The sequence below is a fragment of the Balaenoptera musculus genome, chromosome 3 (assembly GCF_009873245.2).
Source record: "Balaenoptera musculus isolate JJ_BM4_2016_0621 chromosome 3, mBalMus1.pri.v3, whole genome shotgun sequence".
NCBI lineage: Eukaryota > Metazoa > Chordata > Mammalia > Artiodactyla > Balaenopteridae > Balaenoptera > Balaenoptera musculus.
The window spans coordinates 157,972,522-158,090,603 of record NC_045787.1 but is presented as its reverse complement, the minus strand read 5'-3'; the positions used below and the strand labels follow the sequence as shown (position 1 = coordinate 158,090,603).

Sequence of the window (118,082 nt, the reverse complement as noted above, 5' to 3'; positions counted from 1 at the left end):
TCCAGACTCCTTTTTATGAAAAATCACAATGTCTGTGCCACTTAAGATACTAGTGGTCAGATATTCTGCTAATTGTAACCCAAACAGTTCCAAAATTATAATATAAATGTAACAGATGCTGGGGTTTCCCCATCTTACGTAAGTCAAGGTTTTAATTTGCAAGCAGCAGAAACACCGGCCAAATTAAATAGCAAAAACGTGCATTGGAAGTCTGTTCAGTTCCTCACAAAAGTGGCAGGAAGGCTGGAAAACCAGGCTCAGAAAGTGGTAGAAATCAAGGAGGCTAGGGTGATTAGCTGAAATCATGCCAGGGAACTGGTTGGTGAGGTCACTCCTGCCACCACCACAGAATCCAGATGCCTCAACTGGCACTGCCATTGGTACTCCGCCATAGCTGCCCCTGGAAACCACATGCTCCTGCCCCAACGCTGTTTCTTTGCATCACTTGGAAACATCCTGTTGGCCCAGCCCATGTCCTGCTCCAATGCCCTAGGGAGTGGGGAAAGTTAGTACCTCAGTGTATTAGTCAGCTGCTGCTGCTGTGTAACAAGCAACCCCAAGTCTCAATGGCACGCAAAAATATTTTTCACGTGTCTGTGACTCAGCTGGGGTGGGGTATCTGTTCTAGGCTTCCCTTGGCTGAGCAGCTCTGCTTCTAGGTGCAAGACTGTGGAGTAACCAGGAACTTCAGCTCCACCTGCCTTGCATCTTCCTGGGACCAGCAGCTAGTCAACCTATGTTCTCCTCCTACAATGGTGCCAGAGGACAAGTGGGATCACATGAGGCTTCCTAAGGTCCAGATTCGGAACTCTTGTGCTGTTGCTTCTACCCATATTCCTTTGGCCAAAGCAAATGATGTGCTCAAAATCAGGGCTGGGGAAATATCCCCTACCTTATGCAGGAAGAATGCACAGTGGTGTGGCAAAGGGTGGGACACAGAAACAAAGGGGAACTGAGGCCCATAATTTGATCACACCATTGGCTTTGGAGCCTCTGTTGTCAGTGGGGAGGCTGAATTCCCACTATGGGGACTCCCCAGCCTCCAGATGCTGGGCCACCAAAAAGAAAAGCCAGCTGTATCTCTTCTGCAGCCACTGCCCCCTAGAGGTTGGGGAATCCTTCTCTTTTATTGTGGAGTAGATTGGGGCTGTAAGTGTCCTGGGCTTTTGGACAGTGGGTAGGGGGGTCTCTGTGAGGCAGTTTAGCTGGAGCTCAGCCAAGTCTCAGGGCATTCTGGTGTCACTGGAAGGCCTGCCCCAGATGTCCCTTCAGCGTGGTGGTGGTTGTGGTGGGGACTGGACGGCTGGCTCTGTCCCACCATACCCTAGATCCATCCCCCCGGGTCCCTGCCCCCTCAACTCCAGCCTCCTTGGCAGGCCGGCAGTCCGCACCATCCCACCTTCCACCCCACACTCAGCCTGCGGTGGGGGGCTGAGGGGCCTGGGTCCTCATCTAACCTCTTATTCGGTCGTAAGGAGTGAGCTCCATGTCTGGTGTTTATGGCTCCCATCGGGTTCTTCCCTTTCGCTTCATAATCAAACCTGGTTCTTGCTTTGCCTTTCAAAACTCTGTCTGATGAGGGCCTGGTTTGGAAGTCAAAGACGGGCCCTGGATGGTTTTCCTCTTTGCCTTCCAGCTCCAAATGGCCCGAGTTCACCTTCATGCAATGTGGGTACCCTGGATTGACTAAGATTCCATATAAGGCAGTGCAGAAAAGCAAGCCATGAAAACTAACATCTCGATGTAGGGTTTTGCTTCCCTAACAGTTATTGAGTGCTTGCGAGGAAGCAGGCGCTGAGCTAAGTGCTTTACATGCATTATCTATTTAATCTTCCCAAGAGCCTGCTCTGTGGAGCACCATTATCTGCATTTCACACGGGAGGACAGTGAGGCCCAGAGACATGAAGTCACTTGCCTGTTGTCACACAGCTGGAGAATTGGCAAGGGCTGGGCCACGCAGAAACGCACAGGAATTTAGGTTTGAATTTAGCTTGTATTTAGAAGCTTTACGTTGAGGGGTGCTGTGGCCTGGATGCAGGGGAAAGGGCATTCTAGGCAGGGAGACAGCCTGTGCAAAGGCCCATGCAGGATCAGCAAGGTTGGATGGAGGACACGAGAAAGGGAAGGGTGAGAGAGGATGCTAGGGAAGCTGGCAGAGAAAAAAAGGGAGTCAGCCAGAGTTATGGAGCAGAGGAGAGAAAACTATATCATGGAGGCAGCAAGAAGTAGCTTATAGGACTTGCCTCTTAGCTCACACTTGGATGTGCTCTGTAACTCAAGTGAAGCTATTTAAGAAGGGGATACTCCTGGGACTTCCCTGGTGGTCTAGTGGTTAAGAATCCACCTTCCGGGACTTCCCTGGTGGCTCAGTGGTTGACTCCATGCTCCCAATGCTGGGGGCTGGGGTTCAGTCCCTGGTCAGGGAACTAGATCCCACATGCATGCCGCAACTAAGAGTTCGCATGCCACAACTAAGGAGCCTGTGAGCCACAACTAAGGAGCCCACCTGCCACAACTAAGACACAGCACAACCAAATAAATAAATAAATATTAAAAAAGAAAAAATAAAGAATCTGCCTTCTAATGCAGGGGACGTGGATTCGATCCCTGGTCGGGGAACTAAGATTCCCACATGCCGCGGGCAACTAAGCCTGCGTGCCGCAACTACTGAGCCCACACTGCGCCACAACTAGAAAGTCCGTGTGCTGCAACTAGAGAAGCCCACGTGCCACAACAAAGAGCCTGCGCTCTGCAATGAAGACCCAGTGCAGCCAAAAAAAAAAAGAGAGAGAGAGAGAATGGGATATTCCTTATCCCTTTAGGTCAGGGTTGGCTGGAGAAGGACCCAGGGCTGTGTGAGTCCAGAGGGAGGAACAGCTCTGCTTTGGGGTCAGGAATGGCTTTCTGGAGGAGGGGTCATTTGAGGTGGGTTTTGAGGGATAGATAGGAGTTTCCCAGGCATATTCATTTAACAAACCCTTCCTAATTCCCCATCTCTGCCTAGTCTTGTGTTAGCTCTGGGGATCCAGGGAAACAGAATGAACACAGATGAGCATAAAATGAGGCCTAAAGTGCTCAGAGCCATCAACAGAGAACAAGCCTTAGGAGTAGGGAATTGGGTGTGTCTGTGTTCTTTCTGCATCACAGGAAATTCAAGCCCCCGGAGTGTCTGAGAAGGGTGAACATACTTTCAGCTTCTGATCTCTGCTCAGTCTATAGGGGAGCAGACAGTACTCCAGACACAGCTGCCTTCAGAGGGTGGGATGTTCCTGGATCATGGGACAAACATTCAAGGGTACACTTTAGATAGCGCCCTCAGGGTGGGTCTGCCAGAGTAGAGGTCTGAAAGATGAGAAGGTGCCAGCCATGAAAGGATCTGGGGGGAGAGCAGTGCGGGCAGAGGAAACAGCACATGCAAAGACCTGGAGGTGGAGTAGCAAGGAAGCCAGGGTGGCTGGAGTGAGGTGCCAGGGTGTGTGAGGACCCTGCGGGCCACTGGATTTTTTTCTGAGTATCACAGGGAGCATGAGATCCGCCCCCCTTTACGAAGACCATGAGCTGCTCCAGAAGTCCTGCCCGGGCCACACTGGGTGGCGGAAGCTGCCTTTGATGAAGGGAGAAAGTGATAAAGTCAGGGTTGGGTTCTGCCTGGGTCACCAGACGCCCTGGCCTCACCCTTCTCAGGGCTGGGGGTCAGTGGAGTGGGAGGAGGCCTTGGGTCACCGTCTGGCCATTGTGCAATAAGCAGGCTTGTGGCTTCCTCTGACTCATCACCAGGGTTTAGGATGGATCGAGTTGCTGCTGGGGTGCGGGGTAAACGGGGGTGAGTAAGGCGAGCACTGGCCCCCCACCTCTGCCCTGTGGGCATGGTCTCTTGCTGTGGCCCCTGCTACCCCCCAAATCTTTTCTCCTCCATCTTTCTGTGCAGAAACCGGCTTAGTGCAGCCTTATGTAAGTGATCAGGATAACCAGCATTTTTTGAGCACTTATTATGAGCCAGGCACTTGACATATATTAACCTCATTTAAACTTGACAAAACCTGGTGTAGAGAAGGAAGCCGACCTCTGCTGTCAGGCCTGAGTTCCAGTCCTGGCTCTGGCGCTTAACTTGTTATGGGCAGCTGCCGTCCCTGCTCTCTGTCACTATTTCCTCTCCAATCTCACAGGATGGTGGCAGGGACTAAAAGTCACATAAATAGAATGTCCAGTCCCTTACCTGACTCCCAGAAGCTTCAGTCTCCATGCCAGGGAGAGAAGATGGACTTCAAATCGACTTCAGCAAAAAAGAGAATGAATTATTGGCTCATATAACTGAAAAGGCAGGAGTGTCTAGCTTCAGGTATGGCTGGATGCAGGAATGCTGAGAGTGTCTCTGCCTACATTTGGTTCTGTTTTCCTTTGTGTGGGTTTACTCTCAGGCCACCTCTCTTTTTTTTTTTTTTGTCTGCACGCACTGTGCGACTTCTGGGACAGTTCCCTAACCAGGGATTGAACCTAGGCCACGGCAGCGAAAGCACAGAATCCTAACCACTAGACCACCAGGGAATTCCCCAGGCCACCTCTCTTCAAGTGGTGACCTCTGGCTCTGCAAACCTGTGTTATCCTTCAAATCAGCCACCCAAACAAAGAGGGTGCTTCTCTTTCCCATGCTTCAAACAAAAATTCCAGACTTGCATCTCATTGGGCAAACTGGGTCACATGCCTGCCCTGACCCAATCGTGCTGGTCAGAGCAATGGCTCTGCTGATTGGCCAAGCCTTCCAATTTGAAGGGGAGACTTTGTGGGGAGAGCGAGTGGTGAGACCAGCTCTACCACAAACCAGGGACTTAAAGTTGGAAAGGGTTCCCTGAAAGGTAGTTGGTTGTTGACACCCCAGATAGGGGGCAGATACTTGCTAGGCAAAAAGGCTAGAAGTCCAAGAAAGTGCTCAAAACCCTATGAACAAGAAGGATAAAATAGAGCAGTGGCAGTGCCCAGGACACTCCAAATTAAAATCTATGTATGTGTATGTATTTAATGTGGACTTTTCATTAAACTGTTGTAAAATGTAAATAAAAGCATGTTTGGAAAATGTTGGTGTCCCCCTATGATCTCCATCAGTGTCCCCTCCAGCCATCCCTTGCCCTGGTAAAAAAGTGTGCTTGTTGTGCAATTAGAGATGCCCCCAATTCCCCTGGCTGCCCCTCCTGGCTTCTGCCCTGCCCATGCCCCGAAATCCCTGGAGCCTCCTGAATACAAACTTTTGACATTGGTGGTTGGGGATCCCTCTGTCTGGGGAGGGACAACTAGATGTCAGAATCCCTCTTGCCTCCCTAGGTCACCTGCCCCCCCCACCTCATCATTGGGGAGACTCTGCTGTCCCTTTCACTGCTGGGTCTGGGTGGGATTTCTAGACCTGTCCTTTAGCACCCCATGGCAAAGCTGGCTTCCTTGAGCAAAACTGGACTGGAGGAATTCACAGAGAGGAGGCTGAAGCTCTGTAGTTCCAGTTCTCCGAGCTTAAGGATCCAGAAAATAGGAACTGGATAGGGAATAGGAACAGGGAAAGAAAGGTGTTAAGGACGACACTGGGATTTTGGGCTGGGGACTGATCGCACCCCCAAAACCATGTTGGCCATAGGAGCCTCCCTTCCTAACACCACTCTCCTCCTGGCCCATCACTGGTTTTATTTTCCACATCACATTTCTCTCCATCTGAAAAGTTCTCGGGTCATTTGTTGGTGGGTTATGTTCCATCCCCCCGCCCCGACTGTGCATCCCATGAGGGCAGGGACCACGTCTGCTTGCTCACGCCGTCCCCCAGTACGCTTGGCACACATAGGCGCTCCATAAATGAATGAATGCATGCATGGATGAGCAACGCCCTTAACTGGTCTCTAAGCTGAACTGGTCCGAGCCCAGGCTCAGCCTCGAGTGCTACCTGTCCTTGGGATGGGTGCTGGCTCCATCTTGGTGACCTGGAAGGGTTTGCGTCCAGGAGTCTCTCTCTTGGGAGCTCCAGCGCCCCAGCCTGTCCCTTGCCCAACAGCCAGGCGGCCGCTGTCCAGCGGGCCAGGAGGCGGCTCACTGCGACTGCGCCGAAATCTCCACCCTCACTCTCCCACCTCCCCTTCTGGCCTCTGAGCGCGCCGCCGAGGCGCGCGCATGCGCTGTCGCCCCCGCGCCGCGCGCCACTCTTGTGCGCATGTGCCGCTCTCACTACCGCCGGCGCGCCTGCGCACTGCCCGCCGCCCGCGGGTCCGGCCGGCGCTTGCGTGGTGGCACCGGCGAGTGGGGGGGGCGAGGAGGTGGAGGAGGAGGAGGAGGAGGAGGCGGCGAGAAGATGGCGACTTCGAACAATCCGCGGAAATTCAGCGAGAAGATCGCTCTGCACAACCAGAAGCAAGCGGAGGAGACGGCGGCTTTCGAGGAGGTCATGAAGGACCTGAGCCTGACGCGGGCCGCGCGGGTAAGGGGGCTGCCCGCGCCGACCCCTCTGGGCCGGAGAGGGAGGCAGGGGGCGCGTGTTTGGCGCGTGCACGGGGTGGGGGGCGCGCGGCGGGGGCGGGGCGCGCGCGGCGGGGGCGGGACTTGGCTCGGCCCAAGGGGACAGGTGTCCCCACGCCCCGGGCGTCGTGGGCGGGACAGGTGCCCCCACATCATCGATACCTGAAGGGGTGAAGGTGTCCCTGCATCATTGCTATCTGAAGTGGGGGACAGGTGTCATTACATCATTGTTACCTGTAGGGGCAGGGGTCTCTACATCATTACTACATGGGGGGAACAGGTGCCATTACATCATTGGTACCTGAGAGGGGAAAGGTGTCCCCACACTGCTACCTGAGGAGGATAGGTGCCTTTATATCACTGCTACCTAGGGCAGTGATACTGAGGTGTGTGAACTGGGTGCTGCTTGCAAGCATCACTGTTACCTGGGGAGGGGGGATAGGTGCTCCTATATCATTGGCACCTGAGGGGGACAGCTGCCCCCACATCATTGCTACCTGAAGGAACAGGTGTCTCTCCATCATTGTCACCTGTGCACTCACTGCCTGAGTGTTGGGGGAAGGACAGGTACCCCCACTTGCAGAGCTGAGATGGGATAGGTATCTCTCCCTTTTGGATACCTGAGGGAAAGGTCTGGCCTCCACTGTGGGGACCTGGGCGGGATCAGGAAGGCAGATTGGGCTGTCTTGGAGCTTGAAGTGCAGACAGCTGCCCCTTCCCCATGCAGCCCATATGGTGGGGACCAGGTGATGTTCCTCCCACTAGGACAAGGTACAGCTGGCCACAGATGGCCCCTGGCCCCTCAGGACCAGGATGGAGGGACAGTTCTTCAGATGGCTGGGTGCTTTTGGTGTGCAGGGGCAGGCCCGGTTACCTGCTAACCTCACCTGGGAAGCCGCTGTAGACCTGGAGCAGGGGCTTGGTTGTGGCTGGGGTCGGGGGTCCTGGCTCTTCTTCTGGGCCCCAGTTCTCTGGCGACCACCGTGAGGTGCCAAGCTCCTTGGGTCTCGGTGTCCTGCCTTGTGGAGCATGTCTAGCAAGCCCTTACTTGTGGGTCAGGGAGGGGAGCATGCTTAGCACAGGTGGCAGTAAATCTCTGCTTCCATCCTGCAGAGCGATGGGACCCCTGTGCTGTACCCTGGGGCCTCGGGGAGGGGTTGAGTGGGAGCTGCAGACACCCACCTCGCTGGTTTCTGGATTTGGCATCCGATCTGACTGTCCTAGGCAGATCTACCTCCCATGTTGTGAGCCTCAGTTTCTGATTCCTCAGGTGGGCTTTTGGGGTGACATTTTTTAATTAGTTGCTTGTTTCTCTTTGAGATCATGACCTTAAGACTAGAATGTGTGTCTTCATTTCCATGCACTTGTTCAGCTGTATCAGTCGGGTGCTCACTGTCGGCCAGGTGCTGCTTATCCCTGCTCCAGCAGCTTGCGGCCTCGCTCAGGATGTGGTTGGTGAATGAATGAATGAATGGTAGCTTGAGTGTTGCCCATACGTCAGGGCTTCTGAGTGCAGGAGTGTCCACTTCATCTTGTCTCCAGCATGTAGCGTGTGCTAGCATGCAGTAGGTGTCAAATGTATGTGGTATGACAAGAAGAAGGGGTCACACTGGTTCATGACAGTTCTTCATGATCGGAGGCCTGGTTTCTGCTTTAGGGTTGGAAATGAATTATTGGCTTTTTTTGTTTGTTTGTTTTTGAATTGTTGTTGGAAAGATATCTTTAAAGTAACAACTTTATTGAGATAGTACCATATAATTCACTTGTTTAAAGTGTACAATTCAGTGGTTTTTAGTACATTTACAGAGTTGTGCAACCATCACCACGGTCTAATTCCAGAATGTTTTCATCATTCCTCAAAGAAACTCCGCACCCATTAGCAATCACTTCTCATTTGCCCCTCCCCCCAGCCCCTGGCAGCCACCAATTTTTCTGTCTTTATGGATTTACCTGTTCTGGACAGTTCATATAAATGGAATCATACAAGATGTGGCCTTTTGTGTCTGGCTTCTTTCGCTCAGCCTAATGTTTTCAAGGTTCATCTACATTGTAGCGTGTATCAGGAAGCTTCTTTCCTTTTTATGGCTGAGTAGTATTCCTTTGTATGGCTGGACCACATTTGCTTATCCATTCATTGGTTGATGGGTGTAGAAAAGATTTTTAAGATTCACAGACAGCAGTTCTCTTGGCCCCTGGTAACCGCTTCCCATCTCTTTCCTCCCTCTCCCTGTTGCCTTCCTTTACTTCGGGAATTGGGGAGGTAGGGTGGGCTTGGGCCCTGGGCGGAGGTGCGCTTATACTAGATTTTTACAGACAGAGCAGTGTTCTCTATTGGGGGTGATTCTGTCCTCAGGGGACATTTGGCAATGACATTTTTGGTTGTCTCGACTAGCGGAAGGGCTGCTACTGGCATCTAGTGAGTAGAGAGCAGGGATGCTGCTCAACACCCCACGATGCATAGACGGCTCCCACCATAGACAGTGATCCGGCCCCAGGTGTCAGCAGTGTCAAGGCCGAGAAACCTTCAGTTTGAAGGAAACATTGTGTGGGCAGGGGTGCGAGCTTTGCACCCGGGCAGATCGTTCAAAACTCCGCACCCACCAGTACGGCTGTGCCACTGTGGGCAGGCTGATGGCTTTGCCTGCACCTGAGACCAGGATGGGCAAGCTCTTTCCCAGACTGTTCCGGCTATTGCACGTGGCACGTGGTACATCAGCAGTGTCTGGTGCAGGTGAGTGAACCCGCCTGATGCAGGGTCCCCTCCTGCTCACCCTCCCGTGGCTGCAGCCTTCCGCGCTGCCTCCGCCTGCGGTAGACACCAGGGTTTCACCTGAGAACAGGTGGGACGTGGCCGAGTTGGTCCCTGCTCTTCTCAGGGGAATTCCACAGGTCAGCATGCCCACTCCTGGAGCGAGCGGGGACACTCGTGTCGATGTGTGTCTGCTCGCGGTCCTCGGTCGTGATGGGTGCACCCGCGGTGCCTTCCCTTGTGAAGGTCAGCAGATGTTGAGCCTGATTAGTAGATCCGTGCTGTCACATCACCCAGGGGCAGGTACCCCAAGGGCTAGTTCGGGTGGGGGATGGGGTGTGACATCCACTTTCGGGTCGCAGAGTAGAGAGGTGAGTGCACGAATGTTCCTTTCTCGTCCTCAGACTTGGGCAGCCTGATGTGCAGAGAGGGCTGTGGCGCTCTGCTGTGTGACTTCGGGCAGGTTTCTTAACCTCTCTGGGCCTCAGAATCCTGATCTGTGAGCAAGGGTAGCTTGCTTATTCCACAAAATGACATTTTTATTTGCCCAGCACGTCCCAGGGACTGTATTAGGTACTGGGGAGCCAGCAGCATATGAGGCATGTGAGGACCATGCTCTTGGGGAGCCGGCATGGTTTTAGCGGGGACAGGAGAGAATTGCTACAGATAAATGAGGCAGATGCTCTCAGAGAGAAGAAGCAAAGCAATGTGCTAGGACTGGCTAGGGCGGGAGGCTGACGCCTGGACAGTGAGACAGAGGCCCCCCCCACCCCATGCCAGGGAAGGGTGTCCCTTGTGAGGGAGGCAGGTGCAGAGGCCCCAAGGTGGGAAGGGCTTGGCGAGGTTGGGGCTGGCATATTGAGAGAGAGAGAGGAGAGATGCGGCTGGCCCCTGAGGGAGGGGCCCTGGGGGGTTTGTGATGGTCAGTGGTCTGATCCTTTGCTTGTTTTTGTGATAGCTTTATTGAGCTATCATTCCCAATACATTCAAACCACTCATTTAAAGTGTACTGGGACTTCCCTGGTGGCACAGTGGTTAAGAATCCGCCTGCCAATGTAGGGGACAGCCCTGGCCCCAGGAAGATCCCACACGCCGCGGAGCAACTAAGTCTGTGCGCCACAACTACTGAGCATGCACTCTAGAGCCCGCGAGCCACAACTACTGAGCCCACGCACCACAACTACTGAAGCCCGTGTGCCTAGAGCCCGTGCTCCGCAACAAGAGAAGCCAGCGCACCTCAATGAAGAGTAGCCCCCACTCACCGCAACTAGAGAGAAAGCCTGCATGCAGCAACGAAGACCCAACGCAGCCAAAAAAAAAAAAAGTGTACCATCTAGGGACTTCCCTGGTGGTCCAGTGGTTAAGACTCTGAGTTTCCACTGCAGGGGGCACAGGTTCAATCCCTGGTCGGGGAACTAAGATCCCGCAAGCCGCGCGGCACGGCCAATAAAAATAAATAAAGTGTACCATCCAGTGGTTTTTAGCATATTCACAGAGTTGTGCAACCATCACCAGTCAATTTTAGAACATTTCCATCACCCCAGAAGGAAACCCCGTCCCCTTAGCAGTCACTCCCCATTCCCCCTCCCACACTCCTGGCAACCACTAATCTACTTTCTGTCCCTGTGGATTTGCCTGTTCTGGACATTTCATATAAATGGAATCATATAACACGTAGCTTTTTATGTCTGACTTTTTTTAATCAGCGTGATGTTTCCGAGGTTCATCCATATCGTAGGGTGTATCAGTCCTTCCTTTCTTTATTAAGAATTGTGGTAAAATATACAAAACATACAGTTTACCACCTTTTTTTTTTTTAACATTTATGTATTTTATTTATTTTGGCTGTGCCAGGTCTTAGATGTGGCACTCAGTATCTTTGTTGCGACATGTGGGATCTTTAGTTGCGGCATGCGGACTTCTTAGTTGCGGCATGCGGGATCTAATTCCCTGACCAGGGATCAAACCCAGGCCCCCTGCATTGGGAGCTCAGAGTCTTACCCTGGACCACCAGGGAAGTCCCTAATTTACCATCCTAACCATTGATAAGTGTACAGATCAGTGGTATTAAGTACTTTTACAGTGTCGTGTAGCCACCACTGTCCATTACTTCATTACTCTTTAAGGCTGAATAATACTCCATTGTGTGGATACATTGCATTTCGCGTATCCATTTGTTCATCCGTGGACACTCGGGTTGTTTCCACCTTTTTGGCTGCTGTGAATAGTGCTGCCGTGGACGTTTGTGTCCAAGTGCTTGTGTGGATACAGGTCTTCCTTTCCCTTGGGTGTATATGCCGAGGAGTGGAATTGCTGGTAACTCTCAAATGGTAACTCTCCATTTAATCATTCAAGGACGCTTCGTGTCTTACAAAGATGGCTGTGAGCTGAGTGGGCAACGGGGTGAGAAGGGAAGCAGGCAGATGGTGCGAGGCCGCTGTAGCACCCCGGTTGGGGAATGGAGAAGGTGGCTTGAGCAGGGAGGTGGCCGTGGCAGTGACCAGAGCGGTGGATTTTGGTGATATTTTGGCAGCAGAGGTGACTGGACGTGTGGGTGGATCGGATGTGGGAGGTGAGGGGAAGAGGTGGGGGCGTGTCACCCACTTGCCAGGGGCTCAGAGCACAGGAGGCTCTGCCTGTAACTGGTCACTGAGCATCCCAGGGAGCAGCACCTGGGCCAGAAAAAGGCCGTGTGCAAAGCAGTCCACGGTGGCCCAGCCAGGGCTGCCGGCTCTGGCTGCACTGAAGGAGGGTGTTCTCCCGACCCTACCCTGTGACGGGGGTGGCTCTGCACAGGCTGTTGGAAAACAGGCCTCTGGGCCGCAGGCACCGCGCAGCGGGGGCTCGGGTTAGCTGAGCGTGGAGGCCGCCCCCAGTCCTGGCCTCCATCCTGGGCTTTGGCACCATTTGCCTCTGTGCCGGCTGCTTCAAGTGTCTGGTGCCATCTGCAGCCTTGACACACACACATGCACGCAGGACTCACCGAGCTGCTCTGTTGAGAGGATGGGGTACACCATACCCCACCTCCAGAAAGCCCCAGCAGTCTCAGTGTTCTCCAGCTTGTGATCTGTCACACCCAATAATAGGTTGAATGGGGGCCCCGAAGAAGATATGCCCACATCCTGACTCCCAGAACCTGTGACTCTGACCTTATTTGGAAAAAAGGTCTCTGCAGATGTGAGTAGGGTAAGGATCTCAAGATGAGGTTGTCCTGGATTTAGGGTGGTCAGATGACTGGCGTCCTCACGAAAAGAGAAGACCCGGACTCACATATGAGAGGCCATGTATGACGGAGGCAGAGATTGGAGTGTTGCAGCCACGAGCCAGGGATGCGTGGAGCCCCCAGAAGCTGGAAGAGGCAAGGGAGGATCCTCCCCTAGGGCCTCCAGAGGGAATGTGGCCCTGCCGACACCTCGATTTTAGATGTCTGGCCCCCCAAGCTGTGCAAAAATAAATTTGTGTTGTTTTATGCACCCCCCCCCCACTTTGGTGGTCATTTGTGATGGCAGCCCCGGGACACTCTCCCCTGGGCTGAGACAGAGCCTGCAGAGTCCAAGTACCATGCGGAACCCGCTTCGGGGCGGTGGGCCTGAGGATTGTCTGCAGATGTGCACATCTGGCCTTCTCTGGCAGGTCATGTTCCCCTCGAGGCCTTGAGTGGACCCGTCACACACCCATTGTCAGGAACTAGGTAGGGACTCTCGCTCTATACTGGGCCTGGTGGTGATGGTGAACAAGCCTGAGAAACAGCAGCTAGAGCAAGGGCCCTGGGGCAGGAGGGGGCATCTTGTTGTCAGGAGCTGACCCAGAGTATGGTCACAGTGGGGTGGGGGGTAAAGTTTGTCCTTTGCACTCTTGGGTCCTGCTCCCTGCTGGGCACCATGTGGCTTTCACTCAACCCCATTCTTGTTGCTCAGCCCCTCCCCCACCGGAGAGGAGGTGTCGTCTTTGCCATTGTGCCGATGGGGAAGCTGAGGCCCAGAGCCGCATCCCAGCTGGGAAGAGGCAGAACTGACGTTCAGCTCTGGGATGAGCACACGCGCTGTGTCCGAAACAAGGAAGTAAGAACACAAACTAGAACCTTCAGTAGCTCGCCAGAGCCTGCTTGGCCTCACGGGGGCCTTGGTTTTTCCGAACCGTGACTCAGTTTCTCCAACCACGCCCCTGTTTCTCCCACCACGCCCCTGTTTCTCCCATGACTTGGGCCCTGGACTTCATATTTCCTGTCGCTAATTGTCCTCGTCTTGGAGGCGGCAGCCTTGGGACACCATCACACGCACCTTTGTGCATGGCCCATGGCTCTTTTCCCCATAAAAGCCATGGTCTAGATCAGGCTGGGTGCCGAAGTCTCTGTGGCTGGCACGGGACACGCTTCTTGGTTCTTTGGTCCAGTTGTCATTTGGAAAGAGGCTTTCTTGGAGAGCCCTGGTTCTGTTCCCACAGGGAACTGCTGCGTGGCCCTGCCAGCCTGGGGTCCTGTGTAGAGAACCCTCCTAAAGCTCATGGCCAGCCCGGGCCTCAGAACCATGCTGAGTGACCTTTTTTTGAAAAAAGCCTTTAAAAAATTGACATGAAATTCACATAAAATGAACCATTTTAATACACATTTCGGTGGCATTTAGCACATTCACAGTGTTGTACAACCATCACCTCTGTCTAGTTCCAGAACATTTCCATCACCCCAGAAGGAACTCCCATCCCCATTAGCAGTCACTCCCTATCCTCCCCTCCCCCATCTCCTGGCAACCACTAATCTACTTTCTGTCTCTATGGATTGGCGTGTCTGGACATTTCATGTAAATGGGTCCATACAACATGTGACCTTTTGTGTTTGGCTTCTTTCACTCAGCATGATGTTTGTGAGGTTCATCCACTTTGTAGCATGTGTCAGAGTGTCATTCCTTTTTGTGGCCAAATAATATTCCATTGTGTGGATGGACCACATTTAGTTTATCTGTTACCTGTTGATGGGTATATGGCCTGTTTCCACTTTCTCACTGTCATGAATGGTGCTGCTGTGAACATGTGTGTGCAGGTGTTTGCACAAGCCCCTGATTTCACCTTGTGGGCACATGCCCGGGAGTGGAATTGCCAGGCATATTGATTCACTAGGTGGTGGCCGGTGCTCAGGGTGTGCGGTGCTGGGGCCCACCTGCTCTGGGGAATCCAGGGGGGCTTCCTGGACCTGCAGTCGGTGTGGAACCAGGGGTGTCTATGGCTGGGTGAGGGGAGGGTGTCACTGGCTGAGGGACAGGCATGGAAGCTGAGGGCTTAGTTCCGAGGCCGCCTTCTCATTTCCTTGACTGTGACCCACTGTTAGAAATTTGTGTTTCGTGACATAGCAGCAGCCACCAACAAACATACAATTGAAACAGTTTTCTCCAAGGAGTCCAGCCCTCCCTATGTGTGTGCAAAGTTGATATAATTGGTTCCCTTCTGCTTATTATAAAATGCCAGGGACCCACTGAATTGGTTTCATAACCCAGTAATCCAGGGCTCAGTAAGCTACACCTGTTTTTTGTAAATAAAGTTTTATTAGAACACAGCCACGCCCATTCATTTATGCCTTGTCTGTGGCAGTTGAGTCATTGCCACAGAGATCTGATGGCATAAAGAGGTGGAGATATCTACCATCTGGCTCTTTACAGGAGTTTGCTGGCCCTGGGCCAATGGCTGTCACCCACAGTTTGAGCCCCACTGACCAAGAGCAACAAGGAAGGTTGGGAGGATGGTGGGCAGTGGTTTTGTCACTCTTGGGGGTCTCTGAACCACCTCGGAACTAAAGGGTGCAGACTCTGGGCTCCCCCAAGATCCTGCTTCTGGAGGTCTGGGTGGGGATCTGAGTTCTGAGTGGGGATCTGAGGACCCTGCCATGTGGGCCTTGCTGGGAGGCCCGGACACCGGGGTCACCAGGGCTGTGGCCAGGTGGAGGGATAGGGTTGGCCTCCGTCAGAGGGGTAAGTGGGCTGTCTGGCCCTTGGTTGGTGGCCTGGTGGTCATTGTTGGTCCGTACCACCAAGGAGGGTTCTGCTGTCCCTGTCCCCAATGCTGGCCCGGGGGCACAGTGCCAGGTGACTCTTGGCCATGCAGTGGGCCTTCTGGTTCTGCTCGGGGTTACTTAGGTTACTCTGGGTCAGAATTGGGCCGTTGTGGGCGTCCCGAAGGCTGAGTGCTGGGCCTCCTCTGCCGCTCTCGGCGCCGGGAGCTTCTGGTTTCAGCTCAGTGGTACAGGCTCCCTTCCGTGCTGTTCCGTGAGACAGGGCACCGGCGCCTCAGGGGTTGGGATTCAGAGTCCTTGGTGCTGGGGATTTCTTTTTTAACGGGGACCCTCTGGAAGATGCCATGCAGATGTCAGGGGTGGGGCCTGGCCTGGGGAGAGACCGGCCCGAGTGCAGTGGTGGGGAAGTGTCAGAAATGGGTGCTGCAGGGTGCTCACCCCGGCCGGTTCTGCCTCTGCGGGCATTTGGCAACATCTGGGGACATCTTGGGTTGTCATGACTTAGGGCGGTGGGTGTTCCTGGCATCTGGTGAATGGAGACCAGGGATGCAGCTCAACACCCTGCAGTGTGCACGAGGCCCCTGATGTCGGTGGGTGCCGAGGCTGAGAAGTCCTGCTCCTGTGCTCCCCCGCGTGCCAGGATTGTGCAGGCGAGAAGGGGTCGGTAGAGGCCCCCGGTTCCTTGAGGTGCAGACCTTGAGCCTGGCGACATGACAACACCCCAGGCAGCTGACGGCATCCTCCTGGGTTTACTGAGGGGGAAACCACGGCTCAGAGAGCAAATGTCACAGAACATTCGAGGTGGGAGAGCTGGGATTTGACCCCATTTGACAGACCCAGGCCACCACACGTTTTCCCCTGTCTCATGCAGCTCTGGGAGTTGGCCAGCTGGTCGGGGTGGGGCAGAGCCTTCCAGGCTGCTGGAACCCTGTGCGTGGAGGGAAGGGCTTGAGGAGCATAGACTGCACGGGCAGAGGACTGGGGAGGGAGGCGGGGCGGGTGATGGAGGGCCCTAGGCCAGGCCCTGTTTGTGGGCCATGGGGTGTCATGGAAGGTTCCAGCAGGATGGTGACGTGAGTGACACGAAGGTGCGGGAGTGGCAGGGGCCACACTTGCTAGAGCCCAGGTGCGTACACCCGGCAAGTTGTGGCGGTCACCCCGAGAAAGAGCCTGTTGCTTCCCCTGGTTCACAGATGAGAAACCAAGGCATGACAGGTCACGTGGTTTGCTGTGTGTGGAGGTGCTGGGATCAACCCTGTGTCTGAATCTGGGGCCCACATTTTTCTTAATGCAGCCATAAGGGACCCTGTTGGAGGCTGAGCTTCGATTCATATACTCTGTTGATGACCATGGCGGTCATCCCTGGTGTTTTGCAAATCAGGCGTTCATTGTGTTCCTCTCTGTGCCTGCCCCACCTGTGTGTCTGTCTCTGAGCCCCCTGCAGCAGGGAGGGGACTGTAGCACCTTGGGCTCAGCCACGGTGAGGACAGAGGGAAGGCCGATTCGGGACATTTCAGAGGTAGTAATGACAGGGTTTATTCAGAGGTGAACAGGAAGGAGAGCGAGGTGGGGGAACCAGTGAGAAAGGGGTGGGGATGGGAGAGTCTCACCTCATCTTGGAGCTTGTAGGATGGATTGGCCCCCCATTTCTGGCTGGGGCATCTCTGACCCCCTCTCCTAACCTCCCTCCCTCCACCATGTCCAGCTCTACCCCAGAGCAGAGGTGGGTGTGCCCTGCCCTGGCCAGGGGTGGCTCTGGTGCCGCTGGCCGGATGGGGGTCCAGGTGCGCAAACAAGGAAGCCACTGCTTGCCTCTTCGGGCCAAGGATTCAGAGAGAGTCAATATTTATTATTTGCCAGATGGAAGTGAGGCGCGGCTGGGGCTTCCTCCTCAGGGTTCTCAGATGGGCATGGAGGGGAGAAAGTGCTTGGGGTGGTGGGGCGGGGTCAGGGGGTTCTGTAGCACCTGGTACCCAGCTTGGGACCATGCTGCTGGGCTTCTCCCTGCTTCCTCCTGAGTGAGTTTAGACCTGGGAGTCCCCTCTGGGCTCCTCTCCCTCTCCGTGAAGCGGGGGTCACAGTGGTGTCTGCCTCATAGGATTGTGGTGAGACATAGACGGGTTAACCCAGGTAGCGTGTCCGGAATGGGGCTCGCGCATAGATGCTCGCTGCGTGCTTGCTGCTGCTAAGATTCTGGAGGCGTGTGCACAGTGAACGCGCGGCGGCACTCAGCGGCACTGGGTGGGCAAATGGCAGGCATTCAGCAGACACTCGGCTCCTGCTCAGCAGGTACACAGTATACCCGGCAAGTGCTCAGCAGACATAGAGCGGACCATTGGTGGGTGCACAGCAGGCATTCAGCAGGCACACAGGGTGTACGCAGCAGGTGCTCAGCAGGCACTTGGCAGCAGACATGGAGTGGACACAGCAGACACTCAGCAGGCACAGAGTGGGTTTTCGACAGGCACTAAGCAGATACTGGACTGTGCCCCCCCGAGGGCAGGCCTCTCTCTAGTTCATTTTAGGACCTTCTGGGTGCACGTGTCCTTTAAAAGGGCCAGTTTCCCACCACACAGTCAGGCTTCTCCCCTTAAGTAGTGGGAATGTGGCGTGGGGTCCCGTTTTCCATCTGGGAATGTGTACCAGGTGCCGAGTGGCTACAGAGCCAGGTGGGTAGTGGGATTTTCCCAGAGCTACAGTTTTCTGAACAGTTTTAGGGAGAAACTTGGAGTTTGTGTTGACTACGCAGGGGTCTGGAGTGGACTGGCAGAGCCCTGTGGGCTCCGGAGGGCGGGCCTGGTGCAGCGTGGTGCCTGTTCGGCCCTGCAGGTACCCTGGGCTGGGCAACGTAGGAAGCACCGGGTCCCCCAATGAGGTCTCCCTGCAGTGGCCAGGGTTTGGACTGGAAAGTCTAGTCCTTCAGTCAGTATTTATTGAGCACCTACTTTGTGCTGGGCCCTGGGGACACCTTGCAGAACAAGTCACCAGGAGCCCCTGCCCCAGGGGGGACACCATGCCAGCAGCCAGCTGGTCCCTGGCCCCAAGGTCATGGCTCTGAGAGAGTGAAATGGGATGGGAGTAGGGGGGCCCTTTGGTGGAGGTGGTGTTTGGGCTGAGCCCCGGGGCACAAGGGTGAGCCATGGGATTGGGGGATGTGAGGCCTGTTGTTGGGGAGAGCCTGACCTGGCCGAGCTCCATGGGTGATGTGTCATGGGCCCCCGTGAGGGGTCGGAGTCTGATTCTGGGGTGGTGGGGTGCTCCAGAAAGGTTATGAGCAGGGCAGTGATGTGCGATGTAGGTTTAGCAAGGATCCCTCCAGCCACCATACGGGCACAGGCCTGGGGAGAGTGAGGGCAGGGGATGCAGGGGTCTGGGGTGGACTAGTCCCCTGGGAGGGGACCAGGGCAGGCATCCCCAAGGGGTGGTGGGTGCTGAGGGAATGCACGCTGACTCCTTACAGACCAGGACTTGCTGACTTGGCAGAAGTTCTTTCACCCAAGAATCAGGAATCTGATTCCCCAGGGTGGGGATGGGGGAGGTTTATATTAAATAGCTTTCACTTTATGCTCTGGTGGCCCCCGTAATGAGGAAAGGCATTTCTGCAGCAGAGAAGAGACCTTGAGTCCTAATTTCATATGTGAACTTCCTTCTCTGTCAGGTGGTCCCATCCTGACACCCCACTGGTCACGGGGGTTTCACCCCAAAGCCGGGGCACAGCATTCTATCCAGAGGGGTCAGTCTCTGCTGTGAAGGACAGATCTTTTCCCTTGTTGGCTGTTGAGCGTTTGAGCCTCTGTTCCTGGATCCAGCCTGGGAGCTCGGTGGTCCCTCCTGAGTTGCCCTGCTCCCGCAAGGACGCTCATGAGGGGAGAAGCCCTGTGAGAGCTTTTGAGGGCTGCCCTCCACTGCCAGCTGGGGTTGCAGGGACGCACTCTGCCGCACTTTTTTTTTTCAATAATAAAAGAAATTGTTTATGTCTCAAAACTTTGATGAGAATTGAAAACAGAAAACCCAAAGCACTTCCCTTTTCCTCCGTGCATCTGACAACAGCTCACCTGGGCGCGGAGGGTGGGTGGGTGCGTGCCAGCTGGTCATTCGCCTGGAAATCTCAGGGAGGAAGTGTCAGCCCAGCCAGGCAGAGTGCCCAGGGCTGGCTCTGCAGGGCTGGCCAGTCCTCGGGCTGGGGACACGGGGAGGTGGAGCGTGCCCCACAAAGACCGAGATCTGTCCGCCCTGCCGGAATGTCCAGGGGGCTGCTGTGTCCATGCCCTGCCGGCTAAAGAGCCTCTCTCACATTGAGATCAAGTTCAGTGATCAAGTTCAGAAGAGACAAACTCCTGCGGCCCTCCTCCATGGGTCCTTTTGTACCCGTGAGCATTGTGTTGTCTTGATCCCTTCTGTCCTCCCGAGCGTGAGCATTGTGTTGTCTTGATCCCTTCTGTCCTCCCGAGCAGGAGGGCTTTGATAGCTGTAATTAGGATGGGAGCAGCTCATTAAATCGTCACAGAATCAATGCACAGCCTCGGGAGTGATTTATGGGCCCAGCAGCCGAGGTGCCAAGGAGATGCTAATTTCATCCCTGCTGGCTCAGCAGATGCAGAGGGAGGAGCCCTGAGGGTCAGTAGCAGGGGCCTTCTGGGGGTCACTTGTGCCCAAGAGCCCGCCCCATGGCGACCCTCCCACCCTGCAAGTCTAAGTGGCTATTATTGGGGCTCAAAGCCCTGCCTCTGCCGGCTTCCCCCAAATGACTCCTCCTTTGTACCTCAGTTTCCCATGTGTAGAGTTGTACAGATTAGATGACATGCCCACCCTAAGCGCTTAGCCTCATGCCGGTGGGCATCAGGGTGCCGCATGGGGCAGGGTCTTACACTTGCACCCATGTGCCCTGGCTTGACATGTGACAGATGCCAAGAAACAGTTTAGGAATTGTCTGTTCAGTTTTATTGGGGGGGGGGGGATATTCATTTCTTTTCACTTTTTCTTTTGAGAGAGTTTTAGATTTAGTGGGAAGTTGCAAAGACAGTACAGTTTCCATAGCCTCTCACCATGAACGTGTCACAGGACCAGGACAGCAGTATTGTCACAGGTCTATTAACTAGACTCGAGTCTGCGTTTGGATGTCCCCAGATGTCCCTCAGTGACCTTTTTTGGGCCCAGGTTCTGTCCAGGCTCCCACGTTGCACTTAGTCGTTGGGTCACCTCAGTCTCCTCCAATCCATGATGCTCAGGGTTTCCTCATCGTCCACGACCTTCACCTCTTGAAGAGAACTGCTCAGTCTTTTTGTGGAATGTCATTCAGGGCGGTTTGTCTGTTTTCTTGCCATTGGGTTAAGGTGGTGTGTTTTTGGCAGGAATTCCATAGGAGTGAAATGCTAATTTTCTTTTTGTATTTTTCCTTTTTAAAAATTGTGGGAGGGAATTTCCTGGCGGTCCAGTGGTTAGGACTCAGCACTTTCACTGCCCGGACCCGGGTTAGATCCTTGGTCAGGGAACTAGGATCCCGCAAGTCGCGTGATGTGGCCAAATAAGTAAATAAATGAAGTGGGAAAATATACGTAATGGTTTACCATCTTAACCATTTTTAAGTGTACAGTTCGGGGGCATTAAGTACATTCACATTGTGGTGCTACTGTCCCTACCATCCATCTCTGGAACTCTTTTCATCTTGCAAAACCGAAACTCTGTTCCCATATTAAACACTTTCTGTCTCTATGAATTTGACTACTCTAGGGACCTCATGTAAATGGACTGACTCATAATATTTGTCCTTTTGTGACTGGCTTATTTCACTTAGCGTAATGTCCTCAAGGTTTGTCCGTGGTGTAGCATATGTCAGAATTTCCTTCCTTTTTAAGGTTGAATAATATTTCATTGTATGGATGGACCACATTTGTTTATCCATTTATTCTTCATTGGACACTTGGGTTGCTTCCACCTTTTGGCCATTGTGAATAATGCTGCTCTGAACATGGCTGTACAAATATCTGTTCGAATTCCTGCTCCCATTTTTTTGGGGGGTGTATACCCAAAAGTGGGATTGCTGAATCATGTGGCCATGCTGTGTTTAATTTTTTGAGGAACCGCCACACTGTTTTCCACAGCGGCTGTACATTCCCGCCAACAGTGCACAAAGGTTCCAACTTTTTCACATCCTCACCAATACTTTTTATTTTATGGCTTTTTGATTATAGCCATCCTTGTGGGTGTGAGGTGGTATCTCATTGTGGTTTTGATTTGCATTTCCCTAATGATTAGTGATGTTGAACATCTTTTCATGCACATGTTGGCCATTTGTATGTTTTCTTTGGAGAGATATCTGTTTGGGTCCTTTGCCCATTTTATTTTTTTTAAATGTAAGTTTCAAGCGTACAGCATTGTAGTTCAACATCTGTGTACACTGCAGAGTGATCACCAACACAAGTCTAGTTACCATCCATCACCATACAGTTGACCCCTTCACCCATTTTGTCCACCCCCAACCCCTTTTCCCTCTGGTAACCACTAATCTATTCTCTGTATCGATGAGTTTTTATTTTATTTTGTTTGTTCTTATTTTTAGGTTCCACATATGAGCGAAATCATATGGTATTTGTTTTTTTCCATCTGACTTATTTGACATAGCATAACACTCTCATATCCATTTATGTTGTCTCAAATGGCAGGACTTCATTCTTTTTTATGGCTGAGTTGTACTCAGTGTGTGTGTGTGTGTGTGTGTGTGTGTGTATGTATAAATACATATGTATAAAACATTTTCTTTATCCATTCATCCATCGATGGGCACTTAGTTTGTTCCAATATCTTGGTTATTGTAAATAGTGTGGAAATGAACATAAGGATGCATATATGTTTTCTAATTAGTTTTTTTGTGTTACTTTACCCATTTTTGAATTGAGTTGTTTTTTGCTGTTGAGGTTTAGGAGTTCCATATATATTCTGGATATTAATCCCTTATCAGATACATGATCTGCAAATATTTTCTCACGTTCCATGGGAATGGGACCTTTTCACTCTGTTGATGGTGTCCTTTGATACACAAATGTTTTCAATTTTGACAAAGTCCAATTTATATATATTTTTCTTTTGTTGACTGTGTTTTTGGTGTCACAGCCAAGAAGTCATTGCCAAATCTAATGTTTTGAAGCTTTTCCTCTGTTTTCTTCTGAGTTTTATAGTCTTAGCTTCTATAGTTTTAGTTACATAGTTAAAGTTTTCTAGTTTTAGCTTTAGGTCTGGATCCATGTTGAGTTAATTTCTATATATGGTATAAGGTATTGGTTTAGCCTCAGTCTTTTGCATGTGGAGATCCAGTTTTCCCAGCACCATTTGTTGAAAAGAGTGTCCTTTCCTTTTTGGATGGTCTTGGCACCCTTGTCAAAAATCATTTGACCATATATGTGAAAGTTTATTTCTGGGCTCTCTATTCTATTCCATTGGTGTTATATGTCTTTATGTCAGTACCACACTGTCTTGGTTGCTGTAGTTTTGTGGTAAGTTTAGAGATCGGGAAGTATGAGTCCTCCAACTTTGTTCTTTTTAAAGATGGTCTTGGCTATTTGGGATCCCTTGAGATTCCATATGAACTTTACAGTGGATTTTTCTACTTCTGCCAAAAATGTTGTTGGGATTTTTTTTTTTTTGGCCATGCTGTGCGGCATGCAGGATCTTACCCCAATCAGGGATCAAAACCTGTGCCCCCTGCAGTGGGAGCGCAGAGTCTTAACCACTGGACTGCCAGGGAGGCCCCTGTTGTTGGGATTTTGATAGGGATTGCATTGTCTCTGTAGGTTGCTTTGGGTATTGTTGCCATCCTAACAGTATGAAGTTCTGCTCCTCTCCTGCCAGCTGTGTGACCCTGGGCAAACACATAACTGGCCCCTGTCAGTTTTCCCATCACCGCTCCTAAGATGTGCTGTAGAGGGGGTTAACCATGTCAGTGTGTGAACAACCCTTAGGACTGTACCTGCACACAGTTGGTGCCCTGTGGAGGGAATCACATCTGCTGACTGCCCTGAGGAGCTACTGACTTAGAGGGGAGAAGAGGTTACTGGAGGGTGGGGCCAAGCTGGGAGGGCTGCCTGGAGGCGGAGAGCTCTGCGGTGGGACAGGAGGTGGGTAGGGAGTGACAGCGTCTTTGGGAGGAGGAGGAACAGCATGTCCTGCGGCACAGAGACCTGGCAGGGGATTGTCTGGGGCACGACTGTGGGGCGAGGGGAATCTGGGGGCTCAGGAGCTGTGGAGGAGAGGTGACCGCCAGGCCGGCCACGGTGGGGAGGCCCGAGGGAAGAACGGGGCCACCCCCGGGTTTCTGGCTGCCGCATGGGGAAGAGCACGGTGTTATCTGCCAGGGCCAGGAGGAGTTGGGGTGTGGAGTGGAGGACTCGGGAGGACAAGAGCCTCGTGAGGGGCTGCTGAGATGGAGGAGGTTCCTGTGAGCATCACGGAGAGCGTTCCGAGCACAGGGCCAGGTGGCACACTGGAGTTGCTGGCTGACTTCGGCATCCGGGGCCGCCCTAGAAGGGGTGACACGTGAGAAGCAGAGGGCTGAGTCCTTAAGAGAGCCGTGTTGGAGGGAGCTGGGAGGGGACCACAGGGCGGAGGCTGGGAGAGGAGCGAAGTAACGGGGAGAGAGGGGGGTTCCCTCGCAAGGGTAGCCACGGGCACCAGGCTGGAGAGGCACCCCCGGTCGACAAAGGCCTGACCAGCAGTGTCTGCTCTGAGCCTTCATGGTGCTTGGAGGTGCAGGGCTACAGCTGCGTCTGGAGCAGTGGGTGCCCGATGGGGCATGGGGGGAGCCATGTTGGGCCCTGTGGTGCCCCGAGTGAGGTTCGCTTGGGGGGGCGGGCGAGGGTGCACCTGGCAGAGGGCACAGCAGCTGCAGAGGCTTGGCGTGGCGGGGTGGGGGTTGCCTGTGAGAAGGTGGGGACCAAGGGGACAGGATCCTGAGAGCGCCTGTCCTGGCCTCATGCTCCTGTGGGCACGTGGGACTTCATCCTGAGGGTCATGGCAGGAAGCCTGCAGTGAGGGGCACAGCCGCTGGAGCAGAGGAGCAGACCCCGCCTTGGGGTCTGCATGGGAAGGAGGGAGACGTTGGAAGAAGGCTGGCCAGCACCTTCATGGGGACAAGAGAGGGACAGATAGAGCCTGGGGACCAGCCAGGGGCCATGGATGATAATTGGGGTGAGCCGGTGTGCCTGTCAGCACCCTCCTGGGACCTGCTGGAAAGCTGGAAGTGCACCCAGGGGTGCCACCTGGGAGCGCTTGGTCCCTGGGACAGGTGAGTCTCCAGGTCCCGTCTGGCCTGGGCGGTTTTCCTTGTGCCTGCACAGCCACTCATCTGTCCAGGTGTCGCATTGGGCCCCATCCTGGAAGGTGGCTGAGTTCAGGGGCCTAGTCTCCACCTGCCCTGTGCCCTGCCTGCCGTGGATGGGCTGTCTGCTCCCCCATTGCCAGCGCGACACTGGCTCCTCTGTCCACCTCCTCTGAGCATGGGAACTCTGTGGGAGGGAAGGCAGCCTAGGTCACTGGCTTTAATTCTTCTCGTAGCTTCTCATCACGCTCAGAGTGATATCCCGTGAGGCTCTGCGCCCTCCTCCCCCTAGCTCCTTGCTCACTCATGGGTGGCCTGGCCTGCCCCCATGTCCCCCTCCGCCTGTCATGCTCACTCTGACCCCAGGGCCTTTGCACTCACTGGGCCGCCTGCCTGGAGTGCTCTTCCCAGCTCCAGTGTCACCTCCTTTGCCACCTGCTCCCCCAGCCCCGACCCCATTTCCTGCTTGTTTTCTGCACAGCCCCTCTCACTCAGAAATCCTCAGCCTCCACCCAGCCCGGTACCTGGAGCGCCCCAGGACCTCTTTATGCTGGTGGGTGAGCACGTGAGCCACAGAGCTCGTCCCTGGCCCTGCTGGCTTCCCTGCCGGCCTCCTTTCCAGCACCCTCAGGCGACGGGCTCCCCGTGTCTCCAACTGCCTGCTCAGGCCTCCTGTCCTTCTGGCCCCAGGCAATGCCTAGTGGACCCTCCCTGGAGGGCACTAGCCCCGCCGGCTGGGCCAGACATACAGGGTTTTCTGGGACTGCTAGAGGGTGAAGACAGGAGCCAGTGAGGGTGGCGGGGCTCCTGGGCTGTGTTGAGTGGTTCCCTCAGGTGGGGGCTCTGGGAGGCAGTGTAGTGTGGGCTCTCCCCAAGGAACCCCTGGCTCTTGAGCCAGCCTGGGCCTGGGCCTGACTGCTGACCCCTTGCCTTTGCTTCTGTCCCCTCCCCAGGGCTTTGCAGACCTCTTGGTGTCCACTCTGCCTGGGGCTGCTCATAGTTAAATGCTGGACGGGCAGCAGTGGATTTCTTTGGGGTTTGGCTCAGGGTGAGACCTGCGTTCTGGGCCTCGCTTGGCCCACATGCAGCATCCTAGCTCGGTACCTTCTTGTCCCACTTGGCCTGCTTCTGGGGGTGGGGTGGGGGCTTCCTCCCTCCAGGCCTTGGGTCAGTCCACACAGCTGCTGAGCTGGAGGGAGGGGCAGCGGGGACAAGCTGGGCTTGGCAGCCCTGGGTCTGCAGCCAGCTGGGTGACCTCAGGCCTGCTGACCCTCTTGGAACCCAGACTTGCACATGGGTCGTGAGGGGACCTGTGCAGCCCCCTTGTCTCAGTGTGGGGAATGTGGCCCTGCGCTGGCTGTTAATAAATCACGAGCCAGGAATCCAGGCCCCAAGTTGTTGGCACTTTTAGTGTTACAGGAGGAGCCAGCAATTCTGATGTTTAAGTTAATTTCAAAAAAATTTAGAAGTTGGCCACTAGTTTGCATTTTTCGAAATGCTTCTTAGACCTCAAGAAGGCCACAGCTGCGGCCTCGGTGCTCCTGCCTGCCAGATCACAGGCTCTGACGTGGACCGATGGACCCCCAAGGCGCTGTGGGTTGGCAGTGCGTGGGCGGCTGTGTCCCTCCTGGGGTGGGTGCCTGGCAGGTTGACCCTGGGCTGCCTCAAGAGGGGATGTGCCATGGCCAAGAAGCCACGTGGCCTAGGGGCTCCGATCGGCAGTCTGTGTTCCTCTTCTGCGTACACATGTGGGGCCGTGGTGGCTTCCCAGTTAGACAACACTGAGGGCAGGGGCGTGGTCCTTGGCGACCATCCCCCCACCCACGCCATTGTCCTGCCGGCGGGGGGCTCGGGACAGGTCGCTCCGGGCCTCACCCACCGCTCACCTCCATGCTGACGTGCACTTTGCGCTTGGCCAGAACCTTGGGAATGTGTTTCATTTCTCTTACATATTGTTTTATTGTGGTAAAAGTCACATAACATAAAATCTACCATTTCAAAGTGCACAGTTCAGTGGCATTTAGCACATTCACAATATTGTGCAACCGCTACCTCTGTCTATTCCAGAACATTTCCATCCCCCAGAAGGAGACCCGTCCCCATGAGCAGTCACTCCCCACCTCCCTCCTTCCCCTCATGCCGTGGCAGCCACTAGTCTGCTTTCTGTTTCTGTGGATTTGCCTGTTCTGGACATTTCATATAAATGGGATCACACATTATGTGGCCTTTTGTGTCTGGCTTCTGTCATGTTTTCTTTTTAATTTATTTTTTATTGAGGTAACATTGGTTTATTACACTATATAAGTTTAATGTGTACAACATTATGTTACTACTTCCGCCTTCCCTACAGTGTGCTCACTGTCAAAAATTTAGTTACCATCCGACAGTTGATCCCCTTTACCCATTCCACCCTCTCCGCCCCCCGACTCCTTCCCCTCTGGTAACCACTACTCTGTTCTCTGTATCTACATGTTTGTTTTTGTTTGGTTTGGTTATTTACTTATTTATTTACTATTTCACATACAGGTGAAATCATAGGGTATTTGTCTTTCTCCATCTGACTTATTTCACTTAGCCTAATATCCCCAAGTTCCATCCATGTTGTTGCAAATGACAAAATTTCATTCTTTTTTATGGCTGTGTAGTATTCTGTTGTATACATGCACCACCTCTTTTTTTTTTTTTTTTTAAAGAGGGGACTTTTAAAAAAAATTTATTTAATTTATTTTAAACCAAACAAAGCTTCTTTTTTTAAAAAAATTAATTTATTTATTTTTGGCTCCATTGGGTCTTCGTTGCTGCACGTGGGCTTTCTCTAGTTGCAGCAAGTGGGGGCTACTCTTTGCTGCGGTGTGTGGGCTTCTCATTGCAGTGGCTTCTCTTGTTGCAGGGCACGGGCTGTAGGACGTGGGCTTCAGTGGTTGTGGCATGTGGGCTCAGTAGTTGTGGCACACGGGCTTAGTTACTCCGCGGCATGTGGGATCTTCCCTTACCAGGGCTCAAACCCATGTTCCTAGCATTGGCAGGCAGATTCTTTTTTTTTTTTTAATTTATTTATTTTAATTTACCTATTATTTTTGGCTGCGTTGGGTCTTCGTTGCTGCGTGTGGGCTTTCTCTAGTTGCGGCAAGCTGGGGCTACTCTTTGTTGCAGTGCACGGGCTTCTCATTGTGGTGGCTTCTCTTGTTGCGGAGCACGGGCTCTAGGCACGCAGGTTTCAGTAGATGCAGCGCGTGGGCTCAGTAGTTGTGGCTCATAGACTCTAGAGTGCAGGCTCAGTAGTTGTGGCGCATGGGCTTAGTTGCTCTGCGGCATGTGGGTACTTCCCGGACCAGGGCTTGAACCCGTGTCCCCTGCATTGGCAGGCGGATTCTTAACCACTGCGCCACCAGGGAAGCCCCACTGCATCTTCTTTATTCATTCATTCATTGATGAGCACTTAGGTTGTTTCTGTATCTTGGCTATTGTGAATAATGCCACGATGAACATAATGGGTGCATATATTGATATATATTTATATTTTATTTAATTGAAGTATAGTTGATTTACAATATTGTGTTAGTTTCAGGTGTACAGCAAAGTGATTCAGTATTATTGCATGTATATTTTTGAATTAGTGTTTTCATATTCTTTGGATAAATACCCAGAAATGGAATAGCTGATATGGTAGTTCTATCCTTAATTTTTTTTAAAATTAATTTTATTTTATTTTATTTATTTTTGGCTGTGTTGGGTCTTCGTTGCTGCGCGTGGGCTTCCTCTAGTTGCGGCACGTGGGCTTTCTCTAGTTGCGGCGAGCGGGGGCTGCTCTTTGTTGCAGTGCGCAGGCTTCTCGTTGGGGTGGCCTCTCGTTGCGGAGGCCTCTTGTTGCGGAGCATGGGCTCTAGGCGCGTGGGCTTCAGTAGTTGTGGCACATGGGCTCAGTAGTTGTGGCGCACAGGCCTAGTTGCTCTGTGGCATGTGGGATCTTCCCAGACCAGGGCTCGAACCCGTGTCCCCTGCATTGGCAGGTGGATTCTTAACCACTGTGCCACCAGGGAAGCTCTCTATTCTTAATGTTTTTTAGGAACTTCCATACTGTTTTCCATAGTGGCTGCACCAACTTACGTTCCCACCAACAGTGCACGAGGGTTCCCTTTTGCCCACATCCTCACCAACACTTGTTATTTCTTGCCTTTTTGATAATAACCATTCTAACAGGCGTGAGTTGATATCTCATTGTGGAGAAATGGAGAAATGTCTATTCTGCTCCCCTGCCCATTTTTAAATGGGGTTTTTTTTTGTTGTTGTTGAGCTACATGAGTTCTTTATATATTTTGGATATTAACCCCTTATCAGATATATTTTTTGCAAATATCTTCTCCCGTCGGCAGGTCGTCTTTTCATTTTGTGGATGGTTTCCTTTGCTGTGCAGAAGCTTTTTAGTTTCCTCTAGTCCCTTTTGTTTATTTTTGCTTCTGTTTTCCTTGCCTATCTAGAGACATACTAGAAAAATATTGCTAAGACTGATGTCACAGAGTGTATTGCCTGTCTTTTCTTCCAGTAATTTTATGGTTTCAGGTCTTACAGTCAAGTCTTTAATCCATTTTGAGTTGATTTTTGTGTATGGTGTGAGTCAGTGGTCTAGTTTCATTTTTTTGCACATGGCTGTCCAGTTTTCCCAGCACCATTTATGGAAGAGACTGTCCTTTCTCCATTGTATGTTCTTTGCTCCTTTGTCGTAAATTAATTATTCATATATGCGAGGGTTTAATTCTGGGCTCTCAATTCTGTTCCGTTGAACTTTGTAGCTGTTTTTCTGCCAGTACCATAGCATGACGTTTTCAAGGTTCATCCATGTTGTAGCATGTATCAGTGCTTCATCCCTTTTTATGGCTGAGTAATATTCCACTGTATGGATGGATTGAGTTTGTTTATCCATTCATTAGTCAGTGGACATGGGTGTTGTTTCCACCTTTTGGTGATTGTGACTTGTGCTGCTATGAACATGGCTGTACAGGTTTTTGTTGGAACACCTGAGCTCTGTTCTTTGGGTCTATAACCTAGGAGTGGAATTGCTGGGTCATGTGGTAATTCTATGTTTCACTTTTCGAGGACCCACCAGACCATCTTCCAAGAGCCAGCTGGTTTTGCAAACCACCCTTTCCATGTTCTCTGTTGCATCCCAGCTTGGGATCTGGGGCTTTGTGCCCATTTACCAGTCCTTCACCTCCCCTCCCCACTCACTCCCAATTTTACTGGGCTTGTCCTATTTTATATTGTGGAGGTTTGAGTTGTTTGCACACAGTCCTGTAACCGTGAGGCTCACCGCTGGGTGCTTCTAGCTCAGTGTCTGGGGGCTCGATGCAGGCTGGGATTCCTGCCCTGGTCCATCTGGAATGTTACATTTATATGCGAAGACGTGAAGGCACAGGGATGTTGCATAACACGCCCAGGCACAGAGCCCCAGGGTGTGGGCCAGAGCAGGGAACCCCTTTGTGCACACCTAACTGCATGCCCAAGGAGGTGCCACTGGATGCCTCTGCAGTGGCTGCCAGCAAGTCCCCCGCCTTGCTGTGCCCTGTACCCACACAGTCCACTCCCTGTGCCAGCGGCTTGGCCTGCGAGTGTGGAAACCCACCCTGAAAATAGCAGCCACGTGCCTCCTGTGGGCAGCCTGTGCTGGACTCCTTCCCTCATTCCCAGGCCCACCCAGAGGCAGCAGAGTGGCAGTGCTCACTGGGGCCCATGCAGTCCCCCCACTGGCCTGCACTGTGACACCAGGCAAGCGACACACACCCAGGAAGACTGTGAGGAGCAGGGGGTCAAGGGTGCCCCAGAAATCACTGGGAATCACATTGGCTCTGTTTCTAGGAAGATGGCATTGTGCGTGTACAGACACGGTGGGGTCTGGGCAGCCTCACAGCATGGACCTGGAACATGTTCGCAGAAAAACTGATGCTCTGTGAACAAACAGGAATGGCCTCCCATCCACTGGTCGTGTCACTGCTGGTAGGCCTGTACCACGCTCACCAGAAGGGTCTCTGCAGAGCTTTTGTATTTCAGGACGGTGGGTTAGGGATTGGGATGCTATTCCCACATCTGGAGGGGTGGGGGTGACCTCGGGGACCTCCCCGCTCTGGCTGCATCCTGTTGCCTGCACCTCCATGCTTCCCTCAGCACCTTTCCAGCGCCCTTCCTGCTACCACTGGGCTCTGGTGCCACTGCACCCACCTGGAGGGCGATTCTGGGGAGGGCCCCCTGAGAATCTTCAGGGACAGTTCAAGCACTGTGTTTATTAGTTTCCTGGGGCTGCCACAACAAATGACCACAAACCTAGTGGCTTAAAACAACAAGAATTTATTGTTTCATAGTTCTGGAGGCCAAAAGTCCAAAATCAAGATGCTGCCAGGGTTGGTTCCTTCTTTGGGCTCTAGAGGAGGATCCTTCTTTGCCTTTTCAGCTTCTGAGGGTGTCTCTGAGAGATGCACTTCCGGGTGGAAGGTGTGTGAGCATGTGCACCAGTGAGTGAGCACACGTACGTGTGGATGGGTGTGCACACACGAGTGTGTGGGTGAGTGTGCACGCGCGCGTGTGCATTCAGTACTGGGTGTGTGTGAACACATTCGTGTGAGTGTGTGTGCCCAGACGTGCATGCCTGCCTCTGCACACATATGTGAGCAAGGTGTGTGCGTGTCTCGCCTGTGATGTCTGTGCAGCCTCTCTGTGAGGATGGCGGGCGCTGGGTTGGAAGTCAGAATTTGGAGAGCTTTGAGGGAATCCTGACAAGCGTGAGATGGGGGCTGAGACGAGGCTGCTAGATTGGGGAGTCAGGGTCCAAGTGGACTTCAGTCAGGAGCCAAGGGGAGGGCTCCTCCCCCTTATCGGTCTCTGGGCGGTGGCCCTTGGGGTCAAGTGCGCCCTGGAGCCCGGCTCCGTCTTCTCGGAGGCCCGTGAAGAGGATCAGGGTTGCAACCCCACACCGCATGCTGGGGTGGATTCACTGCGGGCTGCCACAGCCCAGTGGCCAGGTCTTCCCCTCCTCATCGGCAGCCCCACTTGACCCCAGGTGGCTCGGAGGCCTGCAGACGCTGCTCCCATCCTCCCGGGCCCAAGGGAGGAGGCAGGGCCGAGTGCTGGGCAGGGAGCAGATCAGGGCTTCTCGGAGGAGGGGGCTTAGCATGGGACCCCCAGGTCGGGATGCAGCTGCTCCCAGAATTGGGGGGAGTGTGGGCAGGAGAAGGGGATGGACAGACAGAGGTTCTGGGGGGAGAGGGACTCGGCCACCTCGGGGAGCAGGAAGAAGACCCAGGTGGCGGGGCAGGGGGGCAAGGGAGAAGCCAGCCCCCCAGGGTCGGGTTCAGTTTTCACTGATTGATTGATTATTGAGGTGAATTTCATGTAACATAAAAGTAACCATTTAAAGAGAACAGTTGAATGGCATTTAGTATATTTACAATGTTGTGCGACCACCACCACTATCTGGTTCCAAAATATTCCCACCCCCGCCAAGAGGAAACCCCAGCCCCGTGAGCAGTCACTCCCCACCCCCTCCCCCAGGCCCTGGCAACCACTAATCTGCTGTCTCTCTCTGTGGATTTACTTGTTCTGGACATTTCACTTAAATGGAGTCATACAGCACGTGGCCTTTGGTGTCTGGCCGCTTTCACTCAGCATGATGTTTTCGAGGTTCACCCACATTGTAGCGTGTGTCAGTGCTTTGTTCCTTTTATGGTTGAGTGATGTTCCATTGTGTGGATGAACCATGTTTTGTTTATCCATTTTCCCATCAATGGCCACTTGGGTTGTCTCCACCTTTTTGGCCGCTGTGAATACGCGTGTGCAAGTGTCAGCGTGCACGTAGGTCTTCATTTCACTGGGACACGTACCAAGGAGTGGAACCGCTACATCCCGAGGTAACTCTTTTTAACTTGCTCAGGAACTGCCAAACTGGGGTTGGCTTTGATTTTAAATAGGATAGCAACCTACTGGTGTGTTTAAAACAGGAGCGTGACACAATTTGAACTTAATTAAAGAAGGAAAGAAAGGCTTTCCTGGCAGCGGTGTGCAGAGAGGGCTTCGGGCAGGGGGATCGGGCAGGAGGTTGTGCGGGCATCCTGGTGCAAGATGACCCAGGCTGGGACTGTGGACGGGGCGCACAGGGGCCCTGGAGGGGGAGCCACTGGGACTTGCTCACAGAAACAACAAGGGGGAGAGGGAAAGGGGAAGCCATGGGATGCTCCCCTGCCTGCCCCCGCCTCCTTGGCCCTGCACTCAGGCCATCTCCAGCCCGGCCCGGCCTCCCCTCTGGCCTCACCTTCTCATGGTCTCCTCGCCATGTCACCCGGCCTAGCTGCTCGTCCCTACAAGCCCTTGTCTTTGCTTTCTTTTCCCTGGGCGGGGGGACCGCGGCCCCGGGCTGGTGACGGTTCCTGGGACATGTCCACTGGACACAATTCCAAGTGGGGCCCACCCTGCCAGGCCGACTGTGGTCTGAGGGCAGTGAGGCAGCCCTAGGGCTGACCCTGCCCATCCCCATGCCCAGAGCAGGTGCCACCCAGGGCCCCGCTGGGGGCTGGCGGTCTTAGGGGCTCAGGCAGGGCTGTGAGAGCGCCCGAGGGGCACAGGGTGGGCCTGGGCAGGCCCGGGATCCTGCCTCCCAGACCACAAACCAGCGTGCAGTGTTAATATGTAACTCCAGGGTTGTGCTATGTCTGAAAAATGGAGCATAAAAGCTATTTTGGGCCCATGGTAATGAGGGCATCTCGCTTTTGTCTTATCTTCCCATGGCCCCTGCCATCGTAGGGGGAGGCAGCATTGAAGGAGCCACTCACGAGAGGCGGTTTCAACCCAGAATCTGAGTTCTGTGTGTGGAGGCCGTTTTTAAAAGTCATTCGTTTGGCATCGGCCCGAAGCAGCTGCTGGCAGACTGCCCCGCGGCGCCGGGGATCCCGGAGGCCGGCAGGTGCTGACCCCCACGGCGTGCAGAAGGCTGTGCTCCCTGCTGCATCTGGCACCTGTCAGAAACTCAGTCTGATGTTTTCAAGGTGGACCGGGCAGAGGGAGGTGCGGGACCCATCACGGCCCCGTCTGAGTCCGGCTCCCTCTTCATGCCGGGGCCGAGGGGCTGCTTGCTGGGAGGCAGCCCCGGTTTCCAGTGGCCGGCATCCCAGCTGGTGGTTTGTGTTCTCCAGTTGGTGATGAGGTTTAAAATTAAACTGCAGAGGGTCCATTCTTTCGGCTGTAAACAGAGACACGTGCTCACATGTTCCAGAAGTGGTGTGTGTTCGGAGTAAAGGTGGAGAAACTATGAGTTTCAGAGTCCCCCGTCTCTCCCCGTGTACAGTACGCACGCACATGTAAGACCTCAGGCCCGTCTTGGTGTCCTGTGGCTGCTGTAACAAATGACCATGAACTGGGTGACTTAACAGCAGAAGTACATCTCCTCTCACGGTTCTGGAGGCCAGAAGTCCCAAGCAAGGTGTGGCAGGGCTGTGCTCCTTCCGAAGGCTCTAGGGGAGGATCCCTCCTGGCCTCTTCCAGCTTCTGGTGCCTCCAGATGTTCCTTGGATTGTGGCCGCATCATCCCAGTCTCTGCCTCTGTCTCCACGTGGCCTTCTGCCTTGTGTGTCTGTGTCGCTTCTCATCTTCTAAAGACACCAGTCATTGGACTGGGGCCCACACTACTACAGTACGACCTCGCTTTAACTAATGATACCTGCAAAGACACCGTCTCCAAATAAGGTCAGATTCCCAGGTACCGGAGGTTAGGACATGGATGTATATTTTAGGGGGACACAGTTCAACCCACAGCAGACCCTCCACCAAGCAGGTCCACTGGCCCTCAGTGAGGCGCCAGCTCCCCGAGAGGTGCAGTGGTTTGCCCTGCCTTCACTCAAGCACATGGGGGCGCAGCCTCGTGTGAGTGGGGTCTTCACTGTTTGGGCACAGAGCCGGGGGTTTGTGGACGTGCACTGCGGGCCCCTGGTGTCCCTGCCTAGGCTCGCTGCATCCCAGGCACCCCGCAGTGCTTCCCTGTGAGAATCATCCCGACCCCTCCTCCATCCGGCCGGGGAGGCACTCCCAGCCCCATGCTGCAGATGAGAAAATTGAGGCCAAGAGGTTACAGATTTGCCTATGGTCCCTTAGCTGGAAAGCAGCAGTCCAGGGGTTTGGGGAGTAGGAGGGTGGGCACAGACACAGGCTGTCAGCCTTACAGCAACCCTGGTGGAGTAGGTTGAATGGTGTCCCCCAAACATGTATGTCCAAGTCCTAACCCCTGGAACATGTGACTGTGACCTTTGGAAAAAGGGTCTTTGGAGGTGTGACTAAGTCAAAGATCTTGAGATGAGATCGTCCTGGAGTTGGGTGGGCCCTGAATCCAGTAATTGGTGTCCTTCTAAGAAGGCCGTGTGAGGGTAGAAGCAGAGATTGGCGTGATGGAGCTATAAGGCAAGGAACACCAAGGATTACCAGCAGCCACCAATTTTTAAATTGAGGTGAAATTCACATAACATAGAATCCACCGTTTTTAAGTGAGTAATTCAGTGACATTTAGTGCATTCACAGTGTTGGACAACTGTCATGTCTGTCTAGCTCCGGAACATTTTTATCATCCCCAAGGGAAACCCCGTCCCCATTAGCAGTCACTCCCTACACCTCCCCTGCAGCCCCTGGTGACTCCTAATCTGCTGTCTCTATGGATTTACCTGTTCTGGACATTTCATATAAGTGGAATCCTACACTGTGTGGCCTTTTGTGTCTGGCTTCTTTCACTCAGCCTGATGTTTTCGAGGTTCATCCGCGTCGTATCCTGTGTCAGTGCTTCTTTCCTTTTTATGACTGAGTAATATTCCATGGTATAGCCGGACCACATTTTTTCTATCCCTTCGTCCGTTTAGTTGTTTCCGCCTTTTGGCAGTTGTGAACAGCCCATCCGCGGTTTGTAAATGTGTTTACATATGACCTTCAGTCTCCCCACTTCTGTCTCTGTCTGCTGGTTCTAGCCGTAGGATTGTCCGACCTCTGGGGACATGTGGTGGCACCACCGTGAGGTTTAAAGTGTCAGAAGTTCATGCCTGTGGTGGGTTTGGGGCAGTGTTTCCAGTAGTGGGCTTGGTACCTGCTGGACGGAGGACCTTGTGGGGGGAACTCTGGAAGGCCGGGGCATGTGCTCATCTGTTTGGTGTCTTTTGCCTCTGGGCCCTTTGTTTGGGGGCGGGGGGTGCCTAAGAGGGCCGTGTGACCTGGATGCTCAGAGGGGCCTGTTAGTGAGAGGGGTGTGGGGCCCTGATGGAACTAGACAGTCCCCAAGTAGCCTCTGTCCCCTCAGAGGCCCTGGTGCTCTCAGAGCCCCCAGAAGGCAGATCGTGAGTCAGTGTGTCAAGGGTGATGGCATCCAGTGTCGCCCGGTGGGAAGCATGGCAGTAATGTGGGTGCCCTGGTGGCCTCCTCAGGGCTCCGTTGTCCACTTTGCAGAGTGAGAGGCCAAGATGACGGAGCAGTGACAGCTATTAGGTCTTAGACTGGGGGAGTGGATATGTGGTATGTAGTTCTTTGTGCTTGCTGGAGTTCAACTTCGTTTTCAAGTTAAAAGAGAGAGGTAATAGGGCACCATCTGTGCGTGGGGGAGGGGTTCAGGGCCCACCCACCAGCCTCAGCTTCCCCTGGGAAGGGGAGACAGCTGCATCTGTCCTGGCTTGGGCGATCTGTGGGTATGAGTGTCTTGGGGCTGCTGTAACAAGTACTACTGACTGGGGGGCTTCAAACAGCAGGAGTTTATTCTCTCACAGCTTTGGAGGCCAGAAGTCTGAAATCAAGGTGTCAGCAGGGCGATGGCTCCCTTTGAAAGTCTGGGGGCAGAGCCTTCCTTGCTTCTTCCAGCTTCTGGGGGCTCCCCCGTTCCTTAGTGTGTGACTGCATCACCTCAGTCTCTGCCTCATCTCCACATGGCCTTCTCCCTGTGTGTGTCTCCTCTTCTGTCTCTTATAAGGATACTTGTCATTGGATTTAGGGCCCACCTGGATAATGCAGGAAGATTTCTCCGTCCCAAGATACTTTCCTTAATTACATCTGTAAAGACCCTCTTTCCAAATAAGGTCAAAGTCACAGGTTTCTGGGGTGAGGATGTAGACTTAAGTTTTTAGGGACATAAGTGAACCCACTGCATGTGCCTGAGCTGAGCCACATCAGGTGCTTGGTCGGCACCTGGTGGGGCGTGGGAAGGTGCCATTTAGGTCTTGCTGTCACCATCTTCGTTGCCCTTGTCAGTTAGGGGCTTCTGACCCTGTCGCCCACCCAGCCCTGCCTTGTGTCACCCCAGCACGCCTGCTCTGTCCCTCCTACCTCCCATGCCCTTTTGGTGGGCCTGCCCGGAGCTGGGGATGCTTCTCTGCATCCCCCAGGTACACTGGGTAGACATCTGTGACTCACTGTCTGCATGTGAGATCACGCTCCCACCACTCCCCAAGCCCCTTGGCCTGAGTGGGGGGAGCCTCCTCTCTGACCTCTGACCTCTGCGGGGCCTCTGCACCTCAAGCAGCCTCCCCTTCCCCGGCTCCATGCAGCTGGGGCGTCTCTCCCCATGGCCTCCAGGGAGCCCCCAACCCTCACAGAACCCCTCACTGTCAGGATCATTGTGTTGGCCTGTTTTCGGGTTCACGTCAGTCTCTGGCCTGTAGAGGACGAACGTGGAGTGTTGGGTCCCCACTTCGAGCCCAGGTGGCCCCAGTCACCCTGGTTATGCAGTTTGCCATGGCCCTTCCTTTGACCTGGAGTTCCTCCCATGTCCCATGGGGCATTTCTGGGGCTGCCGGCCACCCTGCAGCCTGCACACTCCAGCTCCTGTTTCCACTTGGGGATGTCCTTGGAAAGGAGGTAGCCCAACCTTCTCCTGGGTCAGCCTTTGCCTACACGGACCAGCCACAGAGACGGTCCAGAAATTGCAACAGAAGGCGGGTTCCCCATCATCTACCTCCAGCCCTGGGGGGGGCGTGTGTCCCCTGCTCTCCTCTGGAGGATCCTGCCGTGCGGCTCGGGCTCCTCGCTCTGCTTATCGACGCGGCAGGAACATCCTTGTGCATAAATCTGCCTTTTGGACCATCTTCCTCAAGAGAGCTTCCCAGAAGTGGGATTACAGGTCATAGGGCAGGAACATCGTTCAGGCTCCCAATGGATGCAGCCAAATGGCTCTGCAGACGCTGCCGGCCACCTGCCTCTCAGGGTCTGGGTCATTTCCTCTGCAGCTGACGTGTGCTGGGCGGGTCTGTGTGCCGACCTGGCTTCACCCCTCAGCCCCTGGGTGACAGTGGAGGAAATGAAGGAGAGAGCACGGCCCGGGGGGCCCAGGGGCTGCAGGAGCTGGGTTGGGGCTTGAGCTTTGAGGTGTTGCCATTATGGGATGGTTCTTAGTGTGGGACTCGAGGGGACACAGGATTGGGTGACTCTGATGGGTTGAAGAGTGTCCCCTCTCCCCCAAGTTCATGTTTAACCAGAACCTGCGAATGGGACCTTATTTGGAAATAGGGTCTTTGCAGATCTCATCAAGTCACCGTGAGGTCATCCTGGAATAGGGTGGGCCCTGAATCCAGTGCCTGGGGTCCTTGCAAGAAGACAGAACAGAGTCACATAGGGAGAAGGCCATGTGAAGACAGAGGCAGAGATTGGGGTGACACATCTACAAGCCCAGGAACACCATGGAGTGCCGAAAGCCACCTGCAGTCAGGAGAGAGGCCTGGGACAGATTCTCCCTCAGAGCCTCCCGAAGGGTCCGACCCTGCTCACACCTTGATTTCAGACTTCTGGCTTCCAGAACGGTGAGGGAATAAATTCCTGTTTTTTAAGCCACCCAGTTTTTGATCATTTGTTACGGCAGCCCCAGGAAACTTGTATAGTGCCCCAGAGTGGGGGGTGGACATAGAGGGCCCTGGGGTCAGGGTTCCTGCTCCCACAGAAGCACCCTTCCCGCTGTACCTCGCCACGTGGCGAGGCTGCCAGGGGTCAGGAGTGTGCACTGTCCTGAACCACCACCCCACTCTTTCTTTTCTTTTCTTTCTTTTTTTTTTGTTACTAGGCAGGGAACTTTATTAACCTGGTTCCAAACTTTATTCCCAGGCTTCTCCAGCTTAATTAGCTGCACAGAATGAATTGTGGATAAGCAAAACCGGGAAAGAACTGCAGTGTCTAAGGGGTTTGGACTTAAACATACCAGAGATCTAGATCTTATCAGCTCCAGAAATCAAGTAACGTAGTAGAAATGGGCAGCTCCAAGTAACTTCTTCAAGCCTGATCTGCTTTCGAAGTTCACTTGATTATTCTGTTGGCCTCACTCTTGGAAGCCCCTCTGACCTCGAGCTCCCCAGCCCCGGGGCCTCCCCCCAGAGCCTCCTGCTGGGCCCGGGCTGAGTAGCCCCTGTGGAGGCCGGGAGAGCTTCCTGAGGTCACAGGTGAAACCAGGTGCGTTTGGCCATTTGGAAGGGGCCTCACTGTGTGCTAGGCTCGGCCGCCTGCCTTGGGGGAGGCTCAGCCACGCTGTGGGGACCTGCTGCCCAAACAGATGGGGTCGGGGCTGGCGCCCGTGCGCAGGCCGTCCTGTGCCTGTGGGGCAGCCGGCCTCCTCTCCTCGCCAAGCTGTGGAACCAGGGGAGCAGCGTCTCCAGTTGGCCCTGCTGGCAGCACTGGGCTTTGCCTTTGGGCCTGCAAAGCATGGCTCCCCTGCTTCCCACTTGGGGCCCCTCACACCTCTTTAGGACCTGTCAGGGCTTGTATAGGGCAGGGGTAGGAGAGCAAACACTGGGCCCTCCTGGCCTGCTGCACACACCCTCCCCGCCGACTCCCACCCCGTGAACCTGACGGTGACGGGCTGTGGCCCTGCAGTCAGTATGTGGTGAAGGGGCTGGGGGCAGTCACGTTGCTGAGGCCCCTGCTCACTTGATCCCACCCCAGCCCGCTGGGATGCGGTGCCGAGGTGCAGGCCAGAGGGAGGTGTGCAGCTCCAGCGGAACTCTGTACCCAGTAAGACCCTATGTCCCTGTTGTCCCACCTAGTACAGCCCCCAGGACCTTGGGGTGGGATTGGCATAGTGTTGGGGAGGGGTGCCTTGAGGACCTTCCAAGGGTGTGTCTTGGGGGGGCCCTTCTGCAGCTCCCAGTGTGCCGAGACCGCCCCGCCCGGTGAGTCCACTATGGTGTCACCAGCCCCTGGGTCTCCAGCTGGGCGTTCACTGCCTCCCTGTGCTGTCACGGACTGGGCACCTGTGCTTCCCTCCCCACCACTCTGCAGTAACTGCCCATCAGAGCTGCCCTGACCTTGTCTTGCCTCTCTTCCTGGGCTTCCACTTCTGCCCCTAATGTTCCCTCTACCTAGACCCTTACTTCTTCACCCTGGAGTATCACCTTGAGGGTCCCCATCATCGGCCTTCCCTGATCATCCATTCGCAGGGTCCCCACCTCCCCCAAGCTTGGCTCTGAGTGGCCCTGCCTCCTCTCTAGGTCCCCAGAGTTAGTTTCCTAGGGCTCCTGTAGCAAAGTACCTTAAGCTGGGAGGCTTAAAACAACAAGTCTCTCCTGGGCATATATCCAGAAAAGATGAAAACTCTAATTTGAAAAGATACATGCACCCCAATGTTCAAAGCAGCACTATTTACAATAGCCAAGATACAGAAGCAACCCACGTACCCATTAACAGATGATTGGATTAAGAAGATGTGGTATATTTATACAATGGAATACTACTCAGCCATAGAAAAGAATGAAATAATGCCATTTGCAGCAATGTGGATGGACCTAGAGATTATCATACTAAGTGAAGTAAGCCAGAAAAAGACAAATACCATATGACATCACTTATATGTGGAGTCTAAAAAAATAATACAAATGAATTTACAAAGCAGAAATAGACTCACAGATATAGAAAACAAACTTCTGGTTACCAGAGGGGAGGGGGAGGGATAAATTAGGAGTTTGGGATTAACAGGTACACACTACTATATATAAAATAGATAAACAGGGACTTCCCTGGTGGCGCAGTGGTTAAGAATCCGCCTGCCAATGCAGGGGACACAGGTTTGAGCCCTGGTCCGGGAAGATCCCACATGCCGCGGAGCAGCTAATCCCGTGCGCCACAGCTACCGAGCCTGCGCTCTGGAGCCCACGAGCCACAACTACTGAAGCCTGCACGCCTAGAGCCCGTGCTCTGCAGAGGCCACCACAATGAGAAGCCAGCGCACCTCGATGAAGAGTAGCCCCCGCTCGCCGCGACTAGAGAAAGCCCACGCGCAGCAATGAAGACCCAACGCAGCCAAAACATAAAAAATAAAAAAAATAAATAAACAACAGGGACCTACTATACAGCACAGGGAACTATATTCAGTATGTTGTAATAACCTACAATGGAAAAGAATCTGAAAAAGAACAGCTATATATATATTTGTGTAACTGAATCACTTCGCTATACACCTGAAACTGACACAACATTGTAAATCAACTCTACTTCAGTAAAAAAGTTGTTTTGGAAAAAAAAAGAATTTAATAACAATATAAGGATCAAAAAATACCAGAGATTCAAAACAAAACCAGAAACAAACAGAAGAAAAACAAAACAAAACCCGGAAATCTATTCCCTCATAGTTCTGGAGACGAGCAGTCCCAGATCAAGGTGTGTGCAGGGTTGGATCCATCTGGGGGCTCTCAGGGGGAATCTGTCCCAGGCCCCTGTCCCAGCTCTGGTGGCTTCTCGTAACCCTTGGCTGTAGCTGCACCCTCCGATCTCTGCCTTCACCTTCACACGGCCTTCTCCCTGTCTGTCTCTGTGTTCTCTTCTTCGAGGAGCACTAGTCATTGGATTTAGGGATCTCCCGAAATCCAGGATGACCTCATCTCAAGAGCCTGAACTAATCACAGCTGCAAAAATTTTTTCAAACAAGGTCATATCCTGAGGTTCTGGGTGGGTATGCAGCCCCCGTATAGTGGCTGAGCTGATTCACCCTGGGCTGTTCCTGCTCCTCCGTGCTGCCTTGCACGTGCCCCCACCCGGCCCCCGACCCGTGACCCTGGTGAACAGGCACATGACTTTACATTTGGGCCACTGATTCTGGAAACACCAGGCGTGATTGTCCACCCATCACATCTCTGTCTTCAGCATCCCTGGGGCAGCACGCACCACTCGTCACCTCCGCCTCACTGACTCCCGGGACAGGTCCAGAGAAGACCTTTCCTCGCAGGCCACCCCACCCTGCACCCTGGGGCCTCCTGCTGGGAGAGTCCTGGGGTCCCTGGGCTTCGCCTGGGCCTGGCTAGCTGTGGGTGTTCCCAGAGGACTCAGGGTGTGGAGCGGTTCTGGGCTTCCCAATTCCAGATACAGCTGTTGGGAATTCCCTGGTGGTCTGGTGGTTAGGACTCCGTGCTTCCACTGCAGGGGGTGTGGGTTCCATCCCTGGTCAGGGAACTGAGATCCCGCATACTGTGCAGTGCAGCGAAACGAAACAAAACACAGGACTTCCCTGGTGGTCCAGTGGTTAACGATCCACCTTCCAATTCAGGGAATGCGGGTTCGATCCCTGGTCGGGGAACTAAGATCCCACATGCCACGCGGGGCAACTAAGCCTGCGAGCCGCAACTACTGAGCCCATGCGCTCTGGAGTGCCACAACTAGAGAGAAGCCCGCGTACCGCAGCGAAGAGCCTACATGCTGTGGCTAAGACCCGACGCAGCCACATAAATAAATAAATAAATATTAACAAAACACAACAACAACAGATACAGCTGTTGATGGTTGCTTCCTCAGGATGGGAGCTGGTCCCTGAGGCACCTACGGAGGCCAGGCAAGCAGGGCCCCAGCTGTCAGGGCCTGTTGGCCCACCAGACAGACACAGGCCGGCAGCTTACCCGTGAGAGGGTGCTGCGGACCGAACTGTGTTCCCCAGGTTCCTGTGTGGAAGCCCTAGCCTCCAGTGTGACCATATGTGGAGATGGGGCGTGCAAGAGGTGATTGAGGTGAACTGAGGTCATAAGGGAGGGTTTCTGATCCCATAGGACAGGTGTCCTTATAAGAGGGAGAGGGAGACTTCTCGCTGAACACACCCCAAGGAAAGGCCACGTGAGGACACTGGGAAAAGGCAGCGTTCTGCAGGCCAACAACAGGGCTCTCACCAGGGGCTGTGCCGGCACCCTGATCTCGGCCTCCAACCTCCGAAACTCTGAGAAGTACACATCTGCTGCTTAAGCCGCCTAGTCTGTGGTATTTTGTTACAGCGGCCCGAGTTAATACAGAGGGTTATTTTGGAAGTAAGGGGTCAGGGTAGGCTTCTTGTCATGTTTGAGCTGAAACCCAAAGGATGAGAAGGAGCTCCATGGAAGGTTCCAGAAAAGGGTGAGGTGGGTGCAAGGGTCCAGAGGCAGGAGGCAGGGGAGGGCCTTGTGGGCCACCGGGAAATTGAGGTTTGCCAGGAAAAGAGCCTGGATTGTAACCGAGGCCCCGTCCCATTTCCCAGGTGACCTCAGGGCGAGCCAGTCATTCCCCCCGGGCCTCAGTTTCCCTCCTTGTAAAACGGAGGTGAAGCCATGTCTCCCCATCTCAGGGCTGCTTCAGGGCCCCACCCAGAGTGGGTGCCTGGCTGGCAGGCAGGGGAGAGAGGCCCCCCAGGAGCCAGCTGTGCTGCACTCAGACCCCAAGGGACCCTTCCTACATCCCAGCCCGACCGTCTGTGCTCAACAACTGCCACCAACGAGGGAAACAAAACATGCTCAGAGCGGACCCTCTGATTCAGCTGGGGTTGGGGATTTGGCAGCGGCAGCAGAGCCTGATTAAAGGCATTCCGAGGCGCACTCGGTGTTTGTGTATCTGGTTCTGTATTTACACTTTGGGAACGAGTGAGGAGGCAGCTGGGGAGTGTCTCGGTCGGCCAGGGGGCCGGGGGCCGGGGTGACTCAGCCTGGAATCCACGCTCGGCCACATGCCTGTGATGCTTTCATTCATTCCCGGGTTCATTCATTATTCCTTCCCGTGCTCGGTAGACGTGTAATGAGAAACTCCAGTGTACCGGGCACGCTTCGGGGGGGCGGCCTGGCTCTCCTCACTGTGGAGCCGTCAGTTGGCGTGGGGGCCCATGGTGAGGTGGGACTGGGGCAGCAACAAAGTTAACAACAGTGAATTATTACTATTTTTGGCCGCACCGCACGGCTTGCAGGATCTTAGTTCCCCGACCAGAGATTGAACCCGGGCCCTTGGCAATGAAAGCACAGAGTCCTAACCACTGGACCACCAGGGAATTCCCAACAACAGTGAATTAAAAATGTACCAAAAGCCTAAATGTAAGAGCTCAATCTGTAAAATTCCTAGAAGGAAGCATAGGTGTAAATCTTCCTGGACTTGGGTTAGGTGATGGAGTTTTAGATGTGACACTAAAAGCACAAGCTAAGAAAAATAGATTAATTGGAGCATATCAACATTAAAAACTTTGATGTATCAAAAGACTGTCAAGAAAATGAAATATCTGCAAACCATATAGCTGATAAGGGATTAAGATCCAGAATATATAAAGGACTCTTACAACTCAACAAGAAAAAGACATACAACCCAATTTTTTTAAAAGGCAAAGGACTTGAATAGACCTTTCTCCAAAGAAGATGTACAGTGACCAATAAGCACATGAGAAGATGCTCAACATCACTAGTCATCAGGGAAATGAAAATCAGAACCGAAATGAGATACCACCTCCCACCCATCAGGATGGCTACTGTCAAAGCAACAGACACTAACAAGTGTTGATGAGGATGTGGGGAAATTGGGACCCTCGTGCCCTGCTGGTAGGAATGGAAAATGGTGCAGTAGCTGTGGGAAACAGTCTGACAGTTCCTCAACAAGAGAAATACGGAGTTACCATATGATCCAGCAGTTCTACTTGGAGGTACATACCTGAGAGATTTGAAAACAGGGACTCAGATACTTGTCCATGCACATCCACGGCAGCACTAGTCACAGTCGCCAAAAGGTGGGACAACACATGTGCGTTCATAGATGAATGGACAAAATGTGCTCCATGCATGCGGTGGAATATTATTCAGACATAAAAAGGAATGAACCTCTGACATGTGCTGCCGTGTGGACGAACTCTAAAAACACCATGCTGAGAGAAAGAAGCCAGACACAGAGGGACAAATAGTGTGCGATCCCATTTATATGAAATATCAATAACAGGCAAATCCATAGAAACAGAAAGCAGATTAGTGGTTGCCGGGGCTCTGGGTGGGGGGATGCGGAGCAACTGCTAATGAGCGCTGGGTCTCTTTTGGGGTGATGGGAATGCTCTGGACCTAGCTAGAGGTGATGATCCCACGACACTGTGAATGTACTAGATGGTACTGAATTGTACAATTTCAAAGGGTTCATTTTATGTTGTGTGACTTTTATTTTGATAACAAAGAAAAAAAATGTTTAAAAAGGGAGAAGAGTGGTCCCGGGCCTTCCTGGTTGGGCACCTGTGCAGGCACAGCCGTCTCCCCCAGAGCCCCAGGTTTCCGATCCTTTCCAGAGCGGGCAGGAGAGGTGTGGGGAGAGACGGCACGGCCCACAGATGTTGTGATTGGAGCCCGGGAGGGGCCGTCTCCCCTCCCCAAACACGTCTGGTGCACGAGCTAAGACCAGGCAGCCTCTTGGGGCCAGGCCTTGGAAGGAACCTGGAGGGACACAGCCAAACTAACTGGGGTGCACACACCTCTCAGGGATTGCTGGCCCCGGAAAATGTACTGGCAGCTCCACGTGACTCAGAATCAGACCCTTTCAGGGGCTCTGCGGGGCTCCCTCCACAGGCCCCTACCGCTGCTGGAATACTTGGAGAACCTGATGAAGCCCTGGTCTCTCCCTCCCAGGGAATAACCCCCAAAGGTGACCCCTCTGCTGTTGGCAGCCTCCTGAGGACTCCACCTAGGGGAGCCCTGAGGGGCAGTGCTTGGGCCAGGGTGTGCGAATCCCCTGGGGTCCTGCTCAGCACTCAGGTCCCAGGAGGATCCTGCACTTGAGATGGGATTTGCTCTCCACCTCCCTCTCAGGAGCGGCTCTTTGCCTGTGTACTTGGGAAGCTGTCTGTTCTTCCTTGGGCCTCAGTTTCCCCAGAGTCGGGGGGTGGGCTGTCCCACATGGGCGCAGGAGAAACATTGTCCCTGCCTGGGATTCTGAGCACATCGAACAGTTAGTTGTTCCTGCATTCACATGTTCAGCTGTTATCTGGTCTCTCAGTCCCCATGTGAGTGCCAAGCTACTCCATTGTGCCAGGGTCCTTGCAGGGCTGACAGTCTAATGGGAGGAGATGGACCTTGGTCAGGTGGTTTTGGATAGTGAGCCGTGGAAGGAGGTGACCCCATGGGGGAGAGGTGTGCAGTGTTGGGCTGGCCCAGTGGGAAGAGCCTTCTGGAGGAGGGAGGGCCAGTGCAAAGGCCCTGAGGCAGTTACCTCAGCTGGTAGAGCACAGTGGTTGGGGGAGAGCAGAGGGCCAGACAGTGCAGGCCTTCGTGGTGAGAGGGGGAAACAGGTCTGCTGAGAGCTCACAGCTCCTCTCTGGCGCTCTGCTGCGGCCCCCATGCCTGCCCTGGCTTTGCAAGACAGAGCTCAGCCTTCAGCTACTCCCCTTAATTTCATTAGAAACTTGGCCAATTGCCATGGTGGCTGCTGATGGGCCTGACCGAGGCCGGCTCCTTCTAGACAGCGAGGCCTGGGAGGGGTTGGCAGATGGGAATTTGCTGTATCCTGTGGGGCTCCCAGAGGACGGGGGCTGCCCTGGAGAAGTGACTGCATCTGCCATGCTATGCCTTCCCAGGGTCACGGGCCCCCGTTCTTTCCCGGCCTTGTGACCCCTACTCCTCCCAGTCCCTTGGATGCTGCCAGGATCGGGGGGTGTGTGCCCAGTAGGGATGTGGACACAGACTGCAGATGCACGCTGTGCTGGGCAACTCTGTCCCTGTGGGGTCCTGTCAACAAGGGGATTGGGAGAGGCTGGAGAAGCCACCCATTTATACACGGTTCTGTAGGAGGAGTGGGGGTCGGGTGGGGGAGAAGGACTTTGTATGGGGGTGGGAGGGCCGGTCCTGGCTCAGGCTGTGTCAGGGGCCGGGGCGGGGGAACCCTGTGTGGAAACGAGGGGCCCAGGGCGAAAGCAGGACCTGAAGTGGCTTTTTATAGTGAGACTTGTGCTGGGTCCCCCTTGACAGAGCCGAAATGGTTGGGTTGATGCTCTGACTGTAAGCTCCCAGAAGAGCTGGCGTGCTCTGATCTGTGATGTGATGTGGCCTCTGTGACACTCTGCGGTCCCAGCCACCCGCTGGTCCACAGGGTTATGCGAGAGTCAGGTTCCAGGAGTGGAGTCCATGGCCCACTTGGCCACTTCTGAGCTCGATGGCCCTGGGCAATTCCCTTGCCTGCTGAGTCTCAGTTTTCCCATCTGGAAAGTGGAGTGTGCTGGTAACCTCCTCAAAGGGCCTGTCTTATTACTATTTTTTTTCTTTTTTCTTTTTTTTTTTTGGCCTCGCTGCACGGCTTGTGGGATCTTCCCCGACCAGGAATTGAACCTGGGCCACCGCAGTGAAAGCCTGGAATCCTAACCATTAGGCCACCAGGGAACTCCCAAAGGGCCTGTCTTAGGTTGAATTGTGTCCCCTCAAAAGATGTGTCCTGGGGACTTCCCTGGTGATCCAGTGGTTAAGACTTCACACTTCCGGGCTTCCCTGGTGGCGCGGTGGTTGAGAATCTGCCTGCTAATGCAGGGGACACGGGTTCGAGCCCTGGTCTGGGAAGATCCCACATGCCGCGGAGCAACTAAGCCCGTGAGCCACAACTACTGAGCCTGCGCGTCTGGAGCCTGTGCTCCGCAACAAGAGAGGCCACGATAGTGAGAGGCCCGCGCACTGCGATAAAGAGTGACCCCCGCTTGTCGCAACTAGAGAAAGCCCTCGCACAGAAACGAAGACCCAACACAGCCAAAAATAAAAATAAATAAATTAATTAATTAATTAATTTTAAAAAAGGGATTACAAAGATGCACAAGGAAACTTAAAAAAAAAAAAAAAAAGACTTCACACTTCCACTGCAGGGGCCACAGGTTTGATCCCTGGTGGGGGAACCAAGATCTCCCATGCCTCATGGCGCCCCCCCACCCCCCAAAAAAAGATATGTCCACGTGCTCACCCCTGGAACCTGGGAATGTGACCTTACTTGGCAAGAGGGTCTTTGCAGGTGTAATTAAGGGTCCCAAGATGAGATTAATTCTAAATTAGGATGGGCTCTGAATCCAATGACAGGTATTATTCTAAGAGAAAGGAGAGGGGGATTTGAGACACAGACACAGAGGGAAAGGCCGTGTAGAGACAGAGGCGGAGATCGGAGCGAGGCAGCTGTGAGCCAAGGACGCCTGGAGCCCCCTGAAGCCAGGAGGGGCCTGGGACGGATCCTCCCTCAGAGCCTCTGGAAAGAACCGACGCTGTCCACACCTTGATTTTGGACTTCCACCTCTTGAACTGTGAGGGAGTGAATTCCTGTTGTTATAAGCCCCCCGGTCTGTGGTAATTTGTTATGGTCGCCTCAGGACACTTGAGACAGGGCAGTTGTGATGCTTACATGTGCTGAGACTTGAGAAGGGTTCTGTGGCCCATGGCGGGGGCTCAGGGGTGCCGTCTGCAACACTTGGGGTGGGAGGGTGGCTCAGAGGGTGCCTAAGGTCTATGCTGTGCTTCCTGGTCATCTGTTGTGTCCCCATCGGCCTCAACCCTGAAACACCTCTGACCCCTAGGGTGTGGCACCATGTCGTTGGTTGGTTGGTTCACACCTGAGAGCAAGAGGATTTGAGAGACACGAACTGGACTGTTCTGGAAAGATCTGGGGCTGCAGGATGCTGGTGGGAGGCGAGGCCAGACATGCAGCAGCACTTCCTGGGGGTCCGGCGTGGCCCCATACAGTGCTGGCACCAGACACGTTGTGACCAGTAGACCGTGAATGTCAGGAGCCCGCCACCTGGTGGGTACAGGATGGGGATGGTGGGTAGGGTTCATGGGCCAGGCGTTTTGGATGAGGCAAACGTGGCTAGACAAACCAAGAGGCATATGGAAAAGGCCTGGGTCAGTCAGTGGTGCTGTCATTTTTCTTCCTTTTGACCCAGTAAAGGAAGAGGGTAGCTTTAGGGGAAGCTGGGCAGGGTGATTCAGGAACTCCCTGTGCCATCTTTGCAGTTTTTCTGTGAACCGAAAACTTTATTAAAAACAACAACAAAGCCAGAGGCCAGTGTGAAGGTGGCTTGGGGGGGCCTGCTCCTTGGGTGGGGTGTCAGGGAGGCCCCTCCAGGATGGGTGTGGAGGGGGAGCTGTCACAGGTTGAGGCCCTGGGGGGGTCACAAACTCGGGGTGCTTTGGGGTCAGGTGGCCAGAGGAAGAGTGGGGAGAGCAGAGGGCAAGGAGGCCACAGTGAAAGCGTGGGTGATGGACCATCTGCCTGCCCTCAGCATCTGGAGTGGGGTCCACTCTTACAGTTGGGGAGCCTGGACTTGGACCCCAGGCTGTCTGACCCACAGGCGAAAAGCAAGGGGGAGCCTGGGAGTCACAGCTCCTTTGAGCCGGTGGGTCTTGTCCAGGCTTCACTGCCCTGCCTGCGCCCGCCTCTGCCAAAACCCATGAGGATGGGGTGAGGGGAAGGGGCGGCCTAAGCCTCCTGAGGGCATCGGGAGTTACGTTGGTGTCCTGAAAGGTTCTTATATGGCCTCCAAATGGGACTGTCACCTGGCTGGTGAAAGTCAGCTCCTGAGAGTGGGAACAGTGGTGTTCATTCATTGATTCGTTCATTCACTCATGTGTTCTATGTTCCTTTGTTCCACCAGCAGGTGCTGCTGAGTGCTAGACCCTGGCTTGGATGCCGGGTTTATGTCAAGGTTGGGGGTAGGGTAGGGTAGGAAGTGCCATTGAGGGGGTACAGAGTGAGGACCACTGGGCGGAGGGATGCATGAGGGACTGTGGCTTGACAGCGGGAAGAGGCATGAGCTTCAACGTCAGGCAGCTTGTTAGACCCTGACTGGTGGTGTCACTCTGCTGTCCTCCTTGTGGACCCTCTGAGGCATCGGGTCCATGGGTGGAGCCCAGGCTGGCACCTCCTCACCCCAGGACCTTACTCCTGGGGTTTCCTGGCCAGGCCTGGGACGGCAGTCAGCCCCTGCAAAAGTTAAGGGGGTCCCTAAGACCACCTTCACATCTGACACCAACTGCAGAATTTGAGGGTTCCCAAGACTGCATTCAGCTCGGCAGTTCACTGGAAGGACTCAGAAGTCACTGAAAACCATCATACTCACGGTCACGGTCTATTACAGTGAAAGGACACAGATCACAGTTGGCATGGGGCGGCGGCCAGGAGACTTCCAAACACAGAGCTGCAGGTTGTCCCTTCCCGTGGAATCACATGGACAGTGCTTGCTTCTCCCAGCACCAGTCTGTGATGACATACATGGGGGTTGTCAACCAGGGATGCGCCCCAAGCCTTGGTGTCCAGGGTTTTTATTGGGATTCGCCACGCAGACTCTGCTGACTGCTGTCTCCAGCCGCTGCAGAGGGTGAGCTGGTTTTGCATTGGCCTGAGACCTCCACCCGAAGTCACACTGTTGGCATAGATACCTAGCGTGGCCGGAGGACCTAGGCAAACAGAGACACTCTTATCAGGCAGGGCTTTCAATTCCCAGGAGCTGGGGGCAAAGGTCAAACTGCCCTGGGCCAGGTTAACTCTCCTGCACAGCCCCACATACAACCGAGGGTGAGCACAGGGGTCCCCCAAAGGACAAGTGGAGCCCCGCACTGTGTCCACTCCAGAGGCCGCACCACAAAGCCTGACATTCCCAAAGCACAGTGGATGGGGGTTGGGAACCATTGAGGGAAAGAAAGGCTCCACCGGAGGGCCAGTGTTGCAGCAGCGCACAAGCCGTGAGCAGCCTGTCCCCAGTCTGGGCTCCCTCTGGCCCGGAATGTGGCAGCTTTGCAGAGTACTTTCCTGGATGCCGGGGTTTCCAGAGCTGGCAGTTAAGCCTGTGACAGAAGCATGTGTGGTATAAGCACTTCCTGTATCACACACCTGTCGTTTGTGCACACATGCTCACCTGGACCACCCACTCTAGAGAGGGGGAAACTGAGGCCCAGAAGGGGGCTGTAGCTCCCCAGGGCCACATGGTACTTGAGAGGTGGTTCTTGAGAGGTGGTTCTTGAGAGGTGGATGTAAGGCGAGTTCCTGCCATGTGGCTCAGACACAAGAAGGGCTTGGGGGCGGGGGGGCGGGTCTTGGGTCCAAGGTAACCTGTGCCCATCGCCCATCCTGCTTGGCCTCCCCCTCCCTCCTGACCGGGGGTTGGCCGATTTCATCTCATGCAACCTCAGGGAGGGACACAGTGGGTGTTCATGGTGAGCGTCTCCAGCCATTGGAGACAGAGCCTGGGCCGGACCCTACAGATGCCTGAGAACCACCCGCGGAGGAACGGAGCAAGGTCAATCTCCCTCCCGGCTCCACCGCGGCTCGCAGGAAACAGCTGTTTACCTGGGTGAGGTGCTCGGCTGGGCGAGCAGCCAGTTCCCGAGCTTCATTTCCCCCTCCGGTGTCGGAGGCCCCCCAGGAAGCCAGGACTGGCGTGGGAGAGCGGGGCGGTGTGGGCGGACAGCAAACGGAGCGCTGCCAGGAGCTGTTTGTGAGGGAACGTGAGCCGGTCTTGTTGTGTACACAGTGTCGACCCTAGCAACCGCCCCAGCCGGCTGGAGCGGACACCCACCCCTCCCCGGGTGCCCAGCTGCCACCCCTCCGTCACAGCACCTGCATCCCAGCCAGGGCAGATTGACGGGCTTTGGGGACCTGGCTGAGGGCCTAGGGCCACCGGTGGTGTCAACCAGGTCACGAGCATCTGCTATTCCTGGCAAAGTGGAATCGATGCTCCAGCGAGGAAAGGCCAGGTCCCAGCCCTGCTCCAAGGCAGCTGTGGCTGGTCAGGGAGCCCCGGACTCCTGGTTCTGAGACCGGGCCCGGCGGGACGAATCCCCACGTGAGTGATGGGCAGAGGACTGTGCAGGGATGCAGCCGCCCCAGACGAAGGCTCTGTAATGCGTGAGGCTGGCGGGACAGGCAGAAGGAGCCTGGGGGCTTGGGCAGGACTCCTTAGAACTCAGGCGGGGTCTGGCAGACCCTCTCGCCCTGTGTGTGCTGTCAGAGGGATTGTACATGCTGCACTTTGAAAGCCAGCACTGCACTTCTGAGCTGGCCTCTCTGATTCAGGCCAGTGGAAAGACAATTCCTCCTGTGTCCGGGCGTAAATTCGCAGCCTCTGGCCCGCACCCCAGGAACGCAGCCTTTGGCGTGATAAGAAATGGTTCCCCCGGGTGGGTGAGGGGCCTCCTGTACAGGCTCCAGGCTCCAGGTCCACTTGATACTCTTGCTTATTCACAAATTGTCTGAATCAGCTGGTCACGCCCCCTCAAGTTCACGGAGGCAGCGCCCCCAGGGCGAGTTTCCCTGCCTGGGGAGGGCCACCTGGGCGTCTCGGGTCTCTGATTCTGCTGGTTTTGGTGGAGAGATTCATGGCTCCTTTGAGAATCTGAGTCATGGGGTGCCACACCCTCTGTGCCTGGTGCCACTGACTCCACTACTTGGGGCCCTCGGGAATGGCGCTCCGCAGGGTGTGCTCAGGAACCACCCCCCCGCTCCCCCCACGCTATAGCTGTCGGTTTCTCTCTTGCAGCTCCAGCTCCAAAAGTCCCAGTACCTGCAGCTGGGCCCAAGCCGTGGCCAGTACTATGGTGGATCCCTGCCCAACGTGAACCAGATTGGGAGCGGCACCGTAGATCTGCCCTTCCAGGTGAGCCCCCATTCCTCTCCTCCTCTCCCACACCACCTCCCACCTGGGGTGTGTTGCAGTCTGGGCCCTGGCCACAGAGCAAGAGAGCGTGCATGACAGCCTGTGAACAGCTGGGGTCACCGGACAATTGCCGCCGCCCACCCGGCCCCCGCCTACTCCTTCCCCTGGGATGGCCTGGCCAGGCCTCACCCGGATCCCTCCTTCCCATCCCCTGTCAGCAGAGCCCACAGCGAGGCCGAGGTCTGGCTGTGAGTGTTTCGGCAGCCGCTACACCTGTTGGCCGGCTGTGCGGCAGCGGGAACCGCTCAGGGCCTCTGGGGCTTGGCTCCGTCCCGCTTCACTAATCCGCAAGCCCAGCAATTCTCAGAAGGAGGCCCCTCAGCCTGACCCCACTTGTCTGCAAACGTTTTCTGGCAGAGACCCACACAGCACGGCTCCCGCAGGCCGCATAGCTGCCGCGCACGTCCTTATCATAAATATAAGAACAGATAAGGTCCACCGCCTGCCTGGTGCAGGGCCGGCCTCTTCTCCAAGGCCATGTCCCTCGACCCTGGTCTGCAGGTGGAAGTGGGGGCACGGTGGGCCCAGGAACTGGGCCGATAGCTGGGTCCCCCCCTCCAGCACGATGTCTGGACTCTGCAGGGACAGGTCCACCAAACAGCCACGCACTTGTCCCGTTGCTGGGACAGAGCCCCAGAAACAGCCACGTCCGCTAGCATGTTGACAGGCCAGGTGGCGCTGGGTCGGTCCCACAGGGAGCTCAGTCCCCACCCACCCCGCAGTCATTCCCCTGCTTGTAGTCCTCCCACACTGCTGCTGGGATGTGGCAGGGCACCAGCCCAGGGTCCCACAGGCTGGCTTGGGGTCCGGCTGGCTCAGCTCTGAATCCCCAGGGCCTCTTGGAGCACGGCCCTCCTCAGATGGCCTCCACATCAGAGCAGATAGATGCATGGGGCTGTCATGCTGATCTTGACATGCTCCAAAAGCCTCACCTCTTTGTCAGGGCCCTTTCTAGTTTGGGTTTTCTCCTCTTCTCCCTGGCTCCCCTCTTCCTCTGTTTCCCCATTCCCTCCTCCGTCAAGGACAGTGTCTCTCTGGGCATCCCCAAGCTTGGCCCTGCCTGAGGCCACTGTAGAGCCCCCGAGGGCCGAGGGTGCATGGGGGCCTGTTGGGCTTCCCACTGGGGGGCCAGGCGAGGCAGGAGTGTCTCAAAGTCTTGGTTCTTTGCATTTTCAGCCCAGCGGATATCTGGGGGAGGCTCTGGCAGCGGCTCCTGTCTCTCTGGTAAATGAGCCCCTGGGCTGAGGCCTCGGCATCCCCGGCACGTGTGTGGGCGCTGGGTATTCCTGTGCGGCCGCTCCCGTGGCCCAGCGGGAGGTGTCCCGTCTGCCAAACGGAAGCAGATTCGCTCTGCACCCCCTTGTCTGGGGAAGTGCGTATGGTCGCGTCGAGAGACCCCTTCCCCGGGGGATCCTAGCATGCGTGCCAACGCTGCATGGTTCGTTCCTGTGACACATGCACACACGCGTGTGCGTGGATCCTAGACTCGGCCTGGCGAGCTGGGCTGTGGCTGGGCCCGAGCTTCTCTGTGCCTCTGGCTCTGCTTCAGCCGCCTTGGTTTCCCCTCTGGGCTTTCAGGCATCTCTGGGAGATGAACGGCCCCTGTCCTCTGGTGTCTGTGCCTGGACAGTGAGGTTCCTACCCTCCCTCGGTCACTGCCATCTCCCGGGCCCCACAGCGTTTTGGAGGCAGAAGCACAGAAAGACCCAAGCTGGCAGCGTCCTTGCTGGGTCAGAGAAAGACGGGGTCCCCGGACGCCAGGGGTCCCCGGACGCCAGGGAGAGAAGTCAGCCCTGAATGCTAGCCGAGGTGTTCGGACAGGTGGAGAAGAGCAGTGAGCCAGCCAGTGGCAGTCTTCCGGAGGAAATTGCTTTTTGCCTGGCTGCCCAGAGAAGACAGAAGGGCCCGAGGGCCAGATGGCCAGGTAGGAGGCTGGTAGCTGCATCCAGAGCTAGCTAAGGCTGCCAGTTTCGCCCCAGTCAGATGGTGAGGGGCCCATGGCACCAGGGCTGGCGGAGAGCAGGCTCCTGGGGGCCTCAGGAGCATGGAGCCAGGAGCGGGAGCTGGCCGTGACTGGGGGGGCCTCATGCCAGCCCCAGGTGCTGGAAGGGAGCCCCGTCCGGCCAAGCTGTGGGCCAGGGCTCCGGAAAGTGCCTGCACTTGGCTGCTGGTGGTGCTGGGACAAGGCCGTGGGGGAGAGTGCGTGGGGGCCGAGTTTCAATCAGGACCAGCCCCAGGCTCCACGAGGAGCCTCCAGGGAGCCAGCACTTGGCCAGGTGGGCCCCTGACGTCCTGGGCTGGAAGCCCTGGGGCTGTCTCTTGGCAGGCCCCTCCAGGGATGACGTAGGTGGGGAGAGGAGGCCGGCCAGGCCCGGAGAGAGAGGGCGGAGGCCTGTCTGCACCTGGCGAGGCTGGGAGGGGGTGCTCGGGCCGTCTGCACCCCTGGCACCCTGGCCGGCTCCGGGCCCCGAGCTTGCGCCGCTCTGCCTGGCCCGTGCATGCCAGCTGCACTGCACGCCTGCCGCCCCGGCACCTGGAACCCCAGCTCGCCGCCACCCCTACAGTGCTCGGAGGCTGGGGGCAGGGGCCGAGGAGGAAAGGAAGCCCGTCTGGAGTAGCCGAGGGTGCCTCCAGAACTGGGCAGGGGGGTTGTGGAGGGACCCTGAGGTCAGATCCTGGGGGCAGAGCTGGGGTCGGATCTTGGACCACAGCTGGTAACCGTGGTTTGGGTTTCCTCTCTTTTTTTCCATCTCTTCCTCTCCTCCCTCCCCACCCCCCAGACACCCTTCCAGTCCTCAGGCCTGGACACCAGCCGAACTACCCGGCACCATGGGCTAGTGGACAGAGTGTACCGGGAGCGTGGCCGCCTTGGCTCCCCACATCGCCGGCCCCTGTCAGTGGACAAACATGGAAGGCAGATATCCTTTTCCCAGAGGATGGGGGTGGGGGGGGCGGGGACCACTTCATCCAGCTGATGGACCTGATTGCTGCCAGCTCTGTGATAGAATCAGGGCCTCTCCAGTCCTCCAGGGCTACCGGGCCCCACCAAGAGGGGGTGCCATTGCATGGCAACCCTGGAAAACTTCCTGGAGGAGGCAGTGCAAGCTGAGGAGCCTTTAGCCAGGCGGGGGCTAGGGGAGCACAGGGAACAATGACACAGAGGAGGCCACTGGAGCACACAGCCTGAGATGAGAGTTGGGAGGGTACGCTCAGATGCCTGACTGGGCAGTGGGGCCCAGGAAGGCTGTGAGCAGGGCACCCACACGTCAGGGCTATGGTGGTGGACCCCTCTGGGGGCCATATGGAGCCAAGGCAGTGGGGCCAAGGGGGATCTGAGCCAGACACAGATCAGAGGGAGGCTTGATCTGAAGACACAGAATTTGCCTTTGCACCTCTGCCAAGCAGAGAGGTTGTCAGGAATGCCCCCCCCCCCACTGACTTGGCTGCCCCTTGGTACTTAACCAGCCAGGCTCCCCCGCCACTAGGGTCTGAATGGCTGCTCCTGGGAACCCCGGCTCTCTAGAACAGAGAAGTCTGTTCTTTCCTGGTTCTCGTTTCCATGGGCTAGGGGAGCCTGAGCAACTGGGCGCCAGACCAAGCCCTTGGGCCCTGGGAGTCACCCCGTCAGCCCAAAGAGTCAAGACTGGGGTCAGCTGAACTAGACTCCCTGCAGCCCCCCCTGCGGGCCCCCGTTTCATGGCTGAGGCCCCTCTTGGAAGGGGTGCAGCCTGCACGTGCGCTTGCAGGGGGTGAGTGCTGAGTGCTAGGTGGATGGGGCTGCACCCTGGGGGCTGCTCGCAGCCAGGCAGGAAAGGCCCCCGCCCCGAGGCCCCAGCTGTTTGCCGGCTCCCAGCAGCCTGGCTACTCGGGCTGGCCAGCGCAGGGTTCTTGGGGCTCAGGGCAGGGCCTCAGCCGACAGCACCATCCCCTTAACTCATACTCACGCGGACAGCTGCCCATATGGCACCGTGTACCTCTCGCCACCTGCAGACACCAGCTGGAGAAGGTCAGTGACCCAGAGCCAACCCCCAGCCCTCTCATTGGAAACAAAACTATACTTTCATCGTGGCCGTGCTTGGAAAACCAATACGCAGTCACTTAAAAATGACAAAACTTAGAAGCATCCAGAAGTTTCTAGAAATCAGCTCTATCCCTGTAAACAATGAGGTCACAGTTTTGGGGTCTTCCAGGGATTTTTTTTTCCCCTCTATTTATGACTTTTTTTTTTCCTTTTCTTTTTTAAACAAAGTTGGGATTGTAGTGAATATTCAGTGTTGTCACTTGCTTTATTTAATTTAATGCTCTGTTATGATTGTTTCCCACATTCCTGAAAAGCCACAGAAAATTTGATTGGGAAAGTATTATATATTTATTACTAGAAGATTAGGAAAATACATAAATGCATCTAGAAGATGAAAAAAAAAGTCCATAATGCGATCATCTAGGAAGATCTAAGATAACAACAATAATATAGTTAATATAAATACCTACAATAACACAGGTGATAGTTGCACACCAGTGTGAATGTACTTAATGACATAGAAGTGTATACTTAAAAAGACAAATTTTGTATTTATTTTACCACACATACACAAAAAAACATATGTAGGTGACTTCAGTAAACAAAGACCCAAAGTAAGCAAGCTGTTAAAAAAAAACACAGCACAAAATATATCATTCAATTAGGGACTTCCGTAATTAGGGACTTCCCTGGTGGTGCAGTGGTTGAGAATCTGCCTGCCAACGCAGGGGACACGGGTTTGAGCCCTGGTCCGGGAAGATCCCACGTGACGCGGAGCAGCTAAGCCCGTGAGCCACAACTATTGAGCCTGTGCTCTAGAGCCCGTCAGCCACAACTACTGAGCCTGCATGCCACAACTACTGAAGCCCGCGCGCCTAGAGCCCAAGCTCTGCAACAAGAGAAGCCACCGCAGTGAGAAGCCCACGCACCGCAACGAAGAGCAGCCCCCGCTCGCCGCAACTAGAGAAAGCCCACGCGCAGCAACTAAGACCCAACAACGAAGACCCAATGCAGCCAAAAATAAATAAATAAATAAATTTAAAAAATAATGTAATTAAGTGCCCACCAAGCACGTGTTCATATACCAGGTCCTATTTCAACCATCACATACATCAACTGATGTAAGACGCACAGACGTCTGTGGAGTTGGTGCTGTTATCCTCCCCATTTTAGGCATAAGAAAGCACGCAGAGAGGTCAGAACACTTGCTCAGGGACAGACAGCTGGTGGGGAGCCAGGATCCCCCTGCCTCCTCACAGCTCAGCTGGCCCCAGGGTCAGAGACAGCCCGGTCCTCTGCAACCTGCTGTTGTCCTTGAACCAAGTTTCCTCCACGTCACTCTCAGCGTCTGGGACATCCCCGTTGGGTGTGTGTGGCTCTTTCCCCAAATTGGCTATGCAGCTGGACCTGCCCTTTGCGTGTCTGCCCAGCTCCCCATGGCTGCCCCTGGTTTCCTAGGCAGCTGAGGGGTTTTTCTGGGGACCCTCCCTCCAGGCACCTGCAGCTGGGGGCAGATTGTGTTATTGGGGCAGAGAGTGGAGCCTCTCCCAGACTCCTGGGAGCACTGGGCTGGTTGGAGCAAGACCCCCCTTGGCTGTTGGTCACCAGTAGGGGACTCCATGATGGGTTCATACCCCCAAGGCTGGGCCACTGTGGGACTGTCAGGCCCCCTCTCTTCAGGGTTTCAACAGGAAAGCACTACCCTTTCCCTAAAGCCGCGAAGGCCATCGAAGGGGCAGGTATGGGCAGGGGCTGGTTAGGAACGGAGGGACAGCTGTGCTGCAGCCTTTGCAGACGAAAACCACAGTCACTGTTGTGGTTCTTCAGGGTTTTTGCTCAGGTATGCAGCTCACAAAAATGACCCATGACTGCCACCCTGTTCCATCGGGTGGGTCCCAGATAGAGTGGAGCCAGGACTGTCCCTTTGTCCCCTTTGGGGCCAAGGCTCACTGTCTCTCTCCTCTCCCCAGGACCAATTCTGACTCTGCCCTGCACCAGAGCACAATGACGCCCACCCAGCCAGAGCCTTTTACGGGTGGGTCCCAGGACGCACACCAGAAAAAAGGTATCAACAGGGCCCATGGGTGTCTTTCCTGGGGTCAGGCAAGTCCAGTGGGTGACCGCTGTGCTCCCAGAGGTCACAAATATGTAGGTGGACAGACCTGAGAAGGAAGACTCAGCAGGTGCTGTGGGACAAGGGGAGGGGTTCAGGGAAACTTTGAGATGGCGCTATTTGAGTTGGATTTTGAGGAGTGGGTAGAAGTTTTCTAGGCAGAGAAGACAGTCCCTGCAAACTCAGATTGGCTTCTGATTATGGATTCAGGGTATGGCCGTGCAGTCTGGGGGCCTTGCAGATTCTTTCAAATGTTGGGAGCAGCAAGCCCGGGGAAAAGGGGCATTTATCAACTCGTGACCAACAGTCGGAACTAGATGTGCAGCTTCAGGTACCGTTTGATCCAGGGCTTCACACTGGATTGTTTCCCGGCTCTGATGCTCAGAACCTCTTGGTTCACAGGGTCTGTCCTGGCAACAGTGGGTGGAAAAGAGGCTAACTGTTCCCTAACTCTTGTCCAGAGCCTCCTTTCCAACTGGGTCATGCACACACGCCTGCAGCTGGGGCAGATCTGTGCCCAGGCCTCAGTTCCTCCTTGGAGCCAGGTATGGAGGCAGCATCCCTGGGACCTTCCAGGAAGGTACATGGCATCTTAAAAACTGGGGCAGTGTCACCCAGAGAGGGGAGTGTGACGCTGTGAGGCCAGCCCTAGAAACCCATGTGGGCCTGATCTGCTCCAAGACACTGAAACCAGACAGTTAATCATTTACACTGCAGGTCCAAACGTTTACCACTTTTTTGGTAGCATTTCACTGTGCGAGTATGTAAACATACCGGGGAGATTTTGCTGATAGAAGAAGGATGGTCAACCAGAACTTCACCCCTTGGTGGGCAGGGGCTCTCCTCATGTGATCTTTCCAGCTCATTGGGCATCAAAGGCGAGATTGCAGAAGGGAATGTCTCCATAATAAAGGCGAGGGTTCCAAATGCCTAGGCGTGACGAGAATGGACCTGGCACTTCCTTCCTGTTCCTGATGCTGGGGGCAATTCAGAGGGCGCTGTCTATCCTGAGGGGGGTCCTCCAGGAACTTGGGGCTTTGGGAGTGGGTGAGTGGGCTTTGCCCTCCCCAGGGACTCTTTGTGACCGTGAAAGGACCCCTGGCAGCTCAGAGTCCAGTTGGCCTTGGTGGGTGGGGGTGGGGGGACACACATCACCTCTCCCCGTTCCTCTAGGAGGGGCCCAGGCAGTAATGAAGTCTGGTGTTAGCCTGGCTGTCCTCCCATCCCCCAGTCCAGGTTTCCAGAAGGAGGAATTAACCTCGTCCTTCTAATTATGTTCGTAGTGGTGCTATTGCAGGTGAAAAACTGAACCTCCAACAGGCATAAAGAAATTGGATCTCATAAAGAAAGTGTTTATTCTCACCTTAACTGAAAGTTGTAAGGAAAGGGGCCTTCAGGCACAGCTGGTTCCAGGGCCTCGAACGATGCCCATCCAGTCCCTCAGACCTTCTCTCTCCTCCTTTCCTCCTCTGGGACTGCTTGGCATTGCAACTAACTCACGGAGCCGTAGCTACCGTGGTTGGATCGACCTCAGACTACGTTGAGCTACGTGGCTTGGTGCCAAAAGCCCAAGAGGGGCCCGGCCTCTGGGTGCTGACAGCCCAGAGGGGGAGGCAGGTGTCCACAGGGCTGTGGGTGGGCTGCACGGGGTGAGGCGACCAGTCATGGGAGACGAGGAGAGATTCTTGGCTGTTCTCTGCAGCCCGAGGCCCGAGTGGGTCCTGTGAGAGGCAGAGTCGACACACGTCCTTAGCTCCAGAGCTTTCATTTTCATTTCTTTTTAAGTCACAGTTTCTCTTTTTTTTTTTTTTTTAACTTTTCTTTTTCTTTCTTTCTTTTTTTTTTTAACGAAACTCTTTTTTACTTTAGTACAATCCCCAGAAGTTACTGTTGGGGCAGTTACATTCATATCACGGTCGTGACTCTATAGGTCAGGGAAGTGCCCTCCTGGTGCCCCCACGCAGCTGCAAAGATTCCTTTTCTGCTTCTCCTTCTTCTCCAACCCCACCCCACCCCAGTCTTACTATTAACAGTCCCTGGAATGGAGGAGACCACATCAGAGATGGACAAGAACCTTTCCAAGCAAGCATGGGACACCAAGAAGGTAAGAGCCTAAGGGTTTTCGGAAGTGGTTTTCCTTCTTGATCTTTTTTTTTTTTTTTTTTTAATAGCACAACCCACGTGAAGATGGTGGAATAGCACATTGGGGGAGCGTCGCCTTCCCTGAAGTGTGAACCTCATTCAATTTTTTTTTTTGGCTGTGCTGCACAGCATGCGGGATCTTAGTTCCCCAACCCGGGATTGAACCTGGGCCCTTGGCAGTGAGTGCTCGGAGTCCTAAGCACTGGACCACCAGGGAATTGCCTAAACCTCATTCAGTTTTGACCAGTCGCATAAGCCTTGAATACTAATGGCAGGCCTGTTATGCTGGTGAAAACCATGTAAAGAATTAAAATCTATGTTCACTTTGGCAGCATGTATACTAAAATTGGAACAGTGCAGGGAAGATTAACATGGCCCCTGTACAAGGATGACGTGCAGATTCACATAGCGTTCCATATTTTTATGTGTAGTGATGGATGTTAACTATTAACTAGACTTACTGTGGTGATCACTGCAGTATATACAAATATCGGATTATGATGTTGTACACCTGAAACTAATATAATATTATATGCCAATTATACCTCAATGAAAAAAGAAAGAAAGAAATTGAAGCCAGGGAAGTTAAGTGATTTGCCCGAGGCTGTGAAGATACTTAGGGTTTAGAACGTATACCTCCTAATTTTTAGCCTGTGATCGTTCTACTAACCCACAGTATTGGGTAATTATCATCGTTTATCGTCGTTCTTTTTTTTTTTTTTTTTTTTTTTGCACCGCACAGCACGCGGGATCTTATTTCCCTAACCGGGGATTAAAATTGTGCCCCCTGCAGTAGAAGCACGGAATCCGAACCACTGGACCTCCAGGGAATTCCCTGTCGTCATTCTTAAACATAAACTTCCATTCACTTGCACAATAATTGCAGCTTTTATTCGAGTACAGAGTCTGCTTGGAATTCCCAATTGGATTGGGATTTCTGTGTTATTTCCAGGTCCAGAAACAAATTTCTCAAGTTCAGCCTACAAAAATGTGTAGTGATAAGATAGAATTCGTGCCATGAATACAGATTTCAACGAATTTGAATAGAACAAAAATGCATTTAACACTAAAGTGATTTTGAATGTTTTTTTTTTAAAAAATTGAAACCCATTGCCGGTCAAGTTGCGGTGAAGGGGCAGCAACGAGAATTGCTCGTCCCTGTCAGGAACTCGGAGGCAGATGATGAATGAGCAAACAGCACTATGTTCCTCAAAGGCATGTGTTCAGAACGTTTGGAATCAACAGGAAACAACCTGAATGTTCGACAGTAGGGGATTTATAAGGAAATTGTCCTCAGTCCCTCGTGTGGAAAGCTCTGTGTGTATGAGTTGGGATCTTTGAAGGAATTTTAAAGGCATGAGAGACTTGTGATAAAACTGGTATGTGGAAAGAGCAGGATAAAGCTGTTTAGAAAGGCACAAGACATGTAAAGATGCCCACAGATCCCTGGGTGTGCAGGACCTGGCTCTGGGGGAGACCCGAGTGCAGCTCTGAGCAGCACTACTGGCCTTTTAATCGCCATCTGCATGTTCCAGTTTTGCACAAGGAACGCATATGATTTTCAAACGTGGGGGGAAAAACTTAAAAATTCTAACAACCCAAACAAAGTCAAAAAGTAACTGAAACGTCTAGTTGCAGAGAGGTGCGTCAGTAAGGACAGCAGGGTCCCTACACATGCCCAAATGTGGTGCTGCCATAAAGAAAGTGAAGATGGCCAGCGTCGTGACTCTGGGGAGGGGGACGGCCCCAGCATCCTGGGAGTGAGAAGATGGTGGCAGAGCCCAGCATCTTGGCGAGACTTCCTTTAACTGCTGCTCGAAACGATGCATCTGTGAGGATGTCAGTAAAGGAATTCCTGTGGATTCGTTGGGGGTGGGGTGGGGGGTGATGGGTGTATTTCTAATACTGTTTAGAAATCTATTAGGATCCCATAACATTCGTGGAATGCTTTTGAAAAGATTTTTTAGAAAAAGTCATTGTCAAAGTGCTTTGTAAAAAATCTGGTAATGAAGCGAGTGTTTACTCACGGAATTAAGGAGCCTGTGGCCAAGTAGAAACCCGTTCCTCCGGCATTCCCTGCAGGGGCTAAATGCCTGCTGGTCACGTGTCCCCCCCTTAGGCTCCCCAGTCACTGCCAGTCGGGCCTCCCCCACCCCACCGCACTGGGTGTGTGCATGGGAGGCAGGCCTAGCCCACCCCCCCCCCCCCGCCGGTGTGTCCACGCTCCTGTAACGCGTCAGCCAGGAGTGTCTGCCCCAGGGCCCGAGAGGCAGAGAGGAATAAGGGAACATGACACAGCCAAGCCCTCCACTGGCATGCCAGGTTCTGTTCAGTCATGTCTGCTGCCATCGGAAGAGAGTTTCCTCCTTTGTCCTTGAACAGGTCTGGGGACCCTGCCTGGAGCCTGCAGTTCTTGGATGGCGATAGTGTCCCGGGTTCACAGAAGGGGAAACAGGGTTTCTCTGAGACCCTCTCCCCGGGGCTGGTCTCCAGGGCAGCCACGGTCTCTGTCCTTGGGCCGCGTGGGCCAGGGAGCACGTCAGCACCAGGGTCGCCGTGGGAGTCGCAGCTCTGGGGCACCGCACCGCTGGAAGGCGGGTCAGCAGGGGGCGTGGGGAGCACCCTCTGTGTTATTTAGGGCATGCGGTTTGAGCCTCCTCAGGCTTCTCCACGTGGTGTCCTTCCTTGCCATGGACAGAGGCGCACAGAACAGAGGCAGCCCCTGCCACTGGAGCCCTGCCTGCCTTGATTCAGGAGTGACACAGGGTGTTAGCCTGGAGGCCCCTGGGTTTTCAGTGGCCCTGCCCCCCGGCTGGCTGCTAACAGCCATGGTATAGCCCTGGGGGGTTCAGATGTGAAGAGTGGGCAAGCTTCCTCTTCTTCCCCAATGCCTGCTCTCACAGGGGACCACACCACCCCTGGGCTGTGTCCACAGGTAGACAGAGTTGAAGCTGGGAGGGGGCTGTGGAAAGACCATCTCCACACAACTCTTGGTTTTGCCCCTGGGTGTGTCTGGGGCAGGCCCCCCCAATCCCATGGGGCCACGTGTTCTTCATCTGCAGGTAAACTCCATTCTTGTTGAGCATTTCTTAGCCCTGGTGGGGAGAAGCCGTGTTGTGAGGAGGAGCAGCGCACATGAGGAGGCCAGCTCAGCCTCTGCTGTCTTCTCTTTCAGACGGGGTCCAGGCCCAAGTCCTGCGAGGTCCCTGGAATCAAGTAAGTCTCAGCAGGGCCCACCCTGTGTGCCCAAGGCCACCCTGGGCTGCTTGGACGATGCTAGGGCTTCCCCTCCGCTCATGAGGCTACAAATCCTGACAAGAGGGGAACTGTGCCGCTGGCAGCCACCCAGCAAGCCCCACCGCAGGGGGACACTCCTTCCCCTCCTTCCCTGAGATGACAGAGCCCCTGTCCTAGCCCCAGCACACTTACCCCTCAGACACACCCTTTTCCTGGGCAGTGGGAGGACCCTCACCCCGGCCCCCATCCCACAGGGATAGGCTGCTTCCTGAGGTTCCACTGGAGGTGCTGACAGTCGTTTCTCCAGCAGGGCAGTGCCTAGTTATGGGGTGTCATTTTGCGCCTGCGAATTTTTTTGCACCAGCCTTCTCCTGCCCCTGCCACAGCTTTCGTGGGAGAACAGGCCAGCCGCCACCCCGAGAGCTCACCGCCCCCTCTGTCTGGCCTTTCCCCCCAGCATCTTTCCATCTGCCGACCAGGAAAACACTACAGCCCTGATCCCTGCCACCCACAACACGGGGGGCTCCTTGCCTGACCTGACCAACATCCACTTCCCCTCCCCCCTCCCGACCCCGCTGGACCCCGAGGAGCCCACCTTCCCTGCGCTGAGCAGCTCCAGCAGCACCGGCAACCTCGCAGCCAACCTGACACACCTGGGCATCGGCGGTGCCGGCCAGGGTAAGGCCGGGCTGGGTGGCGGGGACACTCCCTTCCCTGACAGAGGTCACTGTCTAGTGAGAATGACAAGTGTGTTTGAATGATGACTTAGCAGGGTCACATCCAAAATGCCAGGCATGGGGGTGGAGCACAGAGTCCACCAGGGGGGTTCAGGGTTGCCAGGCTGACCCAAGGGGAAAGGCATCTGGGCAGAGGGCACAGCCTGGGCAGAGGACCAGGGCTGGGAAAGCTCATGCCCCCAGGGATGGGACCATGGTTCTTAGGGGGGGCTGGGGGCTTCAGAGAGTTCGGGTGGGCCAGGCTTTCCTCATGCCCCTCATCAAGGGACAGGCCTGATCTGTTCCTCTCCCCCACCTCTCCCACTCCCCCCACCCCGACCCCCCAATCCCCCGACCATGGCTGCCTGCTTAGGATGCTCCAGCCCGGCCCCTTCCCCTGAGGGCGTTTCATGGGCCCCTGGCCTGTCCCAGTATCCCCCGGTGCTGCCCCAACCCTGTTCCTCCTCGGGACTTCTGGCAGCACCGTCCTCCTGTGACTCAGGCAGGGACCCTGGAGGTGTCCTCCTCCACTCAGACCCTCTCCCCTGCGTGGCCTCCATCTGCTTGCTCCCCGCCCAGCCCCTGCCTCTTCTCCACCCAGAAGGGCCATCAGCTCATGGCCCTCCTCTGGTCAGGACCTTGCACAGCACCTCAATTTCCTCCCTAGTGAAAGCTTGAGACCCCCAGGGCCCCCTAATTCCTGCTCCCCATGCCGACTCCTCTCCAGCCAACAGGCTTACCGCTGACCACCGTGGGGCCTTTGCACATGCCACCCCACCCACACAGCGCTCCTCCTCCAGGCTCCTCACCCCATTCCCTACACAGACCGCCTCCCCTCCCCTCTGCAGGCCTTCCTGACTCCCTGCCCATGCCCCTGCCCCCTTTCACGCTGGGTTGCTTTTCTGCACTCACCGTGTTGCTGTTGAGTCACTATTTTGCTCTTTCGTCTGTCCTCTGGGCTGGGCCTTGATCTCCCACACCCTTGCTCTGACCCCTCTACCCACGTTGACTGTGGGAGGCATGGGTTTGCGCCCAGGGAGGAGACAGGACGGGCCCCCAACAGCCTGGTGGTGGGACGGGCAGGAGGGGCCGTGGGGACTCACGTGTGTCCCCACATGTCTCCGGACTCGGCGGTCGGTGAGAGCACTGCCTCGCTGTGCCCTCACTGTGTCCTGGAGCCACAGCACAGGTCAGCGCTCACCCCGTCCACAGGCCCACGGCACCTCCGCCCCAAGCATGGTGGGTAGCGCCGCGCAGCGTTTTCTGAGAGAGAATCACACACTCAAATTTGTGTTTGCCACACTTCCTCTGACTGCCCCGGGGAGAAGCTGACTGTGAGGAATGGGCGGCAGCCCCTGGACCAGGGCAGAGCCCCATTGGGAGCTTTGCAGAGAGATTTCAGGGTGAAATTGGCCAGCCTTGGAGCCGGGTTGATTCAGGGAGTGAAGGAGAGCAAGGAGCCCGGAGTCATTCCCGGCTTTGGTGCCGACCGGGCCAGGGCCAGGTGAGGGTTGTTGAGGGTGGTGCAGACGTTCCCTAGGTATTTAGGCGAGGAGATAGAGGCCAGAGTGGTGAAGAGGAGAGTGACATTCTGCCTGATGCCATTCAGGCTGTGTTCTTTTTCCCATGCACCTGGCCCCGTGCCCACTGAGGCTCAGCCATCGGGCAGAGGATACTGGCCCTGGCCGTGTGCACCCCACTCACCCACCCACACCTCCAGGGAAGGCCCAGAAGGCAAAACGAGCAGATTCAGGGGAGCCCCAGATCCGTGGCCCTCCCAAGACACCAGTGGGTGGGCAGCGTCCACAGATGCCTGTGCAAGGCGAGAAATCAGAAGGCCGGCCCTGGGGCTGCTGGCCCTCCAGCAGAGAGTTGCTGTTTCCCGGCCCCCGTTTTTCTCCTCACGCCTTGGCAGCAGCCTCCAGGGCACCACCCCCTCTGCTGGAGGGCCCTTGGCAGCCCCCCAGGGCCCGCCCGGGAGCCTCGCACCTCCAGCCCACGCCGAGTCTAAACAAGTACGGGAAAACACAACACATGTGAAAACCATAGATGCGGGAACGAGTGCAGACCCCGAGCGTGGGGCCCAGACCCCAGCCTGCCTGGCTCAGAGCTTCGGCCCGGTAATGTCTGACATGTGTTCGGTTGTTTGCGAACCTGCCGCTCCAGCAGCTTGCCTGGCAGGGGCCTCACTCTCCGGGCGTGTTTTAAATCAAGCAGAGCCGCTGGCCCCTGGCACACATGGAGATCGCCCCCCCACACCACCCGGCCCACCCTGCAGTCAGGACGTGAGCCGGTGGAGGAGGAAGAGGGAGGCCTCCGCCTCCAGGGAGACAGTGGCCCCTCTCATCTCCTTCCAAGTTTGCCAAAGTCGTTTCCCTGGCTGCGCGCCGGAAGCGGGAAGTGGGCAGGCTGAGGTCCTCCTTCCCTGCACAGCTCCGTGGCCGGCTAGCCCCGTGCACAGGGCTTCCATGCCACTGGGGCGGGCTCCTGCCACCTGGGCTGCCCTCCCCTGGCAGCTCTCCCTGCCCACGCTAGGCTTCCCTTCCAGCTGGCCCCGCTTCTTTTCCTGAAGTTGATCCAGGTTGTCAAAAGGAACTCAACAGCAAGGCATCCCTCAGCCCTCCCGGCCCAACTGGCGTCTCAGGGGGTGGTGGCCGCCCCATGTGAGGCCAGGAGCTCACGTTACAGGCTAGCAGAGGATTAAAAACTCCCTTGTCTTCAGGACAGACGTCAGAGGCGGCAGCCGAAGGGCCAAATCCAGCCCCCCAGTATATTTTGGCTGGCCTACGATTGTGTGTGTGATGCTTTGAATTGACATTCAAATATGCATGTAAAAACCTGGGTTTCCAGCTTCTCTTGAAGAGTCAGGCCCAGCAATGGTGGGTCGAGGTCGTGTGCCTCAAGCTGGGCTAGAGCACTGCAGTTTGCTGCGGGCCCCTCCCGTCCCCGTCGCCCCTCTGTCCCCCTCTCTCTTGGCATCTGCCTCTGCTGCTTACTGAGCCCCGACATCTGCTCCCGACGTGCATGTTGAGCGTTCCTTGGCCCGCCGGACACATGAAGCGTCGGATGCTCAGGGAAGACGAGGGAGCAGTGCAGGGTCCCGACTCCCAGTGTGCTCTCAGCAGGCATCTTCCGACTCCTCCTGACTAGGCCTCTGTCGATGGCTCCCTTGATGTCGCTGTGTTTGCAGCAGCCTGATTCTGGGCCCAAGGTCTGTGCAGAAACTGGCCCCCGGGGGCTCTGCTACAGGAGCTGTCGACGGTGCCAGGCCCCCCCAGCAGTGCTCAGCCGAGTGGAGCTGCCAGGGCATCCGAGGGGAAGTGCAGGCGTGACCGGGCTCGCCTTGCACAGATGACACAGCCCCAGCGAACAGCTGCCTGGGGTGGAGGGAAGGCTGCCCGTCATCTCCCCTCAGTGTATGCTGGGTGCGTTCTTGCCAGCCCTGGAACCGGCCACCTCACCCGCTGGAACCAGGTTGATCTGGTGCCCTCCGCGGGGTGGGCCCAGCTCCCCCGGTGAGTCAGGCACCTTCACCTGGCCTTGACTGCGGGCCAGATTCTCTTCTGAGCCTGCTCACGTCCTCTCAATTCTCCTCACGGTGAACTGGAGAGGACAAAGAAACTGAGTCTGGGGTGATCAGGCCAGGCCCCCAGGGCTCCCTTCCCCCCCAGCATCAGGGGGCCCGTTGCTTCCCTGGCACAGTGCCCCAGGATCATCTGGCAGGCCCCAACACACTGAACTTGACCTCACTTAGCTCCTTCACAGCAGACACATCCAGGGATCAGATTGCTGGGGGAGGGGGCCAGGGTGAGGGAAGGGGTGACTTGGAGCCCCCCCCAGCAAGAACTCCATCAGGAAGAAGATAACTGAGTTTCTTGTTCGGGAATCCTGGTGGGGTTGGTGCTGCAGCATGGGGAGTGCACGAGGTGGGAGGAGAAGGTTGTGGGTGCGTGATGTCGGGGGAAGGGCTGCCAGATACAGAAGTCAGGGGCCAAGGGGAGATCTGGCCAAAGGAGCAGTTATGGGAAGGGGCACGTTCACGGAATGAGGGTGAGGAGAGCGATGAGGCTCAAGAAGAAACTGCAGCATCAGGCAGCACCGATTTGGTTGGAGCTAACCAAAACCCAAGCCACTTTAGGAAAAAAAAAAAGGGGGGGGGACTGTCTCTGAAACCAGGGAAGTGCCAGCGTGCTGGGTCTGGGGCTCAGGTGCTATCTCTGCCCCTCAGCTCCCTTGTGGTTACCAGGATGCCTCCTCACAGAATTCTGGACCTCCCTTCCTGGAGTTCCATCAAAAGCCCCTGGGCAGGGTCTCATTTGGCCAGCCTAGTCACGTGTCCATCTGGGGGCCAATCATGCGGTAGCCCAGAGGTGGGGAAGCGCTGATTGGCAGGACCTGCGGGACACGCCCCTCCTGGAGGGATGGCAGGATCTGTGGGGAGAGTGTTGGTCAGCACTGGAGGTGGGAGCCCATGCAGAGCTGGGGGACCCTGAGGTCAGGGTATCGGGACCTCAGAGGGGACATCCCGGGTTTGGTGATCCGGATGTGCCCACTGGCGTCTGTCCTAACGATTGGACTGTCCTCAGCAATGACCCTGGGTGTGTGAGTGCCCCCTGCCATGATCCCAGTGGCTGGCATCACGCCCACCCTCCCTTCCTTTCAGGGATGAGCACGCCTGGCTCCTCGCCACAGCACCGCCCGGCCGGCGTCAGCCCGCTGTCCCTGAGCACGGAGGCAAGGCGGCAGCAGGCCCAGCAGGTGTCGCCCACTCTCTCCCCACTGTCACCCATCACTCAGGTGCGAGGGCTCAGGGGGGCGGGGGAGGTGGGGCCCTGCTCTGCTTCTCTGGGAGGCCTCATGCTCCTTCCAGGGAGCAGAATCCTGAAAATCTTGCCAACATTTTTTTTGCTTTTTGTTGTCAAATTTTCAAACACATGGGGAATGCAGATATCAGTGGCCTGGATTCCCCTGTGCCCATCATGGCTGTTAGCTTGTGCCCGTGTGACTGGGCATTCTTTATTATGCTGTTCTCTTCTTTAGGATCTAGTTGCAATTTCCCAAAATAAAATGTTTAGAGAAGGTTTTTTTTTTTTTTTTTTTCCCCAATTTACCATGTTTGCTTCGTCTGCTTCTTTGGTAGTTTGTGTGTGTCTAGGAGTTGGTCCGTTTCATCAAAGTTATTCCACGTGCCAGCATACAATTGTTCGTAGTACTCTCATAATCGTTTTTATTTCTGTAAAGTGGTTAGTAATATTGCCCCTTTCGTTTCCGATTTCCATAATTGGAATCTTCTCTTTTTTAGTCAATCCAGGCTCGTAGAACGAGTTAGGAAGTGTTCCCTCCTCTTCTATTTTTTGGAAAAGTTTGAGAAGCCTTGGTATTAATTCTTCTTTGAACATTTGGTAGAATTCAGTGAAGGTGCTGCGGTCTTGGCGGATCTTCACTGGAAAGTTTTTGGCGGCTGATACCAACGCCTTACTCGATATCGGTCCTACTCAGACGTCCTTTTCCTTCTTGGGTCCGTTTCGGTAGTTTGTGTGTTCTGAGGAATTTGTCCATTTTGTCTGCTTTTCAGTCCCTGATAGATAATATTGTTTCTTTGGCTTTTAACATGACCTCGATGGTCTTATCCACCCACAACGAAATTAACAGTAGTTCTTCTATACCTTCCACTGCACGGCCTGGTCTCGGCTCCCCACCGTGTCTCTGTCTCTTGTACAGTTCTTGTTCAGATTAGGATCCAAACAGAGCCATGCGTGGCTCCTAGCGGCTGTGTCTTCTTCAGTCTCTTCATCCGTGACCCCAGCCTCTTCTTCCCTCCCCGCCACGCCCCACCCCTGAGGCCTGCCTTCCCTTTCCGGAAACTCCTTTCCGGCGTTCTGCTAAGTGTTTACATCCTGTAGCTCCTGGGCACATCCAGCCTCCCTCAGAGGGCAGGAGCCCTTGCCTGCCTGCCTGCCTGAGGAACTGTCCGCGCAGACTCGTGAGCCTGGAAAACTTGCCTCTGGTTATTTTCCTCTTTCCAACTCCAAGAGGGGCCTGAGCTGGTCATTGCCGAGTGACCACACAGGGACCTCCGTCAGCCCCAGCGTTTCCAGCCTCCCCTTGGTGCCCAGGCTGCAGGGTGGCGGGAGGGGGTTCCTTCTCCCCGGCAGGACCCCACAGGGGCTAGGTGCTGGCTCCCCGCTGGGCTGCCAGAGTGTGGTGCCCACAGTGGGGAAACTCCAGCTCAGAGAGGCGGGGGATGGGGGTGGAGCATCCTGAGTCTCTGCAAGTGTGGAAGGGTGTGCAGTGAGAAAGGCTCACTGGGGGCAGGCCTACTGAGCTGCGGCCCAGTCCTCCGTGGGCCTTGGGGGAAGCCCGCTTCGCTTCCCTGGTCCAGGGTCTGGACATCCCTCTGTTCATCTCTCACTTCAGTGTCAATCACGCCAGGCCGTGGGGGTCCCCTGGGGGCCAGGTGCTCACAGCCCGCCCGGCCCACTCCTTTGAGCATGTGTCCCACCCACCTGATGCCCTCCTCTCCCTTCAGGCCGTGGCCATGGACGCCCTGTCTCTGGAGCAGCAGCTGCCCTACGCCTTCTTCACCCAGGCGGGCTCTCAGCAGCCGCCGCCGCCTCAGCCTCAGCCCCCGCCCCCGCCGCCGCCTGCGTCCCAGCAGCAGCCACCCCCGCCGCCCCCGCAGGTGCCTGTCGGCCTCCCCCAGGGCGGCTCCCTGATGCCGAGCGCCAGCCTGACTCGGGGGCCCCAACTGCCCCCGCTTGCGGTCACGGTACCGTCCTCTCTCCCCCAGTCCCCCCCAGAGAACTCGGGCCAGCCGCCAATGGGGATCGACACTGCCTCGGTAAGCCCGGGGCGGGGCCTGACGGGGGTGGGGGTGGGGCTTGTGCAGGAGGAGCCCAGGGGCTGTGGGAGACCCCCATCGGACCTGCAGGAGGAGTGTCAGGGTGCCTGGCTTTACGTGCAGCCACCTTGAGGCTCCACTTTGAGGCCAACTTGGCCAGGGGTTGGGGCTGAGGCAAACGCTGCCTGGGGCTGGGAGCTCAGTGGGGGATTCTCCCTGGAATCCTCAAGCCAAGTTTGTCACCCTGGTATAGATGGGGAAACTGAGGCACAAGCAGGGGTCAGGTGCCCCAGACTTCACCCAGGACGGGCCACCCCACGTCTGGCTGCCAAGCCCTCCCCCATGGCCCCGGTTGCCCCGCTCAGCCCTTCCCACCCAAGACAGGGCTTCCTCGGAGGCAGGGAGAACACGGAGCTCTCAGGGCCTAGGGAATGGACTTCTGAGAGCCAGAGGGATGGAGCTGAACTTGGAGGAGAAGAAGGGATGAAGCCAATTCTGTGGTTCATACAGCACAGTGCCCTGGGCCGGGGGCCTGCAGCTCAGACCATGGGACCCCTTGCCTGGGGCCAGGCTTGGGGTAACAAGTGCTAGGTTTTGACCCCTGCACCCCAAACCTTCCTGCCTGTTCAGACTTTCACCCAGGTTGCCCTGATGGGAAGGGAGTGGTCACAGCTACCTTTGGCCACATCCAGAGGAACAGGGACCCACGTTTGGGGCCCAGCCAGCCCTCCCCACTCACTTGGCCCATGGCTGCCAGCCCCAGGATAAATGTCATCAGAACATCATGTGTTCTGCGAAGAACAGGCCCCCCCCGAGCTGGCCAGGGTGGGCAGGTGACGCAACAGGTAGAAACCCACATTTCCAGGCTGCTCTGATCCCTCAGAGGGCAGACCTCAGGGGTCCCCTTGGATGGGACTGCACCCAAGCCTTGCCTTGGGCAGAAACAGCAGGTATGGGGGTGGCTCTGACAGTGGGGCTGCCTGGGGCACCCAGTTCCATGACACCCTGCCATGGCGGTGCCTTGCTGTGGAGCTGGGGGGACATTGGAGACATGGGCTATCCAGGCCAGGCTCTCGGGTCAGGGTGCTGTTGTCAGGCAACCCCCTCCCCTTCCGTGGGAGTGGTGGCTCCGCGGGGCTCGGGTTCCAGTGGCCTCCTCTGTGAATTTCTGTAGATCCACCCAAGCGAGGAGAATGTCCCTCTGGTCATTTTCCTCTTTCCAACCCAAAGAAGGCCTGAGCTGGTCATTGCCAAGTGACCACGCTGGTGTCTCTGACACCCACACCCTGCTGCACGAGCCCTCTGCCCCATCTGGGCTCAACCGCCATCCCAAACTGCTCAGAACAGGCCGCTGAGGCAATGAAGGAGACATAGCACTTAGGGAGCCCTGGGCCGGCCGGCTGGGTCTCATTGAACAAGCTCAGAGAGGTCAGGCAGCTTGCCCAGAGGCACACAGCAGGGGCTCACTGGGTAGGACCAGAGCAGGGTCTAAATCCAGATCCTGGCCTAGCCCGTCCTGCCCCCCAGGAGTCTGATAAGAAGCCAAGACCCTTTGTCATTCGAGTGAGGAGGTGGCCGTCCTTGGAAGTCTGTGGACAGCATAACCCCGCGGACTTGTCCCAAGCAATACCAGTGATAGTGACTGCCCAGCGCCAGGAGCCCTGCAGTGTGCCCCAGACGGCCTTGGCTGTTAGCCCGAGGGCATCTGACTGGCCCTGGGCCTTCCCTGCCCGTGCGGGTGTGCGTGTTCACACGTGTGCAGCTGTGTGCACACGTATGTGGGTGTGGTGTGCATTCGTGTGAGTGCTCTAAAACCTGCTGAGTAGAGGCTGATCCCTCCGCCCCTCCCCAGCCCCCCAGGGCGATTCTGTGAGGCTGGTTTCCAGGCTCTCTGACCGAATGCCCCCACCCCTCCCAGAGGTGGGTTTGGAGGTAGGGCCCCTTGAGGCCCTGGGCTCAGGTGCCCTCCTGCAGGTGCCCTGGGTATTCAGCTCACCTGAGGGATGGGGCCCCTGCTGGGGGTGTCAGCAGCTAACAGCTAGTCCCGGGAAGCCAGGCCTGGGGCCCCGCGAGCATCCTGACCTGTCTGTCGTCACAGGCGCCGGCTCTGCAGCAGTACCGTACTAGCGCCGGCTCCCCAGCCAACCAGTCTCCCACCTCGCCCGTCTCCAATCAAGGCTTCTCCCCCGGGAGCTCCCCACAAGTAAGGGACGCCGCCTCCCCTCCCCGGCCTCCCCCACTCCAGCCTAGCTGGCACCCCCCCCCACGTGTCCCCCATCTACCTGTCTGTCCACCATCTGTGCCTCCCGTCTCACTCCACCCCATCTTGTTCACTCCATCGGGGTGGGGACCGGTGAGGGGCGGCCACCCTGGGCAGTGGCCAAGGAGAAGGCACCCCCTCCCGGAGCTGTCACACTCCCTCAGCGCCTCTGTGGTCCACGCCAAGCCCCAAGTGGGGTTGGCGGGCCCCCCATTCACATCGGCGATGTTGGTGTCGGCTTCGCCCCAGCTCCGCACCCCGTGGCTGGGATGCCGAGCCCAGTGTGTGGCTCAGAGCAGGCATCGAGCGGCCCGTGCCCCCGTCCCCACCCATGTCTGCCCGCCCTGAGGCCTCCTGCTTCCAGGCTTCTGGAGGTGGAGGCGTGCTCCCCCTGCGTCAGGGGGCAGCTGAGGTGACGGCCAGCCTGTGATGGGGGCTCTGACTCTTCAGCCCCCTCCGCCCCTTAGGATGGCGTGTCTCTCGCCTTCAGACCCCCAGCACAGGAAGCAGCCCATCCAGTGTCCTCGTCCTCTTCCCACAGTTGAGGAGACTGAGGCTTGCCCCAGGCAACAGGCAGGGCTAGATCATGTCTATCAGACTCAGGTTTTCCCTCCATACCAGGCACCACGGGACCCCGATCTCTGACACAGACACACACACACACCCCTTCCAGGTTCCTCAGAATCCCTCTTGGCTCTGCTCCACCCATGGCTGCATTCTGTCCGGAACCTTCCATCAGAGGAGAAGGGGTTCCTGCAAAACTGACGTCCAGGCCCCAGACTTCTCGCTGTAGCAGCAGAGCCTCCCCAGGACCCCACCACCCCATCCCCAGAATGTCACCAAGCTGAGAAACCTCAGGAGCTACTGCAGTGCCCAAGACCGGGAAGTCTCCTTCTCAGCCAAGGGAAGATAGGGCCTTACTTCCCGGGTAGAGCAGAGGGAGGAGAGCTGTTCCTCCAGGCAGGACGTGGGCTCCTTTGTCCCCGGCGACATGCCCCGCTGTCCGTCTCCCAGGCTCGCAGCCACGCACCCCGAGCCAGGCCCTGTATGTCAGGACAGTAGGCCTAGCCCTCAGGGGACCTGAGGCTGTTCTCATGGCTCACTGATACACGAGGGGCTCTCCCAGGGCGCTCCCTCCACCACCCACGGCAGCCAGGGGTCCCGCTGGGACTGTCGGCGTGCAGCCCCCCACTCTGCAGAAGTCAGGGAAGGTGCAGTGAGCTCGGGGCCAGCCGGGGGTCAGCCTGGTGTCTGCATGCTCTCCGTCCATCCCTGTTGGCTCTGAGCTCTCGCGTCTGGTCTCGTCACGTGGTGCCGAGGGGACGCGGGAGTGGGAGAAGTTGGTCCAGGCAGGGGAAGCAATAGGGGGCGCCTGCCCACGGTGGGCAGCCCTGCCTGGGGCTGGTGTACGTGAGGCAGGACAGGAATTTAAGGGTGGAGCAGATAGCTCTCAGGAGAGGTTCGCCTGAACCAAAGTGGGCCATTCTGAGCGGAAAGCGTGTTGCTGTCTCATCAAGCCCGTGTCTGTGTGTTGGTTTGTCCGTCCGTCAACTGGGCACTGGCCAGGGAGGCAGGCTGCTCACTCAGATGTGAGGACGGGGCCGGCAGGCTGTCTGGCCCCAACCAGGGGCTCGCTTGGGGGCAAACCATGGTTTCCCACTACAGCTGGATCTCTGGGGACACATTCATCAGCCCATGGGCCTGGGTCACCCCACGCCTCCCCGGCCCAGCCAGCATCTCCCCTGGACACACGAGGCAGCCGCCTTGCCCCACTTGGCCTCAAGCGGATGTCGTGTGTGTCCAGCTGCACCCTGAACCTTAGGCAGTTGGAATTGGCTCCTTTGTGCTGCCCCCTCCCGCCCCAGCCCTTCCATTCTGGGCAGACCTTTCTGGCAAACCCTCATGGTAGCTTCACAAGAGAAACCATATCTGGGGTCTCCTGTGTGTGCCAGGCCTCTCTGGGGCCAAGGCCATGGGGACAGGGTCAGGTGCCCCAGAACAGCCTGCCCCCGGCCTCAGTGAAGGCCATCATCTGCCTCCTTCACAGGTAAACCCAGCAACCTCACAGCCCCCTTTTCCAAACCTGAAGCTGGCGATTTTTAGGGCAAATGTGGCCTTTTTGCCACATTGTGTTTTTTCCTTCTTACTCCTTCCACATTTTTAACTCTTTCCTGGTGTTTGAATGGAATGTCCATCCCCAGGAGCCACCGCACCGTCCGGAGTGGCTGTCCCTTTCTACGGTCAGTCCACTGAACACCCAGAGTGGCTGGGGGCTTCGTGGCCAACTCCTCTCTGGGATGGAGGCCTGAGAGTCAAGCTTTGGCAGTTGTCAGAGAACACGGGGACCTTTCTAGAATAGAGCGCTCAAAGGGGGGAGGTCCAGGGCCTGTGGTCCGTGAAGACTCTGACCTGGAAACGGCCGCAGGGGAGCGACTTCTGCAGGCCACCCTGTTCTACAGAGGAGGAAACAGGCCAGAGCTCCCAGCCTCGGGGAAGCCGAGGGCCCTGGGCGGGGCATCTGTTTCCCCAGGTCTGTTGCCTCCGGTGTGACCTGGCCACACACACGGCCATCCCTTTCCTCCCTTCCACATCCCGCCAGACTCTGTCCTGCCATCTCCCTGGCAGCATCTCAAGAATGGGCAGGAGCTCCACACTCCTATTCTTGGCATCTCCACCGCCTCAGAGGATCCCCAGCCCCCTGCTCCTCTCCCAGGGGCAGCCCCCGTCCCTCTGCCCCAACTGGCATTGGGCAAACAGGAGTGGGGCTGCCTGCCATCGCCCAGGCCCCAGGGCCTCGCGGGCAGGCAGGCAGCCACGGCTGGACAGGTGGGCAGGGGCTTTCCGTGTACCTGTCCCGTGCTCGCTCTGTGCACCCTTCCTGCCCACGTGTGTGTGGCCTGCTGCCTGTCCCGCGTCTCCCGTGTCTGACAAGGTACGCATCCCACCCTGAACACCCAGAGCGTGTCCCGCCTTGCCCCACTCACACACTTTCCTCTGGGGCCTGTCAGGTGGGGTTCCCGGTCCCTGTGGCCCCTCGTCTTCCATCTGATGACAGCGGGTTCACCCACACCTGAGCTTAAGGAGAGGAGATGGGATGGCACTTTGGGGGAAGTTGGGCGGCAGAGGCCCCCCTCCCCCAGGAGCAGGCGGTGGAAAGGAGCCATCATCCCGAGATTAGGGGTGCACCCCTCCACCCCAGCGGGTGTGGGCTCTCCCAGGAGCCCTGAGATAGACGTCATCAGCCTCTCACGTCCTGAGCATCTTCCAGGAAGTTCCAGAGGCCTCCCTCCTCTCCCAGCCCAGGCCGGTGGTGAGGTCCTGGGAGAAGGGTATGGGTGCAGCCAGCCGTGGGAGCACCCCCCACCCCATAGCAGCCGCACCCCCTGCCTGGTTTGGGAACCCTGACGACAGTGGGCCTCTCTTCTGTCTGCAGCACTCTTCCACCCTGGGCGGCGTGTTTGGGGACTCATTCTATGAGCAGCAGATGGCGGCCAGGCAGGCCAATGCTCTGTCCCACCAGGTGAGCGGGCGCCCACCGCAGATGCTCGCCAGACCCGGCCCGCTCCTCTGCATGAGCTTCTCAGCCTCTCCAGTCTCCAGGCTGCAGAGGCCCAGGCCCTGGAGGGGGTGGCTTGGCTTGGCCTCTCCTGGCGTTTGCACCCTGCCCGCAGAAAGAGGCCGCCAGCGGAGGGGGAGGAAGGGTGGGCGGTGAACGCTGGTGGGGACGGGCAGTGGCTGTTACAGCGGTGCCTCGGTGTGGGCCGTGCACGTGGGTTTGCCGGGAGGTTGCAGTGGCAGTGCGTGAAGGCCGGGACTGGGGGCGTGTGGGCACGGGAAGGGTTGGCTGCTGCCTGGAGCTGTTCACTCACTCATCCATCCATCCATCCATCCATCCATCCATCCATCCATCCATCCAGCAAGCTCTGAGGGGGCCATGTGCCGGCAGGCCCAGGCAGGTTCGGAGACGGGGAGACCCCAAGGCAGAGGGACTCATGCTTGGCAGCGCCAAGTGTACCTTGGCACGGGTGCTGGGCGTCCGGTAGGGGAGGAGGTGCTGGCGGTCGCAGGCAGGCCGGCCAGCCAACCACGGCCGCAGTCCCAGGGCGGCCAGCTCGGGGGGCTGGCCTCACACCTGTATGCTTCCTCTCCCAGCTGGAGCAGTTCAACATGATAGAGAATGCCATCAGCTCCAGCAGCCTGTACAGCCCGGGCTCGACACTCAACTACTCCCAGGCGGCCATGATGGGCCTCACGGGCAGCCACGGGAGCCTGCCGGACACACAGCCGCTCAGCTTCCCCAGCCACAGCAGCATACCCAATATCATCCTCACAGGTGAGAGGCCGCGGGAGATGGAGTCCCCGCCCTGCAGGGTGAGGCACGACGGGGCCCAGGTGTCCCTGCCCACGGAGGCCAGAACCCGCCAACCTCGACTCACCGCTGGGCTTACAGGACACAGGCTGGGGGGACGCACACTGGACCCTGGACCAGGTGTCCGGTGTCCCAGGCTCAAGAGTGAGAACAGGGTGAAACCAGTCCCTCAGCCCTTCACCTCCTGCCCGGTCCCCTGAACCCCAGTAGCTGAGCGTGCCGGGGATGCACGTGACTGTGGGGCGGGCCCTGCCTGCTGGGGCTTGTCCCGTGCAGCTGACAGACACGTAAGAGCTCGCGCATGCTGCATCGGGCCTCCCCGAGCGGCCTGAGCACAGTGCCCAGGCACCCAGGCTTGCGCACGCGCATGTTGAGTGAGTCTTCTCCCAGCAGAGCTCAGACCCTGCAGTCCCCCACCCCCACCCCTCGTCATGCCCCTGAAGGTTCTAGGTTTTATCAAAGAAGGAGGCGGTTTCCTCATAAGCCAGGGCTGTCGTGGAATTGAGGGTGAGACCCTCTCAGCAGTCCCCACTGACATCTCTAGGATGGAAGGGGTTCCTGCCCAGAGCTCCCCACGGCTGGAGTGCAGACCCAGTGCCTCCTCCCCGCCCCAAGGGTCTGCAGGAGATGCTCTGAGTGCAGAAGCCTAGGCCTTGGAGGTTGTGTGAGAAGGATCAGGCCTCTGTGATTGTCCAACGGCCCAGAAAGAACAAAACTTTCATATCCGTTTCCCAGATTGGGAAACTGAGGCCCAGGGTCTCACCACAAGTAGAGGAAGGAGCCCAGGTGTGAACCTGGGTCTCTGCAGGGAAACCCGGGCTTCCCTCCAACCCACAGGGAGGCCCCTGATGCACACGGAGCAGACTGCCTGGCAGAACCTGGCAGAGCCTGAGAGCCCCCTGCTCCCTCCACGTCACACTGAAGTCTGTGTCGCAGCCCTCATCCCAGGGCTTTCCGGCCTTGGTACCCCGACATCTGGGTCGGGACCGTCCCGTGTGCTGTGGGGTGTTGAGCAGCATCCCTGGCCTCCACCCACCTGATACCAGTAGCATTCCCTCCAGTCGTGACAACTAAAAATGTCCCCAGACATCGCAAATGTCCTCTGGGGGACAGACCGCTCAGGTGAGCTCCCTGGTATGGCCTGAGCATTGATGGGGGCCATGGAGGCGCAGCGTCGGGGTGCGGGGAGCCAGGGCCAAGCTGAGCCTTTTGTGTGTACCCCCCACCCCCAGTGACAGGAGAGTCCCCTCCCAGCCTCTCTAAAGAACTGACCAGCACGCTGGCCGGGGTCGGTGACGTCAGCTTCGATTCTGACAACCAGTTCCCCTTGGACGAACTCAAGATTGACCCCCTGACCCTGGACGGACTGCACATGCTCAATGACCCAGACATGGTCCTGGCCGACCCGGCCACCGAGGACACCTTCCGGATGGACCGTCTGTGAGCCGCACGCCCGGCACACGGCCGCCCAGCCCCCGGCTCCGTCACCCCACCGGTCAGTGGTCCCCACGGCGTCCCCCCAAGCCTGGGGACGGCGGCGCTCCGTCCCTCGCAAACGGCCGAGCTTGTGATTCTGAGCTTGCAATGCCGCCAAGCGCCCCAGCCCACCCGCCCGCCCACCCCGGTCGTCCACCTCCCGCGTGAGGCCGCGTGTCGTCGCCCCCGCGGACCCTCCCTGCTCTCTCGTCCCCCTGTAAGATGCGGAAAGCGCGCTGGGCAGGGCCGCCGGCCTCGGGGGGCGCCGTGCTCTGCGATGGTGGTGGGCTGAGGTGCATCTTGCGACTGTTGTCCAGCTCTCACTGCCTTCCTTTGTCCCCGGTCCCCCCACCCGCCCGCGCTCCCAGCCCTTGGTTAGGTAGCGAGCCAGCCCCACCCTGCCAAAAGGAGAAGGCGCCGGGGGCGGGGGGTGGGCGGACATGAAGCGGAAATAAACACTATTTGGACTGCCGTCTTTTATATTTCTGAGCACACACAGAACACTAGACTCCATCCCACGGAGGTGGGATGCGAACATGTGAACGGAGCATGCGAAGCAGCTACATCTCCCCCGGGGGCCCAGTAGGGAAGCCCACGCCCCCCCCCCCCCCCGCCACCCGCAGCTGGGCCCCTCGGTGGCCGCCTTTGCTGTGAAATCCCCACCCAGGCCTGTCGGGGATGCACGTGGAGGCGGGGATTATTTCTAGGGGGTTTTGTGACTTGTTTCCATCTTTCTTTCTCTGTACCGTGGTCACTGTTACTATTATTTAAAGAATGGCCGGGGGTGGGGGGGCGGAGGCGGCCGGGGCATTTTTTGGTTTATTTCTTTCGGTTTGTATTTACATTTGGGTTGTAGATGAATAACTGATTCCTTCAAGCCAACACTTGCTGAGAGCATGTTTTTATTCTAGAAATCCAACGTTATAATATTTGTAAGCTAACTGGAAGCAGTCTGCTGCCTGCCCGGGTCTGAGCTGCATCTCCAGCCTTTTTACTTTTGCTCCGTTATCCCAAAACAGAAGGACATGAGGTTGGGCTGGGCTCGCTGGGCTGGGTGGGCACTCTGGCAGAAGCTGGCAGCAGCGGCCAGAGGGACCTCCGCTCTGATCCCTAACAGACTTCTGGGAAGGAGCCCCGGCTTCCATCAGGGGTCTCGTGAAGACCCAGCTCTGCCCGGCCTTCCCAAAGGTGCCAGCCAGTCCTCCGGGCAGGCCTGTCCTAGACCCCGTGGCTGGCGGCAGCAGCTGCGGCCCCTCTGTCCTGAGATGCCCCGGAGATGAGCCTGTCCTCAGCACCCCCATCCCAAGGACCAGCCGACATTCATCCCCTCCCACCATCCCGCCATCTCTTTCGTAGCCCTTCCTGGCAGGGCTGGATTTGGAGGCAAAGAGCAGTGTGCATTTTAGCGGCTGGTTTCCAGGTGCTTCTCAAAGTGCCTCAGGAGGCCCAGGTGACCATCCATCGGGGCTCACTGGCGCACCAGAGGCCATCCCTCTGCCCTACAGGCCCTGCGAGGGGGGCGACAGGGCTGGCTTTGTGTTCTGTCAGTTGCTTTGGAATAGGAACGTCCGTTTCATTCCCTCCGACATCACATCTCGAGTTCTTACTCGCTCCTCCGCCTGCCAGCAGGGCTGGCACCTCCTGCCTGGTGCGTTTCCGCCTCCGTCGGGGTCTTGGGAGCTCCCGCCTCTTATCTGTGGGAGCCAGATTTGATCCTAGCGACCATCCCTCTCTCTTGTTCCCTGGCTGGGCTCTTAGCACGTGGCCAAGTGGCCGCGTGGCCCCACAGTCGGGAAGCCCCCTGTCCTCGGTCACTTGGCCTCTGCCGCTGTTGTCTGGACTGGAGTTAGGGTTAGTGTCAGTCCATCCAGGTCAAGGGCCCGTCTTCTTTCCAGGGCTGGGGGCGAAGAGTGAGGACTCTTTTTTTCTTTTTTTAAAGAAAAACTACATGTATGTACATAGAAGGGTTTGATTACCATTAGACTTGTATGTAGAACTTTTTTAAAAAAACGGCCTTAATAAAATTACAAGCAACCTTCCTGGATGCCATTTTCAAACAAGGAGTTGGGGACCCCGTGAGGGAGCCCCGTCAGCCCACACTTCCCATCTGCCCAGCACTGGGTTCTTGGTGCAGATGGGCAGGGAAGGAGGGGCTGTCCAGCCCCATGGCCCGTTTCTAGCATCCCTCGGCCAGGAGCACAGGTGATACTGTATTAACACGGCAGCCTCAGCCCGTGAGGGGCGTAGGTGCAGAGCTTTCCCGGGGAGGGGATCCAGCCAGGAGCCAGCGGCCAGGTGTCCTCAAAGGGTTCACTGCCCCGTCCTGGGCCTGGGCAGGCCTCTGGGGGTCTACAACAGGGGATTTTGGTTTTTTTCTTAAGTATCATTTCTCTACTAAATGTTGAATATGAATTGCCAAGACTTTTAGAAACAGGACAGCTTAAGGGAATCAGCCCTTTGACTTGTGATGTGAAAATACTGTGATTTCAGGCGAGCTGCGCCATGAGGGGTGAGCCGGGGCGCCTGCATCGTGTATATAGACCCGCTCGCTGTGGCCGAGCCCCCCTCAGCTGTGCAAACCTTTCCTCCGGGAGCGTGAGCCAACCAGCGTGTCCCCACCTGCCTCAGTTTACCCTCTGTCCTCTGAGCCCCCAGGGTGGTAAATTTGTTCCCCCATGAGGCTCCATGGGCCGAGGATGAGACCTGGGGTCAGCCTGTCTCTGTGTCCCCCAGAGAAGAGAGTTCATGCCCCTGGTCCCCACCCCCCGCCTGTCAGCATCACCCCTGCAGTGCCCGGGGTTGACTTGGGGAAGGAGAAGGAGGAGTCTCATGGGGATCACGTCCCTGTCACAGGTACCCGTGAGGACCTCCACCCACACCGTGCCCTTAGCAGAGGGAAGACAGGCAGCACTGTTTGGGGTACCCTGCCGCCCCCTCCCCGCTTTCCTTGCACGCCTTGCTTCCCCCCAGCGCTCTTCTGGGCAAGAAGGGTAGGGGCCAGTCCCTTGGGGCAGGGGGCCCTGAGACCCTCAGTGGAAAGCTCAGGGGGCAGGTCGACCCTTCAGCAAAATTTGGAGGCCCACGGCCAGCGGTATCCAAAAACCAGTCAGGCTTCCCTGTGGGGACAAGTACACAGCAGAAGGGACCCTAATTGCTTTGGGTCCAGCCCCCAACCCCACTGCGGTCCACGGAGTTCCCTGGGACCAGGCCTGCGAGGCTGGAAGGCAAGGGCAGGTGTGTGTGTTTGCAGCCCTTTCCCCAGCAACGCCTCCATGCTCACCTCCAGCCTCCCCACTGGCTTCAGGGCCACCTGCCTGCCTGCCCAGGGGGTATGCACTGGGGGTGCTTGGCCGGCCTTTGCGGCCTGTGTGCTGTTATCTCCTTGTGGGTTTTGAGGGCTGGGCAGGAGGGTTCTGACGTCGTAGGTGTGCTTGGCCTGATTTCTTCAGGCGGCCGACCTCCCAGGAGGGCGGCCAGCCAAGTGGGCCCGTCGTGAGGCCTGTATGTCACAGTGGGGCGGGCAAGGACAGCTGTCCATCTGTCCGTCCATCAGATGCTGTGAAACTCCTGCATGGAGAGCGAGACGTCCCGTGTCGTCCATCCATCCTGCTGGGGTGGGTGTCCAGTCTGGGGACCGCGTGCATGCCGGGTGCTGGCTGCGGCCTGGTCTCGGGGGACGGGAGTAGGTACGAGGCCCATGGAGGTGCTGGGTGGGACTCAAGAAGCAGGGGCGACCCCCCTCTGTCCAGCCTCCTGGGCCTAATGAGCCCCCCTCATCACCTGCTCCTAGAGAAGACTTTGTTGACCTGGAGGCCTCCAGGCAGCTGAGAACGCCTGGGATGGTGCACCCCTCCCCAGACCTCCACATTTCAGCTGACCCTGAGCTAGTTCATAACCAAACTTGCTGCCAAACTCCTGCCCCCAACTGAATTCTGAGTCTTCTGCATTTCCAAAGAAGGCATCCCCACCCCAGGGTGCACGCTGGGTGTGGTGAGGCCTGGTGGGGTCAGGAGACCCTCCACCTCCCCTGCCCCCGCCCCCAGCCCTGACACAGCAGTAGCAGCACCCATCACCCTCACTGGGTTCTGAGGGAGCTGTAGTCAGAGTCCTCAGGGTGCCCTTGGCGTGGTGTTGGGGCACAGGGGTGCAAGGTCAAGGGTACCTGCTGCTCTTGGGCCTGGCCTACCACCCCTGCAGGTGACGCTTCAGGTGAGGGAGCTGTGGCCACCTGAGCTCCGCCCCCCCCCCCCCGCCACGTGACCTAAAGAGCTGGGGGGAGGATTTGGCACCTCGCCTACCCTGGGAGGCCTGCCTGGGGTGAGTGGGCAGCCAGGTCTGTTTCTGCCCGAGTTCTCCGTGGACCCTGAGCCCCCATCCCCTGGGGGTCTCACAGCATATGACAGGGGTCCTTGGGACATTCCTTTGTCAGGCCCTGCCCGGCCAGCTTGGCCTGAACCAACTCTTTCTGGCTTCCTCGGCTTTTGGGGGTCCTGGCTGTGTGGGGCTCAGGCACCTCTCATAACTGTTGGTGTGCCACAGGTGGCTGGCCACAGACAAGAGTTCTTCCCCAATGGAGGTGGGGTGACCTGCACCCCCAGGCCTGGGCACTGGGGTACTCCTGAAGGCGCCGGGGGGCAGACAAGACCCTTGTGACCCGGGCCTCAGTTCCCTCTTGTCATTAGCTCAGGCCCACGGGTCTCAGGGCCCCAGGCTCATCCCAGGCAGGGGCTGGGCGTCAGGGGCTGGTTCCAGACAGCTCCCTCTGCCTTCTGCCCTCCTGGCCAGTGCCCAGCACCCTGTTCCGAGGAGCCAGTGACACTTGGGTTGCCCCCATCTTGCAGGGTTGTGGAATTTGGGGGTAATCGATGCCCAGCCTGTCATTTCTGACCTCCTGCCAACCGGGGACAAGGGGACACATCTATGGCATTTGCCACCAGACTCCGGAAGGGAGGGCTTTGGCAGTCAAGGTCCACTGGCCCCGCCATGCCCTCCGTTGGAAACTGCCCCTGCCCCTCCAGGAACTGGGCGGTACCACTGATATATGCAAACCCGCCAGTCCAAGCCCTGTCCCACTCATGTCCCTCTTTCCCTCAGGCTGGCTCTGCCCCCACCCCCAGCATGTACATTGTGCTGTAGATGTCCCGTGGGCCGCACGCGTGGGTGCCCACGGCGGGTGGGGGCGGGCGCTCAGGGTGCACTCGGCCGGCCCCTGCCCATCCTTTCTGGCGTGGACGCTATCGTCTGTGTACCTTTGCATCCTTTGTAATGAAACATAATAAAAATCCAATGTTTTCATCTCTGCCTCCTCTCCTTTTTTCCTGCCCTCTTCTCCCCTCTGGAGGATGAACTGTGGGTGTTGCAGGTGCACCAGGCAGAAGCCACACAGGGGCCACACACACACACAAACACACACACATGGACACATGGACACGCAGGCGTGAGCCCCTCACACACACACCCCAGGATCCTGGGGCAGACGCCCCAGGCGAGTGAGTGGGATGCAGCAGGGCCGGACACTCCTAGTCAGGCTCCTAGGGCCCCAGCCAGTCACGGGGGGAGTCAGTGGCAGGCCCCCAACTCTCCCAAGGCCTGAGTTTGGGGCCCCTGGCCTCCCCTCAGAGGCTCGACCCTGCCATCTCCCCGCGGCAGAGACCACAACCAGCTGCTCCGCCACACACACACTTTATTTGGTCCTCTCTGAGCCCCTCTCCCTCCCCACCAGGCCAGCTGCCTCTTGGGGCCGGGTGCTGATGGCCTTCCACAGTGAGGGCAGCTGTGAGGGTGGCCGTCATCCAGTGGCGGGTCCCCACCTGTGTCCCTAGGCCTGCAGCAGCCTCTGGACCTCGTAGTCCTCGGGGATGGTGTCTGTGGAGAGAGGGTGAGCAGGTGAGAGGGGGGTGAGGCTGGGCAGTAAGGACTCCCCACCTTCCCCAACAGGGTCCTCTTACCATTGCAGCGGTAGCGCAGGTTGGCCCAGATGATGTTCTCCTGGGAGAAGCAGAAGACTCCCAAGCGGCCTCCCCGCATGGTCGTGTCCAGGACCACATTGCTGTCCGCCACCAGCTCCGGGCCCTCGTAGAACCTCACTCTGCGGGGAAGGAAGGGGCTGTGATTCGGGGCCCTGGGCCAGGTGCCGCCTCCCCTCTCAGAGCTTCAGCGTCCTGCCCCATGAGCTAGGCCCCCTCCTCTCTAGGAGAGGGGGCCATATGTCTCCCTGCCTGGGCCATGCTCAGGGCAGAGGGGGCTCCTGACCTGAGCCTCAGTTTCCCTGTGTGAGAGGATGGACATCTAGGGCCCTGCACACAGTAGGTGCTAAGCATAGTGCCTGGACTTCCTGGCAGCGCAGAGTGGGGACTGAGAAACCGGGAGTGAGTGAGACCCCACCTACTGCTGTGTGCAGAGTCCAGAACCACCGGACCCTTGAGCCCAGACCACCCAAACTGGCCCCGCCTTTCCTGAGTCCAGGCTCCCCCCTTGTCCCACCTCTCCTCTGGCCCTGCCCCCTGAGCAGCTCCCTGCACGGCCTGGCCCTTTCCCCTGTCCTGGGATGGGTATCATGCCCCAGGGCCAGACAGTATTTCTAACTGCCTGTATTATTCCCATTTTACAGATAAGGGGACCGAGGCCCCCTGAAGCACTCCCCACTTCCCTCAAGAGCCAGGATAGAGCAGGGCCTCCGGGCCCCCTGGCAGAGGGCGGGTTCCCACCTGATGTAGCCCACTTGGGGCCGGTGCTGCAGGAACCAGCGGTAGGACGTCTTGTCCTTCCAGCCCACATTGCGGGGGTCCTTCCACAGCAGCCGCACTTGTGACTCTGTGTCCCCCGTGTGCCACAGTGCATTCCGAAGCTGCTCCCCAGGGCCTGTGGAGGACTTCACGGCCTGCCACGCCGGAGAACAGGGGAGCGGGGGTCAGAGACCACACAGGCCACCAGAGCCCCCAGACAGGCAAGGAGCTGTGAGTCATAGAGGAGTGGTGGGGGCCCCCAGTATGCCTGGATGGGAGACCCACGAGGAGGCCTTGGGGGCCACGTGGAGCTTTGCAGGCAGGCTGTAGGGGCAGCAATGGTTTGTGGGATAAACTCGAGTCTAGAGGACTTGGGGAATTCTAGGGTTTCACTGAAATACTGGGGTCTATGGGGCCTGCAGGAGGATTTGGAACCTGAGGGAAAGTTTGGGGCTCTGTGAGAGGGTTTTGGGGCCCACAGAAAGATTGGGGGATCCCGGGGGAGTGTTTGAGGGCCTGTGGGAGGAACTAGGTAGAAAGACTTCGAGGTTCATAGAATGAGGCCGGGGGCTTTGGGGATTTGTGGGAGGGTTTGGGGCCTCCGAGTTGGCACTCAGACCCAGAGTTCAGGTCGGGCCCAGCACCTTGAGCTGGATGCCAGGCTCCGCCACTGCACGGAAGGGGTTTGCCTGCCAGTATGTCTGCTCCATCTGCTTCCACATGACCACGTAGAAGCTGGAGCTGTCCTGGTAGCCAAAGATGAAACCCGCATAGTCGTCATCCGTGACCGTGTTCACGTGGAACGTGCCTTCAAAGTCCACGCCATTGAAGGCCGTGTAACCTGGGGAGAGGAAGGGACGCTAGCCCCTGCCGCACCAGGGCCCAGATCCGCCCCCGGCCCCGCCCCTCCAGAGTCCAGAACGCCCGACCCCTGAGCCCAGACCACCCAACCTGGCCCCGCCTTTCCTGAGTCCAGGCCCGCCCCGTCCCACCTCTCCTCTAGCCCCGCCCCCTGCACGGCCTGGCCCCTCCCCATGTCTCACCCACACCCAGGCCAGGGTCGCTGTTCATCGTCTGCACAATCTCCATCCCCTGGTGGGGTTCAAAGGAAGAAAGGCCTCAGGCCAGCCGTGTGTGCCCTCGGCTCCCCGCCCCTAGCTTAGGACCCGCTGTGGCGGTCCTGGGCTCCCCCCACCTCCCGCCTGGGCCCCGCCCCCACCTGGTTGAGCACCACCCAGTTAGGGTCTATCTGCGCGTCGCCTTCGGGGTCCAGCACGACCGTCTGGAAGGCCCGGAAGTCGGTGAGGGTGACCTCAGCGTTCTCCGGACACACATCGATCTTGTCCACCACCTTGTCTGCATCAAAGTCCCCCTGGCACACGTCGCCCACGCCGTCCCCTGAGAGGAGATGGGAGGCCCCCCCCACCGTAGTAGAATCAGCTCCAGGCCCCGCCCCAGGCCTGGCCACGCCCACACAGGCTACCAGCCCTGCCCACACCGTGTCTCCAGCTCCGCTCACACATGCCACTGGCCCCACCATGCCCACCCCAAATCTCACCCTAGTGGCTCCACACTAGCCCCGCCCCCACCACAGGCCCTGCACCCTGCCTTACGGTCCACGTCTTCCTGGCCCGGGTTGGGCACCAGGCGGCAGTTGTCCCGACTGTCGGGGACCTCATCGTTGTCATCATCGTCGTCGCAGGCGTCACCCTGGCCATCGTGGTCTGAGTCCTGCTGGGCGCTGTTGGGCACTGTGGGGCAGTTGTCCCGCGAGTCCTGGTGCCCATCCCCATCCCTAGAGTGGGTGGGTGGGGCAGAGACAATGAGACCCCAGAAAGCTGGATCAAGGGCTGCCCACCCTGGGTCCCCACCTCAGCCCCAGATGTCCTCCTTACTGGTCTTGGTCGCTGTCACAAGCATCTCCCACAAAGTCGTTGTCCACATCCCTCTGGGGGCGGGGGAAGGATGTAGGTGTCCATAATCAGGGCAGAAGAATTCAGAAGCCTCCCGCCCACCCCCAGTTCCAGAGCCAAGGTCCTTCCTGACGCGGAGGAACACCCCCGCCCCCCAGGCTGCTCGGACTGGGCTGGAGTCTTGTTAATCAGCCTGGGGCTCACCCCAGGGGGCTGACCCAGCTGGGGTCTGGCCTGCCCTCACCTGGTCTGCGTTGCTCTTCTGAGGACAGTTGTCACAGGCATCCCCTACACCATCGCCATCACTGTCCTTCTGGTCTGAGTTGGGCACCCTGGGGCAGTTGTCTACCGTGTTGCGGATCCCTGCGGGAAGCAGAAGGACAGAACAGGATCCCAAGATTGGCACGGGGCCAGGCTGACTTCAGCAGGGCAGGTGCAGACCTGGGGCTAGCTTGGGACAGAGTCCCACCGCATCTTTGGCTCCCAATAACTACAAAGTTAAACCAAGTATTCGTGCCCAGTCGCCAGCCTCCTAGAGACTAAATGAATGGACGGCGGTGAGGGGACTAGCTCTGTGAATGCACCACCTCGAGTCTCTGCCCAGATGTAAAAATGGTACCTCCTCGGCCCTAAACCCCAGGCTCACGTCTCTGTCCACTTATTTCCTCCCTGCAGCATCTAACACAGGGACCACCTTCCCCTCCTCCAAAAGTTCCTTCCTTTTCTCCTCGGCATCATATCCCAGCTTGCATTTTGCTGCCCGCCGGAGCATGGTCCACGGTCCCTGGAGCCCTAGGCGAGCATACCCTCTCCGGCTTCCAAAGAAGGCCGAGCCCCGCCCCCAGCCAAGCCTCGCCCCTTGGTGCCAGCCCTTCCCTCTCCCCGCCCCCCTGCCACAGAGCTCACGGTCGCCGTCTGTGTCATCGTCGCAGGCGTCGCCTCGGCCGTCGTTATCTGTGTCCTTCTGATCGTCGTTCTTCTGGGACCGGCAGTTGTCGCACGCATCGCCCCACTTGTCGCCGTCCGCATTGCGCTGGTCTGGGTTCCGCACCAGCGGGCAGTTGTCCTAGAGGTCAGGGCCGGTTGGGAGTAGTCAGGCCTAGAGAGGCAAATGTCACTCCCCAGACTGTCCATCTCCGAGGCCCCGCCTCCTCTGCAGGGAACCCCCTAACCCTCTGGGACCCGCGGGATCAGCCTCTAAGGCCACACCCCTCACTCGAGCCAAGCCCCCATCTAGTCTCGCCTAGGCCCCCGCTTTTGCCCCACCTTCTCGTTGAGGACGCCGTCCCCGTCGGCATCCGGGTCGCAGGCGTCTCCGATGCCGTCGCGATCCACGTCCTCCTGCCCTGAGTTGGGCACCGTCACGCAGTTGTCCTAGGGGTGGGCGCGGCGGGCATGAGGGGCGCTGCCAGGGAGCCCCGCCCACCCTCATACCAGGCTACGCCCTCCAGACCCCGCCCACCTTTCGGCACTGGCGCTCTGAGCAGCGCAGCTTCTCATCGGGAAAGCCGTCCAAGTCTGTGTCGCTGCCGCAGAAGAGCCCGTTGCCAGCCCAGCCGACGCCGCACTGCGGGTGGGGGAGTGAGTGGGTGCTCCGGCGTGGCCCCACCCCCGGACCCTCATCGTACGCCCCTCCTTGGCCCGCTCGCACTCACCATGCAAGATCGCGACCCATCACGCTCCAGGACGCAGTCGGCCTTCTCGTGGCACGGGCTGGGCGTGCCGTCGGGGCAGAAGCGCTGTGCGCGCCGACGGCAGCCTGATGCCTGGTCTCCCACGAAGCCGGGCTGGCACGGGCCGCACTGGAAGGAGCCCTGAGCCCGGGCCACGGGAGGTCAGCCCCCGCCGCCCGACACTTTGCGTCCCATCCTCCATCTCTCAGCCCTTCCCCTCTCCTCCCAGGCCTTACCGGGGTATTGACGCATACGGAGTTGGGGACGCAGTTATGCTGCCCGGTCTCACACTCGTTAATGTCCGTGCAAACCTGGGTGGGAGGGAGGGCAGAGGTCACTGCTCCCACGCAGATACCCCCAGACCTCCCACCCGGTTCACGTCTCCTCTGAATCCTACCTCTCCCCTACATCTTGCCTCCAACCCCGACCATCCCTGACGTGGACCCTTAACTTCCTCTATTCCCCAGACTCCCGTCCCTATGCCCTCCCGCTGGAGCGAGGCAGGAAAAGGCTGCGAGGCTGGAGGTCGAGTTTACTCAACAAAATGCCCCCCACCCCAAAATGCTCCTCTTGGCTCCCCACCCCAACCCCCCCACGGCCCTCACCTGCTTGTTGGCCTTGGCGAAGGCCAGCCCCACGCCCTCGTGGGTGGGGCCGCTGTACCCCGGCGGGCAAGCCTCGCAGCGGAAGCCCGGACTGGTGTTGATGCAGCGGACGTGGGGGAAGCAGGGATGGGCGTTGCACTGGGGGAGGAAGGGCCCCGGAGGGTCAGAGGACAGAGGTGTAGCTGGGCTTCCCCGAGAGAGGCGCCTCAGGGCTTATTGGGCTTGTGCTTGTAAAGTTCAAGGCAAGGGCCATCAGCTAGCTCTTGGGGGCTGGGGAGTGCCATGTGGGGCAGAGGCCACTGTCCCAGGGGTCACACACGGCTTAGCCTTGATGTGGGAAGGGGCAAGACCAGGCGGGGAACAGGGCGTGCCTGAGGGGATCTGTTCCTGGGACCCGGTGGGCTGGGTGCTCATGGGCGGGGGAAGACATTTTGAGGGCGGGTGTCCCCAGAGGAGGCGGGAAGTGGTCGTCGGGGCGTGCGTGCCCGGCGGTGAGGAGGCTGTCGGGGCGGAAGCCACCCGGTGGTGAAAGGGTGGCTGGGGTCGGCGGCTCCCGGCGGTGAGGGGGGTCGTTGAGGCGGACCACTCCCGGCGGTAGGGGAGTCGTCGGGGCGGACGTCACCGGCTACGGAGGAAGTCATCGGGATGGGCGTCCCAGGTGGAGAGGGGGGTGGTAGTGGTGGGTGTCCCCCGGCGGTGGGGAGGTCGTCTGTACCTGCGCCCCTGGAGATGAGGGGGCTCTCCGGGAGAGCACCCCCAGCGGATGAGGAGTTCGTCGGGGCGGTGGGGAGCTGTGGGGTCACGCGTTGGGGGATCGTCGGGGCGGTGGTGGCGGACGCACCTCGTTGACATCGGCGCAGTGCGAGCCGTTGCCGGTGAAGCCTGCGGGGCAGGGTCCGCAGCGCGCACCGCTTGCTGTCTCGGTACAAGCCACGCCGGGGAAGCAGAAGCCGGGCGCGCACTGGCTTAGGGGCCTCACGCTCAGGCTGTGGGTGCGCGCGGGTTGCATCCCTGCGGGGGGTGGGGCGGGAATGGGTAGGGCCACGCCCAGGGGTGGAGCCGGGGTGGGGGGGATGGCCCCCTGAGGGCGTGGTGAGATCCTGGCTGTTCTGCGACCCCGCCTCGTACTGAGCGCTCTGCCCGCCAGGTCTCTCCAGTATCTGGATCTCTGCGCCCGGCCGTTTTTTGCTTCCCCCTCCTCGACTCTCCACCTCCCAGCATCTCTCGCATGGTTTCTGGCCCTTTGGGGGTCTCCCCCTCCCATAGTCTCTGTCTCCCCTTCCTGTTTCTCTCTCTCCATCCCTCATCCAATCTCTCCATCTCTGTCAGCCTCCATCTTCTCCTCTGCCTCTTTTCCTCCCGGTCTGTCCTTCGCTCTCTGTCTCTGTCTCCCCATCTCTTCTTGCTCCCCCCCGCCGCCCAGTCTCTGCCGCCCCAGCTGCGCTCACCGCACGCGTCACACTCCATCACCGTGTTTTTCAGAAACGTCATCTCCTTGACCTTTGGTGCAAGGGGGATGGGGTGTGGTCAGCGGGTCCATCCCTCTCCTCCCCCGTCGGGTCTCCCGTCTCCCTCTCTCAAAACTCCCTTCCCTCAGACCCACCCACTCGGCCCGGGCCCCCTCCCCACGGACTCCCTACCCCGAGATCCCTACTCTCCCAGCCCCTCTCTTCCTTCCCTGGGATTCCCTTCCCCCCTCACGGATCCCTACCCCTCTCCCGCGGAACCCCCTGTCCCTGGGACCCCTCTTTTTCCTCTTTTCCGTAACTCTGGGCTCTCTTCACCTCCACCAGGATTCCCTTCTCCGGTCCTCCTCCCACTCCCCCACACTTCCCCACCTCCGAGACCCCCTTCCCCTCTTCCAAGCCTCTCTGTGCCAACCCGGCACCCCCGTCCCCCCAACCCCGGCAGGCACCTGCTGCCGCAGCAGTTCCCGCACATCCTGCAGCGCCGCGTTGGTCTCCTGCAGTTGGCGGAGCATCTGCGGCCCCAGGTCTGCACCTGCGCTGACAGGGGGCGCTGGTGGGGCGTCGGGGACCGGAGACCCCCATCACCACCCCTCACAACGCCGCCGCAGGGACCCCTGACGCCCACCCCATTTCTTGAGCCTCTGCCCCGCTGCCTGCTTTCTCCGCCCCGTACGCCCCGGCGAACAGTCCCCGAGTCCCAAGAAGCCGCGACCCCAGGCCTCCCGCGAGTCCTGTCCGTTTGGGGGTCAGGGGCGGCTTACCCAGCGGGATCTGCCCCTGGCCCGATGCGCCGAGGGCAGCCAAGGTGAGCAAGAGAACGCGGGCGGCGGTGAGGACCATGACGGCGGCGGGGAGCTGGACAGCGTCTCGCTCTCTGCCGCCCACGAGGCCCGCGCGGCCTATTTATGCCGGCGGCGCGGCCGGCCCCGGGGACGGCCCTCGGCGGCCCTGCCCAGCGTCCAGCCTCAAGGTAAACAGACGGCGCTGGCCTCCGCGTTCAAGGCCCCGCCCAGCGCGGCTGAACGCGGATCCGGCGGGGAAACTGAGTCACGGGGGGGCTTGTGCCGGGGTTGGTGGGGCGGGGAATCAAGCGGGGCCGCCCTCCAGCCTTCTCATTCGCTTATCTGAGTGATGGTTGCGTGCCAAGACTCGGGCATAGCTGGGAACGAAGTGATCCCCCCACAGTGGCTCCCCTCAGCTCACACTTGGGGAAACTGAGTCAGGAGTGGCTAAAGGTTAGGACTCACCTCCTCCCCCAGCCCCTTTCTGATCTCTCTCTGCGGTTCTCTGGCTGGTGAGTAGGGGAGGGGGGCAGCCTGGTCGCCCAGGGACCAGAGCCCACTCAGTCTCCCAATCTGTGCACTGGGCTGTGTGTGTGTCCCTCCCCAGCAGGAGGGTGAGCAAATTAAAGGGCTCTGGCTGGAGGAGATCTGAGCGGAGGAGGCCCTGTGCTTCTGTTTGTCGAGACTTTGCCGTACCATCCGAGCTCCGGTCCAGCTCTGTGGGAACAGCCTGTAATAAAAATAGAAATTACTGCTAATCAGGAAAATCCTCCCAGCCCAGCCATGCTCTTAAGCTACAAAACACCTCTGTTTTCTGGAGTTAACCCTCTTTGCCCCTACCCTCCAGTGTTTGCAGCCTCTATTCTATAGGCAGGGAAACTGAGGACCAGAGAGGGGAAGTGACTAGCCTAGGGCCATTGCGAGGGGCAAGGATGAAGCCAAGGTAGGTTCATTGCCAGATTTGTTCTCATGGGAGGTTGCAGAGAAGTCACTGAGGGCTTCCTGGAGGAGGTGGCAAGGAAACCTAAAGGAAAGGAGGACTCAGATCAGCAGAGACAAAAAGGTGAGGACAGTTCTGGCAGAGGGAAGCATGTGGAGCTTGGAGGTGGGGAAATTTCAGGCACATTCATTACTCTCAAACATGCATTGAGAACCTACTGTGTGCCATGTCCTGTGCAGGACGCTGGGGACACAGAGTGAACAAGCCAGACTGGGCCCCTCCCTCGTGGGGAACCCAGGTTGGTGGGGAAGCAGCTACATGTAATCATCCCAAGGGGCCAGGACTGTGGTGGGGGATGCACAGGCAGCAGTGGGAGCTCCAAGAAGGTGCCTGACCCAGCTTGGGGTGGCAGGGGGAATCTGGGCAGGCTTCTTAGAGGAGGAGGGAACGCCGAGCTAGGACCAGGAAGGTGAGGAGGCCATGGCCAGATAAAGAGATGGTAGAAAGGCATTCCAGGTAGAGGAACAGCATGTGCAAAGGCCCTGAGGCAAAAATGAGCCTGGTCTGATGGACAGTTTGATCTCAGGGTAGAGAAATCTTGGGGCTCAGGAGAAGCAATACCAGTGGGGCAGGGCTTGTGCTGTCTTCTGAGGGCAATGGGGAGCCACAGAGGGTGAGTGAGGAGTGGTGGGTCTGGTGGGGAGGCTGGGTAGGAACAGCCGATCCCAGCCTGGGCACTTCCAGTGAAGTGCCACAGGCCCGTGCCCTGATGCCTGTGGCAGGGCCATGAGCTCACCTCCTGTTTTCCTTGGCGTCCAGCACACCTGGGGGCCACTCCCGGCTGGTGCTGGAATTCTTGGGAAAACCACGGCTCCAGCAAGGGCTGTGGGCTTGCGTGTGCCTCATGCAGCTGGGACAAGGGCACATGGAAGCCAGGCCCCCACCACAGGCTTGGCATGGGGCTGCGGCTTGGACACACGTGGCCTTGTTCACGCCCGGCTATGAGGAGATGCGGGGAAGGACATTCTAGGCGGAGGGAATGGCAAAGGCAGAGGCCCTTAAGATGCCCCAGTCTGCAGATCAGACAACAGAGGCCTGGAGACATGGGCAATCTTGTTTCATGCTCCTGCCTCCTGGATCCTGTCGGCCCTGAAATCCCCCTTCCAGGCAGCAGCCCCCTCCTCCCACGCACACCTCGGCAGCCTCACATTACACAATAACTCACTCTGAGTGTCCTTCCGGCCTTTGTACCTGCTGCCCCCCACCATACTGAACACCTTCCTCCATCCTCCAAGGTCTGGCTCTGGTGCCCCCTCCTTCAGGAAGACCTCCCTGCTCTTCTTGGGCAGGGCTTAGGGGCTGGTGCCTGTGTGACATTCTTCTAGGATGCCTGACAGAATATTTCTGGCAGAGAAAGTTGGGATGGCCTCACCGGGGGGACTGGAAATGTCTGTGTTTTGTTCTGTTCCTCCTACCCTGGGGGCCACTGGGCCTGCAAAGAGCACCTGCCATGATTAGTGTAACATTGTTATTATTCCTTATAATTAATGTAACGTAATTACTATTAATAATAGTAACCCCTGCTACCACTGTACTTTAGGACAGACTCAGGAGCCACATGGCCTGGGTTCGAATGTCAGCTGGGCATAGCCTTGCTGTGTGACCTAAGGCAAGTTGCTTGACTTCTCTGTGCCTCGGTTTCCTCACCTCGAAAGTGGGAGTGATCACTGTTGAGAGGATTGAATGAGCTAACCCGTGCCCCATGTCTGCCTCCTGTGTTAGCCTCATTATATAATCTGTAATTTATACACTATGTCACTTATACCTCAGATCGTTCTTATTCACATTTCCCTCAGAGTGGGCGTGAGACAGCTCAAGGTCACACAGCCAGCATTAAAACAGGAGAAGGCAGGACCCCTAAGGCCTTCATACCACCCACTGTCTGCCCTTGGCCACAGATTCCAGACAAGAAATGCTAGCCCAGGCCCATTATTAGCTGTGAAGACTCTGCTACCCGGGACCTCCTGGCCTGAGCCCTTGGCTGGAGCCCCAAACAGCCCCCCTTCCCATGATGCTGGACCCAGTGGTTCCAGGAACCTGGCCAGGCTGGGGCAGAGGGGCTAATGCCTGTGTGAAGGGGCCCCTGAGCCCTTCCTGGCAGAGTCCTGCTGGGCCAGGAGACATGTGGGCGCCCCCAGCTCCCCCAGCCGCCTCTCCTTGTGAATCCAAAGAGAAAGTATGTCGGGAAGGCAGCCGCCCTGCCCTGGGCGGGCCCGGCCACAGGCCCAGGGTCTGGGGAATTCATTAGAGCAGCAAGGGAGGCCACTTAGCCACTGCTGCATCCGCAGCTGAGGAGCCTGACCCAGCCTGCCTTGGATGCCCCGACTGGACCCATCTCTCCAGAAGGACCAAGTGGTGGGAAGAGGGGCAGGGGGACAGATAGGACAGATAGGGTGCCATCTGGGCACTGGAGTCTGGCAGGCCCACCCTGACTTGCTCTGTGAATTTCAGCAAGCCCTGCCTCCCCTCCCACTCTCCATTTGCCCCGGCTCTATTGTCATTCTGTCTCAGGCTCTCCAAAAGGTATGATAAAGAAAGAAGAAAATAACAATAAATATAGTGACTACAATTTTATTGAGCAAGTGCCAAATGCTCGAAACCTTGCCACATCACTTTTGTGGGTTTTCCTTTTTTGCCCACTCTCCCCGCAGCCTCAGGAGGCAGGAACTCATCATCATGGGAGGCAGCAGGACACCGCCATGAAGGTCTTGGTCTCTGGCACCAGGACCCTGAGTTTCATGTCCCACCTCTGCTGTGCAACTTGAGACAAGTTGCTTAACATCGCTGTGTCTTGCAGTGGGTGTGTGTGTGTGTGTGTGTGTGTGTGTTTCTTTTCTTTTCTTTGGACAGGGTGGGGGAGGACACCTTCAAAAGTTTATTATAATGTAAATTTTTACTTCTCCAGTTTAGAGAATGGACTATGGAGTTGCCTTAGGGGAGAAAGGACTTCACTAGGAAGTGACTGGAATTTAACAATGTGGCATTGTATGGGCACTGATTTCTGAGAATGATTTTACACCACCATTATCTTCATAATTTTCCAGGGATAACTGTGGCAGGACAAATGACTGCCCTGCTCTTTTCTCCTTTCCTCTCGCATTTAGAGAGAGTTTTGTAGGTAACAGCAAAACAAACCTGTGTCTGTGTTACACGGAGAGAGACTGCCTGTGGTCTCACTACAGTGGTTTCCTTCTCTCCCTCAGTCTGTCTGTCTGTCTGTCGGTCTGCCTCTCTGTCTAATGAAGTGAAAATTGGAAATTCTTAAAGTTTGTTTGCACTATACCAGCAGCACTAAAAACCCAGGTGAAATGGGGACAATGAGAGCCCCAACTTCTTAGGCTCATCATGAGACCCGAATACATTAGTCCGTGAAAAGCGTGTTCAGCACTTTTTGATGCTGGTGGTTGCCAACGTTCCCCACTCTACAGATGGGCAAACTGAGGCTCAGTGCGGCAGGCTCGTCGTGCCTCCTCGATTTGGGCACTGGATGCTCAGAGAGGGAAGACACACAGCCTTGCCGTGGGGAGAAGTGCCCCCACTCAGGTTTCTGTGGGTGGGTAGGCAGGAGAGATCACAGGAACCAGAGCCCTGCCCCCAATTCCTCCTCCCCCCTTCTCCAGCCCCCACCGCAGCTCATTAACAGGAGGCCCTTGTTCAAGCCAGTGACGGGCGGGAGGCCGAGGGCGAGGGCGGGGTGTGTTTACCCACTGGCCGCCTGGCAGGCAGAGGCCCAGGCTCGAATGGGCCAGTGGGGGAGGGAGGCTACCAGGCAGGGGAGAGCCCCAGCCCCGAAATGGGAGGACTGCATACAATATGTGCCAAATAAATGCTTAGCAATCAATAGGATAAAACTAAATAACTCCATCCACTGCACAAGCATTGGCCCCTTGCTGCACAGCGGATGGGAAGGAGGTGGTCTCGGCCCCTCAGCCCTGTGGTAGGTAGCCTCAAAGGTGGACAAATGCACACAAGCTGCATGGAAGTAGGGGCTGGCTGGGCTGTGGAAACAGAGCCCAGGGGTCAGGGAGGCCACTCTGCAGTGGGATGTTAGTATCGAGACCTGAACAGGTGAACGGGTTCCAGCTGAAGAGGGGTGTCCCGGGCAGAGGGCACAGCAAGGGTGAAGGCCTGGGGGAAGGATGTGCCTAATGTATGGGAGGTTCAGCAGGGAGGCAGGTGTGGCTGGAGCAGAGGGGTGAGGGTGTGATGGAAGGGGAGAGGGCTGGACGGGACAGAGCCGTGAACCATTTTGGGCTTCACGGGCCTCTCCAGCCCCATCTCTTTCTGCCCTCCGGGCCCTTAGATGGGCTGTGATTCTCCCTGGTCCACCTTCCCCTTTAACATCGCTCACTCCTCCTCATCCCAGCTGGGTTAGTAGCAACCTCTGGCCTCCAAAGTGTCCTGAGTATCATCTGTCACAGCTCTGACCATACTGAATGGGCACAGATGGATTACATGGCTATGTGGCTGCATCCTTCATCACACTGAGTCCCACCATATCTCCAGCATCATACACATGTTAGAGTAAATGAATGATGGATGGATGGATGGATAATGGGTGAGTAGATGGATGGATGGGTGGATTGATGGACAGATAGATGAGTGAGTGGGTAGGTGGGTGGGTGGATGGGTAAACGGGTGAGTGGATGGACGGACTCACAGAAAGGAAGGCAGATGGATGGATGGACAAATGAATGGATGGTTGGATAGATGATAGCTGGCTGGCTGGATCAGGGGATGGATGGATGGATGGAGGGAGGGATGAATAGATGGGATGGCTAAATGAGTGGACTGATATACAGGCAGATGGGTGGGGAGGTGGATGGATGGGTTGGTGGATAGGTGGCTGGGTGGGTGGCTGGGTGGATGATAGGTGGATGGGTGTATCATAGACAGATGGTAGGATGGATGGATGAATGAATGGACGCCCCCTTGGGGCCTCTCTAGCTACGTGACAAGCCCGTTCAAAGGACATTGTGAGAAGTCAGTCAGACAGTGAAGGTGAAGCACGTAGCAGGTGCCTCTGTCCAGTCTCTGTCTCCCTTACCTTACATGAGACAAAGGGAAGTGAACTGGCCTGGCTCACTCTAGCCACACTGGCTGCCTCTCCCTGTGCCTCCTAGTCTCAGGCTTCTCCCCACCCTAGGACCTTTGCATAGGCGGTGCCCTGCACCTGGAGCACTCTTCCTTCTGCTCTTTACCTGGCTGACCCCTATTTACCCTAACTTAAAGCTCACTCCCTCAGGCCGGACCAGGCTGGCTGGCCTGTGTGTCCCTATTCTCACCCCACAGAAGGAGACTGAGGTGTTCATTCAAACCCTCCCAGGAAGGGCCAAACTACAGCAGCTGTTGGGATCGTCTGCGAGAGAGCTATGGGACGATGACAGCCACATGGAACCCTCCGGAAAAGGGGTGATGCCACTGTTGCCGCTGGCCCACATGGTGCTGGTGGAGGGGGGGGTCATTGCAACACCCACCCCATGAGTTTTCTTGACTCTGTTTCCCGCTGGGTTAGATGATTTACCCTTTTCTAAAGTCAGGAAGTGGGGCTTCTCTGGTGGTATAGTGGTTAAGAATCCGCCTGCCAATGCAGGGGACACGGGTTCGAGCCCTGGTCCGGGAAGATCCCACATGCTGTGGAGCAACTAAGCCCGCGAGCCACAACTACTGAGCCCACGTGCCACAACTACTGAAGCCTGCACGCCTAGAGCCCATGCTCCGCAACAAGAGAAGGCACTGCAATGAGAAGCCCACGCACCACAATTGAGAGTAGCCCCCGCTCGCCGCAACTAGAGAAAGCCCGCGCACAGAAATGACGACCCAGCGCAGCCAAAAATAAAAACAAACAAATAAATAAATTTATTAAAAAAAAGTAAAGTCAGGAAGTTCCAATGAATCCAAGAGTCACAAGACCACAGAACAAGGAGCCACAGAACTAAGGAATGACAGAGTCATAGCATTATGGGTTGCTGGAGACATGGGACCACAACATGCTAAAGCCATGGCACTGTGGGATCCTAGGGCCACGGGATCGCAGTGCTAAAAACCACAGACGCAGGTGATATGGCCACCAGTCAACAGAAGCACAGAACCATGGGATGGTGGAAGCCACAGGAGTCCAGGGAGCCTGAGACACAACACTGGTGAGCCCCACGTATGAGATGCCACAGGATGGAGTCTCAGAGGTGATCCCATCAGAATCACCTTCTCTGCTCCACCCTCACCTGTTGGTTGTCCAGGGAGGCTCCCAGAAGCCACGGGAGCTCTGAGGTGCTCTCTGGGGCAGCCACAGGAGAGAAGGACCACGCCATCGCCAATGCCTGGAGCCAGCCAGCCGCCAAACGCTCAGCGAGTCCCTGTTGCCAGGGCCAAGCGAGGCTGTCCAAGTGCCGGGAAACAGTGCCAGCCTCCGGCCAGGCGCGCCGGGACGCCGAGTGCTCAGCAGCAAGTGGAAAAAGGATCAACAAGTTCCCTCTACATCCATATCCTCTTAAAAGCCAACAGCAACACGGCGTGGAGGGGAGGCTGTATCCTGGCTGTGTCGCCTCCGGATGGCAGTAAACTGGTAAGCTGTCCCCCAGCGCTGGCCTCTGCCCAACACCAGGAGTCATAGCCCAGCTCGGATTCCACCAGACACATCCGTGTATTAATGAGCTCTCCCAGGACAGCAACTGTTCACCCAGCAGACCCGGCACCTGACGCCCAGAATAACCAGTCTGTTTTGGAGAGGGGAAACCGAGGCCCAGAGGTGAAGACCACTGGCCCGGGATCACAGAGGGCCAGAGCTGAGACTCGAACTCAGGGCTGTTGGATGCTAAGAGTGAGCTTGTCACCACCCAGCTGAGCCTCCTCTTGGGAGCCCTAACCCCCCTCCTCCTGGGGCCACAGCTATTTGCTTCCAAATGTGACACAGCGTCGAAGGCAGGAGCGTGGGCTTCGGCAATTTCTTCCCTTTGCTGAACTCAGAACACCTTGTTCACAGAGCTGCCATGGGGACGAAACATGATCTTACATGATCAAACATGAGTGCACACTGGGACCTTGTATTGCTGGCATGGAGGAACTTTCCCTTCCTCCCATTTTATAGATGGGAAAGCAGAGGGTCAGGGAGGGGATTCCAGCCTCCTGAGGCCCCCGGCACCTTCAGTGAGGGCTGTTCTCATCATGATGGGGACGTGGGTATGAACAAAAGCAGCTGATTTTCTGAAATACCAGGTTACAGGGAGGGAAAGCCCATCCCTTGCTGCCTTACCTTAGCGTCAGGGTTACCTTCAGCTATGGCTGGATCCAGAGCCCCAAATGATGCCTTCAGGATCTGTGTCTCTCTGTCAGCTGTCTTCTCCCTTTTCTAAACAAAAATTGTGATAAAATACACATTGCATAAAATTTATAAGTTCAACAATTTTAAAGTGTACAATTCAGTAGTTTTTAGTACATTTGTGATGTCATGCAATCATCACCTCTATCTAGTTCGAAAACATTTTCATCTTCTCCCAAAAGGAAACCCCGTTCCCCTTATCAGTCACTCCCGTTCCCCCTTCCCCCAGCCCCTGGCAACCATTCATCTGCTTTCTGTCTCTATGGATTTGCCTGTTCTAGACATTTCATATAAATGGAATCATACACCATGTGTCCTTTTGTGTCTGGCTTCTCTCACTCAGTATGTCTACAGGGTTCATCATTTTGTTTATCCATTCACCAGCTGATGGACATTTGGGTTGTTTCCACCTTTTAACTATTGTGAATAAAGAACCCTATGAACATGTGTGTACAAGTTTTTGTTTGAACACCTGTTTTCAATTGGGTGCATACCTAGGGTGAAATTGCTGGATCTTGTGATCATATGATGATGAACTATGTTTCACTTTCGGAGGAACCACCACATTGTTTTCCACAGCGGCTGCGACATTTGACACTCCCACCAGCAATGCACAAGGGCTTCAGTTTCTCTGCATCCTTGCCAACGCCGGTTTTTAGATTTTTTTTTGATTATGGCCATCCTAGTGGGTGTGAGGTGATGTCTCTTTGTGGTTCTGATTTGCATCTCCCTCATCAGTCCTCTTCCTGCTTCTTGGAGCGGCAAAGATGGGCCAGGCTTACATTTCTCCAGCCCCATGGTCCAGCGGAAGCAGAGCACCTTGCCCCCTGCTAGGCCCAGTAGAGATCTCAGGGCTGAGGCTCACTGGCCCAGCTCAGGTTCCATGCCCTTCCCGGAACCAGTCACTGTGGTCTGTAGATGGAAGGTTTTGATTGGACAGGCCAGGGGCTTAAGTCATCCTCTCGAGGTGGGGAAGGGGGTAAGCCCCAGCTGGATGCCACCAGATGCAAATGATGGAGACTGGATCAGCCACCTGCCTCCTGCCTTAGTGAGCATTCTGGATTACAGGTTGTCGGACACCACCTGCTTTAATGGAGGTGACCCTGGCAGTATGCCAAGCCTCCATCGTCTGCCTCCATCTCCAAACGCTACATTCAAGGCCCCTCTTGTTACCTTCTGCCTGCAGGAATGGTGGTGGTCCCAGCTCTGGCCCAGGCTTTCCCTGGAAGGCTGCCGCTGGAGGAAGCTCCAGGCCCAGCCAAGGCCCTTCCTTAGTCTGCTGGCCTCTTGACCTCCCCTGGGTACCAGGCAACCTTGAGCATCACAAGGAAACAGGCTTTGCCCGGGACGGCTGCCATCGCCAATGTGTTATTTCCAAATGGCTGGCAGGTGGCAAGAGGAGCCCACACTCACTAATTTCTCACCCCATCACTCATTTCAAGGCTGCTCAACTGACGTTCATCTCTCTTGCTCCCCAGCCCTGCTTCAAGCCCCAAAGGGTTGAAATGGGGGAAATGCACAATAACAGTGAATCATATGATGCAGAGCTGGAAGGGAGGGAGGGAGCAAACAGAAGCCCAGAGAGGGCAAAACATTCGCTCAGGCCACGCAGTACATGAGAGGCAGATTTGATTTGTCTTCATCTTTTTTTTTTCTTTCTTAAAAATTATGTTTTATTGTGGTAAAAACACATAACATAAAACTTTCCATCTTAATCAGTGCACAGTTTGGTGGCATGAAGTGTGTCCACATTGTTGGGCAACCATCCCCACCATCCATCTCCAGAGTACTTTCAGCTCGAAAAACTGAAACTCTGTCCCCATTAAGCAGCACCCCAGCCCTCTCCCCGGCCCTGCCACCTGTCCCCACTTCTTTTTTTTTTTTTTTTTTTTTTTAATTATTGTCCCCACTTCTTAAGCCACACTTGAACCACTTCCTCCTAGTGACTGGGATCAGGAGACCTGAAAGTGTGCTTCCCTGGTGGTGCAGTGGTTGAGAGTCCACCTGTAAATGCAGGGGACACGGGTTCGAGCCCTGGTCTGGGAAGATCCCACATGCCGCGGAGCAACTAGGCCCGTGAGCCACAACTACTGAGCCTGCGCGTCTGGAGCCTGTGCTCTGCAACAAGAGAGGCCGTGACAGTGAGAGGCCCGCGCACTGTGATGAAGAGTGGCCCCCACTTGCCGCAACTAGAGAAAGCCCTCGCACAGAAACGAAGACCTAACACAGCCAAAAATAAATATAAAAATAAATAAATAAAAAAGGATGTATTTGGGCCCCCATATGTGTCAAGATATAGATTCTTAAAAAAAAAAAAAAAAAGAAGACCTGAAAGTGATTCAAGCCAGTTCCCACCCCAGCTGACTTTAAACAGCTGACTTGTGCCCCTGATCTAGAAGATTTGAGACCGCTGAGATCTTGTCCATGGGGCCCCAAGCTGGGTCATGAATGGTCCGAAATGAGGAAGTTGTCTTGGGGATAATGCTGACGCCCTGAGGTGGGGCTGTTTTTCTCCCCATTGCAGAGATGGAAAACTGAGGCTCAGGAACGTGACAGCTGTTGTCTAGCGAACCCACACTGCGTCCCGCTGGACTGGGAGGCCCTCTGGGCAGGGCTGGCCATGGCTTGTCTGAGGGGTTGGTCTCCAGTGCGTGGCCCTCGGCTGAGCACACAGCTGGTGCTTCAGGAGACCTTGATGCGAGTCCAGAGCAATGCCCCCTTTTCCAGATGGAAAACTGAGTCAACTTCCATGTCTAGAGAAATGCTGGGAGCCAGTCTTTTGCCCTCCTGACCCCTGCCTCTGCTCCTAAACAGGTCCCTGGGCGGGTCTCAGATCTGTGGGTTGGCGGGGGGCCCGGGGCCTGTTTTTCCACCCGGAGCTTGGGTTGACACCGGGAAGGGTGAGGCCTCGGTGCTGGGATTATTTTTTTAAACTTTGCAGTTGCAGCCAGAGACACAAAGCTGAAACCGTCCTGCCCCCGACACCTGGCCGGGCCATGGCCAGAGAGGCCACGCGGAGGCCTGACCCACTGGACGCCTGGATGCTGGGCCTCCCCAGACCGCATGGTCTTGGGGCTGCATCCAACTCCACATCTGGATTTCTCCACTTGGTCCCAGTTTCCAGCTGGAAACAAAAGAACCCGGATGGGGAAAACTTGGGCCCTGACTGCTTACACAAAGCTTGGGGTTTTAGGGCTCGGGTCACGCCCCTGCCTGCCTCTCCCTGGTGGACCTGGTCCAGGCTTGGATGTCAAAGGCCACTCTTCGCCCACAAGGTCCACAGTTCCATCTGGAGCTTGACCAGCCTGGCCCAGGCATGTGGTTCCAACCAGACACCTTGACTGCACGGCCAAGGCACAGCCGTTGGTACCCTGATGTCATCTCTCCAAGGCTTTCTGTCTCAGGCAATGGTCCCACCATCCATTCCGTGCTGGGCCTGAGACCTGGGCAGCATCTGAGACTCCTCCCTCCCCCCCCCGCCCCCCGTCGCCATGTTCAGTTTGTCAGCAGCTCTTGTCCCCTCGGCCTCCAAAACATACAAATCCAAACGCTTTGCCCCTCCCAGCAGCCCAGCCCTGGTTTCCACCCCGCTGACTCCTGTCTGGACACTGCCCTGCATTCCCCAGGGTAGCCACAGGGAATGTCTCAAATTCTTAAATCAGATCATGTTCCTCTCTGGCTCACACACCCTCCATGGCTCCCTATTACTCTCAGAATAAATTCCACCTCCTCTCTGTGGCCTGCAAGGCCCCACACAATCTGACTTCATCCCATCCCTCCTGCCTGTCTCCTCCTTCCCTCACTCTGCTCCAGTCACACTGGCTTCCTCACTGTTCTGCCAACAGCCACGTCCTTTCCCACCCCAGGGCCTTTGCACAAGCCATCGTTTCTGTCTGAAATTCTCATTCTCCATATTTACACAGTACTTTCCTGTCCTTCAGATCTCAGCTTAAATATCACCAACCTCAGGAGGCCTCCCCAACCCCTGAGCAAAAATACCTTCACTCAACATTCTTCCAAACACTCTTCACTCTTTGAAATTATCTTCTTTGTGTGTATGTTCATACAAATACAAACTGTATTTTACCTCCAGCATGTACCATCACGCCCAGCCCATAGTAGGTGGGGTCCTGTCTTCTAGGGGACAAAGGGACTTATGAGCCCCAATGACAAGGTTTGAGAAACATCTACTCCTCTGAGTCCCCCTGACCTCCCCCAGCAATGCCCCAGGATTTATAATCAAGAATTTCACCCTCAATACATGCCAGTGTGGGCAAAGGCCGGAGGGGACAAGAACAAGGCAGTGTTCCTGGACCTGGCTGTGGTGGGGCCCGGCTCACATGGGGGCAGGGGACACAGGGCGATACAACTAGACAGGCCAGACAATGAGGTCTGGATTCCATCCTGGGACAATAGGGAGCCATGGGAGGTGTGTGGACCCCATTGCCCTGTGCTGGGCACCGGGAGCCTCCTTCCTCAGACGTCAGCACCCTGTGGGTTGCTCATGTTTGCTGGGAACATCTCGAAGCAGCTTTATACAAATTCCTGTGGAGAACTGTCTCCGACTGGTGGGGCCACGCACCACATCCGTCACCACAGGACTCAGGGAGGTCTGTCGGTCTGCAGGAGCCTCCCAGGCCCAGATAATGTGCTGACAGCCACCTGGCCCTGCCTGGGCCCCTCAGCCTCCCCCAAGAACAGCAAGGTCCCCCCAAGGCCCTAGGCCTGGCTACCCCTTCCAGGCCCTTGGTGGATGCCAAAGACCTCTCTCCTTATTCCCCTGGAATTTTCCTCACAGGCCCTGCCAACGCCTCAAGGAATATATTAAAAGAAAATGTTTCCAGTCCGAGCAGGGCTGTTTTATGCTTCTCGGGGCTGGGAGTCTGACCGCACAGTGGAAAGGCCTCGTCACAACGCTGTTCCTTCTGCAGAGCGGCTTCGATCCTGCTTGCCTCCTGTGCCCTCCTTAGAGGCCTGGGTTCTGCAGGGATTTCCTAGCCAAGCAAAGTCCCCCTCGCCCCCTTCCCCCGGACTGGGGAGAAATTCTCCAGCAAAATAGAGGCTCAGGATAAAGCGTGGAGCTAATGTATTTTCCAACATTTATTCATTCAACAAACGCCTGCTGTGCTCCTACTGTGTGGTCTCCTTCGGGTGCTGGTGAAACAGCAGGAACAAGTGGGACCTGTCCTGCCCTAGAGTGGGGACCAGAATCAGGTGGGAAGGGGCACTAGAGTACCCCCAGGTCACAGGTCTATAAAGGAGGGCAGGAAAGGTGGCAGACATTGCAGGGAATAAGCAAAGGGGCAGAGACCAACATAGGCAGAGCAGTTCCAAAGACGCCTTTCTTTTGTCTAACTGAGGTGAAATTCCCAAAATGTAGAAATCACCATTTTAAAGTGAACAATTCAGTGGAATTTAGTACATTCACAATGTTGTGCAACCATCACCTTTGTCTCATTCCAGAACTTTTTCATCATCCCAGAGAGAAACCTTTATCCATTGACAGTCACTCCCATCCCACTCTCCAGCCCCTGGCAAAAACTGATCTGCTTTCTGCCTCTGTGGATTTGCCTGTTTGGACATTTCACATAAATAGGGTCATACAATATGTGGCCTTTGTGTCTGGCGTCTTTCACTTAGCATAATGGTTTCTAAGTTCATCCGCGATGTAGGGTGTGTCAGGGCTTCATCCCCTTTTGCAGTTGTGTAATATTCCACTGTACAGTTGTACCATGTTTTGTTAGTGGACATTTGGGTTGTTTCCACTTTTGGCAACTGTGACTAGTGTTGCTCTGGTCCTGGACTTTTGTTTGTAGGGAGTTTTAAATTTTTTATATTTAAAGATATTTTATTCATTTATTTATTTTTGGCTGAGTTGGGTGTTAGTTGCGGCACGCAGGATCTCTTTTTTGCAGCGTGCAGGCTTCTCTCTAGTTGTAGCACATGCAGGCTTAGTTGCCCCATGGCATGTGGAATCTTAGTTCCCCGACCAGGGATGCAACCTGCGTCCCCTGCATTGGAAGATGGATTCTTAACCACTGGACCACCAGGGAAGTCCCTGTAGGGAGTTTTTCAAATTACAGATTCTATTTCACTGCTAGTGATCGGTCTGTTCAAATTATCTGTTGCTTCTTTTCTTTTTTTTAAATTTATTTATTTATTTATTTATTTTTGGCTGTGTTGGGTCTTCGTTTCTGTGCGAGGGCTTTCTCTAGTTGTGGCAAGCAGGGGCCACTCTTCATCGCGGTGTGCGGGCCTCTCACTATCGTGGCCTCTCTTGTTGCGGAGCACAGGCTCCAAACGCGCAGGCTCAGTAGTTGTGGCTCACGGGCCTAGTTGCTCCGTGGCATGTGGGATCTTCCCAGACCAGGGCTCGAACCCGTGTCCCCTGCATTAGCAGGCAGATTCTCAACCACTGCGCCACCAGGGAAGACCCCTATCTGTTGCTTCTTGATTCAGTTTTGGTGGCCTGTATGTTTCTAGAAACTTGTCCACTTCTTCTAGGTTGTCGAATTTGTTGGCATAGTATTCTCTTATTTTTTTTGTATTTCTGTGGTATCGGTTGTTATTTCTCCTTTTTCATTTCTTATTTTGTTTATTTGGGGCCTCTCTCTTTTCTTCTTGGTGAGCCTGGCCAGAAGTTTGTCAATTTTCTTTACCCTTTCAAAGAACTAGCTCTTGGTTTTATCGATTTTCTTCTATTTTTTAATTTCTATTTTATTTATTTCCTCTTGATCTTCATTACTTCCTTCTTTCTGCTGACTTTAGGTTTTGTTTATTCTTCTTTTTCTAATTGTTTTAGGTGGTAGGTTAATTTGTTTATTTGAGATTTTTCTTGTTTTTTGAGGAAGGCCTGTTCACTATGAACTTTGCTATAAGAACTGCTTTTGCTTCATCCTGTGGATTTTGTATGGTTGTGATTTCATTGTCATTTGTCTCCAGATATTTTTAATATCCTCTTTAATTTCATTGTTGACCCACTGGTTTTTTTTTTTAACGTCCCTTAGACATTTTTAAAAAAATGATTAATTAATTAATTTTATTTTTGGCCGCATTGGGTCTTCGTTGCTGCGTGTGGGCTTTCTCTAGTTGCGGCGAGTGGGGGCTACTCTTCATTGCGGTACACGGGCTTCTCCTTGGCGGAGCATGGGCTCTAAGCGCACGGGCCTCAGTAGTTGTGGCTCGCGGGCTCTAGAGCACAGGCTCAGTAGTTGTGGTGCACGGGCTTAGTTGTTCTGCGGCATGTGGGATCTTCCCGGACCAGGGCTCGAACCCGTGTCCCCTGCATTGGCAGGTGGATTCTTAACCACTGCGCCACCAGGGAAGTCCCAACCCATTGGTTTTTTAGTAGCCTGTTGTTTAGTCTCCATGCTAGTGCTGCTCTGAACATGCGTGTACAAGTTTTGGTTTGAACAGCTGTTTCCTGTTCTCTTCGGTCTACACCTGTGAGTGAAATTGCTGGATCATGTGGAAATTCCACGTGGAACTTTTTGAGAAACCTCAAACCAGTTTTCCGCAGCAAAGCCAGGTTCAGTGTGCTGTGTTTGGTATACCAGGAGCACACGGACCTTTCTTTGGACAGTCCAGACCCTAGAAGCCACCTTGACCCACACAGAACCAGTTGTCCAGGAAATTGGCTGACATGCCCCAGGACGGCGTGCCTGGGATGTGTCCGCATTAATTCCCTCCACATCTCAGCAAACATTCTGCTGAAACCCCGTTGGCACAGGGAGCTCTCAGGCCTGGGTGATTGCCGTCCCGTCCTACTGACTGGAGTCTACATCCCAGCTCCAGAAGGCTGGGGGGAAAGCCGGATCCACAATCAGCCTGGGGCCTGCAGTCAGCCCATCCCGAGGCCGAGAGCGAGCCCTTGGTTCACCTCCCACCTGGACACCTCGCTGGGAGGGCACCGGCTACTCGGGTCTTGCTCCGGCAGGGCAGGCACGAACCTCTGGTTTAATAATTCCCATCTTCCTCCACGAAGTACTCCCATTGTTCATTATAAATATGTTCACACATACCCCCAAATCGAGAGAATCATACATTACGCCTGCCATGGACCCATTTCTCAGACTCTAAATTATCAAGCATTGGCCTCACTGGCTTCCTTGACTCTCTTCACTATTTTTAGACAGCTTTCTTGAGATAGAGTTCACACAGCCTGCAATGCCCCCCCCCCCCGCTTTTTTATTGAAGGATAGTTGGTTTACAATGTTGTGCTAATTTCTGCTGTACAGCAAAGTGATTCAGTTATATATATATATATATATATATACAGTCTTTTTTTTAATATATTCTTTTCTATTACGGTTTATCACAGGATATTGAATATAGTTCCCTGTGCTATACAGTGGGACCTTGTTGTCTGTTCATTGTATATACAATAGTTTGCATCTGCTAACTCCAAACTCCCAATCCACACCTCCCCCACCCCCTCCCCCTTGGCAACCACAAGTCTTTTCTCTATGTCTGTGAGTCCGTTTCTGTTTCGTAAATAAGTTCATTTGTGTCGTATTTTAGATTCCACGTATAAGTGATATCATATGGTATTTGTCTTTCTCTGTCTGACTTACTTCACTTAGTATGATAATCTCTAGGTCCATCCATGTTGCTGCAAATGGCATTATTTCATTCTTTTTCATGACTGAGTAGTATTCCATTGTATATGTGTACCACATCTTCTTTATCCATTCATCTGTCTATGGACATCACATTGCTTCCATGTGTTGGCTATTTTGAATAGTGCTGCAATGAACATTGGGGTGTATGTATCTTTTTGAATTAGAGTTTTGTCTGGATATATGCCCAGGAGTGGGATTGCAGGATCAAATGGCAACTCTATTTTTAGCTTTCTGAGGAAACTCCATACTGTTTTCCATAGTGGCTGCACCACTTACCTTTCCACCTGTGGTGTAGGAGGGTTCCCTTTTCTCCACACCCTCTCCAGCATTTGTTATTTGTAAACTTTTTTTTTTTTAAATGTATTTATTTACTTATTTTTTTTGGGTGTGTTGGGTCTTCGTTTCTGCGCGAGGGCTTTCTCCAGTTGTGGCGAGCGGGGGCCACTCTTCATCGCAGTGCACGGGCCTCTCACTGTCGCGGCCTCTCTTGTTGCGGAGCACAGGCTCCAGACGCGCAGGCTCAGTAGTTGTGGCTCACGGGCCTAGTTGCTCCGCGGCATGTGTGATCTTCCCAGACCAGGGCTCGAACCCGTGTCCCCTGCATTGGCAGGCAGATTCTCAACCACTGTGCCACCAGGGAAGCCCATTTGTAAACATTTTAATGATGGCCATCCTGACCAGTGTCAGGTGTTACCTCATTGTAGTTTTGATTTAATGCACCCTTTTAAAAAAATAAATTTTATTTATTTATTTTTAGCTGTGTTGGGTCTTCGTTGCTACTTGCGGGCTTTCTCTAGTTGTGGCGAGGGGGGCTACTCTTGGTTGCGGTGCGTGGGCTTCTCATCTGCGGTGGCTTCTCTTGTTGCGGAGCCGGGCTCTAGGCGCACAGGCTTCAGTAGTTGTGGCACGTGGGCTCAGTAGTTGTGGCTCGTGGGCTCTAGAGCACAGGCTCAGTAGTTGTGGTGCATGGGCTTAGTTGCTCCACAGCATGTGGGATCCTCCCAGACCAGAGCTTGAACCCGTGTCCCCTGCATTGGCAGGCAGATTCTTAACCACTGCGCCACCAAGGAAGCCCCTAATGCACCCTTTTTAAAGTGCACAATTCAGTGGTTTTTAGTATATTCACAGTGTTATGCAGCCACCAACTCTGTTTAATCCCAGAACATTTCCATCACCCCCAGAGGAAACCCAGTCCCCATGAGCAGTCAGTCCCATTCTCCTCTCCCAGCCCCTGGCAACCACTAATCTGCTTTCTGTCTCTATGGATTTGTCTGTGGTGGACATTTCATATAAATGGATCCTTACATTATGAGGGGTTTTGTGGCTGGTTTCCTCCACTCAGCATGATGTTTTCAAGGTTACTCTATTTTCAGTTTATTTTTACTTTATGTTGCTGAAATATTTTAAAGCACTCCCAGGCCTCGAGTCATTTCTCTTTCTCTGCCACTTGGCTCCAAAAATGCTGGGGATTTTCATAGGCACCCGCGATGCCTCATGCATCTCCCAATTTCCCCAGCTGTCTCAAAAGATGACTTTTTACAGTTGGTGTATTAGAATCAGGTTCCAAACAAAGTCCGTATTTGGTTGTCGTCTCCCTTAAGTCTCTTTTTATCCCCTCTTTTTTTTTTTTAATTGTGGTAAAATAACATAAAATTTAACATCTTAACCATTTCTTTTTAAAATTTTTTTGGCAGTGCCACGCGGCTTGCAGGATCTTAGTTCCCCGATCAGGGATTGAACCTGGGCCCCCTGCAGTGGAAGCGTGGAGTCCTAACCACTGGACCGCCAGGGAAGTCCCCATCTTAACCATTTTTAAGTGTCCATTTCTGTGGTAGTAAGTACATTCACATGTGGTGCTACTGTCATCACCATCTTCCCACAGAAATTTTTTCATCTTGCAAAACTGAAACTCTGTCCCCATTAAACACTAACTTCCCATTTCCCCTCCCCACCACCGCCCCCTGAAAACCATAATTCTGCTTTCTTTCTCTATGGATCTGACTGCTCTAGGGACCTCATATAAGTGGAATCATACAGTATTGTCCTTTTATGACTGGCTTATTTCACTCGCCATTATGTCCTCAAGGTTCAACCACATCGTAGCAGGTGTCAGAATTTCCTTCTTTTTAAGGCTAAATAATATTCCATTGTGTGGATACACCACATTTTGCTTATCCAGTCATCTGTCGATGGACATTTGGGTTGATTCTACCTTTTGCCTTCTGTGAATGTTGTTGCTGTGAGAGCAGGTGTGCAAGCATCCGTTCAAGTCCCTGCTTTCACTTCTTGTTGAAGGTGTTTTGTCCGGGAGCCAGAATGTAAGACCAGGGGAACGAGAGTGCACTGACTTGGGGGCACCTTCTTGGGACACGGGATTTAACATCCTGGCAAGGACTCAGAGGATGACGGGCCAGCTGGGTTGCTGAATTGGCTCTTAGAAGCCTGGAGAAGGTGCTGGCCCAGGCTGAGAGGAGTGGAATTACCTGGGTGAGCTGCCCTGGCAGTGGCTGAGGGCAATGGAAGCATATGTGGACGCATCCCAGAGGATGGTGTCCCGTGGGAGGGCCCAGAGGGCACGCCATCTCCCAAAGCTGTCAGAGAGAGATGCCAGCGCCAAGAGGGAGCTGGGTAGTGGTGTCTTCTGCAGGTGGTCACAGAGCCGTGGGCATGATGCTCCAAGTACGAGGTTGGGTGGGCACTTCACCGCCAAGAGCCAGAACCTGCAATTATTCTAAGACAGTACCATGGGTTTACATGTCAGCTTGTTTAGTTTTACACGTCAGCTTGGCTAGACTGTGCGCAGTCATCCCTTAAGCCCCAGTCTAGGGGTTGCAGTGGAGTATTTCGTAGATGTGGTTCACTTCCATATCCAGTTGACCCTAAATAATCAGGGTGGGTCTTATCCAGTCAGCTGAGATGATTTAGGAGCAAACCTAAGGTTTCCCCAAGGACAGAGAAACTCCACTTTGTCCAAGATAAACAAAGCCAGACCCTAGTTAAAGTGGTCAGGACAAACTTATGGTTACCAAAGGTGCAGGGTGGGGGGCAAATTAGGGGTATGAGGTTAACAGATACTAACTACTATACATAAAATAGATAAGCAGCAGGATGTACTGGATGTCACAGGAAATTACACCCAATATCTTGCAATAACCTGTAATGTCATATAATTTGCAAAAAAAAAAAAAAGAAAAGCCAACAAAACACCCTGAATCACTATGCTGTATGCCTGAAACTAACACGACATTGTAAATCGACTATACTTCAATAAAAAAATAAATAAAGCAGTCAGGGGAGATTTTAATCCATAACATACTATTGCCATAAGGAAAAAGGTTCAATGTGGCGCGAACTCAACTTTGATTTGGATTTTTAAAGGGAGAATGAGGGAATGGAAGTGAGGGGTGAAGGGGGGCTCTGTAGAGGCAGGGAAGTGAAAATGACAAAAGCAGGAAGGAAGGGTTGTTCCACGTGAGACCCATCTAGGTTTGCCAACTGATGCTTCTCAAAGTTTGACCTCCACCCTCCCACCGAGGCCGAGAGACCCGGCTGCCATCTCCAAGAGCTGACTGGAACAAATGGTCAATTCTTTTGGCAGCCCTGAGTTTTCTCAGGCAGGCACTTTAAGAGGGGCTGGGGTCGGGGCTTCCAGTGGTTAAGACTCTGCGCTCCCAATGCAGGGGGACCGGGTTCGATCCCTGGTCGGGAAACAAAGAGTCTGCATGCTGCAACTAAAGATCCTGCACACGGCAACTAAGACCCGGCACAGCCAAATAAATAAATAAATATTTTAAAAAGAAAAAAAAAAAAAAAGAGGGGCTAGGGTCATCCTAGGGAAGCGACCTTGAGCCATTGGATACCACGTTAGTTTTTCCTTCAAGTCTTTATAGGCCAAGATTGGAGCCTAGTTGAGAAGAGGGCTCAGAGGAGTTTGGCTTGAGTTTGGTCAAGGAGACCAGTTTGTGGGCTCCTGCCTGAATCCCCAGTCTACCAGTCTGGATTTCGAACTCACCAGCCCCCATGATTGCATAAGTCAATTCCTTGCAGTAAGTCTTTTGATGTATACATGTCCTAATAGCTCCATCTCTGGGAGAAACTGGCTGATACAGACAGGCAAGGTGGAAGGGGGCTTGACCCCAGCGAGCTGTGGAGATGATTAATAAGGCTAATAGAATATCCCTGGGGTGAGATGGGTGGGCAGCTACCAAGGATACCGCATAATTAACAACCACGATCTGAAAACACAAGAACAAAGCCAGACCCTAGGGCTTCCCTGGTGGCGCAGTGGTTGAGAATCTGCCTGCCAATGCAGGGGACACGGGTTCGAGCCCTGGTCTGGGAAGATTCCACATGCCGCGGAGCAACTAGGCCCGTGAGCCACAACTACTGAGCCTGCGCGTCTGGAGCCCGTGCTCCGCAACAAGAGAGGCCGCGATAGTGAGAGACCCACGCACCGCGATGAAGAGTGACCCCCACTTGCCGCAACTAGAGAAAGCCCTCGCACAGCAACGAAGACCCAACACAGCCATAAATAAAAAAATTAAAAAAAAAACAAAAAACCAGACCCTAGTTAAAGTGGTCAGGACAAACTTATGGTTACTAAAGCGGGATGCTGAGTCTCAATCCCGAGTCTCAATCCCTTTGCTGAGTCTCAATCCCTTTGCCCAGTTCCCAGACCCGAGCCGGCCTGAAGAGCTGGTCAGGTGCGAGGAGGGAGGACTCTGGGAAGTTCTTTCCTTGACAAATCCTCAGTCCTTTCTCACAGCGACCTGTGGTCCTGTACTCAAGTGGCCGTCCACTGCAGAACCTGGATGCCCAGACATTTTGAGGACTATCAGACACAGGGTCTGAGCTGACACTGATACTCAGAAACCAGTGAGTCACCATGGCCGCCTGCAGACAGAGGGCTGGGGGGCCAGGTAATGAACAAAGTCCTGGAGAAAGTCTAGCTCATGGTGGACCAGCTCAGCGGTCCCTGAGTGTATAAGTAGAGCTGATGAGAACAGATATACTTGGAAGTTGGAGGAACATCCTCTCACTGTTGAGGCCTGAAGGATAAGAGTGGGGAAGGCCACAGGAAACCTCTAAATCTGTCCCCACCTGCAGCCAAGTAGTAAAACACAATATCACATCCATAGAGATCCGCCACCATCAAAGGACACAGGGGAGGGTCCCTATCGCATCTCTGTTTAATTCTCCAGTCAAATTCTCCAGTCAGCCTCTGAGGATACCAGATGGGCCCTGGAGAATGACCATGGACTTCCTCAGGCCTGACCAAGTGGGTGCCCCATCCAGCTGCTGTGCAGAGGGGGTGGCCCTGACAGAGCTTATTCCTGAGTCTTCAGCTATGTTGCCTGTGGCCACTGGTTTGTTGGATGCATTCTTTTCTATTCTGATTAGAAAGAAGGACTAGAAACAGTTCACATTCCCACAAGATAGACAGGATATGCATTTACAGTTTTGCCCCAGGGCTAGGATTGCCGGAAAAGCTACAGATGCCCATTCTGTTCGGGGAGGTGATGAAAAAGTTCTGGAACTAAATAGTGATGGTGGTTACACAACATGGTGAATGTACTAAATGGCAATGAATTTGCACACTTAAAAGTGGTTGAAACGGTAACTTTATGTATATTTTACTGCAATCAAAAAATAAACAGGACTTCCCGGGTGGCACAGTGGTTGAGAATCCACCTGCCAATGCAGGGGACATGGGTTCAAGCCCTGGTCCAGGAAGATCCCACATGCTGCGGAGCAACTAAGCCCGTGTGCCACAACTACTGAGCCCACGCGCCTAGAGCCTGTGCTCCACAACAAGAGAAGCCACCGCAGTGAAAAGCCCGCGCACCCCAAGAAGAGTAGTCCCCGCTCTCCAGAACTAGAGAAAGCCTGTGCACAGCAACGAGGACCCAACACAGCCAAAAATAAATAAATAAAATAAATAAATTTATTTAAAACAAACAAACAAAAATATAGGATGCACCGTTGAATTTGAATTCAGATCAACAATGAATAATTTTTTAGGATAAGTATGTCCCAAATATTACATGGAAAATACTTATCCTAAAAATTTATTTGCTGCTCAACATGAGGAAATGCAAATTAAAACCACAATGAGGATTTCCCTGGTGGCAGAGTGGTTAAGAATCCGCCTGCCAATGCAGAGGACACAGGTTCGATCCCTGGTCCGGGAAGATCTCACATGCCGCAGAGCAGCTAAGCCCGTGTGCCACGACTACTGAGCCCGTGTTCTAGAGCCTGTGCGCCACAGCTACTGAGCCTGTGCGCCACAACTACTGAAGCCCACGCGCCTAGAACCTGTGCTCTGCAACAAGAGAAGCCACCGCAATGAGAAGACTGCGCACGCAGCGAAGAGCAGACCCTGCTCGCCGCAACTGGAGAAAGCCCGCATGCAGCAACGAAAACGCAACGCAGCCAAAAACAAACAAATAAATAAATAAATATTTTTAGAAAACCACAATGAGATATCACTTCATCTCCACTAGAATGACTACCATTAAAAAAACAAAACAAAACAGAAAATAACAAGTGTTGGTGAGGATATGGAGAAACTGGAACCCTTGTGCACTGTTGGTGGGAATGTAAAATGGTGCACAATATGACAATTCCTCAAAAAATTGGAAATAGAATTACGATATGATCCAGCATTTCCATTTCTGTGTACATTCCCCGAAGAATTGAAAGCAGGGACTCAAAGAGATGTTTGTACACCCATAATCATAGCAGCCTTGTTCACGACAGCCAAAAGGTAGAAGCAACCCAAGTGGCCATTGACGCATGGATGGATAAGTAAAATTGGAGTATATCTATACAATGGAATATTATTCAGCCTTAAAAAAGGAAGGAAATTCTGAGACATTGATGAACATTGAGGACATTATGCTAAGTGAAAAAAGACAGACACAAAAAGACAAATATTGTATGATCTCACTTATATGAGGTTCCTAGAGTAATCAGAGACAGGAAGTAGAATTGTGGGTGCCAAGGGCAGGGGGAGGGGGAATGGTCAGTTCGTGTTTAATGGGCACAGAATTTCAGTTTGGGAAGAGAACAGAGTTCTCGAGGTGGATGGTGGTGACGGTTGCACAACAATAATGTATTTAACGCTGCTGAGCTATACACTTAAACACGGCGAAAATGGTAAATTTTATGCTGTGTGTATTTTAGCACAATAAAAAATTTTTTAAAATAAAATTATTTGCTGCTTATGTAAAATTCAAATTTAACTGAATGTCCTTTTTTTAAAAAAAAAAAAAGTTTTTTCTGGCTGTGTTTGTCTTGATGAATCTGACATGCCTACACCCAGAGGCATTTTAGCTCTGCCACTTGGGTCTGTGTGGTGGGTTGCTTGGCACACAGGTGTGAGCCAGTGGCTGCAGTACAGCCTCATGCAGGGGTGTCCCCAAAGGATGGTGGAGGGGTGTTCTCTCCAGTGTGCAGAGCTGTGAGAGAGTCTCTGACTAGCCACTCTGTGGGACAGAGAGGTGACCTGAGGTGAGAGTATACACAGATTCCTGGGCCGGGGCCAGAAGGAAAAGATCTGGAAGGTCAGGACTTCCCTGGTGGCGCAGCGGTTAAGAATCCGCCTGCCAGGGCTTCCCTGGTGGCGCAGTGGTTGAGAATCTGCCTGCCAGTGCAGGGGACACGGGTTCGAGCCCTCTGGGAAGATCCCACATGCCGCGGAGCAACTAAGCCCGTGTGCCACAACTACTGAGCCCGTGTGCCACAACTACTGAAGCCCGCGTGCCTAGAGCCCGTGCTCCGCAACAATGAGAAGCCCACGCACCGCAACGAAGAATAGTCCCCTCTCGCCGCAACTAGAGAAAGCCGTGTGCAGCAACAAAGACCCAAGGCAGCCATAAATAAATAAATAAATAAATAAACAGACTAATTAATTAATTAATTAATTTTTAAAAAAAGATCTGGAAGATCAAAGACAAGGAGGTCTGGGGTAGTGGCATCAGCGGACAATCAGGAGTGGCCTGAAACACGAGGATTTCTGTATCAGCATCAACATCCTCCAGAACTCATCCACCACAAAGGCTTGGAACAACCACAGAGACCACATGACCCAGCCAAGCGATGTCAGCCACATTTGTCATTTGTCACGTGATGGGCATGTGAACAGAGGGGCCACGGGGCAGAGAAGGGGTGACATGTAGGCCATCAGTAGGAACCCCCATTTACCATGATGATTCAGCTACCACTACTTCTGGAAAGGTCCAGCTTATCAGCAACAGAGACCAATGCTGACATCAGGCAGGACCTAATCAGGAAGAGTCCTTTGACCTGGCAGGAATCTTCTCCTTGCTCCCACCTGAGCCTCTCCGCGTCCTCCTTCCTTCCCTCTCTTC

General features: G+C 55.6%; 2 protein-coding genes and 1 non-coding gene across 11 annotated transcripts; 2 read left to right on the top strand and 1 right to left on the bottom strand.

Moving 5' to 3' along the window:
- The first annotated feature begins 6,296 nt into the window (after nt 1-6,296).
- CRTC1 (CREB regulated transcription coactivator 1) lies at nt 6,297-80,076 on the top strand. Of its 9 annotated transcripts, XM_036847591.1 has the most exons (16): nt 6,297-6,448; nt 52,253-52,369; nt 53,606-53,653; nt 55,210-55,347; nt 56,374-56,435; nt 58,421-58,515; nt 60,582-60,667; nt 63,881-63,921; nt 64,400-64,620; nt 69,322-69,455; nt 71,188-71,340; nt 71,449-71,499; nt 73,598-73,702; nt 77,193-77,279; nt 77,912-78,092; nt 79,361-80,076. In XM_036847591.1, the coding sequence occupies exons 1-16, from the start codon at nt 6,323-6,325 to the stop codon at nt 79,570-79,572; spliced, it is 1,857 nt and encodes a 618-aa protein (XP_036703486.1). In that variant the 5' UTR covers nt 6,297-6,322; the 3' UTR covers nt 79,573-80,076. The 9 variants fall into 9 exon arrangements, with proteins under 9 accessions (XP_036703486.1, XP_036703487.1, XP_036703483.1 ...); XM_036847592.1 differs by lacking the exon at nt 53,606-53,653; XM_036847588.1 differs by having other exon boundaries at nt 60,597-60,667; nt 71,188-71,499.
- On the top strand, nt 61,022-61,128 carry LOC118893688. Its single transcript, XR_005019544.1, has one exon. It is a non-coding gene; the product is annotated as a U6 spliceosomal RNA (small nuclear RNA).
- A 5,186-nt stretch (nt 80,077-85,262) lies between the features above and the next one.
- Nucleotides 85,263-92,848, bottom strand: LOC118892667 (cartilage oligomeric matrix protein). Its single transcript, XM_036847417.1, has 19 exons — nt 92,751-92,848; nt 92,436-92,521; nt 91,969-92,020; nt 91,362-91,531; nt 90,521-90,658; nt 90,152-90,226; nt 89,898-90,056; nt 89,705-89,809; nt 89,509-89,616; nt 89,149-89,308; nt 88,487-88,605; nt 88,225-88,277; nt 87,943-88,124; nt 87,549-87,727; nt 87,373-87,421; nt 86,974-87,170; nt 86,312-86,484; nt 85,553-85,692; nt 85,263-85,469 (listed from the first exon to the last, which is right to left on the bottom strand). The coding sequence occupies exons 1-19, from the start codon at nt 92,827-92,829 to the stop codon at nt 85,423-85,425; spliced, it is 2,271 nt and encodes a 756-aa protein (XP_036703312.1). The 5' UTR covers nt 92,830-92,848; the 3' UTR covers nt 85,263-85,422.
- Between the last annotated feature and the right edge of the window lie 25,234 nt (nt 92,849-118,082).

What these genes read in the sequence shown, in the direction of transcription:
- CRTC1 (XM_036847587.1), top strand. Translation starts at nt 6,323, where the DNA reads ATGGCGACTTCGAACAATCCGCGGAAATTCAGCGAGAAGATCGCTCTG. An exon ending in TGGGGATCGACACTGCCTCG is followed by an intron (nt 71,500 to 73,597) that starts GTAAGCCCGGGG and finishes CTGTCGTCACAG; the next exon opens with GCGCCGGCTCTGCAGCAGTA. An exon ending in CCCCCGGGAGCTCCCCACAA is followed by an intron (nt 73,703 to 77,192) that starts GTAAGGGACGCC and finishes TTCTGTCTGCAG; the next exon opens with CACTCTTCCACCCTGGGCGG.
- LOC118892667 (XM_036847417.1), bottom strand. Translation starts at nt 92,829, where the DNA reads ATGGTCCTCACCGCCGCCCGCGTTCTCTTGCTCACCTTGGCTGCCCTC. An exon ending in CCAGGGGCAGATCCCGCTGG is followed by an intron (nt 92,522 to 92,750) that starts GTAAGCCGCCCC and finishes CTGTCAGCGCAG; the next exon opens with GTGCAGACCTGGGGCCGCAG. An exon ending in AGCCTGGCATCCAGCTCAAG is followed by an intron (nt 86,485 to 86,973) that starts GTGCTGGGCCCG and finishes CCGGCGTGGCAG; the next exon opens with GCCGTGAAGTCCTCCACAGG.